Here is a 144,179-nt window from a genome sequence, read left to right as displayed (position 1 = left end):
ATGCAGCTGGCACGGGCAGCCAGACCCAACAGCTCACAGGCATTGGCTCTGCCTGTGTAGCTGTTGAGGGGCTTGAAGCCAATGCCTCAGAGAGATGTGCTAAATCTGTTCAGCAGCAAATAAACTGACAGTAAAAGGTTTTCCATTATTCCCTTTGGTTATAGACAAGACTTTGAGGGAATTAATGATATAAAAACAGGAGACAGAACGCTACTCTGGAGGATCTGCTCTTGAGCCTCATTGCATTTCAGAGTCCAAGCCCATGTTCCTCACACAGAAGCCAGAAAAGAATAATTCTAAACAAATTGCTAAAACCAAGAATCACCCTCAATACTGATATTGGAAGAGCCCAGAGAGGAGAGTGTTAACATCCTCATAATGCTATGCCCATGACGGCCTGCTTTCTTTTTGTCTTACTGCTAAGCAAAATACAGGATGCATAAATAGAAACACTGAATATAGACTGAAGGAGATTATTTTAGCACAATATGAAGACATAATGCCAGTAAACCTGTAATTTGAATATATATTTTTGTTGCAAAATCTAGTGTTCTGTTTTACACAGACACACATACGTAACAAGAGCAATGAGGTTGCCAGTTCTAGCCATCTCAATAATATTGCAGAATTCTGAAGAAGATGACAAAACACTGCCTTCAGTTGAGAAATCAATTTAAGCAAAATGCTTAGAGAAAATAGATTGTTATCTATAGAAAAGGGGAAATTAAGGGCAAGTGGAACTTCACTGAAGTATTCCTGAGAAAACAGAGAAGTTCTAAGCCACAAATGAAGTTGAGCTTAAACAGTTGAGCAATTAAACTTGTTGAGCTAGTTTAATTGCAAGAAGAATAATTAATAATATCTAAATATTGTGTTTCCTAAAACTAAACTGGACACTAGCAGAATATAAGGTACTTCTATACCAACTGTCAAAGAAATATGCACAATGATTCATGTATGGAATGAAATAGCAGGTCAACAAGGACATAAGCAAATCTTTGGGCATCCGAACTTACTAGTGCCCCCGTTGCTAAAGAAAAGCACCTAGATGTACCTTCTGGGCATTTTCCATTTCAAAGTTTCTTCATCCCTATTGCCCAAGGACCTCTTTTCATTAGAATGTATCAATGGGCAATGTTTGGATCAATAAATAAAACTGGTATATATCTAATCCTAGTGCCATTCTCTAGATCCAGGCTGACAATTTGAAAATAGCTGTACGGAAAGAAGACTCTTTCCTTCCCTTCTTTCATATGCACAGATAGGCTTGGAGGAGAGTGTTGGTGGCATTTACTTGCCTTTGGGCAATATGGGGAGCTATTCTACCTGTCTTTGCCAGTTTTCCACTGCCATGCACCCCCAGTTCTCTGCAGTTTGGTCAGTTCCCCAACTCTTACGTCCCTTCCAAATTAATGAGATTATTTTTCATTGGTGTTTTGCAATGGAGTTTGTCCTTTCCCTTCTTATTTTTCAAATGAATAATCATGCTTCCTAACATCTTATCCATAAGGCCAAGACTTCAGTACAGCTTTGGAAATACTGCATGCTGTGGGCTTTCATTTGCCTGTTGTTTGTGCCTGTCTTTAGATTATTAATAGAAAAACTCAGAAGAAACATATCTTAACCCGTATAATACTCTACTAAATACCCTTCCTAGCACAGCTAAAGATAGTGCCTCAGTGTCAGTGCACACAGCAAGAGTGAGACCGGTTCTTTTCAATCTGTCTACAAATTTCCAATTGCAATCTATGCAGAGCTGCCTGGTGGTCCCCACAGACTCGTCCGATCACATGTTGCTGGCTCCTCATCTTTTCCAGCTGCTAGCTTCTAATAAAAGCAGGGGAAAAATGGTATTCCACAGAAATAATGAATACAGCTGCCCCAGGGGTATTATGTGAATGTGTACTGGAGAAAAGATGATCTCCACGACACTGAAAGCAGGGGAGAGAGTTTGCAAGACAGTCTCTTTGTTGACCTGTGATCTACCATATGGAAAAGTTGGACATTTGAGTGGCCTTTTAAGTCCTAGTTCCATTAACCTCTTCGGGGCCATTTTTTACCCTCCCCTTTCTCCCTATTGTTGCAATACACTGTTATAAAGCACTTTTCCTCTAATTCTAGATCCCTGGAAGCTACATGTAGGATGAGATCCTTAGTTCCTGAGGCAGGACCATTTCTCTGCTAGTGCAGGATTCTTTAATAGTCCTACCCTTAATATAATTACTTCTCCAGTCTAGTTTAAAATTTTCTCAGAAAATGCAGAATTCAAACAAAACTGCAGGCTGTATGAATAAGCCCAGCCAAATGGGAATTTTCTCTGACTAAAGGTCAGGTTTGGCCTCTAAAGAACAGCCTGTGTAGTAATGAGTGTTTGGCTGTCTTGAAAATTACAGTTGTATGGAAATGTCACAAGAATACATGTATTTTTAAATAAAGAACTGTATTTTTTGTCTGGGTTGCTTAAAACCACATGACTGAGGTATTTTACAATGCAGCTGTTACTGATGACTCCAACATAACCTCCTTTACAATCAAATGGAGGCATGGAGAGTAACAGATCTTCAATCTTTAGATAGGAGAAAAATCAGTTGTAGCTGTGCTTAGGTTTGTCACCTACTTTTTTTCAGAAGACCTGGGTAAAATCCTGCCCTCACACCCGTGCAACTGCACTGCAGGCTGGAGAATCAAGGGGGGGCTCAGCCTGGCTCCACCTGCAGCCCACCGAGGGGCTGCCTGGGGCTCAGCCTCCTGATACACCACTTACCTCCCAGCACTGAAGTCAGGGAGAGCCCCTTTCATGTTACGGCCCCTTTCACACTACTCAGTCAGTGCCCCATACCAAATTCAAGGTCAATTCAATGAAATTCTCTCTGTATCTGTCTTGCTCCTCTGTTTTGTGCCTTCCCCTCTAGAACAAATCCTGACCCTGGCATGTCCTTAGGACTACAATAGATTTATTTTAGCTAAAATAAAACAGAGAAGACAGACTCAGGTACCTACTAGTGATGAGCAAATGTCTTTTAATCCAAAAGAAAACATGATGTGAAAAAGTATCCTTCAGACAGAGGATTGCGGAGACGTATCAGTGGATATTCACACTCAACATGGCACTTACTGCTACCCTTTCGACAATTATCACCTCCCGGTGTAACCCAGGGCTGCTGAGCAGATACAAAGCGGGCTCTCCCACCGCAGAGGGTGCCAGTGAGGTTAAACGTACCACTGAAGGGACAATGTCTTTCTGATGCACTGCTGGAGCAGAGCCATGGCCAGCCTCAGCCTTGTCTCAGGCAGCTCCACAGCACCTCTCTTCCCTCAAACCCCAGTGCCATTCTCTCCCCAGAGCACAAGCCCCACTTCTTGCTAGTTCTGAGCAGTGGATGATGCCAGCCCAAATGCTTGCTAACAGCGTGAGCAGGTCTTATGAAACAGTGCTGGCTGCAGTCAAGGACATGTTGGGCACCCTACGGCAGTTACAGCCTCTCCTTGTAAATGACTGCATAGAAAGAGGGAACTTTTTGGAAAGGAAATGTAAGCAGCAAGGTGGATGGCCAGGCAGAGATGCTGGGGTCAGATAGGGAGAGGCAGCATATTATGTCCTGGTCAGGCTGCAATCAAAACTGATGGGACAGAGCACACTTCTGGAGTATTGCTCTGTTCCCGCAAAACATGGTTGTGTGGTTGTAGCAGGAGTCAGTGAACAGCTCTGCTTAGTGTGTGGCTATTTGTTATTTCAGCCCACTGCAGACTCAGGATAGAATTGCCTAAACACTCAATATTTTGAAATATTCTTTTAATTCCATAACTGTAAAGACTAGAGATTTTACAGTTTTGAAAATGAAAGAGAACCGTACAATGACTTGCAGACACACATACTAGCTTTTTACAGGTTATAGACAATCTTCTGTCTACAGTTAAGCTGTAATGAATGTAAAAAACTCACACCAGCACACAAAAAAGGGAGGAGGAAAACAAAATAAAACCTATTTACTTTTAAAGGCCTGTTGGCAGCTAAGGTAAGATCAAAATGTAGGTTTTGAAAAACTACGTTTTACCAGGCAAAATCTAATGAGGCTGATTTTTAAACAACTTAGCACAATTTCATTGATTGCAAGAGCAATTTGGGTAATTACATGTGGAAATGACCATAATTAGCCAGAAGTGAGCAAGAACCTTGCAAATGTTCCCATATCAAGATTTTCTTCATCTTTCTATGAGATGCTCAGTGCTCAGTACAAGCTCCTTTCATTAAGCCAATAAAAAGGTGTGCTTACATCAAAGAAAGAGTCTGTTGTACATTCATAAATGAGGTGTCATAATCCAGATACCCAATAGCCCCAGTCTTTGAGGATGGCTCTGAATGTTTATACATGACTGTTGCAATTTTTGGGGGAAGGCTGGTTGTCCCTTGTTACAGTAGCAGTGCCCAGTGACACATGGGACAGCATTTTGGTATGCAAATAGAGAGGGGGAGAAATCGTGAAATTTGTATTGAAGTTCTGCCTGGCATCATGTCAAAAAGTTAATTTCGGTGTGGTAAGAAGAACAGTTTTAGAAAGGGTTTGATATTTTATTCATATTTAGATTAGGTCCAGAGAGATGATGAGAATGTTAATTGGTCTCTCTGAAGAGACAGCGGTTTTCACCAAGAAGAAAAATAATCTCAAGCAATTGGGTCTTTTTTCTTCGTTATTCTTTTTTCTCTTTTAATCTCCTCTATGTGACTCAAAAGAGAAGCTGAAGAATGCCAGGCCAAATGGTGAGAAAATGAGCACAGGAGCAGAAGAGACTTCAACTGATGGAGGGAATAGGAGACAGCAGTGACAACAGTCAAAGCAGGTCCTATCTTTCTGGATAGAAATGAGTTGGCTAGGACCTTTCATAATTGCTTATGATCTATTATTGTTGTTGTTATCATTATAGATCTCTAAAGAGAGAGGAAAGTAGCTGATGGAAATTTTGGCAACTTAAGAGATAAAATGTCTGTAGAAACTTTCCCTGTTAAAAAGCCACATTGTGTGGTTGTAAGAATCTTCTCTGTTTAAACAAGTGGTCCTGGTGATAAAGGCTTCCAAACAGAACCCTCAAAATAACAGCCCAAAGTGACTATCACTATAAAACTCAACAGATTGCCAGCAGAGTTGTGTTTTTGGCAAAACTCCCCCGTTGTTGATCAACACTGAACTTTCTCTGTAAAACTCATCCATGGCCCAGCTGGACAAGGTTTGTAAAATAAATACAACAAAGTAGACTTAGCTATAAAGCTTGAACCAAGAGGTGGCAAAACCTGGGGGGACTGTGCTGAAGTCCTGTTTTTCAGCTCTGACAGGCTATCTCCTAGATTAATAGCAATTTTCCAATGTTCACTGTTATTTCAGTTGGCTACAGTACTCTTGTTTCCTGGTGTTGTTCCATCTCTGTTAACATTTTGTATCTGTTGTTGAATTATTTTTTCCACTGAGCTCTCCTGCTTCCTTAGCGTTGCTACTAAACATGACGCAGGAGCCTGGTAGATGTTTTTGGGGGCTGTAGACTTTGCTAGGACCTGATGCCCAGCTCTGTCCCACCATGTCTGGCTTGACCTAGCCCTGATAGCCTGAGGAAGAAGAGTAGCCATGTCATAACCTAATGTGAAATACATCCTTTTGTTATGATAGCAGGGGAAAAAACAATGCCGCATGAGTAGGGTGAGTAGTAACACTACCTGCTTTTGCCATATTGAGGCAAAGAAATTATGGACAAGGAGTGAAAGTGAGGAACTATTTAGCAAGCCTTCCTCCCAGGCAGGGGACTCATTGCTCTCCTGTCACACAGCCAAATTGTTGCAGAACAGTGGCGGTCAAAACAGAGCAATTTGCAGGGGGCTGAAGAGAAGGACATCTCTGCTTAGCCCGCCCTATGCAGTGAGGTGTAGTGGTCATCTGGAATAACAGGCCTCCACCAAGAGGGAAGCTCTTATTCATCTGGGACTCTGGGATGTCTGCTTGTCTTTGGGAAGCTTTATCTGCTCTTCAGCTCTCCTGCCCAATAAATTCCTGTTTGGTCAAGTATATCTGTTTGATTTTCCTTTGGAGATGCAACATGCTGGGCATTTGGGTAGGAAGAGGATGATTTCCCTCAGAGGCTGGCTGGGGGCTTGAGCTGCTGATTCCTTGATCACCCCTGAGAGTGAGCCTGGCAGATGGGTAATGTGATGATGACGGCCTCCGAGCTGGAAAGATTTACAGAAAGAATTACATGTGTTGGGAGAATGGGCTTGATGGCTTCACAAGCTCAAGCCAGTCATGTATCCTGGTCCTGTCTTGTTCTCTCCTTTCCTATCCTACCCTGCTTCTTATGTTGTAGCTAACACTAGTTCCTGAAGGGGCAGAAAATGCATCATTGTTGCTAGTGAGGAAGCAGAAAATTCCCTTGTGAATGTCTTGGGCTGTGATGATCCACAGACCGGCACAAATTTGGGCTAAATTTGGTTCTGGCTTCTGCTGTCAGAAGAATAAGTTCAACTAAGTTTTGACACATGGATAGGATATGATACCTGATGAGAGTTGTCTGTCTATGGATGCTACTTAAATGTATAGTAGGCTGGGTTTAAGTAAAAGACGTTAATTTAAAAGGCAATGCTTAGTTTGCCATTTCAGGGTGTGAGTGGATCAGAGAGCTTCATCTGGCCCATGACTGTGTGACTCCGTCAAAGAGCTATTATGTACATACCAACAAAGGGCCTGGCTTCAGGGCTATGATTACTTTTGGCCCATATTATCTATTCTTACTTTGCAAATGAAGTAAGTCTGCTCATAAAGTAAATATCAATCATGCTCCATGAAAGACTTGGGACACAACAATGCCTGTCTGAAATGCGCTCCCATGTAGCTCAGTTTCATATGTAGGTGTCGATAGCTCTTTTATGGGCTGCTTGGGATATATCAGATGTATATTATATCCTCTTTTCTTTAAAGTGCCACTGAGTCTGACCCAGATGTTTAAAACTCAGCCCCTGCGTAGTTTATAGTGATCATTTTCATCACTCACTTTGTCAAACTTTCATAACCTGGAGAGGTTCAACTGCAGCTCGTTTCAGTAGTGTAATATTAATTACTTTTGTATATTCCTGTGCTGTAAGCATTGGGTGCAGCTACAGTGCTGTAATATTAGATTAAACTGAGTACATTATTAGCTTTATCAATGATTCATTACAATCTTAATGCCAACCAAAAGGACACAGAGTACCCATTTACCAGTGTGCCTCTAGCAAACACTGCAACACACACAGGTGCTTTTTTTGGAAGTGCCTTTATCAAGGAATATAAAGTAGTAGAAATTTCCTGAGTTGAGTACATGTGTTTCAAGTACATTATATCAGAAACAGGAAAAATCCCCCTGCGTTTAACTTTAGACTTAAGGCAAGGTGCTCATGATGGAACTCTGAGCCATATGTTCCAGGCAGCCAGGATTAATACAAAATCTGTGTGACAGCAGACAACTGCAGACTGAGAGCTAGACCGTTTGTAACACTGATTGACAATTGTGCTTATGTAACTCTGTGTGAAGGCTGGAGCAACTGAATGCAGCTGTGAAATAAGGTTGAATGAAAAAAAGAGACTTGCAAAGACTCTCAGAAGCATGTGGCATGTGAGCGATTGCCTCCTCTCAGCCATCTCCTCCTTGTCTTCCCCCCACATTTTGGAAGGAGCCATCTCCTTGATTCATCAGTTCATCACTTTCCTCCACTGAAAAGTCATTCCTCTTTCATAGCAGGCCCTGGAGGAAGCGTGGGCACTTTGAGCGCTATTAATATGTAGAGAAATTATAACAACAGAATAAAGAGAAGAGGGAAATTTTTATCTCCCTTTCTTTTTTGGGTCAGCATGAGAAGGGCTATTTCAAAGAGCAGACTTTAGCTGGTACAGATGCAATACACAGTTTCAAGGCTTCCTAGTCTTTTTGAAATCTGAGGCATTGGCCTGTGATATGCACACTTGTCAACAACTGTATATTCACCCCTGTGGGCTTGAATCAGATCCTATTACACCCCAATTTGTCACTGGTGTAACCACTGATTTCAGTTAAATTAGTCTTTATTTACACTGGTGAGTATGAAGAAAGGCAGGTTTGCTAAGTACAGCAGATCCCATGAAACCAGTCTTTTTCTTCAAGGGAGGCATTAGTCACCATTGCAGGCACTTTGATTTGTTAGTCTGTACACAGCACAAGTAGGTTTTCAAGAAAGCAAAAGTGTTTGATGGGTTTCCTGGGATGTTCAGTGCTCTTGTAAACCCTTGTGTTTTGATAAGGTTGGTTAAAATAGGTAATTGTCCACTTCAGAAATGAATCAATGAAACTCCAGAAACAAACCACATTGGAGGTTAGAAGAAAGGGTTGCTGTGTGTGAGACTGACAAGGAAATCATGTGTCCCAAGAATAGCCCACAGATGTTTACAGGGCTTCTCTATTAGGACCTGCAGGATGGGAGTAGTGCCATGTGTCTCAGTGTGCACGTATGATAAATATTACTCACTGGTAGCCATTTGAATGTGCCTTATAGATCTCAAAGTCCTTTTAAGAAAATAAATAGATATTAAAGGTAACAATTACATTACTGGGGTCTTTGGAGCCCTGCTGGGGTCCTCTGACCCAAGGCCAGGAGATTCAGTAAACCATGAGTAAGAAAACTAAGCTTCCTGTGATTATGTTTCATTTCACTGTAGATGAATCTGTATTTCCACTGGAAAACATTTAGTGTTTAATGATTTGAAAATAACTGAACACTGAGTACCACTTTTGCCATTTGCAGATGAAAGTAAATTACATTATATAAATAAGAAATCTAAATAATCAGAGATAGATATTTAGCCCCAACAAACAGAATCACAGAATCACAGCGTGGTCGAGGTGGGAAGGGACCTCTGGAGGTCATCTGGTCCAACCGCTCTGCTCAAGCAGAGTCACTTAGAGCTAGTTGCTTAGGACTGTGTCCAGATGGCTTTTGAGTGTCTCCAAGGATGGAGACTCTACAACCTCCCTGGGCAACCTGTGCCAATACTCGGTCACCCTCACAGTGAAAAAGTGGGTTTTATGTTAAAACGCATACATTAAGTCTCAATTTTCATGCAATGCGCACATAAATAATTTTGGAAAGTAAAAAAAAAAATGAGGTTTTGATCTTCCTCCTTCAAAAATCAGTAAGCAAAAGGGACAATATCCACCAAAAACAAGTAAATAGAAGAAATTTAAAAATCATTTCTCATTTAAATGCTTCTTCAAAACATTTTCAGCCAAACCTCATTAGAAAGGTAATTTCCTATAAGCTTTCAGGAAATTTGCCCATTTCTTTCACATACATTTTTGTAATATCACTGCACTTCACCTGATGCATGGAGCATCTCCCTAAAGAAATCTGGAAGGCCTTGTCTTTGATATGCCTCTTGCAGCTTGCTGATGCTATGACGCCAAGAGAAAAAGCAGCCACTGTACATTAGCTAGGCTACAAGGCAGCTGGGGAAAGGCAATGCTTCATTAAAGAATATATAGACAGACATATATTCTGAAGATACTCATACATATATGTATATATGAATACATTTTTTGTGTTTGTGTGTGTGCATATATAGATACACACACAACCATATGTATTTAAGCTTTTCTTATTTCTCTTTCATCCTCTTCCTTCTATACTAGCCTCCTTAGATTGTAAGCTTGCTGGACCAGATGCTGTGCCTGAATTGGTGTATCTTGTCTTAAGTGGGAAATAAGGGTATTCCTGTAATATAAATACTAATTTATAGTCCAAAATCTGTGTTCAAAGAACACTAAGGATGCAAAGTCAAGCAGTCAAAGATAGGAAAGACCAGACTTAGGAAGTCCTGTGTCACTTTAATTGAGTCTCCTTTGCATACTGCTAATTGCCTGACCATATATTCTGCTTTTTTCCTTTTTCATTGCCTCATTCAGTGTATGAAACATGCAGTACTAACTTACTGACCAACAAGGCAAGATTGGTTTTCCCCCGACTGTTCCACATGTGAATTTACATCCTAGTTACTGCATGCTGTTCAAACCCTACTACCGAGAGGAAACTGTTGTTTCCTCTTTTCTTTATTATCATTGGTGCTCATCTCTACCACCTTGGAGTGCCTCATGAGTTTCTGCTCATAACATCTTTTTGGTGGAAGAGATGTCCACTGCTGATGACAAACTTATCTAGATTAAGGTAATGTAGATTTGATTTGGTAAAACTGAAATAGATTAAGGTGAAAAATTTAAAAACTTGGGGACACAGTTTGAGATATACCTATTTTTTCACAGTATTCATCACCAAATAATACTTATAATTTCAAAGCTCAGCTCCAGAAGACTTCAGTTTGCTTCTCAGCCCTTCTGAAAAATGAGCCCAGAGAGCACCAGAAGAGACCTTTAACCCCAGATCACAAGCCCAAGCCACTGAGCCACAGGAACATGTGCCTATGTAGCTATATTCAAGACACCCAAGAAGTAGAAGAGGTCTCTCCAGTCGCTCTCCATCCTGTGGTGTGGGTCCTCATATGTCCTATGGTGAGAAACCCTGATTCTATGATGCTCTGGGTCAGCATACGTCATGGGATCCACAAATGGAGTTTTAGAATGAATTAAATATGAAAATGAATAATGCACCTTGTACAGCATGCCTGGGGAGACCTAGTTTGAGACCGCATTTAATTTCATGATCCTCTTAAATATTACAATGTTGTTGCACTGTAGAATGCTAAAGCAAAAATGCCAGGTCACATCCTGGGAGCAGTGACAGAGGTTTTGGCAGCCAGGCAGGAAGAATTGGAGCTGACAGCCCTTGGGATGGTAGCAGGGGCACTGTGAGCTGTGGAACGGGTGAGCTGTCTGGATATTTCATCAAAGTCATCCTCTCTTGACACCATTCCTGGTGTTCAGCTCAGACTTATCGTCATTAAGTTTCAAAGTCAGTCTTGGGTGTATTTCTGTGGGGCTGCCATTTCCCACAAAGATTCTCCAGCTTTTCACAGCCTCTGACATACTCACATCTGTTTGCACTCACTTTGGGCTCAGAAACACTTCTCAAGAGAAGGAGCAAATTGGGTGAATTTTTCTAAAAGAAGAGGTGGATTTCTTGAGCACAGTTTGTTAGCATTGCATAAGAAGTGTGGTTTGTAAGAAATTTGTCTCCTTTCAAGCCTTCGGGCTGATTTTTTTTTTTTCACGGGCTCTTTAGCTCTGCTGTCTGCTCTCTGTGAGCTGTTCCCGGCTCAGCTGGCACAGCCAGCCTTTGTGCGTGACTGCGAGAGCCTCTGCATTTCTTGTGACCTTTGAATTCATGCCCACGCACAGAGCAGTCCCCAAGCTGCTGCATGCTGCCTCAGCCCCAGCCTTTAAGGACTGACTACCTGAGGTGCAGTGCCAGCTGAAGAAAATCACCAAGGCTGTTTTTGGAAACTACCCACAACCATCCCATAAGTTTTTCCTCCTTGTAGTTCATAGAAGAGACATGAGCTGTATCTGGATGGTGCCCCATGCCTGCACCTTTCTGGTACCCTTCAGTCCTATACGACAGTACAAGCAAAGAGAAGGAGACGTAGGCTTTGGTGTCACAAGGCTTGCTTTCTTCTCACCCCTGTGGGCCATGGAGCTGGCGCTGCAGCCAGATGCTCACCAGGTGATTGGGAAGTCTGAAAGCACAGAAGACTGCCAGGGAAGGAGCATGCAGGGTGACAGCATGAGTGGCTGGAGATGCAAGGGATGGAGAGTCTCAGGTGTGTGGCAGAGGAGGAGATGAGGGAAGACAGAGTCCTTGGTGTGGGGCAGGCTGTGAAAGATGTGAAGGGGGGGGGTCCACTTAGGAAACTGGCAATTGAGGATTTCAGGAGGGATCAGAGGGGAGGCCAGTACGACAGGCCTGGCTGCAGGAGCAACGAAATAACAGTCTTTTTCCCTTATGCAGTTTAATGCTTAAGGCTAAGGAACAAGTCTTCCAAGACATTCAAAGACTTTTCAGGGACACATGAAAACCTTGGAGGTTCTGACAAGTGACAAGAAAGCCCAGCTCCCACACACACAGAGGGGCTGAGCACCCTGGCCACCATGTGATGAGTGGTGCCACAGGGCTGGGGTGCAAGGGGAAGGTGAGTATATCCCCTCTTGTCCTGTCTGGGAATTAAGATGCAGTGCCTGTGGCAGTCAGAGGCTCAGCTTGATGACCCCAGGAGCCCCTTCTAGACCTTTTTCTCTAGCTTGAGCATATATATCACTGTCTAACACCTCATCTGGGTGCATTAGGTTCATACAGCAAGCATAGCATCCCTGCCAAATCCAGAAGCAGGACTGACCTCTACATATGCCCTTTCTGTGTCTTTTGCTAAGGCAGAGGGAGGTACACAGTTTCCCCATATACATTTATTTACCTTTCTGATGCCTGTACACTGGATCTCATTATCAGGGTCTGCACGGGAGCTAGTTCTCCTACTGACTATCAGCAAAACTCCTGTTGGCTTTAAGAAAAGTGGGAGTGGACCGAGGAATCTATGAAATCCTGATTTCAGGTAAGAGGGACTTCTGTAACGTACCACCAATTGGAAATAATTCAACTAAACATGAAAATTAAAATACATTCAAGAAAACAACAGGAGAGAAGCAGCTGACTTGGAACTGGACTTTTTTCTGTACTTACATAGAGACAGGGCACTTCATTACATTTGTCTGTGGATAAGAGAAAATAACCCCTTGTATTTGAGTTATCTGACTCCACAGCCACTGCGGTAAATCATTGCACACTTTTTTCCTACACGTCTGGTAAGGAAATGGAAATCTGTTACCTGGGCTTCAGGAACAAACTAGGTATGACATTTAGGCACCTGCTTCTCCAGTTTGTGTGCATTAAATCAGTGGTGTGGATTGCTGTGAATTAATTGCTGTTCCCTTTTATGTACTTAAGCTGGTTGCAGCTGCTTGAGACACTTAAATATCCCAACAACTCCAGTATTGTTTGCTGATCCTTTCTAAATTCTCTGCTAGGCATTTGGTTGTCTTGATAGCATCAAACACCCTGTTTCAGTCAGAGGCAGCCAGAGGCTTTGGTTAAGGGCCTGTACAGGTGTTGCGGAAATAATCCAGGGCAATTCGAGTAGCATCTAAAAGCCGTACTGTTTATTTTTCTGTTCACAAGGGCTGCTTATCACAACCACCTGGAAAATTCCACACATGCAGTTGCCCCAGAATAGGACTTTGTGACAGTGCAAGAAAAATGTGTTTTTTCATCTGATTCACTGGCAGTAAGTCTCGAGTAGGTAAAAGCATGTTGGGTTTAGAGTAAGAAGGCAGAAAGATGAGAGCGCACTTTAAATTAAAATGCAAGCTTTGTTGGCATAAAAGGTTAACCCAAATTTCTGCTCTTGGTGGCCAGAAACCGGCTCCCTTGCCATGACCTCAGCTCCCATCATCAATTTATGCTTGTCTGGAGTTTTGTTGTATGTAGGTTACAGCTGCGTGCATTTGTGCCAGGGTTGTGTGTGTCAGTACAACTCCGTATACTGACAGTTTATGTAGAAACACCCTTTCACGAATGCAAAGCACTTGCTTTCTCTGCTGCTTATTCCTCAGCTCAGCCAAGGTGGTGGCACTGGCTCAGTGGAGACCCACAGGTCTTGGGGCACTGGTGTGCTGGGGAAAAGGAGAGTGTCGGTGCAGCTGGGAAAGGAAAGGCAGAGCACACCAAGCAAGTGCCCGGTGCAGGGCGTACAGCCACAGTGCCCAGAGGGTCCAAGGGTGTGCCAGGCTGAGCTGCCAGGGTCTGTCCTCTCCAGCTCTTTCACAATAATGAACTGGAACCCAAGGCCATAAACGAGGCTGAAACTGGGTGAAGTGGCCTGTTCTGTGCCTGAAGTATCATGTGGGGTCACTGTCTCAGAAGTAGCTTAAGTAAGAAATCATGAGGTAGTAAAGCAAGAGCTCTTCCATATGCCTTGCTTTCTTCTGAGGTACAGGCAATGTGCTCTTCACCACTACTTACATCACCTCAGTTCTGCTGAGAGGTGCTTTGGGATGGCTGAAAGGGCACCGTAAAAACCTGTCCTGCCCTTCACCTTCTCCCTTTGATAGAGCAGTGCAGTACTCTGTGCCCAGCCTTTCCCTTCCTCCTTCACCTCAGCCTTCAGCCTGTTCTTGTGCAAACATGTGTAGGGTTGGAAACAACTTTAATCTGAGTGACAAGAGCAGTATGGTCATTCCTGGGTGACCTGGAGTATGTATACCACAGCAGCTGATGCTAATAAGGAATGGGGAAGCTATGGCCCTTGTCCTTATAATCCTGCAAATGGTTATGTGTGGGGATTTCTTCTCCCTGCTATATCCCTGGTCTGCTGCACAACCACAGTGTTAAAGGAGTAAACTCTTTAAGGACACATCCCACCACCACTCAGAGATAGTTCAGCTAAATAGATGTCCAGGCGGAAAATCAGCATACCAGGGAATACAATGCAACACACCAGTGCAATGAAATCACAGGTGTCTCTGAAGTGATCCTGAAACCATTTGGATGTTGTAAGAGGGTGACTTTCCTGCAGACATTCCAAGCCCTCTCATGGTGACCACAGTTCACAGTTTCCTGCACCAGCACTCAGATTTGACTTTTGCTCTGCACTGTAAACCTCTTCAATCTGGCTTGGCTCTGCTGCCTCCTTTAACATATTCTCCATTTTTACAACTGGTTTAGCAGTCTCCTCCCCATGACCTATCACATTATCTTCCTTATTAATCATATCTGACATTCAATTGGCATGTTTTGACAACCCTGTCAGTGAGATTTGTGTTCTCATTCGACCTCAGCCTGCTGGGGATGGGAGGACAGGGAGTCCTTGAACAAGCCTCAGCCCTAATGATAAATACTAAACAGAAGAGACATCTTTCTTTGTGACCTCTTGCCATGTTCAGTGAGAAACGATGGGGGAGCCTATTATTAGGCTGAGTACCTACGCCGAATGCTACAGGACCCCTTGCCTTCGCGGGGTTCAGCAGACACTGCCAGAACACAGAGTACAATACCACATAGTACTTAATCGTTCGTTTTAATGCAAGGAATCACTTGCCTATTCTTTCCCAGCTGTCTTTCCATCCTGCTGATAGGGTTGAGAAATGTACCCCCAGTCAGTGCCTGCCATCACTTTATGAACTCCAGAGCATGAACTCCTCTGAAGCTGCTCTGCCATTGCTCCTGTCAAGTCTCACCAGTAAACATGCAAGACTGGTCTGCTATCTTAGGTTTCTAAAGGGATTCACAACAGCACTGGAATATTTTTGTTTCAAAAGATGGCAAAATCTGAAAGACCTAAAGATTAATGGAGACAAATCCACTACAAGACTAAGAGATTCCCCATCCTCTTATTGACACTTCCTAGACCCTGAATTCCTCAGGGCAAAGAATCCCTCTCTCTTCTGTACTTTGTAAAACAAGCTTTTGTGGTGCTAGATACCTGCTGAGGGAAAGCAGGACACCTGGTCTCAAAGCATTTAGACAGGTAAGGCTTCTGCATAGTGTGCTTTTCAATCCCAGAAAAAGTGCTGAGCAAAGCCTTCAGGATTTAGCCCATGAATTGTGATTCTTGTAGCACATATGGATTCTGATATGATTTGAACTAAAATTATGTCAGGGAAGTCTCTCCCTCTGCTTGTGTTCCTGGTGGGGCAACAGTCTTAATGTCTGTAGCTCTCATATGATTGCAACTTACTGCACAGGAAGCAATTACGGATGAGGCCTGAGCTGCCCAGGCTCATGGATACCTTCCTGGGTCTCGTTAAGCATCTGTGGACAGTTGGATGGATGTAATCTGCTAATGAACATATTCCCCTGCACCAGGCTTGTCCTGCCACTTACAGCAGTCACATGCTGGGGCCAGGTCAAATCAAGTGAGTCAAGTAAAGGTCTCAAGTGTGGGATTGTCTCCATGCAGCAAACACTGAGGTGCATCTGTACCTCACCTCTGCACAGAAGAACCTGGGGAGAGAGGGCTGGAATATGAGTTTTCCTATAGCTGTCCTATGCAAGGCTAACTTGCAAGGGAAGCTTCTGGAAAGCTGCGGCGTTGTCTCCTTACATTTTCTTAAATCATCATAAGACACTAGAGAAGATGCAAGACCAGGCAAAACTGTCAAGGGCCCTGGAAGGGGGAAGCCAGCTGAACTAGCTGTGATGTGGTGTAGCCTACAAACTTTGCCCATGTACCCAAGCTTGGTTTTGGTCTGGGGCATGCTGTACCCTCTTTTCTCAAGCCCACTGGCAATTTGCCAGGCTGTCAGTGAGGGTTATACAAATCTCATATGGGGCATCTGTCCCAAGCAGGTTATCTCTTACTTACTACTAGGCTGTCCTGGAAGAGGTTCCCATTAATTTTTTTTCCCTCCCTCTGATGACACATTTTCAAAACCACAAAGCTGCTTTGATCTGGACAACATCAAGAGTCACGCTATGCTGTGGGTTTTCCCTTTAAAACCCTGGGCAATTATGCACACTGGCAGCTATGCCTCCCCTGGGGGCCACTGCTCAGAGGTCCTCCAAATGGGCTGGGTGCTTTTTTACCCTTTTTTTTTGACCTTTGGACCTTTTTTACCTTTTTTTTTTGACCTTTGGACCTTTTTTTTTTTTTCCTGTGACCTTCACCCACAGAGGTTTTGCTTGTCCTTGACTCTTGGCTGCCTTGGGTGGCTGCAGCTGGAGGCATACTTGAGTCTAAACCTTCTATGTATACAGGAACTTGACCTGACATGAGCCTCACACTGATGACTCCTTCCTCCTGTTCCTTCTCTGCAGCCAGGCCAGCACACAGAGCTTTTGCAATGTGGCGCTCCTGTTTCATGACCCACATGGATCAGACGCAACTGAACAGACAGATCCATGATTCATTGAAAGGTTGCCTCTGACTTCGGGTTCAGGGCAGGAGAAAGGCTAGTTTCATCTTGTGACCAATGATCCAGCGTGGTACTATCACATGTGTCAGAGAAATAATACTTGGAAATCTGCTTGTTTACACAGAAAATTTGGCTTCAGATGACCTGGGTTTAGTCACATTGCTGACTGAAGGGCTGCTGCTTTGGAGTTTGATTCCAGTCTTTGGAGCAGATGGTGTATGGGAGGCTGTGTGCTAGCTTCCTGCCTGTTTCTGCCTGCAGCTGGATGTGGTCCTGGGATACCCTTTAGGTGATAACCATGAGGCACCATCAGAGCCAAACCTTTCTTTCTGGGAAGGTTGTCCCTGCTATCCAGCAAGGGCTTTGGAGCAGCTGTTTAAAGACAGCAGAAATAATCTGTTCCAGGCTGCCCACAGGACAGCATTGCAGGAGCCAAAATGGGTTTCAGGCACAGAAAATTCAGATTTTCATGGTTTTGTTCTTGACCTCACTGGAAAGGAGGGGAAGTTTGCAGCTGTAACCAGCTGCTGACGGCTCTGTAGAAGTGTAATTGGTGGTGTCCATCCATTTCCCCATGGGCAGGCATTCATGCAAAAGTCCCCACCAGCCACCTTCACAACCAGGCTATGTGACAGCAGTCCCAGGATTCCTGATGGCAGGAGGCTACCTGAACAGCACAGGATAGAGTAGAGTAGAGTAGAGTAGAGTAGAGTAGAGTAGAGTAGAGTAGAGTAGAGTAGAGTAGGGTAGAGTAGGGTAGGGTAGGGTAGGGTGGGCTGTGCCTCACCACCTCTTTTAGGGGCATGCCAGGGCCCTCTGTGCCTATTAGAGGCCTCCGAGCCAGGGAGCAGCTCCCTGTCTGGGCCAGTGGCCAAGAAACCTGCCTGACCCCTTACCTCTATCATAAGCCATCGAGTGTCAATCAAAGGACACTACTAACAAGGGCTTCAGATCCCTCTCTGAGAGCATGCAGTTGCTTCAAGCATTGCTAATCCTGCAGGACTTTCCACCTGTTCGTCTCCTCTCGTCACCTGCTCTTTCCTGCAGCGCTGCATAGAGGCATTACAAGTAAGCAAGTTTTCTTTCTTCCATCCATTGAATGCCTGCTCACAGTCCAAAATATGCCTCCTTTGCCCATTTTTCTGATTTTGAAAGTGTTCGAGTTTCTCCAAGCTCAGTTGATCTCCCGCCTTGTCCTCCCCTGCCTTTCTGGGCCATGCTCAGCAACAAGTGTGAGCTATGCAAGATGCTTGTCTCCCATCAGGTGTAACAGATACTACTGTCATTTCTGCTCAAATCCACTGCCAGTAATAAGGATGTAAATAATGCATGAGCTGATGCTAGATGAGGATCAAATATGCACAGCTGTGAGTTATTATGTGGTACTGTGCTTTAAGGTTGGTGAAAAGAGCCACTTTACAGCTACTTAGGATTTTTGTATTCTCTTCCCAGGAACTTTCCTCTGAATGTCCTCACAAGATAACATCTTAATTAGTCACAGTCCTTCATTTCAGTTTCTGCTTTGCTCGACTTTGTTGGTTAAACAGCTGAGGTCTCCCTGGACCAGGGTCATAGCAAAGCCAATGGGAGGTGGGTAACAACGGCTGTGGAGATTTTTCACCGCAGGAGGACAAGCAGAAAGGTTTCAGGTGAAAGGGGAGGATTGTTCCCATCTCTTTGTCTCTCCCCTCCCTCAGAAGTGCCCTGAATAATACAGCCTAAACCACCCCACCTTGAGGCCTATGGATACCTCCCTCCTTTGACTGCAGAATGGAGGCAGGATGCTAGCACTGGGGAAACAAAGCAGCCATTTACCTCTACAGAACATTTTGACTGTGCCTTATTTTCAAGATTTCATGTTATGTGAAATGATGGGCAAATCAGGCACAACACAAAGCAAATTGTCTTTGAAGCTATCAAAATTGTCACTTTTGGACGCTTTTGTGTTCAGCTATTACAAGTACGCTTTTCTAAATCTTTTCCTGTCTTTGTTGATGCTGCTGCTCACTCGCTGAGACACATCAAAAGGCTTGCAATGCTCCTTTTTATTTCTGTGCAAAAGGGACCTGTGCCTCTCGCTGCCGCATGCTGATCTGTTTCTAGCATGCCTGACATACAAGTCAAATGCTTTTTCTGCCGCTTCTTAGCTTGTGCATCATGAACCAGTTTATGCATGTGAGTGTTCTTTTCACAGCCCAGGGGGGCCAGGCAGTGTGGCAAGGCAGCACTGCCAAAATACAATGAGCTCAGGTCAGGAAGCCTTGGCTTTGAAAATCATCTCACCAGGGACGATTCAACCCCAAGGCAGGTATGTGCTTAAATGGAGGGGCACTATCATGAAATTTCCATCCTTTCCAGGTTGGAAACTGCAGGCAGCCAGAGCGAATGTCAGAGGATCAAAGACAGTGGTGATGCCAAGTTCCCAGGCTGTTTTAAGACTATAAATAAGGTATTTTGGGAACAGAAGAGGCTGAAAGGCCCTTCCTTCTGGCTGGTTCCTATTCTCCCCAGAACTGGGATGGTGTACAGAGGATGAAGCAAGGGCCCTGGCTTCTTGTGTGGCAGCAGTGGGTGAAGGTGGGGCTGCCCTTGAGGCAGGGAATCAGGCCTTGAACTGTGGGGTGAAGCTTGGGCACAGCACTTGTCTCATTCATGGCCCATCACGGTGTGGTGGGGTCTTGGTCAAGGCATCATGCACAATGATGTGAGGAAAGATAATTGAAGTGCATAAAATTAAGTTAAGGTGGTTCAGCATTTACTTTAGTTTTTTGGGTTATATCACTTTGTAGTTTCTAACAATTTTTCATCTCATCTTCTGTACATGGCATATGATTTCTGTCCCCCACGAAGCCGTTGCTTTGTTCCTAGTGGTAGCTCTAGGATGTTATTCTCTCAAGAACAGTAACTAAATGCAGTGCCTCCTTTTAAGTTAACTTTCCTTTAGTTGGACTGAGTCACTGGTAGTCAGGACCAGGAAGGACAGCCTCCATAATGGAGAGCAGAGGGGAAGCAGCCCAGCAGCACTTTTCTCCCCAAACACAGCCACTCCCTTTGGCCAGTGTGAGGGCAGGTTGGGCAGAAGGCATCTGTGTGTGTCTCATGATGACGCTGCAAAGGAATGTGCATTTTCTTTAGCTTTGGAAGAGGGAAAAGCTTCTGGCCTGGCAATCAACATCCAGGCTGCCTCTCATCACTTTGGAGGGCACTGCCTGGGAAAAAAAAAAAAGCAAAATCAAGACCAATAAAAGAAAAACAGTTGGAAAGATTATGACTTGTTAGTGCCCAAAGCCCAGGCAGAAGCAGAGCACACCAGCAAGCAGAGCTCTGACAGTCACTCAGGGAGGTAAAATGAGAAGTCCTGCAGCTTGGGGAGCCTGGAGATCCTCCTGTGGCTTGGAGCCAAGCGCACGAGAGCAGGCGAGAGATTTCAGAAAGACATGAGAACTACAGGGAGTGCTGCTGGCCATCTGTTTGGCCGATTTTCCTCTGTGTCCCTTAGGGGATACCCTGTTATGCCATCTCAGCAGCAAAAGGCATTACCTGGATCCTATTTATCTGTGGTCATTAAAAATCCCTTTTTAACTTTGCCGAGAAAAATAATGGCCCATCCAGCATCCTGCAGTTATGTTTCATCTAGTGGCATACTTCTTTTGTCTGAAGCATTTTCAAAGATGTTTAAAATTGTTAATACATCCAGCACTTTCACAGCTTTCCTGGGTGATGTGCACCAGATTATTGCATTGTGAATATTTGGAAATCCCAGCTGGAATTCTTTCTAGATTTCCTCTGCTCCATGGTACTGCAGTAAGTGTTCCCAGCCACGCCCATGGATGCAGTCACATCCCTCTCCCATTCGCTGATATATGGAATGAATAGCTAACAGATTTATTGACATTTTTATCCAGGTTCAAGTGTCATAACAAAAAGATACCCAGGCATCCAATTTAGCTGCAAACTTGCCCCTGTCATACAGACTTTAGACATGCAATTCTGAAATGTACTGCCATAACAAATACCAGATTTTCCCAGTATGGATACTAAGAAATTAAAGTATTTCCACACACTTCTCTGTCATCCTTTTTGGATCTTTCTTTTCTATTATAGTGTGCTCTGAGTCTGAAGCAATACAGCCAATCAGTAGTAAAGCACTTGGATGTCTTCTACATCAATGCTCAAGAACACAGTGTCAAAATCGGGGAATAAGGGAGTGGAGCTGAAAAAGAGGAGGCTTTTAATTTCATTTAACAATGTCTACTAATACTTGCAATGTTAGAAGATGAAGCAACATCATCTACATCTGGAGGAGAAGAGGAAATAGTTGTAGTTCCATTTTCAAATCCTAAAGCTTATGAACTGACAAATGGTGTTTATCCTATCTGGAAAAAATGTTATTCTTAATTGTAATACTGTCACTGCTGTCAGCTCTCACAGCTTCAGTGTGTGGCTCATGACAAATGGTGTCTTTTCAAGCCCTGCTCTGATTATATAGGAATCTCAACAATGCTTTTTTTTTTTAAGCTTGAAAGTATATCCCAGAGCAGAACCTGAAGGCTGAAGAAGTGGAAGACAGAGAATTCACTATATATTGACTTTTTAAAATCTCATGATTTTTAAGGAAGTGTGATATTTTCTTCTTATTTTTTAGTTTCCCAAGTTAGTAATACTACAGTCCAGAACAAGAAGGCACAATATACACATGTACACATACATTCATGTGACTTCATGTGTTCCTGCGTTGTCTCTCTGCAGAGAATACCCTTTGGGTTTGCATTTATCATATTTATGCATGAAAGCCTTGTATTTTTACATATCTATTGGACCCTTACATGTATAGAAGGTATGGGAATATGTAATTATACTTCTGTTTGTTTACCTGGTTACATTTTCTGGACTAGTCTGGGAAGATGCATGCCATAATACCCCAAAGATCACAAGGAGAAACTTTCTGGGACACATCTAATAATGTTGTTTAAAAAGACAAAAAGAACCTGAAAACAACAGCTCTCATATCTCATCAGACACTAGATTTTCAAATCAAGATACAGAGAAACTGGAAATGAAGAAAGCTTCCAGAAGGTATTTTTCTTCTGTTGAAGATTGGTGGGAACATGCAGGTAAATCCAATGCTTAGATGGAGGCAGTTGGTGCATATATTTTACCATATATATATTTTTATTGGACATCAGAGAGCATTAAAAAGGGGAACTGCCCATCTCACAGTTTCCTGGAAGTGCTGGGCACTCGTTCATATGCAGAGCAGCAGTGCTTCTTAGGTACTAAGCCACCACTGACTGTCACTATGCATCACATTTCATAAACAAGGAGACGATGCATGAGCAGGAGAGGACCTTTCTGTCCCCTAGACAGCTATAGCCAGCTTTGCCCTGACACAGTCGGCTTGAGGGAACGCTGTTGTAGGATGCAGGAATGTCTGACTGTGGGGTTTTGACCTGAAATAGACCTTGGACCAGTCTGAATAAATATTTTAATACTTAGCCACAGAAAGAAGTTGTCAAGACGATGGTTTCATATGCTGGAATTAGAATATTTCTTGTAAATATTAGCCTTTGTTCCTTTGAACACAGAGGAACCTTGCTACAGAGGAATGCAGAGTTTATGGTCACGCTGGCACTCTTCCTGTGACAAAGAGCAGCTAAAGCAACATACCTGGGAAGATAAAGCCAGGCAGAGAGGAGGTGAGCGTGGGAGTAGCTGGGAGAGTGGGACGGAAGACATTTGTCACCTGATCTCCTGCTAGCTGCTCCTTCAGAGAAGGGACAGGTATCCACAGGTGCTGAGGTTTACCCATGGGCACCTTTGTGGGAGTATAACCTGTGGGATGCTTTTGACATGTTGGCTGGTTTTTGGCCTTTGTTTTCTCCCTGCTAGGCTGGGAGCCCATTCTGCCAGTGTGCTGAGTGACCTCAGCCCTTTGTGCCCCTGGCTGTAGCTGAGGGTGTCCTTTCATTGACAGAAGGTACAGTGGTGCATCTTTGGACCAAGCTAAACATCTCCATTACTATAGCTCCAAGTTGAGACTTTTGATGCTTCCTCCTCTTGGAGGGGCAATGCTGAGATGGTGCTCATTTCCATCTATAAAGAGCTTTGAGATCCTTGCTTGGACCACACTGTAGATAAGAGTGCCCTGAATGGATAAATCAGCAGGAGCCTGGCCAGAGGAAGCTTTTGGAGTCACCATGAAGGAGTCCCTCAAACATGCTGCCCAGTGCTCAGCAGCAGGGAGCGTGTGAGTGAGCATTCAGCTGCTCAGCCCCCATGTGCTGGCAGACTCATCGGGCAGGTATTCATCTGGGCTATCCCTCACCTTCTGGGGTCAAAAGGAGCCAAATTATCAAGATGACAGATGATTTAAACTGCCTGGTCTCACCCAGCTCATTCTGACAAAAGGACATTTGGGAGCAGTCTCACCAGCAGCTCAGCACGTTGAAGGGACAGCAGTCTCCACCAGAGATGATCAGCAGGAACTATTATTTGGTTTGAGGACGGCAGGGTACCAAACGCTCTCCCAGAAACAACCATAGGATATGCAGAGGATGGGGCAGCTAGTTTCCTTCTGGCGTTTTAAGCAAAGGTTTAGTGGTGGTTGTATTTACCAGGAAGCTGTTTGCTATGAACTAGACGACACCAGTTTTACAAAGACCATAGAGCTACTGTCAAAACACAAAGGTGGTGGGACACTGCTGATGTGTGGGATTCAGACCAACACCCTTCATGGCATTGCCAGTCCCTTAATCCACACTGAAAATACCAAAACCATCCATGCATCCCCTTGTGAAAGTCAAGCAGCTCTTGTTATTCCTCTTTCCCTCCTGTGCTGGCAAGCATGGAAGGTGTAGAAAGGTGAACAGCATGACTGGTCAGATGGGGTGTGAAAGGAAGGCTCTGCAAAGCAGCAAAGTGAGGGCAAGGCATGGCCCTACTGCCAGAGGCACTGTGTTCTCAGCCTCTGCCCACGGAGAGTAGCTCCTTTTCTCCACACATTCAGGATATCACAGTGGAAGAAGCTGAGGCCATGGTCCCATAATGTCTCTGGATACAGTTTTGTCCCTGCTCAGCCCTGGGCCTTTGTTCTGGAGTGATGCCTTCCCATGTATATGGATCTGCAGCAGGTGAAAAACAGACAGGTCTAAGGACAGAATAGGTGTAAGAGCTTGGGCTGTATCTCATGTTCCCAGCAGAACCCATCCGTATCTAGAGCGGTTCATAGAAATCAGTGGATTCCCTTCAGATTTACATCAGAATAAGAAAGCAGAAGCTCCTGAGAAGTTCATGTTCCCAGAAGAGCTATGTACTTCAGTACAAAGCACACCCACCCTTTTCTCTGGCCTCTTTCTTTAGAATGACTCATGCAGATTTCTGCTTGCTGTTGCCTTCTATCACTCCAGTGAGTCTGCTGTGATTCAGCCGTTCTCATTTTGAACTCCCTGAGAGCATTCAGTCAATCCCAGCTTACCAAGGTTGGAAACTAATGAAAACAACATAATACAATTTCCAGAGATGCTTGATGCGCTTGATGCTCAGCCACCTTTCTCTGCTGAATCGTCATGCAGCTTCTCTGCAGGAACATGATTAACACTCGGTGAGACAGCAGGCATGGGGATGTTTGCCACCGTCTCCAGTGAATAGTTCACATTCCAACCAAGTGGTTTTTATCACACATTATAATGAAAATATGACATGCTATACACACATAGCAATAGTTAAGAATATTATTTTACTGGGACAGATGTTATAGGGCTGTCACTGTTGGCCCAAAAAGTCATGGTTTTCCACTAAAAAGAGGATGTCCTGTCTGAAATGGGAAGATGCAAAATTAGGAGAGGTAAAAGGTTCAGCATCTCCAAAGATGCTCAGTATGTGGAGCAGATGTGGCAGAAACTCCTCTGCTTAAACTTGGAAAGCTGAGAGAAGGTCAAATCTAGGAGCTCAAGTACAAGCTTGAGAGAAGAAACAGATATGAAGGGGATCCTGAAAAGAACAGCTGATAGGGACAACCAGGGAAATGTGTCTACAAATCAGCCTGGCTTTTTGCAGTAAACAGCATAAATAGATACTTGAACAGGGCAACAAGCTGCATCAAACAGGAAGAGATGAAGGAAAATAAAAAACCAGATTTTGTTGATTAGAAAGTTCCACTGTATTTAGCAAAGGGCTGAAGAAAGTATGGGATGAGGAAAGACTTATTTTGGGGAAGGTTGCCAACTGAGCTGTGATGTTATTGTGAAAAACCTATCTTGGGGCTTGCGCAAGTATTGGGAGGCAGTTTTTAAAAATTCCAGGGAAAAGGGAAACCAAAGCAGCAAGCTCTAGTGAAATCTCTTTTCTGTCTGCTTATGTGAGCAGTAACAACTCGAGTTACAAATGAAGATTATTTGCGTTCAAGATTCAGCATTCTACCTTTTAATTTCCAGTGAGATAATTTCCAGGGCACATCTGTGAACCATCTAAGAAGTCCTACAGCAAAAACAGGAAAGATGAATGATGACATTAACCAGTAAAACAAAACAAGGCAAAAAAATCCAAAGACAACCAAAAAAATCCTGTTTGGAAGGCAACTCAAAACAAAAGGGTTTTTTTCCCCTTTTTTAATGTACTATAAAGAGCCTAAAGGGCATGCATATAATTTCTTTTCCTTTGGGACACAACTGCAAACCACATAATGGCAAAAGACACTCAAAACAAGTTAGCCAGAAGACTGGAGCAAATGCCTGGCTCTAATGGAAATGCCTCAGCCCTGTTGCTGATCCCAGGACCTCTGCGTCTTCTCAAATAAAGCACTACTGCACACCCAGCACTACTGCACACCCACGGACTGGATCAGTCCTTGGCTCAAGAGTGACAGAGCAAAAACTTGACTTCCTGCAGAACACAGGACATTGCTTAGCCATCTGCAGAGCCTCCTGGGCACAGGGTGGGATGAGATCAGAGGAACAATCCTGGTCCCTGTGACAAGAAGTTCCTTTGGGGGAATACCAACACCATCAACAAAACCTTTGGCTTCTTGGAAACAATTGCTTTTTTTTTGTAGCGAGTTACTCCCTCCCTTCCAGGTGACCAGATTTTGCATCCACCTCTATTCTTTGAAAGGCAAGTTCACAAAAAAAGTCTTGATCACACCCCAGCCACCTCCTCTCTAATGTGAACAGTCCTGGCTTCCCAGTCTTCCCTCTTAAGGAAGCTGATCCCCTTGGCCCTTCTGGCTGCCCTTCTCTATCTAACCCACTGTATCCTTCTTCAGAAGCAGAGACCAGAAACACACACCTGACCCCAGATGTGGGTGCACCAAGCTGGAGTAGCAAAATGGTGCTCTCTGCCTTTTCTTTGGCAGCCTCCCTGAGGACAGTCACCATGTTCCTGGCTTTCTGGCTGCCACAGCACACTGAGCTGAGGTTTTCAGGGAACTGTCTGTCAGTGGTGACTCCAACAGCTTTTTCTTGAGTGGTGCCTACCAGCTGTGAGTACAGCACCATGTGAGCATGATTTAGATTATTCTACACAAGACATCATCTTACCTTTGAGTACACTGAAGCTCATGTACCACCCTTCTGCCCCCTCCCTTGGTTTTGTTAAGCTCTCCTGGAGTTGTTCACCAACAGCTCAGCATTTCACCAGACAAATGAGCTTGCTATCAGCTGCAAACCTGGGCATCCCACGACACACACCCTTACTCCAGGCTGCTGGTAAAGATATTGAATAATACCAGACACAGAACCAATTCCTAGGGACGTTGCTATTTCTTCTCCATCCTGAAAAGTCACTGTTGAGCCCTAACCTTCCACTTTCAAATCACAGAAGGATCTTCTCTCCAGTCCATGGTGACTTAGAATCTTCATAGGCTTTGTTGAGAAAATGTCAAAAGCTATCTGAAAATCCAAATACATTGTGTCCAATTTATTTATGTACTTGTTACCACCCCCATGGACTTCCAGCAGACTGGTGAGGCAGGATTGTCCCTTAAAGAAATCATGTTGACTGCTTCCCTTGACATCACCCTTCCCCATGTGTACAGTGGTCTTATGGCTCTGCTGTTGTAGGAGGGATGGAAGTCAGACTCACTGGCCCGTTGTTCCCCAAGACCCCTCTCGCTGGCAGCTACACTAGCAACTCTGCCCTCCAGCACAGAGGCCATTTGTAATGGCAGTTTACACACCTTGGCCAGCAGTTCTGCAGTTTCACATGTGAACTCTCATGTAAATGGTGCCTGGTCCTGCTGGTTTACTGATGTCCAGCTTATGTCTTTGGTCTGATATATCCTCTGAATTTAATTCAGATTGGTCTAACTCTTCTGATGAATTGCTATTAAGAATATATTGGGTTTGGGGCTCTCTCTTATGTCTTCAGCAGGAAAAACTGGTATATAAAACTCACTGAGCATTTCTGCTGTTTCTTTGTCTTTCCTGAGTGCCCTTTTACGTATTTGTCATCAAATTAGTTGGCTTCCTGCCTTTGCTATATAAAGAACTGTTTACTATCAGTCTTTGCAAGGCTCAACTCACATTCTTTTTTAGACCTTTTAATTTCAGATATATGGTTGACTTGCCATATTTTATGGGCTTTCCTGTTCTCCTAATTTGGGTAAGCTTCCCATTTTTTAAACATTAACTCATTGCCTGTGATAGCACCCTTAATGTTCCTACTGAGATGTGAAATGGCCTGCCCTTTCTTCCTTTCTTCCTTTCCTTTCCTTCCTTTCTTTCTATCTCATTTTGATATATGTCTCTTGAAAATGAATATGCTTGGGTTGTTCTCTCCCACTGCAACACTGACCTAACTGTACGGTAATTATTATCACAGAACTGCTTTCCTATTAACATATGAAGTAGGTTTTGCGCGCCACCTCACACCAAATCTAGAATAGTATCTTTTTTGTGGGTTCTATGGCTAGATTTTTTTAAGAAACAATAATTTATTGTCTCTGCTTTTCATGTTGATGAGGCATTGATCCAAATGTGGGTAACCAACATACCCTCCTCCTATAACCTGCCCTAAATGTACAGCTTCTTTAATCTCACTTAGCAGCTCACAGAATAGTTGAGGTTGGAAGGCACCTCTGGAGACCCACTCCTCAACTCACCCCTGCTCAAAGGAGGTTGCTCAGGGCCATGTTCAGTTGGGTTTTGAGTATCTCCAAGGACGGATGCTTCACAACCTCTCTGGCAAACTGTTCCAGTGTTAGACCACCTGCACAGTATGACATTTTCTTCTTACGTTTAAATGTAATTTACTATATTTCAGTTTGTGCCCATTGCTTCTTGTCCCTTCACTAAATATCATTGAGAAGAGTCTGGCTCTGTCTTCTTTTCCTTAGCTTGCTCAAAACGTATTCAGGTAAGACAAAGGGTTAGCAACACGCTAATTGAATCATAGAGTCATAGAATGGTTTAGGTTGGAAGGGACCTTTAAAGTTCATCTAGTCCAACTGCTCCTGCAATGAGCAGGGACATCTTCAATAGATCAAGTTGCTCAGAGCCCCATCCAACCTGACCTTGAATGTTTCCAGGGATGGGGTATCTACCACCTCTCTGGGCAACCTGTTCCAGTGTTTCATAGACCTTATAGTAAAAAATGTCTTCCTTATATCTAGTCTTAATCCACCCTCTTTTAGTTTAAAACCATTACCGCTTGTCCCATCACAACAGGCCTTACTAAAAAGTCTGTCACCATCTTTCTTATAAGCCCTCTTTAAGTAATGGAATTCTCAGAGGGCTCAGCACACCCTGGTCAGATTTTTAATTCATGACAGTCCTTTTCCTTGTAGGGAACCCCTCTGTTTAGTACTCACAAGACTGCATTTGGAGTACTGTGTCCAGTTTGGGGCTCATAGTAAAAGAAAAACATTGACAAATTGGAGAGTCCAGTAGAGTCACCAAGATGGTCACAGTGCTGCAGCACACACTGTGGAGGAAGGACTGGAAAAATGGATTTCTTTAACCCTAGAGAAGGCTGAGGGAGGGTTTTCATGCTGCCTATATGGGAGTTACAGCGAAGACTGAGTTACATGCTTCTTTGACATCCATAGCAAAAGGAGAGTAGATGTGGTTACAAGTTGCAGGAGAAATTCCAGCTGGACATACAGAAAAAATTTTCACCGGAGTACTTAACCAGTGGAACAGGTTGCCCAGAAAGGTGGTGGGAGCTCCATACTTGGAGATACTCAACACCTGACTGAACTAGGCCCTGAGAAACATGAAGTAACTTTGAAATTAGTTATGCTTTGAGCAGTAATTCTTCCTCCACCCTTAGCTTTTGGCATACCTTTCCCTGAAAGCTCACCTATAACTTATGGCAAGCTAATTGCTTTCTCTGGGCATGAGCATTTGTGAATGCCAGGCTTCATTACCAGTCACTGCAGAGAGCACATTTAATAATGCTGCTCTCTGGTAATAGAACAAGTTTGGCATCTCATAGTGCCTCACAGTGCCTGGAAACACAAAGCTGAGTGCCCTCCAGGGCAGTGAGAGCAAGCCCAAGATGAATAACTCTTCCACTGCAAGGCAAGATGGAAAAGACTCCAGAACAAACATGAAGACATTGCTCCTTTGCAGGCAAACTAATCCCTGCTTTTCCATCCTTTCATGTAATCCGCCCACCACAGAAAGTTGCTAACTAGGACTTGGAAAGTAAAATGTGCATTAAATGAATGGGCTTGGCAGAAGGAACATCTGTTTGTGAGTAACTTCTTGTTCTCTACATATGATAATGGTTATGGATTAGTGTGCAGAATACTGAACTTGTTTACAGCTCCTAGGAACTCTATGTTTTGAATCATTAATAAGGAGTGTTTTTAAATGCAGAATTTCTCATCAATATGAGTGCTGCTGGTTTTCCTCTCCCTAAATAGGTGCAATTCAGTTTGCAAATTAAATACCAGTGAGATTCACTTAATGTCGCTCTTTCAGCAACCACAGAGATCAACATTTTTATTATCACCGTCTGTTCTACTTGGTATGTTGATATTCATGACAGTAACGCAGTGAAAATAGAACCATTTTCACATTATCTCTAAAAGATATTCCAGGTTTAATCTGACATGGCACCAAAGGAAATAGGAAATATTTACTGGGAGAGGGTGGGTCTGCTTGTTTAAAACAAACCAAAGAAACAAAGAACCTAAAATGAAATTATCCCTAGCTACAGCAGGATAGTCCCTTCTAAGGGATGATTAATGAAGAGGACTCTCCATCTAATGCTCTGCCTTAAAGAGTTTTCCATTACATAATTCTCACCTTACTCAGCTCAGATGTTTCCTTCTCTCCTTGTTTTTCACCCTACTCTTTAGGCAACCCATTCTATTGTGGGGATATCACCTTTAAAAGCAATAGAAATAACTTTTTATTAGCGGTATGTATGTGTAAATCCTAGACAATCATTACACTGACTTAAGCTCTGGCTAGTGTTAAATGCAGATTTGTAGAACTGTGGATTTGCTGAGCTCCCTACGCACAGCACATGGCATTTGCTTATTTCTCCCTGTCATTTTCACACGATATTGCCCTTGCCTTGATGCTTATTTTCTCTAGATTGCAACATGAGCCCCCTAAATGCCACCACTCCTGTGTGTGACTGGGAGGTCTGCATTCCAGCTCTCCATCTGAAGCCCATCAGAGCTGGGAGAGAGAATAGTCCATGACATATTCCAGTAGGAATGCCTTTTTAAAAGAGTTTTTTTGGCGATGCTCCAAACACAGCAAGTGCAGGGAGGGGGATCTGATTTCACCTCTAATGCAAGAAATATTCATGTGAAAACTTCTCTTCCACAGAAGAGATGGCAACGACAGTTAAAAGTTATAATTAGTTTTCTGGTGTTATCTGATTTTGATAAGCACACCCGTGCACCACACCCACACATAACCACACTCACACCCTCTCAAAGCTAAACTAACCTGAAGGGAATCGGTAGTGTGTTTTTTCGTGTGTCAGAAAAGATACTCAAAATAACTTGGGGATGGCTGGACAAGCTCATCAGACAAGACAAGACAACAAGAAAATTCACGTGACTGTATTTTAGATTTCTTATTGCTACTTTTCCCAGCAAAGAATTTTAGGGGGGAAGACTCCAGCTGTGACGTGGTGCAGTCTCTGAGGAAGCAAGCCCAGGACCACTGCCCGACGAGATGATCTCTCCAAGACAATTTTTAAGCCAGCTTCCTGTGAGAGAACATTTTTCATAAAACAACTAGCACATCTCTACTTGCCAGTGCTTGAGAAAGACCTATAAAAAATGAGGCTAGGAAATAATATTCACCTCTACTAGCTACTAAAAATCATATCAGCACAGACATTTGCTTCACATCATCCTACAATGTTTCACATATCCTTCAACTGCTAATCCCTCTCAGTCCTCAAGTGCTCCCTACCTGTCACTGTATCCCCCAATCATATCACCTCTCTCCTTGCCAACACCCTCTCTGTGGTCCATGGGTGTCATCACCTTAGTCTATTAAAATTATTTTATTAGAAGTAAACTGATCTCAAAGTGATCGTTCCCAACCAGTACCATGAAAACTGCAGTTTCTGTCTCAGACCTATCAAAAAAACTTGGTTGCCCAAAGATTTCTGTATAGTTTTTGAGTGCATAGGGTGGTCTCATGAAAAATTAGACCTACAATCCTTTCCTTGTCTGTGCCCTTAGACCTTCAGAGCTATTACAATGATAACTAACGCTAGGGGCTGGACATAGTCACTTCCCATCATTACAGAAAGGCTTGGGCTCCCTTCTGGAACTGAAGCACTCAAACAACAAAGACTTCACCTCATAACAAAGGCAGAGAGTGGCTCCTTTGCTATCTTTGGTGGTTTGTGCAAATGTAAAAGACATGCAGACACAGCAGAGAAAAAAAGATAGCAACTAAGTGCAGACAAACACAGAAGTCTTCACAGCAGGAAAAATCCCCCCACTCTGGTACAGACTTCTGGCTGAAAGATAATGTCTTTGTTCCCAGTTCCAAGATGCTGTCACTCCTATTTGATTTCTTCTGCTCTAAAAGAAACAGACTTCTGCACATGCTTTGTAAATGAAAGGGACTGCATTAAACAAAACTGTTTGTCGTTATATTTTCTTAACAAAAACTGCCTGCAGGGTCCCTCCTTTCAGCTAACAGCTTGCCAGAAAACAGCAATAGTACGCTGAAGGAGTTTTATGTGTTGCCTTCATCCTTATTAGCCATCACTGATTGAAAGGAAGAAGCAAGTTTTACTGGATGGATGCTGGAGCATCTGAGCAGAGGCTGTCTATATTGGAAATAATCAGATATTTGAGCTTTGATAACTTTGTTGATAAATGTTCCAAAACACTGTTAAATGGTCCCCATATAGGATACAGCCTGTGGGGGCTATAAACCTGAGAGGTCCTCTTAAAAAAACTAAATCTACTTCCTCCTCTGGGGAGATTTGCACTGTAAGAAAAATTACTAACTTAAAGATAAAAACATTCTAACCCATCTTCCAAAAACAAGACCATGTATCAAAACGTTATAATCTGGTCATGTATATTTTACACGCATTACTATTATATATAGGTATATCTACTTACAGGTACAAAATGTAAAAGAACGTGATAGGGTTGTTTTGCAAATGAGAAATTCTGAAACTTCAAAAGTTAAACTCTTTTAATAAGACCATCTCCTTCAATGCTGAACACTGGATAATCTAGAAACATAAATAAGAAACTCATATCTAAATATCTGCCTTGCTCCTCACTGTATCTTGTTGATTTATTTCTCTGGTGAAGACCTCAGGCTTATAGACATGAAACGAGGCCACAGGAGAGAGTAACTGTGTGTGTATAACATCAGCCCCTGATGACAACTACCACAGCAGCCTAGCTGACTGTTTAAATGTAAGGTGCCATGGCAGTTAGGTGCCTGACCCTGTCCCCTGGCTCCAAGCTGTAAAATCCTTATGTTATTTAACTGTGGTTATGGGACTTCTTAGGTCCATTGCCACAGGCTTATCAAAAATACTGATCTTACCACCATGAGATAAAACTATTTATTAAGGCTAACAGTTTAACAGCTAACAGCCCCTGCCAAATTGTGCATAACCTCTCACACACAATGTATTTCTAAAGCTAAAGATGTATTAAAAGGGAAAGAAGAAATTAAAAAATCAGGGTGATGGAAAGAAATTAAACCCTTTTAACTTAGTCACCCCTCTGAACGCATCAGGCAGCACATTTTCTGTTGCCAGCCATAGCAGGCAGATCTGGGGCAGGCTTTTTTTTGCCACTGCACACTGTACACTGAGAGCATAAACACGAGATAAGAACCGCTCCAAAACCAGACGGCTGTGTCACTGCGTGGTGCCGGCACCTTTCGCTTTCAGCAAGCAGCGGAGAGCAGAGGGGCAAAGAATGGGAACCCGACGGCAAGCAGGACTGTGCAGCTGGGACAGGGGCCTGTGTTGAACTCTCGAAGACAAAAGGCTTTCCTGTACATGAAGAGCATTTTAAAAGCTCTCTCTCATGGCCTGAGAGTTCACAGGCTTGGTAAACAGGCTTTGCTAAAGCTATTTAAAAACTTTTCTTCCCTGATTTGAACATAGTGGCCCTGTTCAGGAAAACAATGTTTTTCTCTGGAGTTACATCCTGGCTTTGGATGTGATGAAGCTTTTTCTGAAAAAAACTTTGTTAGCAGTCTAGCAGGGTCGTCCTCCCCCTCCACACCAAAGGAGGGTGCAGGGTGGGGTGCAGGGCCAGCGCAAATGGCTGGGGCAGGAAACAAAGACCCAGGGAGGGGAGTGGGATACGGGGTCAAAGCAAGGATCCAGGATCTATGTTTGAGCAGAATCAGAATCAAGACAACAAATATGTTGTAACAAAAGATTTCCTGGGATTCCCAGGAATGGCTATGGGAAGCCAAGTGCTCTTACATTCCTTGGGAGTTCCCAAATGTGCCTGTGAAGACAAAGGACAGCTTTAAGACTCCTTGGGCCTCACCCAAGTGCCAGTGAGCTACCAGTCAGGATGGTCAATTTTTGACCATCAAATCCATTCAGCATAACCTTTCCTGTATTCACCAAGCAATTTGGGAACTGGATATAAAGTCTTTGTAACATTCAACACAGTATAACACTGGTAGATAACACAGCATAGCAGCATGACTTTTGCTGTTCCACATGCTCTCCCCAAATACCCTGTAATTACCAGCAGCATAAAAATAACTTCCTCTTGGTTCTCATTTTGCTATCACCACTATCCACAGTACAACTGTGCCGACATCTGGATGGCTGGGGATATGTATTACTCTATTGCAGTAGTGCCCAGGGGCCAAGGCACCTGCTGTCGTAAGGACTGGTCACCCAGGCAGAGGCAGTGCCTGCCCTGAAAAGCTCATGACTGCAATGGAAGATTAAAATGGAAAGATCTAATATCAAATTTTCAGCTGAATGCAGTCAGGATTCAGCTGAAGGAGAGGCAATAAGAACCACAAGGACGAGTTTTTCTGCTATGTCACCTTTTCGGACTTGGCTGACAGGATGATGTCCAGGACACTATCGTGCAAATAAGAGCATCTCCCAGCTGTAACTAGCCAATTCTGGCAAAAAAAGGTGGTGAAGAAGCAGCCAACAAAGATATGATGTGATATTTATGACAGATTTACGTCTCTCTGCACTGTTTGAATGATGCAAGAAAGATAACACCAGAGATTTTATCACTGAAAGCATTTTAATCTTGCTCACAGTCTGCTTCAAAACTGCAGTTACCACTGCCCCTCTTGCCACACACGAAAGCACCACAGTCACAAGATGCCTGATGACCATGCGAGCTGAAGGCCTGACGTCTCATTCTTGCTTTTTTTTTTCTGTGGGAAGTCCCTGCTCAGATCAAATACATCATTACTGGGTGAGACACAAAAGCAAAGCTCTATCATTTATGATTAAAATCTGTCTTGGGACATACTTTACATTTCAGAGGTGTTAATTCCAAAATACTGGCCAACTTCTTAGTCTTCACAATTTCCTTCTATTTCAGAAATACACTGGTTTCAAGGTGAGTGAGTTTTTTCTTTACTTTTTGTTCTAAAGTTGCTGTGTGGTCCTGCACTGCAGGGACCATATAGACCTGGTCAGAAATTTCCAACTAAATTATTTTTCATGCAAAATGCCTCACCTTTCTCAGAGCTACTTTTCCTGATATAGTATATCCTGTGCCAGGGAAAGTGGAGGGAGGCTGACACTTTCTGGCCTGAAGATCAGGGCAGTCGTCTTGGATGAAAAAGGTCCAGGTTCAGGTTCAATTACTATGTGATTACCTGGCAAATAGCTAATCTTTTCTCATGGCCTTTGAGAGAAACAAAAACCAAACCAGACAAAACTGAAAAAGGCCTTGGCGTTGACCTACTAAAAGAATTCAAAAATTCTAAAATCTTAACTGTTTGCGTTGATGGCATGAAAAGCATTTCACATCCCGCTCAACCAGTAGGTTTTATATCAGAAGCAACAGCTTTTAGTGGGGCTGAACTTCCCCTCAGCAGCCCTTCCCCTTAGAACTGGGGTTATTTAGGTTGGAAGAGACCTTGGGAAGTCATCTTGTATCTCCTCCCATGCAAAGTTAGTCCAGCCAAGATCAGATGTCTCAGGACCCTGTCCAGTTGAGTTTTCAATGTCTGCTGGGGTGGAAATGACACAACTTCTCTGGGCAGCCTGTTCTAATGCCGAACTACCCTTATGGTGAAAATGATCCTTCTAACACGTGAACGAATTTCCCTTGCTGAAGTTTGTGCCCTTTGCCTTTCATACTATCAGCATGCACCACACAGAGGAGTCTGACTCCCATTACTGAGTTGTACAGAGCAAAAACATCGCCCTGTGGCCTTCTCATCATGGGACTGGACAAACCCAGTTCTGACTGCCTCCCTTCAAACATCATGTGCTCCTGTCTCCTAACCATACTGGTGAACCCTCTGCTGGTCTTGCTCCAGTTTCTCAATTAATTTCTTGAACTGGGGAACCCCAGAGTGGACACAGTACTCCAGCTGTGGTTTCACAAGTGTGGAATAAAAGAGAAGAACGACCTCTCTTGACTATACCCTTACAAATATAGCCCAGCACATGGCTGGTCCTTGCCACAGTGGCATATTGCTGCCACACATTCAGCTTGAGGTCCACCAGAACAGTCAGGTCCCTTTCTGAAAAGCTGCTTTCTAAACAGATGACCATACTGTTGCACAAGGTTATTCCAACACACATGAAGGACTTGGCATTTGCCTTTGCTGATCATCGTGAGGATCCTCTTAGTCCATTCCCCCCACTGCCAGGGTCCCTCTAAATAGCAGCCTTTCCCTCAAGCATATCAACCACATCCCTGCAATTTGGTATCATCCACAGGTTCCAGTTGTTAATAAATGCATTAAACAGTGTTGGCCTCAGTACCAGTCCCAGAGGAACACCACCACTGTGGTGTCACCTGCCACCAGATGGATTTTGTACTGCTGATCCCAACCTTTCAGTCAGGCAGTCCAACCAATTTTCCCTCCACTATTACTGCCACTTATCCAGTCCATAGTTCATTTTCTTACAGAGGCATAGTGAAGATTTTTGGGTGTTAGTAAGAGGCTTTGAGAGCCGCACTCCTGTGTAAAAAACAACACAATAATTTTGGAGAGAAATATATTTGTAACATTTTCCAGCAAATTAACTGAGTCATTATTTATACCAAGTGGGAAGTGTTGATATGGGGCTCAAAACCTTTTAAATGTTGGGGGTTTCTTACTGGGTTTTGGTTTTGTTTGTTTGTTTTCCTTGTAGATGTTTTGAAATCTCATAGTTCAAAGATGCTGCAGGAATAACTATGAGTGGTAGTTCCTAATGAACCGCACTAACTGCAATTATAGTAACCAATACACTTAATGTACTAATTTTCCACAAGAGTCCTGCCTGCGGTATTGGATTATGTGGTTATTCAGGTTTCTCTCCATTTGCCTGTGTAGTTCCATGACTGTTGTTCCTCTCTGTGCTACCTGTGGTTCATGAAGACAACCCACCCAGCTGCAGCAGTCACTACCCTTCCCTCTTCCCATTGCATTGGCATTGGCAGAAGCAGCACGTCTGACTTCAGGACCACCCCAAAATTTCCCTGTATTCCTTCCCTTCTCACATTAGGCCAGGTCATCCTTGCAACAGCAAAACATTAGTTTCATTTACAGTGCTGAGAAACTTTGAACTCCATCTGAAGAGATGATGAATTTACTTCACAACCATGATTCATGCCTAACACTGAATGGGACAGCAGGGGGGATGGAAAAAATTGCACTTGAAGAGGGAAAGCTTTTTGCAAAGAAACTGAAGAAAACTTATTGAGAAAGCTTAGGGGATCTTTACTGTGCCAAAAAGCTAGGCAGGGCTTTTGGTGACAGTTAGCTGCTGTCTTCCAAGGATAAAACATCCACTTCTGAAGAAGAGGCCTTGGTGCTACAGACTAGCTGTAGGCATCTGAGGCAGGTTTGAATGGTGGAAAGCCCTACATGTCACAACAGACACACACAAAAAAGCTCCCTTGCCGCATGGGTCAAACACAGTGGAGTCAATGCGGCTCGACTGCTATCATTGCCCATCAGGACTGAGTCTCATCAGCAGAAGAGCTATCCTAGAATTATAGGCTCATAGCAGGCACTGTTTTTGAGATGGTCATGCATACTGAAATTTCTGTTTTGTTTCTGCTTAGGCGATGAGAAGAGTTTAGTGACAGCTTTCCAACAATCAAAATTAAGAAAGGTCTTAGGAGACAGAAAAAGGAAATAGCACACAAGTTCAAAGAAGAGCTATTTTGAGGAAAAAAGTCTGTATCTTCTCACAAGCAACTGCAACTGCTGAAGCTACTCCATTGCCTGCTAAGTTGCTTTGGGTATCTGGATGAAAATGGGTGTTATCTGAGGAAGGAAAGTTTGAGCACGAATAGCAGGAAGCAGAGTCTAGAGAAACTGATGCTTTTTCATTGAAAAGCTTAATTAAAAAGCACGGACACATGGCAAGAGTGAGAGATCAAACCCCACTGGACAGATATTAGGCACAATGCGTAAGGCATTACTGGAATGCACTCGAAGATGATGGGGACGTGGCTAGTCATAAAAGCCCCTACAAAATGAAAGCTTTGTAAAATTTGGCTTTGCTGTAAGTTCAGATGGGTGTATCTTAGAGTGGAAAATACATTCTTGCTTTTGTCATTGAATTTAAAACATACATTGGAACAGAGACCCAGAGAGCCATGGTTTACTGTGTTCCTCACCTGTGAGGACCATCCTCATAGCAAGCCATGTACCTGATGGCTGGACAGCATGAGTGATGATCATTATTTAATAGTAATGCAAATATTTTTGTTATAATCAAAAACTATAAATTGAAAACAAATGGCATGCTTTAGAAGAAATCCCAAAGTTGATTGCAATTACTGCCATAGACAGGAAACAGATTGAAGTAACTTTTGGGGTGGAAGATGACAATTGTCCATACAGCATAATGTTGTATGTGCATGCTTGTCAGAGAATGAGGAATGTGAAGGTCAGCTCAAATGGTCTGTGTTTTTCATTCTGTTTAGCGTGAAAAGGGACAAGTCTGGTCAGGAACACTACTGTCTATAGAAAATGTCTTGCTGACTCCTTCAGACTATGGCTAAAACTCCTGTAATGTCAGTTGGTATCTCTCCAGAAACAATTTACTTCCTGATGTACTTCCTGAAGATATAAAACACCCATTATTATTACTAAACCTTGCCATCAGCAGTCTCGGCTCTAGGGTACCATGGTGATTAATGCTTGAGGAACATCTGAATAGGGTTTGCATGCAGTGGAGGAACAGGATGTTTGTGCCATGCTCAGCACAAACTGGTCCTGCTTTCAGTTGGGGAACTAGGCTACACATGATAAATAACATGGATACTTTTTGTAAAATGATTAATCATTTCATACTGATAGAAAGAATTGTTTCAGGACATGAACTAGAAGACTATTGAGAAGCATGAAGTCAGTGCTTAAGGCCAGATACAGCTTTTAGGGAAACAGGTATTTAAATCCAGAGTAACTCCATCAACACTGAATCTGTTTACTTCATATTTGTCTAATTCTAGTTTGATAGAACTGGCCCCTGATTTTCCATGCTGTAGTTTGTCTTTTTTCATTGGGTGGTTTTTGGAATTTTTTTTTTTTTTGCATTCTTTCTCAGCATCCACCAGCCAGGCTTGCACTGGTTTAGCGCATTCCATTCACATCCATGTTTACATTCTTTCTGTACTTGCCCTGTATTTTTCTATAACACAATACAGTTATGCACATAAATACTGTCTACTCAAAAAAAATGTCTTTTTCACACATCCCAGTCTGTCTCACAGTGTTATAAAGCTCTGTGCATACCTGTTATATCTTTGTTCCTAAAGTAACTATAATGGTCCAAACAAAGTGGGGTGCCACTTCAAACAAGTGGCATGAAGAACTAGGGTGCCTTGGTGTAGCTTCTGACACTACTCATAGCTACTGGGATGGGTCTATTGCCCCTCAAAGCAACAACAGTCTTTCTGACAAATTACAGTATCAGGTCAATTATACAGTGATAGTCATTGACTGGCATCCTTGCACTCGGACCAACCAAGAGTTTTCAGATGAGTCCAGCTATCCAAGCAGCTTAGGGACCAAGTGGCAGATCAGGCTGCTGGGGCTAACAGCGTGCTACCTGCCACCAGCAGAACCCAGTTCTGCTGGTCAGGAGTTCAGGAGGTGGATTTCAGTGGGGCTACAGGAATTTTTACTGTATTTCACAATCCAAAGCTCAAAGAGAATGGCTTTGACCCATAACATTTATGCTGCACAGTTCTAGAAGCACATTGCCTGCATCCACTGACAGAGGAATCTGTGGTATGTCCATAAAGACTGCATTGCCATTAGCTGGAACAGGAGCCAGTTTCTCTCAAGAATCAGGTATCTCAAGGTCTCTGGAAGTCTTTTGTGGTAATAATCTCATGCACATCAGCCGTTTTGGAACTATACTACCTGTGACTTACAAAATCTGTGCTGAACTCTGTCCTTCATTGTCAGCATAGGGTAAAAAGATACCTGGTGTGTAAATTAAGAAAACAGCACGGAATTTATTATTTCCCTTTTTAATATCCATGAAGTGATGATGGCAGGACAATACTGCTTTCTCACAAAAAGGCCTTCACTCTAATATAAATGATCAATAAACATGGAAAGTAATGACAAAGCCACTGAAAAGTCATGGAGCAGGGTGTCATTAAAATGGAATGAGGGAACTACAGAACTGAATTCTAATTTTAATTTAAGAAGAATTGGACTTCATTACTCCCAGCAAGACATTATTTTTCCTTGCCTTAATCTCATGGCTTTTTACTTGGTCTAAGTCACTCTTTACATAGAAAGACACATCTAGTCTAGTTCATTTAGGCTTTCTGGTTTCTACTCAGCTAAGATGGCTTACCAACTCCCCCTTTCCGATGGAGAGCTGGCTGTTCTTTCACCCGCTTTCCAATATGCTATTCAGAATCATTTTCCCGCTTTCAGGACCTGTTTCAGAACTTAGTCTTCAAACCACCTCATTATTAAAACTCCAAGTTACCTTTTTTTTTTTTTCTTTTTCCCAATACAAAGAAAATGCATTCAGAGTTTAAAGCTAGAGGTGTTGCTAGCAGAGCCTAAGCATTTAAATAAATACGTAATCACAGAATCACAGAATCATCTAGGTTGGAAGAGACCTTGAAGATCATCCAGTCCAACCATTAACCTAACACTGACAGTTCCCAACTACACCATATCCCTCAGCGCTATGTCAGTCCGCCTCTTAAACACCTCCAGGGATGGGGACTCCACCACCTCCCTGGGCAGCGCATTCCAACGTCTAACAACCCATTCTGGAAATAAATGCTTCCTAATATCCAGTCTAAACCTTCCCTGGTGCAACTTGAGGCCATTCCCTCTTGCCCTATCACTTGTTACTTGGTTAAAGAGACTCATCCCCAGCTCTCTGCAACCTCCTTTCAGGTAGCTGTAGAGGGCGATGAGGTCTCCCCTCAGCCTCCTCTTCTCCAGACTAAACACCCCCAGTTCCCTCAGCCGCTCCCCGTACGACCTGTGCTCCAGACCCTGCACCAGCTCCGTTGCCCTTCTCTGGACACGCTCGAGTCATTCAATGTCCTTTTTGTAGTGAGGGGCCCAAAACTGAACACAGGAATTGAGGTGCGGCCTCACCAGTGCCAAGTACAGGGGTCAGATCCCTTCCCTGTCCCTGCTGGCCACGCTATTGCTGACACAAGCCAGGATGCCATTGGCCTTCTTGGCCACCTGGCCACACTGCTGGCTCCTGTTTGTCGGGCTGTCAGTCAACCCCCCATGTCCCTCTCTGACTGGCAGCTCTCCAGCCACTCCTCCCCAAGCCTGTAGCGCTGCTGGGGGTTGTTGTGGCCCAAGGGCAGCCCCCGGCATTTGGCCTCAGTGAAACTCCTCCAGTTGGCCTCAGCCCATGGCTCCAGCCTGTCCAGGTCTCTCTGCAGAGCCTCCCTACCCTCGAGCAGATCAACACTCCCACCCAACTTGGTGTCATCTGCAAACTGACTGAGGGTGCACTCGATCCCCTCATCCAGGTCATCAATAAAGATGTTAAACAGGAGTGGCCCCAAAACCGAGCCCTAGGGGACAGCACTTGTGACTGGCCGTCAACTGGATTTAACTCCGTTCACCACAATTCTTTGGGCCTGGCCATCCAGACAGTTTTTTACCCAACAAAGCGTGCTCCTGTCCAAGCCACGAGCAGACAGTTTCACCAGGAGAATGATGTGGGAAACAGTGTCAAAGGCCTTACTGAAGTCAAGGTAAACAACACCCACAGCCTTTCCCTCATCCAATAAGCAGATGAGGGAAAAAGTAATTTAGCTAGATTCACCACAACACTGAGTAGCCAAGTTCCATGCATTGAGAATTACCTTGCAGCTCTTAGTTTTACAAGCATTTTTTACCAATACAAGCACTGTTGCTGAATTCCAGCACATTAGTACCTGTATCTGCAAGGACTAAGAGAACATCCTAGAGTCTGGCACTTTGCCCTTGTTACAGATATTTTTCTTAAAATACCTTAGGAAAGGATTAGGATCATTTGGCTCTCCCAAAATTAAGCTTATTTTCGTGTCACAGAGAGCTGGATGGACCTAAACTGAAGGAGCTTCAGCAAGCCTCAGTCTGCTCATCAGTACAGTTCAACCAAAGGATCAGCTCTGTCATCTAGACTTGCAAAAGCAGGCAAGCATCTCATGTTAGAGCCTATTCATTTAAAAAACCTGACAAAACAACAACCCAGCTTTAGCAGAATGAAAGAGGTGTGTCTTCAATATGGACACAGTGCAGCAGGGTGACAAGGGGACACACTTGCCTAAAATCTGCCTGAGCTGGTGATTTGTAATGGCAAAGAAATTTGTTTACAAATTGTAACAGCTCCATGAAGAGTATTTGGCAATAGAAAACAGTTAATCTTGTCTTTCAAAGAGGAATCTACACTTTTCATGGGGTTTTGAAGATGCTTATAGTCCACCAGTGACAGATTTAAGCAATGTAATTCAGCTTACGCCCCTCTTCCCCCATTCCTAGAGTAACTGTCAATTGGTATTCCAAACCTTTTGTGTTTCTACTGTAAATTATAACCAGATATTTACATTCACAGAACTGCTAAGACAAAACCCACTGGGTAACTTACTTGTCTTAATTTACCTGCCCTGCTAAGGCACAGCAGTGTCTCTGATTAACTGATGAGCTGCCCATATCCAAAAATACTTTTCCGGACTGTGAACAGTTGGAGAGTTGCCTGCAATTCCCACAGCTGGAAAACACGGCTTCTTTTATTATCTTGACCGGATATCTCTATGTACAATATGCTTCAAGACAATGAAGATGGGCAATTCCATAGTCGAAAGCTGGAGTAATAGCATTGCTTCAGTGGAGTTACTCTGCATTTACAGTGAGGAAAGTGAGATTGGAATCTGGACAACTAATAAAGGGTTAGTAAGTCCTTTTCTCACTACTTTTTCCCCCCCAAGAAAGACGATGAAGCCAATAAAAATTATACTGCACTGAAAGTGAAGTGGCTGTTGCACACAGTTAATGTTGCACACAGTGTTCTCATGAGGAACAGGGAGTTTCCACCTGGGAAATTCCCCCAAACTCAATGTTTACCCTCATGAAAGATGAGCAAGCAGCCAAGTAAGGGAATGCAAAGGATACAACTGCTCTAAAGGAAGATGAACTTTTGATTGCAGAGGAAGAAAGATTTTTCTAGAACCACTATTATTATTATTATTTTTTTTAAATTTAACAATCAATACAAGTGTCAATCTCTTAGTGGTCAGTGTGGCCAATGTAGGCTAAGACATTAACACCCAATGAGAGATGTTCAGATTGTTCACACCTGACCTTGCCCCAGCCCAGTGCAATAAAATCTGTGGTAAAGGACATTTTACAAAGCACAACACAAAAGAAAATAGAAACCATGAAAACAGAAAGAACGAAGCTTACACAGGAGCTCTGAGACTGCCTAACTTACACTTAGTCCTCAGAACACTCTTTAGCCTGGCTGTTTCAATACTAGATGTGTGTCTCTGATGTTAGCCATGTTGCACCAAGAGCCCCACCAAAATCAAGGCAACATCTCTCAGCAGCTTTTCACAGTGCAGCAGCTAGAACACCAGCATTTCGTTCCCACAGTCTATCATTGTGCATAGTAGCGATGCAAGCAATGAGGAGTTTTTCAGCCAAAATAAAGCCTCATAAAGTACTACCTGTCACCAGGACCTTGAGTTCCCCTTACTCTTCCTCCCTCCTGTCTCTCAGTTCACTCTTGATTGCTTTTACTTCTTTATCCTTGAAGCTTCCTGAGACTTCTTTCTGGATACCAGGAGACATGTTGGGCCACCAGCCCCTGTCTGCTCTCAGAAAAACTTGCCTCCTCCAAGGCCATGAAGGGTTGTGGGACTAACATCTGCTGCACAGGACCAGGTGCTGGCAAGGGCTGTACGAGAGCTCCATAAGATCTTTAAGATATGATCCTGCGTGAGTGTGTGGACTGGCAATCCAGAGAGCAGAACGGGTAAGACTTGGAAACACTAGGACAAAGAAAGAAGCCCCTTTTTAAAAACTCATCTTCACCCTGTGGAAGTTCGAATAATTGTGGGATTGGAGCAGTCTGAGCAAAGTAGTTCCACAGCTAGTCCAAGACACAGCTGGAGAGCACTCCCCTAGCTTCCTGCACACAAACATGCAATGTCTGGCCTGACTTCTGAGACTGGGTGTTGGATTTAGGACCTGGCCATCAAGTGCTGTCATTAAATGATGTGCCAAGAATGGAGAATTGTCACTGAAGACCTTCCAAAGCTCTGATTCCATAGCTCATACATTCTCTTGCTGCCAAACTTGTTTCCAGAATGAAAACTGATCCCTTGCTCAACAGGGAAATGTGAGAGCCCCTACATCCACCAGAAAGAAAAAAGGGAAGTGGCTTGGTCACAATCCTTCCTACTCTGCCTACACTGAACCTCAGCCAAAGGCACTGACCCTGGGAATGGGTTTCTTAAAAACTTAAAGAAATGGCAGACACCTGGATCAGCTTCTGTACTTTAGCTTTCTTCAATTTCCATTATGCCTAGCTGAAAATAGGACAGTCTTCCATATTTGGCCGTGATTCTGGATCTAAATCATCTCTGGACACTAGCTGCTCTTGCCCACAGCCACTGAAATCAATGGGACTTGACACACTTGTGCAGGAGTCTCAGCCAGAGAGTGACATAAGATCAGAGCTTTTGTCTGTAATTCATGCATGCCTAAGAGTGCTATGGAAATAATAGGAAACAACTATGAGATTAACAATTGACATATCAAGGAATATGTATCCCTTTGTCATTAGATTATGCTTGGAACATACTGGGTAAAATTAATACAGTTACTTTGAGCAAAAAAGCCCACATGCTATCAGTACCAGTATTTATTTTCAGAGTCTTTTTATGCATATTAATGATGACATCGCTCAAAAATTGAAGTTATATTGATTTTACTGGTGGGGAAGCAGAGGTTAAGTAAGTTTAAGGCCACACAGCAAGTAAGTGCTTGGATTTATAACTCCCAAATCTGCCTTCTGCTCAGTCCAGCAGGCCATGCTGACTCACTGTGGAATGCATATTTCCAGTGAACTCTTAAGGGACAAGAATAATCAAAAAGAAAAACAGGTATAGATAAAGTAAGCATTAATTCTAAAAAATAAATGTTTTCTGCCCTTCAGGAAATCTGAGGCAATTTCTGTTTTTGTCACACCTCACTAGCACATTAGCCTGAAAACAGGAGCACTAGAATAACCGGAGGGAGATATTGTTCTGACAGTGTTTTTAACAAAACTGAAAGTCAGACACAGCAGCCTTATGTCATGAGATTTTCAGTATAAAGAAAACCTAGTATGTGTATGAGATTTCAAATGACATTTATGGAGGTTTATCCCAAGGTAGCTTTAAAATTCAGAGAAGCCAGAACTGTTCCCCTTCCATGCAGATCCTGGCAACCACAAGACCATAAGAAACCAGCAGTGATACTGTTATTCCAGCTTCTAGAAGACTATTTCAATGCTACTGTCTATATTATAGAATTCTGCTCCTCAGTGTTCGACCTATCTGTATGTACCAGAACATGTTAAAAAAAACAACCTTAAGAACTTAAATATTACTTTACTCCTCTTAAAGATTAAATATTTTAGGAAAATGAAGAAAATTAAATGGAACTGACCCTGCAATTTCAAAGACCTTTTAAGTCAGACATTAACCAAGATGAAAGGAAGTGCTGATTACTTAACAATACTATAACCAGACCGTCTGGAATTTGGCTCTGGAGTGGGAATAAAGAATGCATTTCCATTCCATTAAGTCTCCATCCATAAAACGTTTATTTCCTTTTATAGGTAAATAGAAGGGAGATGCCCAACCTGACATAGCTCCCTGAATAATCAGACAGGACTTGTAAAGGCCTTAATGCACAGTGCCGTTCAAGTTGCAAACTGCTGGCTCCACATACCCTCTTCTAACTGCATCTCATTTATGCTTATGCAATTTATGTCGTGGGATAAATCCCAACCTATTGCTGTCAGATCCAAATTTAAATACCTGTAACAATCTCTTTTGTGCACTGAAAGACCGAGAGACTGGAGAGATTGAGAATCAAGTGACAAAGAAAGTACCAACAAAAAAAACCCAGAGAGAAGAGAATAAAGAACTGAATAGCCCTATTTGAACTTGGCTTTGGCTAAAGTCAAGCAGCTGGAAGAGCTCCTGATCCAATACCCACATGTAAAAAATAGACGGGGAAATCACATACTCTGATACTTAATTTAGAACCTGACATTCTAAACTTACTCTGCGGGTAGTTAAGTCAGAACCAGACACTACTCCTGCTATGCATTATCACTTCAGAAACACATCCTGAGTCCCAGAATACAAAAAACGTCTTAAATGATGTTACAAATAAAATTCACAATAAAAATCTTACCAATTTTAGTCAAGAGAAAAAACTCTAGTTCTGCTTGGTTTTTGTTACAAAACTGGGAACGTTTTGCTCATTTTGATAACTCCAGTCCAGTAAAATGACACTTAGATATCTATAACTAGAAGAATGAAAAGATTTTTCCCAAACCTGTTCTTTTTGAAAGGAGCATGTCTGCATCTGCCCAGTTTTTCTCAGAAACATCTGCAATTTCTAAGGAAGTTGCTAATCTCTCTCTCTGAATCTCTCCTTACTCTTTTTGGTTTGATCCATTACTTTCAGCATTCTTCCTTCATGTGCCAAAAAGCTGCACTGAACCTCAGATACTAATGCTTGCTTGCCTACAAAAAAGCCCCAAACCAGGGGTAGTTACATAAAATATTTTTTACAAAGAAAATATGCTCTAACCTGCGCACCAGCAGCTCTCACATATGGTTTGTGGCCTCCAACCTGCTTGCTAATTGGCCATGCAGAGAGGCCAACAAGACTACATGGCACTCACTCTGCTTCCTCTCCTTCCTGCTGCTGCACCAGGTGCACATCCTTGTCTCATCTGTGAAGTGAGAGCACAGCTGAAAAAGCTGAGGGTATATTCCTAACCCATTGTAGATGCACAGCTGGTTCTACCAGCTCAGTGACACTTGCTGGTAACTAGGAACCACACTGGTCTCTTCTCCTAACATCTGTTTTGGCCTTGACAGACTAACTCTGTTGTATGTCAAAAGTCTTGCAACAGAAGGGGAATATCTCTAGCGGTGTATGTCCAGTCTGGAAGTTATTTCAGCATCCTCTATACACCCTGCATAAGACTATTATGGAGCCATAACTAAATGAAGGATGATAAACATGGGGCATCCCTGTATGCTGTTCTTGTGATCTGTGCTGCTGCTGTAGCCAGCAAGAGTCCAGAGGCTACAACACCCTGGTTCCATAGAGCAGAGACTGGTCTCCATCCAGTCCCACTATACAGAGACTCTCACAAGTGGTGCACAGATTCCTCATATCCACTGACCTAAACCAAGCTCAGCTTGTTTACAGGTCAGATTTTGGACATTTTCTATTGAAAGGTGAAGCAATCCACATGATTTAGTCTGATTTAATGAAAGTACCATATCAACGACAGCATTAGAGAAAGGAAGTAAAACTGAAAACAAGGCTCATACAACAAGGTTAGCTTCTTGTATGTATAAATTAAAAATATTACTATTACTGGTAGCAGTGAACAGGTGAACTGATGCCAAGTGATAAACCATCTCTTCAAAATACGCTATCTTTCATCCCATAAAGAGCTTTCAGCATAGACTAGGCTAGGCAAATAAAGATACCTGGTAAAGAACAAGAGCTCAAATAAAATGTGGCATAGTGTGTTGTAAGCAGTGATGAAAACAAAATGGAAAGAAGTTACAGGGAAGAAATTTGTTTTATGTCAGAATCCTTGGTGCATAAGAAATGGGGTAAATCTCAAGCCTAGGTGAGGCATGACAGAGGCACGGAGTGGAGGGCAGGAGATGAAACAACAGGGAAGGGCAGAGTTAGGAAGAATGCAGTGGGAGTGAGAGTAAATTTCTGGTAGGGCTAACTGGCACAGCTTCCCAATTCAGGTCCTTGGGGTCAGATGTGTGCTAACACTAATGCCAGGGCAGGGACAGGGAAGCACACTGGGAATAAAGTAGGAGGTGCCTGGGTGCCAGCAGGAGGTGAAGTCAGTGGACTTGTACCCTTATGCTAGTTAAAATGTAAAAATTGACTTTCAGTTAAGATTGCTTTTTTGACTTAAAAATACACATAAAGTATTCCTAATTGCTCTACTGGAGCATAGTTTATTGCCTGGAGGAAGACAAGAGCTTTCAGAACTGTACACCTTTGAATTTCAGAACATACATAAAGGCCAAAAGTTTCTACAAAGCTATCGTCCTTCTGGCAGAGGGACTCCAAATGCCCAGTATGAAATTCCCAGGGTCCTGGAAAGCCTGAAAATGTAGGGAAGAGATACCTCCAGCTTTACTGCCAGACTGCCTTTTAATCCTCAAAGTGTTTGCTCCATCTGCACAGGCTCTCTGGAGGACCAGGTTAAGCCAAGACCAACAGTTCCCCTAACCATTGTTGCATTTCACATGAAAAGTGGACAAAACAACCAAGTCCTTAGTGAAACAAGCTGTACTGTACTAGCAAATAAGTTGCTCACTTTGCAAAGCAGACAGTGTAAGAACTAAGAGAATTGACTAACATTTTGAAACTGAAGAATTCACTATCAAAATAATGGTGCTTGGTGGATGAAGCACACCTCTGCAAGGTAGGTAATGTGATCTACACTTCCCAAACTCTATCACTATGACCAAGAAAATATGTCAGTAAGTCAGTGCAATGCATAAAAACAGAGCTGGTGGTATATTAAATACCAATCTGATGACAAATGACAAAAACCAGAATTCCTTAGATCAAACTTACTTCAAACAGATCTCACTGGAGGCCTTGCTTGCTATTCCTAAACCTCCTTTGGCATAAGAGTGCACAGAGTAAGCATATACACATGCTCATTACCTGTGCATATTTGCAGGCTGTAATTCTAGTAAACATAAGATTAAAAAAAAAAAATAATCATTGAACTTTGAAATAAAGAATAAAGCTTTGACTTCTATTATAATTAAAATTTTTGAAAACAGCCTTCAGTTTAAGCCCTATGTTAACCACTGGTGTTCACTGACTGACACAAGGGTTCAAACCAGAACCATAAATGGGAGAAACACCAGTTCTGTAAGGAACATGTCTGGCAGGATTGAGCAGTCCACATACAAGATGTCATGACTTTCAGTGGGGTGCTCCACTATTCTTTATGTCCGCTACAGAAACTGTGCTTGCCAGCTTAAACCTATGCATGTCTATATACTTCATTTTTTGTCTGAAAATATCTGTACCAAAACAAACCAAGCCAGATGTTCAGCCTGCAATGAGACAACAACAATATGAGGATGACCATATGGCATTTCAATTATTACATTCTAGCAGAAATCCACTATCTTTATTAACTAGTTTGTTTCAATATGCACACTTCATTAAGCCAGCACAACCTTTAAATGTTACTATCTTCACACCACTGCAAGGCTATGTCAGCCTTTCTACTAAAAAACTTACCTGTCAGAGATTATATTTGAAAAATTCCTTATACTAAGGAATTTGACGCAATAACGAATTCATATTCCACAGTTCAAAACAAATTTACTATGATTTTCTTCTTGCTTTGCATTAAGAGAATGTTATCGATTTTTTTTCTTCAGCAAAGGAAAATGAGATATTATTGCATATACTTGATCCTTCATCTGGATTCCTGCCTTCTGATATTTAGATAAACATAATCGAATACACCAGAAATATTTAATGTTTTACAAAGAGCTTCTGTTCACATTTGGTAAAACTTCTTTTGCTAACCTATGAGCAGAAAGATTCTTGTATAAGAGGAACCAGTTTGGCTTCCACATGAGCAGCTGTTACTGTAGGCACACATTCAAACATGCAGTTGTCTGAAATAGCAGTGCTCTAGACATTGAAAGTCAAGAAGGGCCAGCTCAGGTTGCAGAGCTGCATGGCCACCCCTGTGAGATGGTGTAATCACAAGCCAGTGAAATCCTTCTCCTGCTAGGAGGCTATTACTGGTCACTCCTTGCACTTCTTACAAGCATTGGGACTGGCCTTTAAGCAGTGATTCATGAAGGGATCACGCTGCTCTGCCTCCCTTGTTGTTGTCTTGGCTCACTGCATTCATTTCCCTCCTATTTTCTGCAAACCATATATATCACACAACAAATTCTGTTCCAAATGTCTTCTCATTTTTCCTTACCCAGAACGTAGTTTAAAAATCACACAGACAGAACATGCCACTTGAAGCCACGGTTGTGACTTGTTCACACTTTGACTTCAGAAGAAATTCTGATTTGTTGCTTTTTAGTTATGGCAACTTCCAGTAGATTTCCCATTCCCTTGGCAGTAATGAAGAACAATAGTTTTGTCTCATCATAGTCATTAGGAAATATTGGTTGCTTAATGCTTAGTTGCAACAATGATTTAAAAACTATAAATGCCTACAACAGAGACACATTTTCCAGGGTTCTGCACACAGACTGCTTCAGCTGCAACATCAGATCGTTAGTTCTGCTTTGTGTAACAGCACAGACTATACCAGATCACTGTCAGTTGGAGACTTCTACTTTTCATCTCAGATTTCTCTAGCAGTGTGAACCTGGGAACACTTCACTTTCTGGCAATAAATAGAAAAGAACTACCAATTAGTTGCATTTGTTTCCTCATACTGTATATTTTTAAAGTGTTCTTCCTTTGAAGCATTTGTAAGGGCAGTACAAAAGATGGTAGGCAATACTAAATTCAGCTGAAGTACTTAAATATGTTTCAGGTAACAGGTGCACCATACCGCCCTGCAAGTGCAGGTACAGAATTATCTCTACTGTCACCAGAAATTAATTTAATAATATTAAGAGAGATTCGAGATTCATGATTCAACAGTACTTCAGTACTTACAAAGTTTACAGCTCTGCAACGATGTTTGAATTCTAGAAAGCCCCAAAACCAGAGATGAAAAAATGTAGTAACCATTGGCAACAATTTCTGTAACATTTTGGATCCCTTAGGGAATTTTACAAAGTGTATCCCAAGCAGCCAATCCACAAGGATTAATGTTGAAATGTAAAAAAAAGAACACTGAATGAAGGAAAAGCATTCTGACCTAATTCTCACATCATTTAAAGACTTATTTTAATCACCAATTCAAATATTAATTAAACAAAGAGCTGGATTTAGATACAGGAACAATTTCAGAAAAAACTGGCTTCAGAAACAAGCTAATCTGTGTGTCAGCTGAGGAAGAAATCAGTCCTGTTAAAAGTCAACTTCAAGTAATGTTTAAATATATGCTAGACTTGAAAATTCTGAATATGACAACAGACAATATTATACTTTTTTTTTTCAAGTTTGCAGGAGAGTTTTCACTTGCAATTTGTACTTTCAAGTACTACTTTAAAAAGATGCTATTGGATTTCTGGATAGATGACTTAATTTGCATTTCTCTAATGTATTATGACCAAGCATATTTTAATTAGGAAAAGAGTTACCTAGCTAACTAGCCCATCTACAATACACTGGCAAGTTGATCATTTTTACTTAAGATACTAAAAACAACCAGAGAGTTTAGTTGACTCATGCTAAAATCAAACTCCAGATCAGCTGCAGATCCAGAAACTGCCTCAATCTTCTGTTTCAATACTTCAAAGTGAAACCATGCTCTTTCTCTCATAGGAGCTTTTCATGATGATTACCTGTTGTACTGTGGCAACCAGAAACAATACCTACCCATGACAGTCACACAACAGCAAACCTTCTACAAAGCAAAGTACCAATATGAGTGAAAACAGAAAGATATGGCACATGAACAAGTTACTATGAGGTAAGACAGATGTGATCTTGCCATGGAATAAATGTGTGCACAGGGACAGCCCACTGCGGAGCAGCCTACACACATCCATTTTACACTCCAGTTTACCTTGTACTATCTTGTCCATCAAGTTGTTTTATGACACTGGAAGAAATCGCTTCATTCCTCCATGATTGTTTTCTCTCTCAATTCCTTATTCTGTTCTAGTTCATTAGTCTGAGAACAGCTCAAGACAACAATCTGTCTTGGATTTGAAGAGCACCTAGCAAAGTGGAGTCCCTGGATCAAGGTATCTAAACACCACTGCAATAGTAAATAAAAGAAATCTTAACGACTTACAGCCAATCTAAACTGATCTCTGTCATTATGCTGAAATGGTAAAACTCCCTGCGACAACGGCTTCAAGAGGAAATAGGCTAAAGTCCTCTTTCTGTTCCTGTAAGAAAGACAGATTGTATTCCTTGAAATCTAGTGTACAGGAGGTAAATACATTCTTTAGAATCAACCTTTGAAAAGGAAGTTGTTAATGTTTATAGATATATTGAAAGGCACAGCTGTCCCTTTTCAATAACAGAGGTATATACAGAACAAACTCCTCTTTTAGTCAGACATTTATTACGTCCTTATTTCAAAGAGTAGCAGTCATTACACAGTGAAATTCAAACAGTGCTTTGGATTTCTTTTGGTTTAAAAAGTTACATACGTTAATTTGGAACACACACACGATTTTTCAAAGCTTTTCAATGTGCAGTTTTAAACTGCTTATGCATAGAACATAAACAAGGTACAGCAAAGTAGGAAAGGCTACTTAAGGCTCAGGCTTGGCTTTCTTGGTTATATTATTTTGAACCTCTTCACAGTTAATCTCAAGGGGCCTCTAGAACACATGGTCAATACCTGAAATCTTAGATAAGAGGAGAGACAGACAGCAACCTTGATTCAGTGATAATACTGGAGATAAAAGAGGCAAATCTAAAGAAACCATGCTCTAAAACCTCATTTATACCAACAGCGTGGTTGCTATTTCTCAGGGAGGGAACCTCCCCACTTGTGAAATGCTGATTATCAATGCACAACAAACAAATAAACTCAGTAAAATGGAGTAGCATCATTACCGCTGCACTAATGTAATAATAAAACAAAACGTATTTACTACATATATTTATTTGTGGCATTCACCCATACTGAGAATACAATTACAAAATATGCAGATAATACATACCGAAAGACAACATGATTATTCAAGATACAGAGTACTATTAACAGAAATGTACTTGATTAGAGAAGTAAATAGAAGTTTAGGTATACTATGAGTTCATATTTCTCTGTTCCTGAATAGATGCACAGTAATTGAAATATTCAGAAAAGGAGTATGCTCCGCTTTTTGTTTTGTTTTGTTTTGTTTTAAAGAGGCTTTCCTTTCTGTGGCATTTTGGCTGCTACAAAAGTATGATTTCATGAACCTCTAATTTAAGGAATGAGATCAAGAATCATTCAGATGCAATTTAGAACAGGGCCCAGTTCAGTGAAGGGGCTTCATGTCACACATCAAAGCAAACACAAATACCCTCTTCGCTCAAACCCATAAACATGAAGAACATACATGATAGCAGAGCAGAGAGATGTATGCTACCTCTATCAATACTTATAGTAATTTATAAGTTGTTTAGCAACAATTTAGGAGTGACTAAGCAAAAAAAAAAAATCAATTCATTAGGTTTGCAGCATTCATTTTGTTTGGGATTTTCAAGGCAATGGCAACAAAGAGAGTTAAATGTCTAATAAGCATGGGAGGAGAGATTCTGCTTTCTTTGAAAGCCTCCAACTTAGTATGTAGTACCTTTTTAGCCTTCATAAAAGAGTATCTAACTGATTCATAACCCTAGGCTATTAAAAAACAAAGGATTTCACAGCTAAGCACAGAATGGGTCAAGATTTCTTTTCATACAATGTTCCTAAATATTAACATTTTAAATAATTTTATTCTGCATACTCAAAAAATAATTCATAAGCCTGTAAATGCTGACATGGAAAACAATTCTAAAAAGGAATTCTATTCAATCAAGTCCTCTCCACAAACATGAAAACAATACAATCATATGGTTCAGTCTGGTCCTTGTGGGAGGAAAAAAAAGTCACCCTTCATTACATATTTCACAAAGAAATGACCTTACAGAATTATTATACACAGAGCAAAACACCTAGATCACTTTTTAACCATCCTTACAAAGAAAGGTTTACTTAGTAACATTTCAACAAAAAGGCAAAATCTTCAGCCTAAGGCTGACACAGCTTTACTACCAAAGCACAACAAACAGCTTTGTTCTACAAAACTTACTTCGGGCAGGTATTAACAACATTAAATTCATACAGGGAAGAAACACTGCATTAGCCTAATAAATAGTGATCTATACATTAAAGTCATAGTAAAACTTCAACTAATTCTTCTTATAAACTAGCAGATACGAAACTATGGGGAGGCATTAAAAGAACTATGAAATTGCAGCTTATTACTGTCTATATATCAGAATGCTTTATTATATTATTCGTATTTCTTGAGGAGGACTTTTAAAACAATATTTTTCTTTCAACTTAAGTGCACACAAAAAAATCCAACAATAGATCTACCTCTCTTCATAGGGAAAATAAATCAAATTTGGTTCTGTACTAGGATGTATTTTGCATGCCAAGGAATTTAATATTCATTACGAAAGGCCTTTTCTAATAATAATATTTTATCAACAGAGAGGATTATCTTCACATCTTGCTTGTAAGTCAAGGTAAGCCAGAGGTAGCTTAGGAATGCTTTAGAATTTAGTGTTTTAGTTGAAATTAATTAATCCCTCTTTCAAAAGGGTTAATAATAAGTACAAAAGGCAAACAGTATATACAGCTGCCACTGCCTGCACCAAGAGAGTAATTCCAAGAAGCTCAAAATAAGATTAGAACAGGGAAAAGCACAGTGCACTTCTTTGCATTTGCTTCAGTGCACCAGTTCAGGCTGGTTTTCTACAAAAGGAAGGACCCCACTAACATAGTATGCTATTCCAAGTGACAGAAGAGCAATGACAAAGATCAGGAGCAGCACCCTCCAGAAGCCCAGGTCTTCCACAAACTCTTGCCATGTCGTGCGGAAACTGGAAAGAACTCCTTCACCTTGCTGTAGGTTTGGATTAAGGAGGGAATGGCTTTCCATTGCACTACGAAGGATTAAAGTTAAAAATACATCAGAGCAAAAGAATGTACCTTTAAGTACAACAGTAATCCTCCTAAGACCAACTGAAACATTCTAAATTAAAAACTAAACTCACTGGCAGATTTATAGCATTGACTCTGCTAAATCAAGACAAAGAAGATCAGGAAAAGACTCCTAACTCTAAACTTAATTTAGGTGAAAGGATGTTTTATTAACCTGTGTAAAGAGAATGATATTTACATCTGTACAACTGCACTGAGTTTGCAGGCTTGCCACCTAGAGGCCTTCAAAAGTCAATCCTCATAATTTCTACTAAATACGGCTTAGTAAAATCTAATGAAGCATAAGATAAAACCTCAGGGGGCACAGATCTTAATAAAACAAATCATGATTTAAAAATAAACTCTGATGAATAAAATGGAAACTTTAACCAATATAATTTAGATTCTGAACTCTGTAGTGATCTTTACTCTCTTGCATGTCTTTCTTACAGCGACCTCTTCTCTAGCAAAAAAAAAATCACATAAAACAATAAATTTGGATAACAAGAAATTCAGAAACTTTCTGATCTTCAAGACAAGTTGGCATTGCTGTGTTTTCTGCCATATGGCGTTCAGAAACTGCTTTGATGTTTAAACATTCCACTACCAATCCATCAGCCCCCCTTAAATTGTCAGACTATAAATTAGGGACTGGAACTCTTATGTTTAAATGAGAAACAAATACAAAATCAGAACGAGGCAGTCATCTTGACAATGGATCACCTTTAGAAAAAACATAAGCTGTTTCAAATACTGCATGGCTCCTTGTATCATTCTCCCAGTTTTGTTGGTTTCACAATTGGCTTAAAACAGGAAACCTTCTCTGCTGCTGTAAGAAAAACCTCACGAAGACTAGGAAAAGTTTCTCATTACTTGATTTCACTTACGTAAAATTTTAGCCATCTGCAAGGTCCTACTACTTCTCACTTAAGTGAAATTACAAACACAGGTGTTTACAGGATCAGTTTCTGACAAGCACTGAAAGGAAATGGTGAAGCCAATTACGTACACAATGATGTCAACAGCAGAAGGTAAGATGAGAGAAACCTATTTTTTTCCTCCCTTCTAACTGCTTTCAGTTACTGTATTCCTATATATCTCTTATAGCAATAATGAAAAAGAACATTTCAGGGAAAAGTAATTTCCAAGTCAAAACTAACTGTAGAAATGCTATTGTTCTTGGTGACAATAATAAATTGACAAATGATTGTTATCAGAAAAAGGTCTCATTTATGAACCTCTCTTCTAAGATTACACCATGAAAAAACTTCACACTATTCATATGGTATTTTTCCTTAAGAAGTACAGCTGTTAAAGAATAATTTGTCTGAACTCGCATAGCTTGCTGAAGTATTGCAGCATCACATGCAGAGGATTTCAGAAAATGCCTATTAAACAGCTTGTCTTTTTGTTTTTTTAAATATTTACCTTGCTGTAAAGCTATTTTTGCTTGCCCATGGTTGCAGGATTTAGTCATCTTCCTTGCTTATTGTAATTTCCCAAGCAAAACAAAGAGTTTCATAAAAGACAGCCACTGGTGTAGAAAATAACTACTCACTCATTAAGTACTAACTAGTTAATACATAACCAGAGAGGTTAAATAAAGGTGCAATGCAATTTAAGTGAAAACATCACATGCTTGCTCATTAAATAGAAAAGAGTACATAGAAAAGACTTTTGCTATCTTATATTGCAACCCAATTAAAATCAATGTTATTCAAAATATTTTTTCTTATTACAAATTATAGCTGCTTAAGAAATGGTAATGCAGCTATGCATCCTACAGAAGAGTGTGTGCCACACAGGCCAGACAGATGTTCTCTTCTGTTTCCAGCACAACGTGGAAGCTCACATTTGGATGCACTTGCGAGAGCAGTCATGGGTCATGCTGGGCTGTGTAGATGGACAGATCGTCTGTGCTGAAAGATGGACAGAGCGAGCTCTGCCTCCTGACAGCACAGTGCCACTCCTCACTGACAGGAGTGGAAAGGAAGAGAAAATAAATTCGACTCAAGAACCTAGCTCTGGCCTCTGCTTCCAGAGCAGCAGCAACTGTATGCAATAAGGAACAGAAAACTTATGTCAGAGACTGTTTTCTGAAAGAGCAACCATTATTTCTCCATAGGTTCATACATAATGTAAGAGAGTTGGGGAGAGGACAGAAGACATTGATCTAAGTGTTTCTAAAATGTGAAAATAATACTGAGAGGGAGGAGTGAAACTGTGGAGGTCTGAAAAGCCAGCCGTTACAAAGCCATTATTTATTTACAAAGCAAACAGCACACAAGCTCACTTGCTTTTGCTGCTGTAGGCATCTGTTATTTGTTATTTTAAAAATAATGTATTTCAGACATTTTAAACACGTTCACAAATAAGCTGTGTAGTACACTGTTTATGTCTCTGTGCCTCTCCCCAAGGAGAGTTGCTGACTTCCTTGCCAAAGCAAACAATGTAACGTTTATGAAGGTCAAATAACAGAAAGGAAGGGATGTTCATTAAAGGGACACTATAAAATCAAAAATTGTAATTTAAATGGGGCCAAGCTGTTGGTCCATATGTTTAAACAAAAAAGCATAAATGCATTTCTGCGTGGCAAGCACCTTTCAATAAAAGTGAGTTAAATCACAAAGGTAATATGCACAAATTCTTATAATTTATACCCATGCAATTTTGAGAATAATATTAAATCTTCTATTTCAGGCCTTAAAATGCTCTCTGACAAGTGGGGTGACCTGATGTATGAGAAAACTTTCAACCTGCTCACTGGGAGTATTAGGTATGATTTTTGTAATTTTGTTGGGTTTCACCTTTTTACTCAACTTAGAGAACAACTCCATTTACACAGTTTAATTTTCATTTGCAATATGGTTTGTGTACATTTTGACACAAACTGAACAACAATTATGTGACAAAACTCCCTGTCTTTTGTGATAATTATTAGACAATATTAAAAAATTACAAATTTTAATAAATTCAGTAGAACAGCAAGGATTCCAAACAATGCTGATATCCTGTTTCCAACATAAATTAAAACCAAAACAAAACTACTGGAAAGATCTCTTGCATTATTAATCTCAGTTCCACGTTCTGTCAGGTTTACTGGCAATTCAATGGTTTCTGCAAGAGAACTACCCTCCTTTGAAACTCGCAAGGCTTCTTGCCTCATCTAAATCCTACAAGAAGACTGTCTTGGAAGCTCATCGTAAAAAAACACTCCCAATTTTCAATCAAAAAAGTATATGTGGTTTATCTGTATTCTCTGGCTCTTGTGCTATCATCAGCTTTTGTTTTAAACAGTTATTTCATGTTGTTCAAAATCAGTATTTCTTGTCAGCAACCACACACCTCTCAGCCTTCACTCCGCTGGGCTAAAACAAGCTCTAGTTGCCTCCTTTCTCAAGCAGACACTCTGCTCCCTTGAGCGCTGAAGTAATGCTTCTCCACGCTTCTTAAAGGATAAATTAAACTTTCTTGAATGGGGCTCAACAGCATTATAAAACATACTACACAGCAGAAGTTACCATTGCTTTTTAAAGTGGCACTGACAGTTTTCTTTATGTAGTGGAAATACCTCGTTTTGTGAATTCTAGGACTTCATTGCCTTTTTCAGGGCACCATGAACTCCTGGAACTGACTAATAAATCAAGTCTTTTCTCCTATACCCTGCTTTTCCACTGAGGAACTTCCATTTTAAAGCAAAAAGCTTCAGGTAAATGAAGCTGCATTTTGTGCTACTGAATCACAATTTATTCGTATTAATTTCCTCTCCCTTGTCATCCCAGATTTTATGTCATCCCAATTTTCCTCTGGGTTGCCTATCTCTCACTTCTTAGTATCACTAACATGCTACTATTTCCTATGCCAGTATCATTTACGAAAAATATAGGTAAGCACAGTCCCAGAACCAGACCTTTAAGAATTCATTAATAACCTCCCTCTAATCCAATACCTTCCCTAAAATTGTCAGCAATTTTTCTGAAATCCTCAGTTCTCCTTTAATGATCTCTTTAGCCTACATGAATTTCTTCTTTTATTCTCCTTCCTTTCCAGGACTACTACCGATAGAAATTTTATATATGGCACTGGATCAAATCCTTTACTGAAGTTCAGATGAATGAAAAGTCTGCTTGTCCCTTCATTGCATAGACAATCCATCTTATCGAGAGAATGTTAGGCTAGCCTGTGATACTGGCATTTTGCATTCACCCCATTTTCCCTTTGGCTTTGTGATAAGTGGTAGAGTATTTTTGGGAGCCTGTAATGGAAAAGGAGTAATTATGTTTAAAAATTTTCACCATAAAATGAAAATATCAAAAGAAAAACTTTTTTTACCTTAATTATATTTTTTCAAAATTTAAAATTTGATTTTGATTTGGTCTAATACCAGGCCAAATGTGATACTATCTGTTCTGAGGTACAATCACATCAATTACAAAAATCTAAAAGCCATAAACATTATTTCTTCTAGTAATTATTTTTGTTTTGCAAATACCTTTCACTTTCAGCAGTTTGCATCGTTTCCAGCTTTGAGTGAGCTCCTCTGTTAAATCCTTTCACCTCTTGCTCCTCTAAAGATTCCAGCAGTCTAATCACATCTTTATTCACACCCCTTCGTTTTGCAAGAACAAGCGGTGTTGCACCTTGGTGATTGCTAAAATAACCCCACAAGAGGACATGAGAAGAAAAGAAACTTTTAATACAGAAATTTTGTAACAATACAACTTAGCACAACACATTACAATTTAGTAAGTCCTCAGAACTATTTTCTGTTGTATGAGACATTAAGAAATTCCTATTTATACAAATTATAGCGTAATTGGCTATAGAGGAAAATCAGTATATTTAGATTTGAAATTGCACAACTCTTTCTTCGAAATAAAATCAAAATTCCTAGTATTCTAATCTAACTGGAATCTCTGGGTGTTATCACAAAAAAATAAACAGTAGATTTATGGCAATGTTCAAGATTAAGCTTAATTTCAAGAAGGAATTGTGCAATCTGGTTCCTTGTAGTTCCTTTTCCATGTGGGTATAAGGACATCAGGCAAAAATGAAACAAAATACAGATGGTCCTTCCACTACTATTAAAATAATACTGAATAGGACCAGAGCTGCCTTCAGACTAGGGGATTTTCAACAGTTGTCTGAAATGAGGAGAAAAGAAAAAAAAACAGCCCACAACCCATAAAGATTTGGTCTGCCAATAACTAGTTTTGCTGAGTTGAAAACATTAACAAGGGACAGGTGAAAAAGGGACATTAAAAAACAAAGGTTTTGAAGTTATTACTGGTTTTGCACATGTTGTGAATATACAGAAAGTTCCACAAACAAAATAATTCAGTTACTGCAATGAAACAGCTAGTTATTTTGCAGCTTGAGAGCTTACATCTGAGCACTGGCATCTGACAGCTGCTGGAAGCCAGAAGGAAAGAATATACAATATTTAAAAGAAGGACTGAGTCACAGACTTTGAGGGTGGGGGAAAACACTGAAAGGAAGCATTGTTACCAAAGGAGTATGGGAATGAACTGACACACGCATATACTGTATTTTCTTTGTCTGATACAGTACAACAATTAAAACAATAGAACTGTGGTGAAGAAAATTCTTTTAGAGCAGTCAATGTGATTTTTTCTTTGGTGCCAACCACCCACACCTGGCTGTCTGGCCAAACCAGGATAGCAATGTCATCAGTGAGGCAGAATTAGATACAGCAGCCCACACCAGCAGCTGCTATTTTTATTTGTTTTGCTTGTTGCATAGACTAGCAAAAGTGGCCTCTTATTGTTTCCCTGACTTCTTATTTCATGTTTTAATTAAGTGATATATTTAAAAAAGTTGAATTATATAGCATTTCAGCAACAGCAGATTTATATGCAAGGCTCTGGTGACAGAAGACTAGTATATTACAAAGTATGTGCTGTTAAAAAAAAAAAGTGACTTACCAAATATCAATTTTAAGTCCATTAGAAACTAGGAACTGGATGGTGTCCACATGCCCACACAGGTGAAGGGCTGTATTACCTTGATAATCAGTGGCTAGTAGGTCAGCACCAAACTTATGCAAGAGTTGACAGATGTCTACATTTCCTCTGGCTGCAGCAAGGTGAAGGCCAGTTCGGCCTCGGCTGTCACGAATATTTGGGTCAAAACCGCTCTCTAACAGTCTTTTGGAATAGTTAAAATCTCCATCAATGCAAGCCTGCAGCAGCGGCACATTTGTCTGGGAAGAGTCGTTTACGAAAACGTAGGACATTGTTCTGATTCTCTCTGGAGTAGGTGACAAACCTGCAAGTAAAAGTGGGAAGAAATGATGGTGAAACCAGGCAAATAAACTCAGTGCAAATATTCGGTAGACAACAAGAATATGAACTAGCTTATAAACCAACTCCAAAATCTTCCTGTCACACATACTAACTTTGTCCGCTGTATTCCCTTCTGGTATATGTGGAAAGAGCTCCTTTTCATCTTATTCACACTTCTGGAAACAGCAGCAAATCTTCCTTATTACAGAAAACTGGTAAGATCAATGCCACAAATGCAAGACGAGTGGTTAGCTTTCACTTAGTAACAAATCACGTGTAGTAGTATTGATATTAAAGAGCAAAACACTGTAGATCAGAACTGAAAGAGAATCACCTTTCATAAATCAGGAAACTAGTTAACAGATATAGTGACACTATAGAACTGCGATTCTTACTAGCTACAAGGAAAGCTACTCCAGTGGGATTTCTACCATCTGAATTTGAACTCTGATGCAGTCAGTTGCTGAAAATGCTTGATTACTATACAAATGCTTGATCACTAAATGCTTGAAAACTGGAAGTGGGTACAAGGAGGACAATGGTAAAATCAAGTATGGAGCTACTGTGGGTTCAACTAGAACCCCAATATAGAGAAGCACAAATGTAGTTTCTCTAGCTTAATATTAAATAAAGGATTAAAGTCCTTTTCTGTATCAGGACCTAAAAGAGGAAGACAAATGTTGTTTCACCATGGCCTTCTTGATATAGAATATTTCATAAACTATGATTTAAGTTTTGCAGAAGAATATTTTAAGTATAAGTCAAATAATGACACTGCGTGCTCACAGGACACACAAAATATGGCTTGAAAACCATAAGGAAAAAAGAGAATGGTAAAATGTGCATGAGGCAATGGTAAGAAGAAATGAAAACATCTAGGAGACTGGACAACAAAGCCTCAGAGAGGAGATAAAAAAGAAAAAAAAATCATTAGAAGAAATCTCAATACAAACGTGACACAGTTCAAGTGACAAGAAGGAAAAGAGATTTTACTAGATGAGGTTTGAACAGAAATTGAACTGAAACTTCACTTGAAACAGTGTATCTCATTTGCCTGGGTTTGTATTTTGGGCTCATGATGTAGCAGCGTTCTGATTAACTATACGAACCTCTTATTAAGACTGCTATACACAGATTTAAATTTACTAATCTATATAAGGTACCCTTCCACACCAGTGCACTCATTCAGCCGGGAGAATGGAAACATGGCCAGTAGCCAAAGAATTCGATTTAAAACCTCTCCTTTTTTTTTGAGGGTTTATAATGTCTGTATTTTATAGCTCTTCCCCCATGTTTTAGATCAAATTCAAGATCAAAGTACCTACAGAAGTAATTTCCAAATGTTTACACACTGGTCTGATTAACAGCTGTAGCATCTGGGGCTGTTGAGGTTAATAAATCATATTTAAACTTCACTAGGTTGTATTTCCTATCTGGACAAATTCTGCTACATGTATCAACACTGTCTAGTTTCCCAGTGCAGGAATGCACAACATTTTTTCTTTCTTGGACACAGAAGAGAAATAAATAGGAATAACTTCCACGTCCTGGTATCTGTATAAGGTATGATTTTAAGCAGAGTACATTCCCCTAGGCTGCAAGTATGTTTTTAAGCACATGATGGTATATCACCGGCTCAAGCACCCTTTTCCACAATCATCTCCAATAGCAAAAGGCCATCTCACTGATGTACTGTAAAACATTTTATGTGAGACTGGTGTCATTTAGGCCACTAACAGCTTTCTTATAACCCAACACAAAAAGAAAGGACAATGTACTCCTATTTCTAAGGAATGTTACAAAACCCTTGGATGTTACAAAGCTAGGATTCCCAACTGACAGCAATTTCAAGTTCTTGACTATTATCCACTCAAATCATCAATGATAAAAGAATTCTTCAACTCTGCTAGTCCAATCTTTGCTGAGAAAAATATTGGGCCCAGTTTCTGTATGATGTCATTGTGACCTTTACATTCTGCAGTAAATCTTTCCTAAAGCAAGACCATAAATCATTTAAAAACCTCCAATTACCAGCCATAGTAACAGCATATCAACGGCACAAAACCCCTACTCCTACTTGATAAAAAGATCATGGTTTGGTTGTAAAATAAGTTTGAGTGTTTAAACCTGTTTAATAAAACAAGGCCTAACATAAATCAACAACAGAATATTATACTGGAAGAGACTTATGCTATTTGCAAAACAGTATGGCATGCTCTGTTAAATTTAAGCTAATGTTTAGATTTTCATTCCAGACTTGTATGTCTGGTAAAGCCTTAAAGAATTCTCCCTCACTTCACTTACAACTCTGATGAAACTTTAGCTATTAAAAAACCCCATCACCGCCTTATCTTCTCAGGAAAGGAAGCCCAAAGATTAGCAGCTACCAGGAAGTGTAACTGGAAGTAATTCTGATTCAGAATTTATTATCATTAGAATCTTTTGGAACTGATCACTGAAGTGTAAAAGACTAAAGTGAAATCTTAGTATTTCACAGTAATAAAGACAAGAAACCCAACATATCCTTCTTCCCAACACTTGAAGACTGTGGACTAAGCAAATGCACTCACAGAACAAAAAAACAAAAAAATCTGGACCATCTGGTTTGATTTATCTTTGTGATTAAAGAGATTTTTTTCTACAAACACAATTCTACTTCACATATGGCTACCTAACCTATGCCAGACATGAACTGCATACAAAGCTTAACTATATACATCATCTTCAAAATGCCAGTGCCCAAATGGTATGTTCTTACCTCAGATTTAATCCAGTTTAGCAACATTTCCTGTCTAACAAAACTCAGAAAAAAGTTACAATAGTCAACTTAATTATATATTTTTGAATAAACATACCGCAGTTACATTTCTGTCCACAGTGTGTATCAAAAAGCTTATTGCTGTAATGAGTATCTAATGCAGTAGATTTAGAAACAAAATTCCAAAGCATTAGCCATTCTCTTTAAACTGCTTCTGAAAGGTGAATCAGATAACAGCTCTGAATCTGCTGAAAAGCTGGTACATCTACCATTAAGCACTAATGTCACAGGCACAAATTAGGACAAACGGATTTGCATGAGTAACAAGACACAAAAGTACTGCAAAGTGAGCATTCTGAATAACCCTATAAATTACTATTATTAGAGTTAAATAAAACTAATTTGGTTCAGTAAGTGACTGCTTCTAAAAATGCGTCATTATCTACTGAAAATGTATCTTTCAAATCACACTTTTGCTTAAAAAAAGGTTTTGCTGTTAATAACTTGGTACTTTAATAGAAAATTAGTTTTGTGAAAAAAAGTAAACTCAAAGACGTCTTCCCAAGCAAGAAGGATACCCATTAAAAAGGCATAATGTAAGAATACATTTTTTCTGACTTTATACAACATGGATATAGCCTGAGCACAGTGTACTTTTATTAGTAATTTTATAAATTATGTTGTAAGCCACTTCTTCAATGACACATGAAGGCTAGTACAGGATAGGAAAATCTAATTGAACTGTTCTGTTTTCAAAAGGAATGCTTATATTAAGTGATTCTGTAACAATAATTTCCTTTTATTTATTAGAAGTCAGTAGTCTCTCACTGTACTGTGTACAATGGTAACTCTGTCACATGCTGATCTGTTGTATAACATGTTCAAACCTGCAGAAGCCAGGAGAGATCTCGAATAATTCAAACCATAGAGCTAGGTGCAAGTTCTGTCACTTCTTAAACTCGTTCTAAATTTACACTAACCGTGGACATGTTTATTTTACATTAAATATATGCTGCTGTCTCCACCTTCTCAGTAAGTTCAACAGCTACCAAACAGCTCCAGAAAAAGGAGAGAACACCTAGACTGTGAGGCAGAATCACCAAAGGGACCAGTCTCTCCACTACAAAAATATTAATGAACATGACAAGTTGTAATTAATCACCCAGTCACTGCTACATAGGATATTCTGCAAAACTACATTATTTCTAAGAACATTCAGAAAACCTGAAGTAATTGTCCTTATTTTAAAACAAGATGTCTGGATAACGGAACAGTATCAGATCGTTCAATACCTGAGATTTCTCAATATTAATACAAACTTTGACATTTAGAACCTAAGCATCAGTAAGACTACCACCAGAAAAACTGCCACCACCAAGACAGAGAAACTAAAACAAAACCAAGACAAACTAACATCCCCGACCCTGTGCCAGCAAAACACATAACATGCATCACTTGCAAAATCTACATTTGCCAACTCCTTCATGGCAAACAGCTTCCTCTTTCAGTAATACACTCTTGAGAGTGGCAATGGTTGGCAGAGCTCCTCCTCTTCAGTCTTTAAATGAATGAAAAACATTCCAGTACTTTGCTTAAACTGTAAGCCCACGATCTCTGAAGGCAAAGTTTCCTGGTCAAATGTGATCGTTCCCCTAAAAACACTATGTGAACATAAACTCTCTTTGGATATACAAGATAAATTTTTTTAAAAGGTGTAATTTAATAAATAAAAAACCAAAACAAACCCATGTTACCTTCCTTGTCTATCCTCTGAACACTGATCAGATGTTGAAATGTAAACACAGCAATGTTATAATTTTTCCTTTCCTATGTAGGCTGAGGGAGAAATTCTTTGCTAAGTTTCAACGCACACTTGTATTTACGTGTAAGTTACTAAGAAGTTATTCAACTGAATGTTATAGTTAGTAAAAAATCGTATGATCAATTGTTATTTCTGAAAGAACCCCATTATCTACATCAAGTTCCACTGAGAGGTCTGTATTTTCTATTAAAAACTTTTACCTATTCAGTCTAACTGGAACATTTTATTGCTCTGCTAACATGGATCTGCTGCTAAAAGCAGCACCTCAGATCCAGTACAGCACGATGTCTGTTTTACACAGAGCTGCATTTCGCAGCATTTTTCCTTCCTAACTCTCGTTGGCTTTCTAGCAGTTCCTGGATTCAAGACATCGCAGCAGATTCATAAGACCTGTCTCTCCTTTCAGATCTCTAGCCAGACACATCGGTAAGCAAGTGGTAATACAAGGACATCATTTATGCCATTTGTCTTCTGTCACTGCCATTCCCTTCTGCAGACTAGACATACAAGTATATTCTTCTGATGTCAGAACCATTCTGTAAGTAGAATCTTCGGTGCACTGCATATACATAGTGCTTTGCACATACAAGTTACAAAGTGCTTTATGAAAAAAATTAGAATAATCATTGCTGCTCATATATGGATCGGCAGACAATGGCACTGAGAAACAGGGCTCAGCATTGTATAGTACGTCAACATTACAAGATAAAAAAAGCAAACAAGATCTCACATGCCAAGCCAGGGTTGCAGAATGCTTCCTCAGATAACATAATGCACATGCATTGTGTATTTACGTACACAAAATAAGGGAGTGATAGGAAAGAGGTAATTCTTTTAAAACATCTTTATTGACAAAGAAGAATCACAAACTTTTTATCCTTACTACATTTAACTGGCAATTCAGTTGCATTACACGTTTTGGTGCACTTCTACCAAATACACATTTAAGTATTTTTGAACTTTGCTCACTTTTCATCTTCTGCAAAAGAACTATTAGGAAGAAAGGCAATTTACAGCTTTCTTCAAACCACCTGTAACTGTCATTCCCCGCGGCCAGCCCAGGTAAATCAGTAAATAACGGCACTACTTCCCTGATCATTGAGGCCAGCTTGAACACATCTGCTTTTGCAGAAAGTTACTGCCCCACTTCCACCGGCCGTAACTGCCGGCCTCTCCCCAGCCCTGACAGGGCTCCCGCTCCGCCCCGCTCCTGCGGCGGGGCCGCCGTGCGCTGACCCGGCGGGGGGGACGGGGAACAGACAGACCCCGGCGGGGGGAGCGGACGGACGGACGGACGGACAGACCCCGGCGGGGGGGGGGCGACGGACACCGTCGGGGCCGCGCGCGGCTCCGGGGCGGGGCGGGAGGGAACTGGCCACGCGCTGCGCGCCGCGAGCCGCCCTCGCGCCTGGAGGCGCAGCGCCCCCCCGCGGGCGCACAGGCGCCGCTCCGGCTGACATAGCGGCCGCGCCCGGCAGGCGCCGGCCCACACAGGCCGCTGCTTCGATACGGTGCCGGGCCCGCCGCCCTCCTGAGAAGGGAATGACGGAATGCCTGAAAATAAGGCTTTATAAAACTAGTTTAAAAAGAATCCTGAAATCCAAGCTGCTCTTCCCTTGTGGTATAAACAGCGTTCTCGTTTAAGCTCCGATCTGGCATTAGGGAAGTGAGGCCTTTGGTATGAGGCTTGAGCTCTGAAGACAAAGGTATTTGCTTTCAAAAAGTAAGCATTTATGCCCGTTTCTTAAAAAAACCTCGAAAACTGAAACCAAAACACGCCCCGCCAAAAAAAGCCCAGTCCTTACCCAGACAAACATGAAGCCTGAGATAACAAGTTTACTAAAATGGGATTTCTGCATCCAACAGGAATCATCAGAAGCCAGAGCTTAGTCAGCTTTATTACAGTAACAAAGCAAACTAAGAACCTGTCACTAAACGGCTTATTACTGTACAGTCCATATTTTCTTACTTCATTTCTTATAATGTGTATAATAGCTTACATGCTCTTAGTCATACATAACCTTAATGACAAAGCTTTAGAAACGTATGCAACATCAAATCCAGTTTAATGGCCAGAGAAGCGGGTCACTTTAAAAAAGCAGACGTCTCCTAAATTTGTAAGTCGTTTATATATAACTGCATATATACATAACTGTATGTGTGACTTTACCTTTAAAATAAAATATTGCTCTGCTTGTTTATTAATTTATTATTTTACATCAACAAAAAATACCAGGACAACTAACACTGTCAGTCAGATACACAACTCTTATGATGACTGCTGGATAGATATTTATGCTCAGAACTTTCATGTTCCCCCAGTAAATCATTAAACCAGTTTCTCAAAGTCAAATAGTTAACAGATATACTTATTCCTTCAAAATATTCTAAATCTGTAACAACACAATATGACTTTAAATACTTAATTGTATCATGTTTGATCACATTATATAACATGGTAAGATGAAACAGTAGAAGTACTAAGGTTGTATTTCTAATTTATATATACATATTGATGCTATTTTTCATAAACAGTTAATTCACCACGTTTAGGCTCAAAAAATTTCTCCATGTAAGCAGACGTGTAGTACTAGTGTCCGCCCAACTGTATTGGTGTCCTGTAGTACTAGTGTCTTAAAGGACAGAAGGGGGTAAACCAGCAGTCTACAGGTTCCAAGGACAACCAGCAAGTCTGAGGAGAATCAGGGAGGCCACCCTTAAGCTCCTGATCTGCACAGAGTCTGGAATTGAACAAAAAATGTAATGGAAGATGACTGAAAAGACATTGATGGATCTGAAACTGTAATTACAGAACCTGAGAGTGACGTAGCTCAACTGATGTTTACCAATTGCATCAATGGATCCTGCTGAGCCTAGAAACAAAAGACACTTTTACAGGAAGTCCCTTTTGAAGTCACTTGTACGGGGAAAACTTCCATCTTTAGAAAAGTTAGTAAATGCTAGTAACTTATCTGTAAAAGACTCGATATTCAACATGAAAGCTGGTGTCCAGACAACGAACAGTAAAACCCATGTTTCTTTAAAAAACACTTTAAAAAGATTTGACAGGTGATATCAGATCTATTTGAGAACGGGTGAAGAGACACTGTACAGAAGGAAGTCCATGTCAATTATTGCTCTTGTGAATAAGAAGCTAACATAAAAGTAGCCATAGCCAATCACAGCAAAGGTCCATTTCAGCCTAGTATAGTTTTTCAAATGGCAGCCAAAAGCAAAGGCCAGGGAAAAAAGTAGAATAGGGCAAGCATATGTAATACTGCTTTTCTATTCAAAACCTTTCACAGCTGGATGGGGTTCCTATGTATCCAGCATCCCTCTGTGCCCCCCCGTGAATCTGCCCATTTTCCCTTTCAACGCATATACTTTTAATATCCACAACATACTCTCGTAAGTTCTCCAACTCAGTTACCTGTGAAGAACCACATCTTTTGAACTTGCTCAATCAGGGCCTTATAAGCTTCACTTGTGGACCCACAGTTCTCCTGCCAGAAGAATGGACAGTCAACCCCTGCCCATTCTTTTCATGACACTCATGATTCTACAGGACTTCATCATATCCTACTCAGAGATCCCTTTCCAGGATGCATTTTGGAGTCCCAGCTTTCTTGGTCATTCCTCATATTGAAGGTGGTCTGTGTCTTTGACCATTCTTGGTTTGCTTCTCCAATTCTCACTCATTTTTACTATATGCTTTCTGAGCTGGGAGACAGAGTGGGGGAACCACAGAGAGTGTCTGAGGTGAACCATGGATTAACACAGTAATTCTTCGATTTGTTCTTTACTTGTTTTCCAATAATATTTACTATCTGGTTTACCTTTCTGACTGCTGCTGAGCTTTGTGGTTCCATTTTCATGGAACTATTTATTGTACATCACTGAGAGCCCAGTATTTCATATGGGAAGTCAGGATTCTTTTTATGCTATCTGAATTGAGTGTGGGTAGAGTGATTCATGTGCCATTACATTATATTATCCAGTTACTCAGTCTTACAAGGTCCTTCTCCAGCTTTTCATAGCTGACCTTATCTTTACTACCTGTGTCATCGGCAAACACTATCACCTTGTTGCTCCCTGCCTTTTACAAGCTCTTCATGGAAATGCTAACAGTTCAGAACCCAGAACTGAGCCCCGCAGAACTAAAATTCCTCCACTAAAAAGACTGATCATAGTTCACAGAAACTGCTGTCCTGGATCAGACTGATCCAGCTCGTCCAACCCTCTGCTTTCAACAGTGGCAGTCAGAGATCCTTCTTTGGGACAGCAGATAAGCCTGGCTGCTTCCTTTAGCCCATTCCCCACACACCCCCCAGCAGCCACTACTGTCATATCGGGGACCTCCCTGACTAGTCCTTTTAGCAGCCCCTCAGCAAACTTCTTGCCCATGAGTTTTTCTAATCCCTTCCTGAGCCTGCCCACAGTCTCTGCCCCCACAGCTCGCCCTGTCACCCCTGCTGAAGTCCTTCCCTATATCCACCTAAAACCACCCTCCCACCAGTCCCGGCAAGCCCCATGCCAGCACCACAAGACCGGATTTAATAACTGACCTTAACAATTGCTTTCATAAGTCTTGATCACACCCCAGCCACCTCCTCTCTAATGTGAACAGTCCTGGCTTCCCAGTCTTCCCTCTTAAGGAAGCTGATCCCCTTGGCCCTTCTGGCTGCCCTTCTCCATCTAACCCACTGTATCCTTCTTCAGAAGCAGAGACCAGAAACACACACCCGACCCCAGATGTGGGTGCACCAAGCTGGAATAGCAAAATGGTGCTCTCTGCCTTTTCTTTGGCAGCCTCCCTGAGGACAGTCACCATGTTCCTGGCTTTCTGGCTGCCACAGCACACTGAGCTGAGGTTTTCAGGGAACTGTCTGTCAGTGGTGACTCCAACAGCTTTTTCTTGAGTGGTGCCTACCAGCTGTGAGTACAGCACCATGTGAGCATGATTTAGATCAGGGGTTCTCAACCTTTCCTTCACCATGGACCCCCTTTAAATATATTTCGTGGCCACAGATCATCAAAACTTAGTTCAAGATTTAAAGCATCAAGATTTGACTGCATCAAAAATTCATTTCAATTTTCTCATAAAGGGTCTTCAAATTTGGAGAGAAGGGGAAATAAGTTCATCTGTTAATGCACACACTGCTATAATAATGTAATACTATAATATTGCAATGATTCCATATGAATCTAAAATAATAGTATCAACACTCTTCTTGCTCAAATGGCCCATTTTATGGTATTTTAACAAGCTAATTTCAAATTTGATGCTAATTTTTACATTAAAATTTGATTAAAAGTTTTTACAATTTTTCTCACCTCCCCCCTTGTTTGTCTATTTTCAGTCACCATACATTTTTGTTTACAGGTCCAGGGCCACCACGTGGAAGAACAGACTTCAGCCTCATTAGAAGGCTAATGAGGGCTGTTGGGTTAGGAAAATGTCTTTAAGATAAAAACCTCCTCGTTAAAGTGTGTCCCACCAACCATACTAGCATCAAATATACTAGCGCGTCAGGGTGGGGGGGCTTGACTATGAGAGGAGCATTGTGGGGGGGGAGCGGGGCTGTGGGAAAAGAAGATGCAGTGGTTGCCGTGGGCCAGACCAAATGTTTCTGGGCTGGACATTCCCCACCCCTGCTTTAAGCCTTTGCAGACCCCCTCTGGTGACATCATGGCCCCCCAGAGGTCCACAGACCACTGGTTGAGAATCACTGCTTTAGATTATTCTATCCAAGACATCATCTTACCTTTGTGTACACTGAAGCTCATGTACCACCCTTCTGCTCCCTTCCTTTTTTTGGTATTTTTGCCCTCTTTCAACTCAACTATTTCTGCATGTAAGAAAATTCTTTTATGCTACAAGCAGCCAGTCTCCTCAAAAGCCTCTGGCAGGGTACTTTTTCCTTAATGCTTCCTAAAAATCCAAGTAGACTGTATAAATCACATCACCTGCATCTACAACCCTACTCAGTAAACTTTCATAAAAGCTGACAAGCCTTAGATGTAGCAAACCTCTAAAAATGTATACAAACTCAGGCAGAACCAGTCACTAACATACTAACACACAGCAAGGACATACATACACTTCTCTGCACAAAAAATGTCGAGGTGAAGAAGAAAGACAAGCATTCTGCACCATCCATGGGAAACCCATACACCAGGAACCTTCCCTGAAATGTGCTGCTGCCCTTTGTCACCATTTATTATTGCTGGTCTAACACTTATAACAGGTCTTGAGCATGCTGGAGAATATAATCCCATCAAGAAACATTAAAAGATTTATGCCTTTAACTTTATGTTATAAAATTCAGCTGATGTCACTGAGCAAGTTTCTCACATCCGAGTAATGCAGCTACAAAAATGGTGTTTAAGCAGCTCTGTTCCACTTAGTCAACTGAAATTTTATTTATCAAGAAATGCTACTTGTAAAACTGGTGTTGATACACGAACTAAAGCCAGAATCTGAGTTCTGTAAGTATAGATATGGCTTCAGTGAGGTACTGCATGAGATCAAACTTTCTTCCTCATATTTAGTAAGTATCATCTTGAAATAGCAAAACAAACCACAACAAATCCGAAAGTGTCAGTATTTGTGCTCTTGACTTAAGTGACAGCACAATTTCAGTAAACACTAACAATCGAAATTCTCTGGAACAGGCCTGTCAGCCTGTCATCTACATTAACAGCATGCCATGAAAGCTGACTGCATCAGGGATCGTGTATTTCACATACTGTGTGCAAATCAATGCCCTCTGAAATAGTTTATGTGCTTATTAACAGACCCATCTGGAAGCGGAGCATCCACAACTGAGATCATGTGGGAGGCAACCATCTGACAGACTGATCAAAAGAAAAGAGAAAAAGCCCTCAAAATTCAAGCATGCCCAAATCCCTATGAGAACCACTAGTTCACTCCTGGGATGATCAGGTCTGTCGGGTCCTGGGCTGCAGATGAGGACTTCAAGGCCACATGTATTCAGAAACTGACTGCACAAGAATATGAGGTGGGATAATACAGTCAACTTAAGGCATCACTTAGAATCCCTCACTCTTGCTGATGCGGCAGCTCTAAATGAAGGGTAACAAAATCTGCTGGGAGGAAAACTAGCATTGAGTACAGATCAGAACTGATTTTTGTAGTCCCCTCTTGCAGAGACAAACTAACATTCCTCTGGTAAGAAGACAGCTGATGCACATACTACACTTCAGCCTTTGACTCATCTCAGCTTACTCTCCACTACCTTCTCTTCAACTCAAAAAGAGAGCAATTAGCCAATGTCATTTTCTGATTGTCACCATTCAGACTGCAAACGTTATTATATTTTTCTTCTAAAAAACACATTTAACACCTATTTTACAAACAAAGAAAATCAGATCTAAAGTCTACAGATAACACTAAGCTTAGTCCCCTGCTGCAGCAAACAAAAGCATTACTTTTACAAACCAGCCCCATTCCATCTAAGAAGTGTTGGGCTTTTGGTCCTCCTTGACCTTTTGGAAGGCTGCTCCTGAACATCAAGTGCTCTCTGATGGTTAGAAATTTTCATATACTATTACTCCTTAAATCTATGTTAATTTATTCATGTATTGACATCATTCTTTGGCTCAATTTGTTTCTTCACAGTGTTTACCTTGACGGTTCAATAGAGAGCAAAAAAGACCCTCAGTCAGCAGAACTAAAATAGCCAAATGCTTCTTTCAACACTCTTAACTTCACTACCTGTCCTAGGCACATCTTCCTGCATCTGTTCCACTCTACCATTTTACCTGAGAATTATTAACATTACACAAAGTATTCTAGAGTTTTGTTTGTGATTAATAGTAACCTGTTTTTTTTGGATCATCACAGGTCAGCATTCACTTTTTCTACAATTGTGTATCTTGTAACTACCTAACACATATTCTGGTTTTGTATTGCTTTCAACCAATAAGAATTTCTTCTGTGTGCTTACAAGTTTGCAACTGCAAACCCTTGTTTCTTAAATCGTTATTGTACTTATTTCATACTCTAGTTCTCAGGATCACCCAGTTCTTTCTGGGTACTTATAAGTACTGTAACTCTCTTCCATATTGCCAATGTCTCCTGACTCTTCATCACTACCAAATTAAAACAGTAAAGTTTTAATTGCTACATCAAGATCTTTATTAAATACTTATTAAGATTGGTCTCAAGACAGATCTTCAAAGAACTACTTTTATAATCTTTTATACTCAGATTTGATGAATTTTTTTTCACTATTACTCACCATAGTTTGTCTCTAAGTTACTTCCCCATCCTCTTTACAATTCGGGGGCTATCCCTGTCTTTTCAGTGCAATAACAATTTCCTTTGCAGCAGCTGGTCAAAAGCTTTAGTGTTGTCTAGAAAACAAAGATAACTACTCCCATTTCCCTTAAAAACAATAATTATCAAAGACAGTTTTGAGGACAGGTTAAAAAAAGGTCTTCTGGCAAAAATACGTATTGCCTCTTACTTTCCCTTCCCTTCCCTGTTTTCTCCCAAAAGGCATGTTCCCAAGCAGCACGCCACAGGGGCTGCCCACTTCTTAACGCCCTACGAGGAGGGCAGCCGCTTTCCCGTCTCCACTTCCCTCCCTTCCCGCCATAAATGCTGGCAGGCCACTCGCTGTCCTCCCACCGAACAGCACCGACTCGGCTCCACCTCGTCAGGCCTCGGGCCGGGCGCTGCCTGGGCCCCACGTCGCTTTTGTCGCCGCTTGCGGTGGCTGTCACCGCCGGGCCCTGCCCCGGGCCGCCCTGCCGCCGGCTTTCGAGCCCTACGGCGGCGCCCCCCGGCCCCGCTCCCAGCCGAGCCGCCGCACGGCCCCGCCGCCGCTCCGGCGAGGGCGTCACGGCCTCGGGGCGGGCTGTGCCGGTGCCTCCCCCGACGCTGCTCCTCACGCCCCGCTCCCGCAGCGCTCAGCAAGGCCCGGGCCGCCACACGCACCGGCCGGCGGGCGGGCGGCGCCCTCCCCTCTACTCACCGACCGACCGACCGACCCCGCGGCGCTCCCCCCACAGACCGACCGACCCCGCGCCGTACCTGCCCGGCGGCGGCGGCTGGGCACGCGGAGGGCGCGCGGGGTCGGTCGGGCGAGCTGGCGGCGGCGGCGGCTGCGCGCGCCCCCTGCTGGGCGGAGGCCGCCGCCGGGGCTGCCGCTACGGGCGAAGCGGGGAGGGGGCAGGGGGTGCCAGGCCGCCCTCGCAGCCCCCGCCCCGCGCTCCCCTGAGGGCGGCGGCCGCGGCCCGGCGGGTAGCGGTCCCGGCCGGGGCAGGAGGCCGGCGGCGGCGACGCCGCTCCGCGCAGGGCTGCCGCCTCCCCCCGGGCCGGCTCCGACAGCACGCGGTTGACAACCCTGCTTTTGCGTTTGGAATCCTTCCCCGGCAGGCCTGTGGGCGGCCTCCAGCCGCAGCGGGGAGATAAACTCCGCCACGGGAGGGAGGGAGGGCCGCGGCCATCCCCCCCCGCCCGCTGGGAACCGGCAGCGACAGAGACGGGGCAGGCGGAGGCAGCTGAGAGGCAGGAAAACAACAGCGAGAGGAGCAGCTGTAATGAAGCTAAGCAGGTCAATGATTTATTAAAAAAAGTTTGCAAATTTTAAACAGTTGATGGTTTTCGTTAAATAAAGGAAGTGCCACAAAACTCTCCAAAAAATGCCTTTCAGTGGAGCTTTATTTTCGATGCTGCTCTGTGTGCTACCCCCATACCACCACAACATCATCAAGCTAAAAATTCAGGCAAGAGTGCAGTACCTCTGCCCCGGAGTCCCTTCAGCAGCAAGGTTCTGTGAGCATAAGTAAATGAGGAAAATGTTAAAAGAAAAGTTGACTTCCCCAAAAACATTAGTGTAACTTTTCTTATTTTCACTTCCTTTCCCTGGTTCTCACACCTGATACTGCCTTTCAAATCAAGGCCAGTAAAGATCCTTCAAGCCTGGTATGGAATATTATGGCACTTCAGTCTTCCCGCAGTAGGAAGCGGCACAGGGATGTGGTGTGGGCACAACCCCCTTTACCCAGCTACAGCAGGTACTTGCTTACCCCAGTGTCATCAGTATAAACCAGCACAATTTCTGAAACACAGCTACACATACTGAACTGATAGCCCTCCCCGACACCCTGCTGGAGAGCGCACGAATACCTTCGTTCTCCAAAGCCCAGCAGCTTCTGCATCAGCGCTGATGGTCTCTCCACAGGTCAATAAGGGCACCACAACAGTCTGTTCTGCTGGGAAGGAATGACTGGTCCTGGTAAGGAGAATGATCACAGGAGATACCTGCCTTTTCCAGACCATGTCTAGATGGGCAAGAGCCTGCTCAGCCATCACAACAATTACACCAATACTCACAGAAACATAAACTGGTATGTAAATACTTGTTCCTCCTCTAACATTGTAGCACCATTTCTAGTTGACCCTCTCCTTTCTGCCTCAACAGTTTCAGTCTAGGGGAAAAAAGCCCAAAAAGCATTTATGCAAGACAATTCCGGATTCTCAGCACCCATTCAAACTGGCTTGCTAGAGTTGTAACTACTAGAACACTGCAAAGGCAAGGAATTACACTGAGGGGTTTTTTCCCCCCTTATAATTCAATGTTTCAACAATGCGTTTATTATTCACAGACAATTCGTTTTGAAAGACAGTATCTAAAATAAATTATCACAGGTCCTCTTCTCTTATTTTCTCAAATACACAGTCGTCTTCATTTGGCCTAACCAAAAATCTTTTCCTTGATATAAAACCTGAATGAACTACCTGCAATGAAACAAATAAAACAGTTAAATAGAGTATATGCATTTCAATAATTATAGGTAGATACAAATATAAGCTAGAAAATCTGACATGATACTGTTCCAGTGCAGTGTTTGATCCCTTCAAGAGCTTTCAGAGAGAACAGGTTGTTTTTTTCTGCTGGAATAGGACACAGGAACAGTTGTTTCTGCTCTTAAGGCTTATTGCAACATACTACATGTGCTGCAGATTGAATGGCTGTTCCAAATGTGCTGACATCAATGTTATTTGGCATTATAGTGGCCACAAAGACACACAGACAGGTACTTTAACTGCCTACTAGGCCTTCTGAATTAGATTGACTGCTGTAAACCACATATTCTTAACTTTAACCATAACACCTGCATAGTATCTTTCAAGTCTACTTTTCCTAAAAAGTACCATGTACTGTCTGAAACTTCCCAACACCACATCACCCGGCAGGTATAAGCAGGCCAACTATAAGCACCCAAGGTATAAGCAGGCAACCTATACCGCTCCATTGCATGTATCTGCAGTTGTCTGTTGTACTAGGAAAATTTATGGCACAGATTTGTCTTCTTGCAACATGGTATTTTGATATATATGTAAAGTAAATGTCCTGAAAAACCCTACTGAAAGTGTCTATCACAAAGCTATGGCAACCATACTGCAATAACTAACATTAAGGCGTTAGGAAACTAGAAACAAATTTTGCATAATTTTCTCTGTAGAAGCTTTTTCATACCTCTTTTTTCAAGGTTACTAAAAGACATAACAGCAAAATTGCCTAGATGCAGGCACATTCTACCGCACAGCCTCCCTATCTGCAAGTCCAACTATTGCACACTAGTTAAATCATTTTTACCTCAATTCAAAAAGATTGTTCTTGATTCTACTATGCTCCTAAAGGATCAAAGAAAACCAAAGTTGAGTTTTTCTTCTCATGAGTCAGCAGAAAATATTTGGCTTAAGGTTTCAGATTCTTTGGACAGCAGTCAGTTAAATTTTCTGCCAATTTGGAGCAAAGACTTGTAAGACTCTCAGGGATACTAATGGCAAAATTATAAAGACCCCACTCAAACAACACTTTCAAATGAGAATGTACAAAGATAAACTTTTAATACATTTTTCAAGTGTATTGCAAATAGAGGAATAGGAAAGGCAAGCATTAAGAACCTTAATATTGCAATTGCAGTATTTAGAAGTTAGCTAAGCATGTTTTCAGATTTTATATTAATTCTCCATCTAATAAGTTTGGTGCATGAAGAGCTAAGCCACTTTAAATATGCTGTATAAAATGAGGCATAGCACGCCATACAATGGCTCTTTAATGCAACAGCATACCCTGACTTGCTTTAACAACTCCATTCTAATTATCAGCTGTCATTTTCTTAGTTCACTGAGTTTCACATCAGCAGTCAGACATTGCACCAGTAGGACGCAGCTGATAAGCTCAGTGGTTTTATGTTGCCCTGTCCAAGGCTGCTCTCCTCACAAAAATGCAGAGGGAGAGTCACAGTTCATCTTGCTCACAGCTGAGGAGGTATGTTAAAGTATGTCCAAGTCAGAACAATTGCCTCAAGCCCAAAGTACTGCACAACTTAGTCCTTACTAAAGCTGCACCACAGTGAGGCCACTGAACCACATCCTTCAGCCTTCATCACAGACACAAGTCTATTCACAAAGTGTTGTCTCCCGTATTTCTAAGATATTTGTGGATACCAAAGGCCACACCTAACCTAGAATCTTGTCTCCAGCAGTGGCACATACAGAGCACTTGGAAGAAAGAGGCAAGAAAACCCACCACACAGGTTAATTGATTTGCTTATTGAAGAGCAGTTAGTGATTGGTTTTATGCTGTTTCTGAAGATATAGCAACATTACTTTTTTCTGATTTCAGATTAGATTTTGGTCTTTCTCTTTTAGAAATTTCCCCTTTGGCCAGTTACACACTGTAATAGAGGTATTTATTTTAATTCACTTTACATTATTCCCTTTCCATTTATTTATTATCTCAGATTCAACAAATGGCTCGGAAAAGCAACATCTTTTAGCCATTTAGCTATTCAGGAACTATTAACTATGAATACTGATTCCAGCAATGAACTTAGAACTACATCTTTTACATATCTGTACATATACATTCCTATCAGGTAACATGTCAAATTTTGCAAATGGGTACAACTCCCAACTACAGGGAAAAATGAATGCATGAACAATCCCAGTGCAGAATCCAAGTACAAGTCTGTAAACTACATCAGCAGTTTCATGAGTATATACACAACTTGATCTCGGTTATATCCTGGCTTTCTGTAAACTTCAAATGTCTCATTCAGAAACACTTGCAAAAAAAGCAAATAAAATGAAGCAAGTTGTCCTTAAACCCACCAAACTAAAATTACGTCTTTATTCAGACATGTTTCTTGCCCTCTTCTTCCTTCCAAAATTCAAGTTTAGCTCCTTTTCCTACCCAAAGAAATTCCTATGAAATTTATTAAGGAGTATTCCTAACCAGAACAACAGAGGTTGGCCTAACACCACTAGCAAACAAGATACTATATTTACATTTTGGAGACACTCTCTCACTCACTAACCTGCTTTTGTTGGATGCTGGATTTCTTACTGTTTGTCATGGATTCAGGCATCTTGATCTCCTAAATAGATTGAAAAATTTAAACTTACAATAAGCTTAAATGCTCCCCCAAGTACTCTAACAAAATACGCTGAGTAAATCAGCATTCAGTTAAACTCAGCAGAAACAATGTAGGAGATGAACTGCATATTTACCATTCTCTCATAGTTCTGTTTTAGTCCAAGCTACCTGAATACTATCAACAGCTGACTATTTAAGTAATGAATGTTCATCTTCCTAATTAGAAGTTTACTGTACTTCCATTACAAATAAACTTAGAATGAAAGAGATCAAATCTTTTCCAAAATTAAAATTGGTTCTTCTGAATTGCTTATAGTTTAAAGCTACAAAATAACATGCCGTTCACTGCCTCCTTGCTCACTGTAATCAGTATGGGTCTAGAAGATCACACACGTTCCTTTATTTTTTTCTCTTCAGAAGTTTTCAGTTAACAGACATTCAAAGTCTTTAGATGTCACAAGGTTAAACAAAGGCATTGTTAATGCTGGAAATTAAGGATGAAAATATGTTTAGCTACTTGTTATTTTTAAAAATAAAGGCCTGCACAAGACAGCAGAAGTATTTTAGCTACAAATCAGATTTTTATTTTATTAACACTTCTATTTAAAACCAGAAATTTTCTTGGTGTGAATGTCACAGATCTCAAATTGGTCTAACAGACGCAGCAGATGGAGCAAGCAAGTGAGGTGGTGAAAGAGTGAAAACCAGAAATGGATACAACAGGGTAGTACAGAACATACAAAAATTATGCCATAGATACCCGTTATCAGACGCAGCAAAAATTAAAGTCAAGGAGAGAGAATGCAAAACAGATTATTAAAACTGCAATGATAAACCATCTTTAACATTCAGAATATTATTTCAGTAAAACTGAGCAAAGTCATACTTTTTAGCCAATTAATTCTGTACTGAAATGTTGGAACATGCAAGATCCTTTTCCTCAGTGGGACTTCTCAGCCCATTTGAAAGAATGATCAAGTAGCAGGCTTATATTTTTAAATACAAATTCAGATACCAACATACACACATGCTCACCATTTCTTTGCCTTCTTTGGCTGCCTTCATCATCTGTTCCGATATCATTTTCTTCAAGCAGCTACTGAGCAAAAAGGCCTAAAGAGGATAAACCAGAGAACACTGATTTCTTCTATTAAAAGATGTACTCAACTCTTCCATTCCTCCTCCACCAGAAAGTTACAGTTCCTAACTAGTGAACTATTACTTCCCTAATTCAGTTAATTTTACTGTGCTTTAGCATCCTTACAGAGTACCAAACTAGCTGCAGCTGCTGAAAGCTGAGCTTCAGCATGACTAACCCTCACAGCACTGCTCAGAGTGGAGTATAAGAACTTTTATGACAGGTTTTGTGAGGCAAGTTAGTCTCTCTAGTTGCTCATGGCTCCTACCTTAATGGCTGCCAAATTACACCAAAGGCTAAGTAAGGTTAATCAAGTATGGCACTATCAGCATCAAAACCACTTCAACAAATGAAGCAAGCTGGAGTTCACAGGCATTCAGCACTGCTGAAAATCAAAGTCCTGGTGGTTACACAAGATGGCTGCAACTAGAGCCGCTCACAAGTCTTCATCTTTCACAGCTAATATAAACAGAGCCAGACGCATTCGTCCCACATATGAGGTATCCAGTAGAGGCACCTCAGAGGGGAGTGGAGTTGTTCTCAGTTCCTTATGCTGTCCAATGAGCACAGTCACCTCCATGGGAGGGTGCAGCCCAAGTTAAAGTCTGAACTGCACCCTGGAGATGCACTCTACTACTTACTCTCTAAAATGAAGCATCTCAGGTAGGGCATCAAGCCCTAACAAGCAAAATATCCTACAAGATCAGCAATGGAGGGGAGAGCCATCTCTGACTAAGCTCCAAATCATCCAGTCTTTCAATTTTCTACAGTGGGTTCTTGGATCAAACCCTTGTTTCTTACACACAGCAGCACCTTTCTGGCCTTTAGCTCTTCCTCACGCTTCTGAGGAAAGTGGGACACAGGTTTTTTAATCAACAAGTCACTACATCAAGCACCACGCAAACAGATTTCACAGAAGAATTAAGACTGAGGTAATTCTAGGGATTTTTGTTTTCCAACAGCACAGAAACTACAAAGTTTACTGCTTATGTCTCACGTTCTCATTAAAAAAAAAACACTTAAGCATGGCAGGAAACTAATATTTACTAAGTAGCTGTATGAACTGCATTGTCACCCCAGAATTCATAAGGCATATGTGAGAAATTAAGCACTTTTACGTGAAAAATCCTGTCTGCTGCTGGGTGGGTCTTGGAGGCAAGAGAAGCAGTTTACTTGAATAACAGGCTCTATATTTTTTTATAGAAGCTCTGTACCTAAACTGAGATTGGTGCTGTCTTGATACTGCAGAGCTTTGATTATTTGCTAAGCAGCATAACCACAGATGGATGACTTGAATTCCTGGATACCTTTCTCTTTAAAGAGCTGCCTGAAAATAGTGGGAGGAATAGCAACCTATAAAAACCTTATTTAAGAATTATTTGTTAAAAATATTCACACCCTCCATTAACCTGTGTTAATACAGCATATATTTATATTCAAACAATAGAATTTATTGTGGAAAACTTGAGCCCTTTACCATAGGCACATCTAACCAATTAATGATTTTAGATACTTACTGAGTCCATTAAACAAAGAACATCTCTCCACACTCCTTCCCAGTCTTGCTACTGAGTGCTAGACATTTCTCTTCAATGGGGAAAAAAAAAAAAAAAAAAAAAAAATCATCCTCTTCCGTGTATACTAGAAACTCAAATGCTTTTCCCCAGACAACTCTGTCCCTAGGCTAACCTGCTTGAAAGCATAGCCACTGTACTCTGGTACAGATGGACTAGCCACTTCTGAAGATGCCCTGTGGTTGTAAGATTACATTTTCCTCTGATCCTTTCCTAAAAGGACTGAGAACTAACCTGTTTTGTGTATAAAACTATCCACTGCCACGTGCCTGAATCATTGTACTCAAATCTGAGTTCCAGAGTGTCATCTTCATCATCCTTTGTAGCACCCTGGAAAAAAAAAAAAAAACCAAAAAACAAAAAACAAGCCCCAAAACAACCAACCAATGAACAGAAGAAACAGCTGAAAACAGCATTAAGGTGTTCAGCCTTAAATTAGAATTAGTCAATTAGGTTCATTTTATATATTACATAAATAAAACAGCTGAAAATCTGTACCAGAACACTTCTCCTGGGGGAGGGAGCAAGTGGGAGGTAGGAAGGGGGAGTCTTTACAAGCATAAAGCTGGCTAAAGCAGTTCTTTTGCTCCCACACAAAACTCTTGACAGCTCTACCTCCAACAGGAAAGGAAAGGTCCGGGTAAGGTATGACAAGGAATGCCAGGGAAGGGAGAAAACATAGCAGAGTAAGGCTAGAGTGTTTACTGCTGTAAAGGCTGCCAAGGGCATATGTTTCAGGATAGGTCTGGAGTGGAGTATGGGCAGGTGGGAGGGACATAAAACAGACCACCTCCTTCTCCCCAGACCTGATCTTCCCTGACAACCTCAGTTTTCATGAAGAGAGAGTGAATTCAGATACAAAGCCAATGAAGTACTTACAAGAAAAGCAACCTGCCAACTTCTTAACCTGTTGATTTTAAAGCTAACCTCTTTGATTTGGTTAGTAGGCAGTTTTACACAGCAGTTAATCTCGTTGTTGCCAACATAGATGTCAGCTGAGCAACCTTCTTCTGGATAGTCACAAATGCAAGGATCAAGCCGTATGTATCCATAGAACTGCATTTCTCGAATCAACTCTAGGAACTGCACCAAAAAAAACAGAACTAAAATGATTAGCTGTAAAGGCAAGTGAAATCTAGTGATTTGGGGCGGGGGGTGCACGGAAAGGCTACAAGAAATCTTTTAGATTCTGAATACTCTTGGGAGACACAGATTCACCACAACACATCAGTGCTTCATATAGAGAATACTGTTCACAGTCCAGACTTAGAACGTTGATTTTTTTTTTCCTACCCACTGGATATGATAAACCAGGTCTTTTGGATGCTTTTCAGATACAATGATGGGAAGAAATAAAACTAACCAGAAAGAAATACTGAGAACAGCAGTCTGAATTTCCATCTGATTTCTTAAACTGGATGACAAACCTTTGCACCTGAGTTTAGCAAATAGAGAAGACTGGGATTCAGTCAAAAACCTCTTGCTAGCCCTTGGGATCCAAGTCATTCTGTTGGGATAAATGCTATCAGAGACGGGAATCTCCTTTTCTATTTGGTGGCTCAGTATCTGACCAGGAGATGGGAGACCTGGGTCTCCAGCTCAAACCACTCCACAAAACCATGCCCTATTTTTAAAGTCACAGCCTCTAGTATCATTGCTTCAGAAACCACTCCTTTGATGTGTTTGTATTGTTTTTAAAATACTATTTTACCTTTGCTTTGTTTGCATTTTTTTGTAGAAATTCAAGTTCCTGCATCTGCCTTTCTGTTGGTTTAAGCCAATTCCTCTTAACTTCCTGGATTGCCTTAAAAGAATTTTTTAAAATAGCAAAAAAAGTCAGCAAAAACATGTTTCCTTTCACACACAAACATTCAGAAATACATACACAGAAAGCTTTTTTTTTAAACAAGGCCTTTGATTTTGGGTCAAGTCCACTCTGCACTGTTCTTTCCTCTTGAATTAATAGTTTCCAAGCTGCTAAAACTCAACTCACCTACAGTTTGGAAATCAAATGCTCTCATATCATGGCAGACTGCCTACATATTAGAGACACACATACACTTGAAAATAAGAGTGGACTAACACCTAAATATGTCCTTTTCATGCAGCAATACTTTTCCCATGCACAAAACAGAGATTCTAACTTATCTAGTACATGAGTTTGAAGGAAAAACAAACCATCAAAACATGATCAAGAGCAGCTATACTCAGCACTTAGAAAAGCACCACAAAGCAGTGCTAAACAGGAATCATTTACAAAAATTTCAAGAATTTGTATAAAAGATGCAATTAATGGAGGAAATTTAACTTCTAAAGTTACAAACACCTGTCAGTTTTACCTGCATATATAGCAGATTCAGTGAAGCTCTACAACCCATCAGCAGCGTATCAAGAGAAGGATCCATATACCTTTTCCAAGCCAAGGGAAAAAAGTCATAAAATATGAAGATATGCTTCTACATATGGCATTTTGATTTTTCAACTAAATATGATGGGAGCACAACCCTGAAAGATCCCATTACTTACCAAATTAAAAAAAAAACAAAAACAAAAACAACCCACAAACCACCAAAACACAAAAAACTCGAACAAAACCAAAACCCCACAAAAACACCCCAACAAAAAATCCTTCTGCCCTTGAAGTACTGTACTCATTCTTTATACACTGTAGCAGAATGGAAATAAACTAAAGTCAGGTTATCCAATCTCTCCACTTTGATTTTAGTGGTACCAAACATAGCAGTTACAATTTAGAACTAAAACTTTGCTCCTCCTTTCTCAAGCAGCTCAGCTGATAAGACTCCCAGAGCATCCATTGCCATGCTGCAGTGCTGACATACAAGACCTAGGCTTAAGCTAGCTAGCTGCAGTACCAATTACTGTAGAACTGCTGCAGGATCAGATCAGGACAGCAAAGCAAGTTAAATACTCAGTTATCCAAGTGCCATGCAGCAACAGCTAGCTTGAGCCATTTTATTTAAAGCAGCTTGTGTAAGTCTACAAGATGGTACAGAGCAGTGGGGGGGGGGTCCATGGCTAGCACAGCTGTAGTACTCACATTGCACAGGCAATACGCTCCCTGAAGCACACAAACAAGCCCAGGACTGCCATTTCCTACCTCTGGGCTTTGAAGCAGTGCTAGATGGAGAAGTATCTACTCAGACAGTCACTTTGTCATGGCTTAGAACCACACAGCTCTTTCATTAGGCTGATAGGTTCTGCAGTTTATAAGGGCACATACAGAGAAACAGAGAAAACTTTGTAGAGACCAAGGTCTAGCCCAGTAGATTTAAACCATACAAATTACAAGCCTGAAACAACAGTTTTCTGTGTACCCTCAAGCCAGGCAACCTTGCTTGCTGCCACCAAAAGGCATGGTCTTTTCTTCCTCTTCTGCTCCCAACCACAGTCCTCACCCTAATATTCATCTGATGTAGCCAATACAACTCACTAAGCATGCAAAAATCTATTCCCCTTTTTCTTTCTCATTGTATAGAGAAGTAGACCAGACCATAATCACAGCAGTGAGACAGTAGACTGGCTCAGCTATACTGCCTTACTGCACCCTCAGGGCACCGTTTGTCAAGCAGGACTTTGGCACCAGACTCCCTAGGCTTTATCCTCACCCACAAGTCAGCACAACTGTTTGCTGCACAGGAAACAAGACTAGGGGACTGATCCAGGCCAAAAATAGGCCAGCAAAACCAAATAAAACCCAAACAGCCAGCAACCTATTTTTAGGCCAGGTTAGCTCACCAGTCCAGTTCACCACACAGTTCTACCAGCATAACTGAGGAGGAGCCTGAGGTGCGAGCAATAAAAAGGGAAGAGTGCCCTGTTGCTTAAGCCAGGCCACTTACCAAAAGAAATACTCAGGCCATGGCCTCAGATATTATGTGCATTAGCAAGCACTCCATATAAAAAGTAATTCACCTCTGCCCAAACAGAGCTGCAGCCTGCAACTCAGAACTCAAAGTTCTCTTCCATATGTAACTTTATAGGTATATTCCCATTTGTGGTCGCTACATTATGCAGGTATAAAAGTCAGGAGGCAAGCAGCCACAAAGCACCTCTCTATAGATTCTGAAAGAGAGAGGGAATAAATAACTAGCTACAGCAAAGGACATTTTGGGAATACTACAGTGATAAAATTTAAAACATGCAGGGCCACAGAAACCAGTCAATTCCAATAACAAATTGGTCTCAGAGAAAAACAGTCAACTGCCAAGGCTTGAAGATTTTGTAACTAAGTTAAAGGAATTTCTCTCTCTGGTCATAGCAGTTGTTGTACATCTTGGTAGTTTCTCTTAAGTTTCTCGCTCACCACTTTCTGATCCCAAGCTTACAGCATAACTCTTTCATGCTCTGAAGACTCACATAAGGAAGTTCAAATTCTGCCACTTTTTTCACCACTAGGAAAAGAAAAACCAGAGACATTTGGTGAAATCTACTGAAATAGTCCAGCTACTTTCATATATCAGTTAGTGCTGGTTAGCAGTGTGCTTTTGGAGAAGAAAAAGAACTTAAATATAAATTCTGGGGTAAAATAAGGTGAAAAGTTAGTTGACTTCCTCACTTCTCAGTCTAAACTTACATAGCTCTGTCACTTACAGAATCTCTCTACTCCCCTAGACTATGCTCTCATAAGAACATCCTTCTCTCAAAACACAGCTAAGCAGGATAGAAGTTTCTGCATTTAAAGGACATGGATGCAAGCTTCCAGGACTGACACTCTTCTTGAATAGAACACCAGACAAGAGCAGTATAACTAATGTACAGAAAAAAAAAAATCATGTCCTGCTCACTTTAAAAAAAAAAAAGTCTAAAGCCCAAACCTGTAAACATTTATTTCTAAGGCCATACTATTCAGCAGAACTCTTAAATATGTGATTTTAAGCATGTAAGCATCTAAACTTTTTGGCAGTGGATGGTGGATTACATTTGTACTTGATGTATTTGAGAAAAAGATGCATAGAAATGTAATCAATTCAAGAAAACTTTTCTATTTCCTGTCTATCTGATTATATCACAATACAAGGCAAAAATAAATCCATCTGCAACTGCTGTGGAAGAGTATATAACATGTGTTACATCCAGATATATCTGGGATGTAACAACAGCCAGGGATTCTCTGTACTCAGACATACCTTTCACAGCCAGAGAGAAGGGGGCAGGGGAACAATAAATACAATAGACACAGACAGTAAGGTTCCTACCCCACTGAATAAACCTGAGTTTACTACTGGACCTTCATTTTGACAAGGTTCAGAACAGCATTAATATCTTTATGCCAATGAAAAGCCTGAAAAGACTGATTGTTAGGCGTTGGAATGGGCTGCCCAGGGAGGTGGTGGAGTCCCCATCCCTGGAGGCGTTTAAGAGTTGGGTTGACATAGCGCTGAGGGATCTGGTGTAGTTGGGAACTGTCAGTGTTAGGTTAATGGTTGGACTGGATGATCTTCGAGGTCTTTTCCAACCTAGATGGTTCTGTGATTCTGAGAAGAGCTAAATGACTTGTGAAGGCCACTCAGACAGGTTGCAATGCCTAACTTTACTGCAGTCAACAGCAAAGACTGTTCACTTCCCTGATGCGGCCCAAGCCTATCCCCATCCCAGGCCTGCATCCAGCCTCCCACATGAGAAGCAGGACATCAGCAGACTGATGAGGCATAAAAGCTCCTTCACATTTTATGACCATAAAGAGACTCACAACCCTGATTTACAGCTTGCTCAGTACCGTCGTGGTTAAACTTAAGTTTCTGTCAGTTAAGAAAGGAAACATGTCATGATATAAAGGAAAATGAGCCACAGACATTGTTTATAAACATAACAAAAGAGTTTCCTGTCCCATTGTTAAACTCCTCATGTGATCTGTAAATCAAGAACTGTTTTATGTAGGTATGGCCATCTGATTAAATGCCTACCCAAAAGATACACCCAACAGTTCCCATGTGGTAAAGTTGCTACATGACTTGTAAACTGAAAGGGACATGATATTTGTATGTGAATGTCTCACCCCTGCATCACACTATTGCCCTACTTTGTTCCCCACTACCACTCTTTTCCAGCCATCTGGGGAGAGGGCTTGAGGGGGTTTATCAGACAGAATGGGTCTTTCAGCCTGAGCAGGCTCCTGCAGGCTCTGTTCAGACTCGAGGTTCAGTCACTGCAGCCAAAAAAAAAAAATTTTCAAGGGAGGGCTAAGTTAAGCCCCTTGTAAAACTTACCAGAGAGCGCTCCATCATCATGATCTTGAAAGAAAAAAAAGCTAAAATATTTTATTAATTCTCTTGAGAGCCCCATCCTGCACAATGTAACCTTTAAAAACAAAGAAGGTCAGAAGCTTAGCTATCCATTAGCATAAGGAAGAAATGTTCAATACATATTAACGTAACTTAATTGCTTTTAAATTTTCCCTTATGTCCCATTTAACTGCTCATTTAAAAGCAAATATAACCATTCCCATGTTGCAGCATTTGAATTGGTGAGGAGTTTCATAAGTTTCAAAGGAACATAAAATGTAATAAAACAGAAAATGTTTACTACTGTGCCATGCACTTAAGTATCCTCTAACGCAAGGCATCTGCCATGTTATTCCAGATCTTTAGTACGCAAATCCTCAAATCCTGTTGTACTGTGAGCACTGTGTGCTCCGAGCTAACAGCATTTCTCATGAGCATCACAAATACGTATTTTTACAGAATTGGTGTATTTTCCAATCTGATAGTGTTCTTGTTTTTCTAGGAAATTTCTAAAAGTCCTACACCTTTACTGAAAGCACTGGTCTTATTTGTGGGGTTCTACAATTCTGTGTGAAGGCTTTTGACATGAGCAGACTTGAACTCTGTTGAGCTTTCGTTATTGACAATGTACAAGGCGGCAAAATCCTATCCATCTTGACATTTGGATTGTTTTAACTTGCTCTGGCCCCTATACATCTTCTGGCAGAAGTAGCACCAACAGAAAATGTAGAAATTACTTGCAGGACCAGCTGCACAATGGGATAGTGAAGACAGAAACATCAGGCAGAGGTAAGCACAGAAATCACTGAATGAGACTGGAGTAACAGTCTTGTTCTGTTCTAGGTCCTGAAAAATCAAAGCATAAATTAAAGCAGACGTAACCTAAAAAGAGAACAGTGCTATCAAAGCATTCCTAGATTCTGCAGTAACCATAATCTGAATTCACTCAGGAAAGTGGTGTGGCAACTGTAAGAAAACTCTCCACCCCTGAGCACACTCCCGTCATAGCTCATCTGGCAGATTGTGCAACCTGATAGAGGAGTCATGCTTTGGTCAGAGAAGTTGGACTTTGTCTGAGCATAAAGTGGAAGTACCAGTTTTCAGTCTTCTTGCAAAGGGTGCTAATCCCAGAACACTTCCAGCCCTGTGTCACAGTGACAGCATTGTAAATTCACTTATCACAACAGTTCAGAAGGGTTTTCTCCAGCTGTATCAGCTGGTTTAAAAAGCAGACAAGTTTTTAAGCATGGAAAAAAGTAGACATCAAGATAAATATAGCTTGGGAAGCATTGTTCTAAGTTAAAGTTAAAAAACACATTCATGAGGTTTTTCTTATACTTGTTAATATCAGAGCTGTTACCGGAGAGGGCAGCAGAGCATAAAAATCACTTGCTTCACACTCAGTTCAGACACCAGGCATAATGGGAAAAGTTTCAGAAGTCCAAACACAAAAGAAAAAAGTGAATATTGGCAGCACCACCTTTCATTCTGTCCACCTCTGTGCTAAGAAATCCCCACAAATTACTGGAAGACATTAGCCACAGAGCTTCAACATGTTATCCCTTGTGTACCATATGGCATTTCCCAGGAATGTCAAACATAGATCTCTGATTCAGTAGGATTTTGACTTATTTTATTTCTTGGATCAAAGCACAAGCTGGCATATGCTGCCTGAACACCGGGATGTTAGGGAGTGATGGTTGCAAAAATCTACCTCCACTGCAAAAAAACACTGAATGTGGTAGCACATTTACAATGACAAAAGCTAAATAATTCCTAAAAGTCCTATCACATCTTTAAGGCCACAAGAGAAGAAATGGTGTCTGTAGCATTTCAAATGTCATTGATTCTTCAGTGCCACAGAAACATTAAACATCTATAAATACAATATACAAGGCAACATACACTGTCTGGCTTGGAAATGGCCTTGACCCACTGCAAAACTAACAAGTTTATCAAGACCAAATTATTAGGGTTTTTTTAACAAAGTAAATTAGCAAATCCTTTCCTTACTCAAGGTCCTAGTACAAGTCTCCTACCTAAAAATGTGTCCTTACTTCTTCCACCTTATTAGCACTTACTTCCCTCTTCCCAGATCAAAATTCCTAACTCCCTGCCACCCCTCAACACTTTTTGCCTTCAGCATCTCCTACCCCACCCTCAGCCTCCACAAGTCTGCTGTTGCAGGGTCTAAGGCCAGCTCTGACACTTACCTTCCCAGAAGAACCAGCACTGCCTCAGATGGTGCAAACCCCATAGCAGAACAAAGCTGGCAAGGGGTTACCCTGTGTTACCCAACTCACGGTAATTGTGCACAGATACTGTGTGTTCTGCGGCCAGGCTAACACACATCAGCTTGACAGAGGAGAGCAAATACACATTGGGCTGGCTTGTACCTATGGCCAGCTGAGAGCTACCTCCACAGACTCAGATGGCAAAGGCACAACAGGAACACAGCACACAGTTTTCCGTATGATCAGAGGAAATTTCAGATTCCCACGACAAAGAAGAGTATCCATCTGGCATGTGTATGCTTTATTATTGTTGTTAATGGAAATGGAAGCAACTGAGGAAGAGATTTCAGTCTTGCTCATGCACACACACGTGCAAATACACAAAATATGCAGAGCGTCTGCTGCTCCTCCTCTCCTGGCATAAGAAGGGAACCCCATCTGAAAGTTTCAAACACAAGCCAGCCAGTTGTGTAAATAACATTTGGTTGCTACTGGTTTCAAAATGCAACTAGCAATTGTTTACTCTATGTATTACAACAGCTGTTACAGACATCCCAGAGCCACAGTGCTAGAACTGCAGCAATACTGTCCCACAGTTTCACAGCAAACGTCAAGGGACACAGAACAAGTAAAAGGAGAAGCACACACAAAAGCAAGACATATCAGCTGCAGACTGTTTCAGTAGCAGTGCACCAGCTAAGATGTAAGCCAAGACTAGACCTTTGTTTCTGACTACAGTGTTCAAGCACCTTCACCCACATTATGCTAAACCAAGGGGGGGTTTAATTAAGAATGTGTCCCCATAAGGAATAGTATGTATTTTCTGATTCTATCATATATGAAGGAAACCTGAACTTGACAGCCAAATGCTATAGAAGAGGGCACCTAACATTAAGAAGTGGTTAATTACGGACAAATGTGAGAACCAAAAAAGCTCATCTGCAAAATCAGCAACACCCCAGAACCCTTGCCCCTGGTACAATAAACCCCTCAAAACCCACAGAAGATATTCTCATATGTCTTCAAAAAGAAGTTTTATTCTTTCTTGACTGAAATTATCTTCACTTTTGCCCACTTCTCAGAAATGGAAAATGTCAACACAATTCTAGAAACCCATTACCTCTAATATTCTTTCTGCAGTGTCCGACGTCTGGATATCAAGTCTAATATCGCTGCCATCAGCGAGGTAAACATCCAGAAAGGCTCTCTGGGTTTGGATCTTAAATGTATCCTGTTAGGAAAAAGCATAACACTGTTTTAATGCTTTCCATATTGCTGGAGCCCTTCTAAAGATGCTGATGCTCCATTTCCCTATCTACAAGTAAAAGAAACAATTGAGGTTACTATTTACTAAACAGTAAGTTACTAAAATTACCATTAAAGCTTGTAGATGACAAAAAAAAAAAACATATGCAGAGCAACAAGTGGGAAAATACTGCAGAATTAGAGCAGGGACACTTCAATGTTGAGCAGTCATTGTCCTAGGAAGTAGAGACTCCAAAAAGAGGAGGTGAATAAACAGCTGCATGTGAATCTTCAAAGCCACAGTCTTGCCAAAAGGAAAAAAAAATGCATCCCTGTACCCATAAATAGGAAAATCTCCAGTCAGAATAATGAGGCCAGGGTATCTTAATATACCAGAGCCACTGCTACTGGAATACTGGGCAGTGCCAATGCCCAGGGTTCAAAACCACTACAAATGAAGACGGGATATAAAGAAGAAACCTGAAAGCATTTAGGTCGTGAGAAAACTTGTCTCGCCTAAGTGACCTCAGAGAACTGTCTTATGTCTAGACATAAAAGGGGTGATTTGCAATCTGGAAACCTAAAGTACAAAAGCCAGATCCATTGGCTGTCAGCTGATGATAGACGCAGTCAGACTAGAAGCAAAGCACACATTTCTAACAGCAAGGTAGTACACAAGAATGGGGGATTCTCCTCTGGGTTTATAACAAGACTATTCCCCTAAAAGATATTCCCAAGTTCAAAGTTAGAAAGCCCCACACCTTGCTATGCATGAGAAGTCAGTTACTTGTTTCAAGAGGATGGAGACTAGTTTAAGAACTCCCTTAGGGATGCATCTGGATGAGGTGGAGGAAACAAGCTCATCACTGCAGCTCCTCTTCCTGTTGACTGCCCTGTATCAGAGGACAGCAGTGGTCCTTCTGGCATTTTTGTTAATTAAGGAGAGGTACTTCCCTTGAGATTCATAGTAGAGGAAAATGCTGTACATGCTGCATGCAACATTAAATTTTAATTTCTTGTATCCACTTCTGCCAGCCTGGTAGAAGATATGGGAGACTCCCTGGGAGCCCTTAGATTTCAAGTACTCTCAGTATCTTGCTGCAGAGTCTTTGTGGTACCTGTATATAGGAGCATCTCCCAACTCCTGTGATGTCAGCAAAAGCAGGGTGGCAGGGCTGACATTTATGCTGTGTGCTCCATTACCCCTCTTTGGGTACCCTGGAGAACAGGATACCAGGATGTGACTCCAGTTAACTAACTCAGCTCAGATTAGCAACTGCTTTGGGTCAGAAAGACCACCTTTTCCAGTAAATCTGGCTTAATTAAGAGTTATTTCAAGATAAGATCAAGTGCAAACAAAGTGTTTTCTTCCACAGCATCTAAAAATTAAGAACATGTTGTCAAAAGTTTGTAGAATGATATGTGGGAGGAAAAGGGTCTTGAGAAAAACCAAAACAAAGCTCTCTTTCTTATTTAAGCAGACTTCCCATGGATTTTCCTGACACCTAGTATTTCACCTCGCTACATGTCTACACATCTGTTTGCCTATATTAAAAAGAACAAGAGAACCACTTCAAGACATTAACCAATGCCCTGTCTGAAGTCCTTCTGGTGATCCATACAGATTTAGTCTTTATCCCCAAACTAATTTCCTTCTTATCCAGGAGGCAAGTCTAGTCATTCCTCTTAATTAAAATAAGCATTACTTTGCATCTGTGAAGATACAAAAGCCCCTTGCTCTCTTACATCAGGGATCATCTCCTATGCTTGCCTGAGTACTTTACTACTTTGCTCAAATGGGAAGGAGCAGAGACTTCTTCACAAATGCCTTTGGCACAGATATTTTGGTATGAAACACTTCACATGTGATAAAAATACATGTGAAATGTGGAACAAACATGGAATGCAAACAGAAGAATGAGATAAAGACCCCTAATTCATTACTGACTCTCAAAGAGCAAGCAGGTCTCTATATGGCCAATTTACTACCAGCAGTGCTGGGGTGTGAAGGCAAGTGCAAAGGCTCACACATTGCAGTAAGCGCTTCTGGGTGTGAGCTGCTAATGCTGAAGCTCCCATAGGGAAAGGACATGGAGGGCTTTATGCCTCTACTTCTGCCAGATCCTCACGGCTGCTCCTGCAGCTTTCATAGCTGGGGTACAGCCACCTCTGGCAACCCAGAGTCAAAGGTCACTTTGCCCTTCTGCCTCTCCAAGGGCAAACAGCACCTCACAGCACCCGACCCAACTTGCCACCTCACTCACTACTCAGCAGTCAGGAGGGAAAGGAGAAAACTTCAAAAACTTTCAAGCTACTTCCAAGCACTTTGAATTCTCCAAAACCACCATGCAACATAGTAGTAGGCAGATTAATTTGAGGATCTACAAGAAAGGATATATTAGAGGAAATAAAATCTCAGTCCCATCTAGAATGATCGCATTATCACCATTTAATACTTAAACCAGTAGTTTCTACGGTCTTTTTAAAAAAGCTGCTTTAGATTTATCTTACTTGACTCTACTGAACTACAGGCACAGCTTCATTTCATGGTCTTGGGGACAAATTACCCACTTCCTTATCTCCAACTTTTGATTACTGTTCTCTTAATACAGCTATGACACAGCAAACCAAAAATAAGAATTATCCTAAATTGTTGAGTTTGGGGATTGTTTTTCCCCCTTTATTACCTGCTTTTACCCCAAAAGGCAGAACTGTCCATGCCAGAAACTCCATTGTTCAGTGTTCTAAATATTTGTTTAGCTTCTTATCAAAAGTATTGTTGAGACCAAAAAGATTTACTTACATTAAAAACAAAAGAAGGAAACAGTACAGTCTGTAAGGCAGAAGAAGGCAGTGTTAAGTGAAGAAACAGAAATACAGACATGTCCCTAAAACAACACAAGAGAATCCAGCATAAGCTTAAAACAAATACAAAGGGAAGAACACTTAGCAGTGTTAGTGGTAATCCATTTAGTAAGCGCACATTGCAATCCAACTGCTTCCAAACTGGACAGAAGAATACTTTTGAAATAAATTTACAGCAGTGAGTCAGTAAAGTTCAGATCTTCTCCCAGGCTGCTATTTTAAATTTGGAAAAAGCAGTAGAGACGTTGTCCCATCTACTCAAAACAGGCACCAACATCCAAAAACCCCGTATTTTGACAACAGTACATGTTCAGTAGTACCTTTCGCATTTCCTACACTTTTGCTCCTGAAATTCAGGAAACATGCCATGTAACTAGAATTGGATGCTCTCTTGTATCCCTGAATACTGCTTATTTTAATCTTCCCTTAATGCTGTCACTACTACTGGTGATAAAATCTCCTGAAATATCTAGAACTGCTGCCTAGTCCCCACTTGCTTGCCCCAGTAGCTTGAAGCACAGCTCAGTCATTAATATAAGAATACTGAATAATACAGAGGTGGTGAGGGATTTTCTTCATTTTTTTGGTTTTGATGAAAAGAACAGTTTTGTAGGAAAAAAAAAAAAAAAACCAAAACACAAACCAAAACCCCAAACACCCCCCACCCCCAATATATATGTATATATAGTTCCCTCCCAGTTTTCCATTAGAAAGCTTAAAATTAAGTGATTTTGTTTTAACAGAAATCAACATCAATCCGAACCCTCAAGAGGATCTCAATGGATTTGTTGCTCAGCTAAGAAGCATGGGCCATAAAAGGAGAAAGGGCAAGAATGGAGGCCCTTATTACAACACATTTTCAAAGAACAGCAGGTCAGGGGACTGAATTGCATCTTAGTATTGAAACAAAAATAAAACAGACATCCTTGAATTAAAATTCTTCAGAGCTTTCCATGCCAGAAACCTTCCCCCCTGGCCAGCACACAATAAAAATCTCAGAGTATGGGAACTTCCCACATGAAATTCAGGTTTCTGGCCAGCTGCACTTTTGAAATAGAAGTTCATAAATAACAAACCCAATGCAGTTTGATATGAAAGAAACAACATTTTTAGAGCAGAGCTGAAATCATAGATATTCAGCCTGACTTGTTTGTGTACATACACATCCAAACACGTTTGTACAAATGTACATTCCTCCACTACGTGCACAAATGGTAAGTGCATTGTGAGTGCAAAGAAGCAGAGGCTGCATGGTCAGAGACAGGGACTCTATCCAAGAAAATGCAGCCCATGATCAGGCCAGCTTTGATTCCTGGTAACACCTGCAGATTTCTGGGTTACATTTTACCTATACTCTCCATACCATACACTCCACAGACCTCTTACGGTATTCAATTCTTGGCCTCACACTTGCTCTTCCTAAGGAAAACCACCTTACATCAGAGTCCTTTGATGAAGGACCACATAAGAACACTGCTTTTTGCCTGTTATCTGGCACTGGTTGCCTCTATTTGCTCAAGTACTCAGAAACTTTTCATTGGTGCTTTCACCAACACCTGAATCCTTTTGCTCATGCTAAAGGTTGCTGTTTACCAGCAGCACAGACTGGAAAAAGGTCAACGTCCTAGTCACTAACTCCAAACCTCTGCTGCTGCAAGGAAATAGGTCTCAATTTTATTCATAAATGCATAATGACTGGCTGTCCTCACAGCTGCATCCTGAATACACCATGTTATTCAATGGTGCCCAATAGAGAGAGAGACCACGATCTCCTATTACATTCAAGGATATAGATGAGTTGCATTAAAATGAGACTGACAGGGATGTATGTACCGGTTCATGCTGTCTTTCTCCTGATGAAAAAGGAGAAGACACAACACAGCCAGAGCGGTCTCATCTTGTTAATGACTTCTTGCAAGAACTGTGCCATTTGTCCTTAGGGGCTGGAGATAGTGGGGCATATACTGAATCTGTCTCTCCAGCTTGGTCACTGGCCAAGTTTGCAGAGTTTGGAGGAGTGGAGGAGCAGGGAGGTTATGGGTTAGGGTGTTCAACTCTGCTACACGACAGTACTGGTAACTATTTCAGCAATGTTCACTTTGAGCAAGTGCCAAGCTGCTTCCCCATGTGTCAGGAGGCCTGCTGTCCCCTGACAACTTCTCCCATGAGATTAGGTTGCTGGGGAAACAGCCTAAGCACGCCTGCTATAAGAAAACCATAACAACCTATGCAACAGGTAAAGGTGGTGCTGGGCACAGACAGGGGCCTGGAAAGCAGGGTTAACCTGCATAGACTTGTCGCAACTTGGAAAGTTTGCCCTCTTAGATATGATCAGGGTGCTATGGCTGGGGGTTGGTGCAATGCCAAGTGCAGTCACAGAGGAGTCATGTTAAACACTGTCAGGCAGCTGTGGTAAAGCCATGGTCCTTGTACAGCACTCCCACTCCAGAGAGTGCTAGTCGTGGAACACCCTTCACAACCCCATTCAGAAGTAAAATACAGGACAAGGACCAAAAAGGTCTTAAATTCAGTTTGATTTTTCCTTTGCGTCTTCTATTTTAGTCAGTAACATATACAAATGTCTCCAGCTAGAAGCTTAAATACTCCTGCTTTTAAGACAAGCCAAGAAAATGAAGCAAGCACTGCCTGGGAGGATAGCTCTATTCTTTCTCAATGAAAGACAGAAGTAAAGGTAGAAAGATTAAGCAGGAGAGTTTTTAGGAAAAAAAACCTAGCCTAGCAATCTTATTCATCTCCAGCGTCCCATCTTATTCCATTAAAACTGAAGGTTTTTACTATAAAAGCTGCACCAGTTTTACCTGCAGACAGATCTGTGCTCAATAAAGAGCTATGGTGGCAGAAAAGTGCCTAACTGCTCCCTGTTCACTGCCACCTGCAGCGCAATCCCTCTGCCACTTCTCCCACACTAGCTGGCAGGTTGCTTGTACAGGTGTGCACTAACTCATTTCTGGTAACCAAGACTGACTACTCAAAGCCAGTCCATGTCACTGACAGAAAAGGAGCATGCTATTTCATAATTTTAATGATGTTTTATTCTTGAATCTTTCATTAATCATCCCTCTTGCAATGTAACATAAACAAGAGCAAGTTTGAGGTAATGCCTGCCTGGTTTTAACACTAAGTAGCAGTAACAGTGAAACCCTAACTATGTTTTCACTCCTAAGCAATGTGTAGGATGCCGAGCGCTGCCTACACATCTTCAACAATGGAGAAGGAAAGAACAGTACAGAGGTGCTTTAAAGATGAACTTCATTCCATGTCTTTCAATACTTTACAGAAATTTTGTCACTCTGCCATAAAACATCTCACAGATCACAGTATACTAATACTGGAACATGCACAAAGCCAGTTTGTTGAGCAAGACTCTTTAATAGCCGAAATGAATACTTATTCAGCCATCAGTTACACCAATTAAAGGCACTGTGCACAGCTAATGACAGTGGATGCACTCCTGTCTTTCACAGCTATTTGATCTCTCTTCGGAGTTTGTTCTTTACTGTAATGAAAGAGCACATAAAGCACTACTGCCATTTGTATTATGAAGCAGTGATTTATGTAAGTACAACCATTTAGTTTAAATTGGAAACAAAAAAAGCTGGAGAACTACTGCCTTTTCCAAGCAGGAAGCCTAAACATCATGGATGAAAATCCATCATATTGTGGAACAGAAATTTGGGTTAATTTTATGTCTTGAAAATGTACTGACCATACACTAACATTTAAGGTATAATTCAGTGCCTACCTTGAACTCTACAAAATAACTGCTTTTGGCAGCACAGTCATCACATGCCTTAATAAGCACACTCACATACATACATAACCCATAAATCAAGTAAGTATTACCCATGTACTTATCAAGTCACCCCTCTTCACCAAAAGGGCCTGCAGTAAAGTAAAACCTAAATATACAACAATTTCTGGTGATATGTTAAGAGTAATGCACAGTACTGGCATGCCAAGGCATCTTTAAGCACTGCAAACATGCATTTTGAATAGTTATTTCCTGCCAGAACTTTGTCAAAGAAAGTCAGTTGGCAGTTTTTGAGGGCAAATTGTATGCATTCCTGATGGATTTAACTTTCTTTAGCAGACCTGTTATCAGTCTCATCAAGACTAATTAAGACTCAGCAGTAATTGCTGGGAGTTATCTCTTGGGCTATAACAGGCATTGGATCAGAACTAAGAGAGACTCCTTCTCGCAAAAAAGCCTAATCAGAAAAGAGCTTTTCATTCACTGTCTTGAGCACTTCAGTAAGTCTGAGTTTAAGTGACTGTAAGTGAACTGTACCCTTTTATTTGCAAAGTACATAGGAAAAACCTTTCTAGAATTTGGTAGGAAAACTTCTTCACACCATTTTCTAAAGCCTTCTGAACTCCCCTTATACATACCTTCATCACACATAGCAAGTGAAGACCTCTCAAGTCACAAAACTTACTTGATCCTTTAAAACATACCCTCTCTCCAGAACAACTCACTGCAAGTAGAGTTACCGCAGCATGCCAAGCACTTTGCAGAAAACTAATGCAGCATTTTCTCCCTGAAAATGCTGTTGAAGTCATACTGCAGCCACCTGCTCCAAAACACTACTATCCTCATAAGAACCACCACAGCTGGAGAGGAGGTAAGGGAAGAAAAGGGACATACAGCACCCTGCAGTAGTCAGACACAAGCAAAAGCTGTCCAGGCTCCAAGCCTGCCAAGAAAGATCATACATGTCATGGACCACATTAAAATGGATTTCAAAAGCCATCTAGGTTGCAACAGCTCAAATACATGACAGATTCTGCCCATCACTACAGCTGCAAGTAAGAGAACATGACATTTTTACAACAGTCATCAATACACTTATCAGTCCAAAGCACTGACACTACCAAAAAGCATTTACAGTTGCAAAACCCAAGAATGTGTGTAATCCTTCTATTGAGCTCTCACAAAGACGCTTCTGGGAACTGTTTAGAGGCAAAAGATTCATCAGATATGCCACAGGATATAAAAACAAAGCAAATAGTTCTTTCCCTGAGAGAAACAAGTTTGTACATGGACAAAACAATAGCAATACTATTATTACTGCCACCCAGGCTTCATAGAGAGCACTCTGTCATCAGAACTCTCTTCTTTACAAGACAGACCAATACACTAAGAACACAAGGAAATGAAGATAGCAAAGGAAGCCTTGAACCCAAGAGGTAGGATAATATTTCAACTCTCTCATTAACAAAATATTTGGCTGAAAAATTCAAAACTTACCTGCTGTAGCTTTCGGAAAAAACTTATGAAAGCATCACTGTGGGTAATATTTGAATCTGAAGTAACTGAAAAGCAAGAGGAAAACAGGGAGGGAGGAAACCAAACTTAGTTTAAAGATTAAAAACATGTCTAGTGTCTAAAAACAAGACGTATTCAACATGAGCATTGGTTAAACTGTCAGTGCTACTTTACTCATCATTTGGTTTCTGCACAGATACCTTCAATAGCCTGTCAAATCACTGAAGCTATGAACAGTGCAAAATACATGTAGTGTTGCTGTTCTCCCAAAGCAAGACTACAGTAAGGTTCCCGGCCATATAACATCATGGTCACTCATGGCCAGTAACTCTAAAAGGAACTGTTGAATACTCAAGTGAAAATGATAAAATAATCACTAAGTAAGATTTTAAAGACTAATTCTGAGTCTGTTTTGTAAGTCTTGGCTCAAAGTATCTGAGACACCAGAGGCTACAAAACCTCTTTAAGCTCAGCCCTTCACACTCCCTTCTTTTTGGGTAGGTGAAATGGTTTTATTTTTTTATTTCTCAGCTTACATGAAACTCACAAGATGAATTCTAGGGATCCTGCAGACCTGGTTTAAAACACAACACATTGCACCTGAGATTTAGTTTTTCTACAAACCCCTGTTATATTTCTCACAAGTCTGTCCGGAAACCCTTGAAGGGAAGAGGTTTACGTAGAGCCCAGTTCCATATTACACTTCTACCAGTCTGAGTGCCTGCCTTTTTTGCCTCCCTCTTTTAACAGCCATGAGCTCTCACACTCTGGCCCTGTGTCAGCTCTGGCAGTTGCAAAGCAGCAGGGATGGGTGGCTCAGCTCACAGCCAGAAGAATAGAGAATGGCCAGACTACAGGCTGCCACCAGAAGGCCAAGTTGGCTTAAGTTTAGTGTGAAACTGCACCCTTACATTTTGGGAAAGCTGCAGAAAGGCAGACGCTTCAGAAATAAGAGAAATACGATATGCTGCTGTTCTAGAGCCAGTGAACCAACAGACAAGACAAGGCTTAGCCCCAGCCTTTTAGATACACCCCTACTCAGCTCAGTATAGAAGGTAAAGCACCCTGCAGTCACAGATGCAGACATCCTCAAAGGTTTAAACCCTACGTATGAAAGCTGGCCAGGTTGTTATAACCAAGCTCACCATTCTGAAGGTACTGCTCCAGCTGAGATCTCCTCTCATCTGCCATCGACTTGGTCATTGCCAGGTAAAACTTTGGAGGGAAAGCAGGCACGGCACTTCCAAAAAGCTGCCTCAGCTGCGAAACAGCGGAAGGAAAGTTCCGGATCAGTGAAGAAGAATTCATAGTTTCCAAGGAACTTTCAATGCTCTCTTGTTTTGACAGTGAGACATGATGGCAAAGGGCATGGGGCACTCACTGAAGCACCTCCCTGATGGTCCTCAGGGCCCAGCACAAGGGCAAAGACTTTGGCCAGGCAGTCGCCAGAAGACAGCCCAAGTGAGCAACCTCTTTTGATGGGTTTCTCATTTTTGCAGTCTTACCACTTGGAGCTCCCGCTCCAAGCCAGGAAAGTAGCATTGTATTAACCTTATCATCTAGGTCTTATACACCTTATGGACAAACAAGATATGGTTACAGATATCTTCTCTTCCCAATATGTCCATAGAGGATTTCTTTGTTCTATACCCACAGAACTACTTTTTAAGAGCTGGTGACTTCTACCCTTGACCTGTGCTACCTCAGAGGCTTTTACTATTTTGTCTGTGAGAGGTAGTAACTTTTAACAGATAACCTGATATTGTCAAAGGTAAAAAAAAAAAACAAAACCAACCCACCCAAAACACCAGAGAATCATTTAGGAACACAAGCTATCTGAAAGTTTGAATCTTCCTCCAGCTGCATCAGCTGGGTAGTAAGAGCATAATATCCCTGTACAAACCCTACCTCACATTTTTAACAGATCTGAAAGGACTAGAGAACCACAATTACATTATCTTATGTTAACATAAGACACTTCCAGTATAGGTTTTGGCATTAGCTGGTCACTTGAAAGCGTAAAAATGGCCTGCTATAGGCAAATGATCCCAAGAGAAGGATGAACTTCCCAATATGCATATTACTAAACACAGCAAGTTTGCCGGGAAAAATTCCTTCACCTAAATCAAAATAATATGGTATCTGATCAGAAAAATTATACTCCTATAGTATGATGAGACATTACTACTAAATTTTAAGCACCAGTATTCAATTCAGCAATTAGTGTCACTAAATCCTGTGAAAGATGAGATTTTCCCTCTGGCCCCAGCTGCCCAAGTCTTTCACATGACTCCAGCAGCTGAAGCTTGGAAAAAAAAAAAGTTACTATTGCAAGAATTAGCAATACCCTTTCCTGTCTGTTGGCTTAAAACAGGAGTGAGGCATATTCTCACAGCTCCACTTTCCCTACATTGACAACACACTGCTGTTTCTGAGTTCTTGATTGCTAGATACACGTGAATCTCTCTGAGATACACAGCATAAAAGTGTTAGATAACACTACATGCTTTGGTTTTATGTAAAGCTAACAGTAATAGCTAGTATAGAGTGCTTTATATCTTCAAAGTCCTTCACATATGTGATCTTCCCCCAGGGACTGAGAAGTATTATCTCTGCTCTACAGGCAGGCAAACGAAGGAGATACAGCAAAAAAAATTGCCAGACATCAGAAAGCCAGAGCTGCACTGACAAGGAGGTCTTCTCTCTTCCCTCTGTGTTCAGGCCATGCCTCACCCACACAAAGTGCTGCTGTCTGTTATCATCAGTTTGCACAAGCCAAGACTCTGGCCTACTTAAAAAAAAACAAACTAATTAATCTCAGTGCCAGCTGCTTGGTAAGTTTCTTGAAATGCAATTGTGCGTCCTCAGGATTTGGGCTACAGAGAAAAGAAAATTCTCAGAGAAATAAAGAAAAATTCCTATCGACTTTAAGTGTGTATTTGTGTACAGTGCTATAAGTCTACCAGACTAATCAGCCACGAGCATGAAATTTCATTCTAGCAGAATTAAACTGACAATATTTGCCTTCACAAACCCAATAGCCTAGGCTATATTTTAAATGCAAGTCAACAGCTACGCTGTAGCTAGTGGTGCCAACTGCCCGCTGCCCTGTCATGCCAACACCACCACAGGAGATGGGTCCCCTACCCAAAATCTTCTTCCAACCACTTTTTTGAGGCTCTGGGTTTGTTTCTGCAACCTAATGCCACTCCCCAGAAGACACATGGCTCAGCCCCAAGCCAGGGTGCCCTGTGCACTGCTGTTTTCCCTTGACTGGACCTACTTGACCCAAGAGATACTTCCAAGCCATCCTGCTCCACAAGCTGTCCAAGGGGAGGACTCCCATCCTTTGGCCTCAGCATGCCTAACCAAACAGCTTCTTTGCAGACACTATGCACAGCTCCCAACAACACTGCACAGTAGTCACCTGGGCCTGTCCAGCCTCACAGCCCGCAACCCAGCACCAAGGCTGGGCACAGCTCCACTCCCAGCTCCCCACCCCAGAGGCAGCTTCAAGAGCAAGTGGCAGGAAAGCCCACAGGAGGCTGGATCACAAAAACAAGCTTAAATCTGACTGTGCTAGAACCCCAGACAGGATGTTCCAATCTGGTGGAAGTGGTACTTACTCTTCCTCCAAGATTTCCACCGAAAATAGATAGGGCAGTTTTCCTAAATATGATAGCTCTAAGCACTAACCTGGCCAAAAAGGGGAGTAAAGACATGCCATAGTTGGTGCTGTTTCTTCATCTTTCTGCAATAAACATTCCCCTCCTCAGCAGGAGACATCATCAGTTTTGAAGTGTAGTTGACTATCTCCTACTTAGTTTAGTCCCATGGGTTTACTTTTTGGTGTCAGGTCCTGTCTCCTGCCTATGCTGTCTAGACAAACTATTTCACCCGGGGCCATGCTCCATCATAGGTGTGCAGTCAGACAGAGCATCAGGAACAAAAGTGCTATCCTGAAAAAAAATAGAGCAGCATTATAACTATAAAGCTACTGTGTATGGATTATATAAAGAATAAACAGGCCTCTGGACATTTCCTTCTCAGTTACCTTATTAACTATTAAAAAAAAAAGGAGACACCATTCTAAGATTAAAAATGCTTAAACATGTTTCATGTGAAAATTAAAATATACGTATGCAGAAACTTTCCAAGCAATTAAAAGATATAAGACTATGCTGGTACATGACTGACTAAATGAAGTTTAAAAAACATTTTCTATATTTAATTCCTTTTTACCAATTGTTTTCTTATGATTAACAGATTTTAAAAAAAAAAATATTTTCCCAACAGTTGTTCACAGATGCTGCTGACTCAGTAGAGGCTGGCATCATGACCAGAATCCATCAGTGTTGCATTTCATTCCTAATCTTACAGAGGACACGTCCTATTTACACACTGCCTTGAAGTAAACTAGTGAATACTCCCAACAATAATCTGTTCTCTAGGTTCATTATGATGATATGAAGGATGTGCTAAGCAGCTGCCAAACTAGAAAAGCCAAATGCAAACATCACAAAGGTGGAAACCAGGGACAGCAGTTGTTCAATTTGCCTCAATTTGAGGAAATCCAGTAACATTTTCAGTGCACAAACCACTGACCAGGTAATGTCTAGCCCCACTCTAGAAGTTTCTGCCACTTGTATATTCTTGCAAGAGATCCTTACCTCTCCATAAGCAGAATAGAGACCACAGCTCTATCAGGGTGCTCTGGTCAGTGTGCAGTATCCACAGAACTAAAGCCAGAGGACAACACAGCTACAGTACAGAGCACTGCCTAGCTGTCCTTGTATAAATCTAGGGCCAAAGCTTAGATCCGTAAAATGCACATCCATCTGCCATTGACATTCCTGCTGACGTTGTTCACTGTCATTTGCAGAGAATGGCTACACAAGTCTTAGTTCAGAAAGCGCAAATGATAAGGAATGCTGCCCAACGTCTGTGGTGTTCATCCTGAGCAAAGGGAGACTGGTCCTTCAGTTGTCCTTCCTACGGCTAATGCTTAATACCTAAATACCCAAGACAGAGAAGGGAATGAAAAGTGGATTTCCCACAATTGAATGCTCTAGCTCCTAAAAGAAGAGGCAAAAGGGGAGAAGGCAGAACCATCTCTGGCCCTCTTACAGCCAACACAAATCCCCATCTCCCAGAGAAAGGTCAAGGGAGTAAATCCTCAGACCAAGACAGGCACCTTCTGGCAATTCACAGCCAAGTGCCTGTCTCCACAAGAGAAAGGCTAATGCTGCATTGCTCTCCTCAGCATTTCTGCCAGCCCTGCCTAAGCAACCCCTTCTAAGCAAGATGTCTTTTAGGATATTTCTTGGTTGTTCACGCCTCCCTCTATACCATTTGGCTTGGGTGCTCAGCTTAAGGCTGAGAATCCTGTTTGGAGATAAGGAAATGTTGCTCGGAGTTAGTATACCTGCACCTCCCTATTCAACAGTGTATCCAAAAACTCATATGCTCCGTTACACTGCGCTGCCTCTGAACAGTTGCTTCCTTCAGACAGTCCTTTTGTAGAGAACAACTGCTCTGAGAGACAGCAAGAAACAGAGTTTAGGAGTGTCAAACACAAGCATTCTCAGAATATAAAGTGATGGGGAGCATGAAAATACACAGGAAGAGAAAAGGGGCAGGTAAGGCACAGCATCACAAAAGTTATGTGTCCTGATTTTGTATCACAAGTTAGGAGAGGAGCTCATAGAGGTGGAATAGTAGTGCTTTAGAAATTGCCCTCTGAAGGAGATCAGAGGCACAACTAGTCCAGCATCACATCCAGCACAGGTCAGAGACCTCCTCCAGAGTAGCATCCAGGAAATACCGTCAAGTATAATCATGCAGAAATCTGTCCATGGGGGAAGCTTATTTCTAATTCACATCCTGCAGCCATCACAGAATTGCTGTATCTGTGGGGCTTTGTGGACACCACACCTGATCTGAGCGGGAGGGTGAAATTACTGTATTCTGGAGTTTAAGACTTCTTGTATGTGTGCATTTTTCTACCTTACAGGGTATTTCAAGCAAAATAAGCAGAACAGGATATAATAATTATAGACCAGCAACCTCACATAAGTATAGGGAAGACAATTAAGGGACAGCAGTGTAGTTGTAAGCTTCAAGACCAAGTATGGCAGTTACCAACAGCAGGAATGAAGGAATTAAAAATAAAAATCAGCTAACAATTTATAAAGCCCAGCAAGAGGCAAACTGTCAGTTACAGAGGATGGGGAGGAGGGAAAGATTTTGCCAAGAGCATTAATGAAGTTAAAACATCTTGAGCAAGAAACAGTAAGCCTTAAAGAAAAAGCAAGGAAGTACATAAGCTGGTTTATTAGTTCAGATATGTTATCCAAAACGCACCATTAATCAAAGCAAAATATTACTATGAGAGCTCCCACAGGGAAAGGAATTGCAAAGCTGGGGCACAAGAGCACACTGCAGCAAACATTGCGAGCCATGGCAGCCCTACTGCTAACTCAACTGCTTTCAGCTGTGCTTCTCCAACTGTTTGTGCAGTCACACAGAGTTGGATAGACAGACAAATCCCCACCTGGGATTACCTGGTTGAAAAACTGCTCCAGAGTGGTCCTATCACTGCAGCTGAGAGCACAGGAAGGAGGCTGCCAAAAGAAGGAGCACCTACCTAACCTACTACCATGAGAACCATTCATCAAACAGGGCACTAAAATAGGGTTATCAAGGTAAAATAAGGCTGCTCAGCAGAGACGACAGTGTGCATCTAGACTGATGGAAGAACTAGGAGAGATTTCACCTGGACCCAAGGACTGGCAAGAGCCAGAGAGATCAGGCTAGCAAAGAGAAGGCTGGCAGCCACTGTGCTTCCATGGAAGAGATCAACATCACATGCTCCCTTGCAACAACAAAACAAAAGCAGAGATAAACAGGCAGATTCACTTTAAATAATCCAGTTCGGATTATTGATACCCACTATTCCTTGGAATACTCCAGGTTTGTGTTCCAGCTCTTTTGTAACTGCCTAGTATTTGCCTGTGTGGAAAGGGTCACTCCTGAGGTATCTGCTCAGGCAGCTTGGGCCAAGGGTTCCAACACTGGTTAACCCCTGGCTTGTCCAAAAAAACCCTACAACTGACTGCAATTTGCCTGGACTGACCTCTATACACTTTCTAGAGTTGTTCATAGGATTAAAGACCCCAGCAAAGCAGTTGCACCTCTCTCCTAGAGGCCAAGGAAAAGAGGCACTTTGAGTCCACAGCTGCTGCTGCTTGACCAAGGTTTCCCATTAAGCCAGTTTACCACACTCTTCTGCCACATCCCTTAGCTTTTTTTTTTTTTTTTGGGGGGGGGGGGATTTCCCTCTCAGTTGCTGCTGGATTGCACCCTGCAAACAGAGGTGCCCCGCAAGCTGTGGCTCAGCCCCTCTGACAGCACAGCATCGGGGTCATCAGGCAGGGCACGGGCCGGGACCGGGCACCTCTTCCCTGGGGTGTGAGCATGAAGAAAAGTTTTAATGCAGATTTGGGCAGAAACAACTCACAGCCGCCATCCCACACCAGGCCAGTGAGTGCCAGGAGAGTCCCTCCTGCTCCACAGCCCTCACAGGGGCCCGGCCAGGCTGCGGGGCCCCACGGCCGCCTGCATGCCGGCAGACTGCCCCCACCGAGGCTTTTCGGGGCGCCCCCCGGCCCCTCCACCCCCCGGGCGGCCCTCACCTGCGCGTCCCAGCGGCGGAGCTGGCTGTACCGCGCCTTGCCGAGCAGGAAGCCCTCCAGGCACACCGAGTACAGCTGCAAGCACACCGCCGTCAGACCCGCGCCCGGCGCGCTGGCCCCCGCCGCCCGCTCCCCACCCCGCGCCCACCACGTAGCGGCCCCCGCGCCTCTCCCGCAGCTCCTCGGCGGCGGTGATGCTGAAGTGCAGCTTCATGGCGACGCCGGGCCGGGCCCTCAGGGCAGCGGCGGGGCTGAGGGAGGCGCCGGGCGCCGCCGGTGGCAGCGGGCGCGACGCCAGGGGGCGCTGCCGCGGTGCGGGCCTCTGGTACGGAGGCGGGACGATCCCTCAGGCACAGCCTCGGCGGCGGCTTTTATTTGAAATCCCTCCAGAAAAGGGGCTTGAGGGGGTCGGCCCCGCCTCAGGGGCCTCCTTAGGGCCAGGTGGGAGTGAAATTAATGGTCATGAAGCGCCAAGTGGTGCCCGCAGGGGAAGGGGCCTGGCTGGGAAAGGCAGCGGGGGTGACCCGGGGCACTGAAGGGCCGGTGCCGAGCAGGGAAAGAGATGCGAATAGCACGGGGAGGGGGTCTACGAAGTGATGGTAATTCACTAGTTTTCAAGGAGCAACAACTAGGGACTATCTGGTGAAAGGGGCACGCAGCAGGTTTATAAGAAAAGTCCTTTTTTCACACAGTGCCTCACTGGAGGTCAGATACAGTTAAAACGCCAGCTCCCATCTCTGGCCTGGGACTTGTGTTTATCACTAATTACCAGACAATAAAGATGAGTTACACTTGCCATACTTCCTAGCTTTCTTTAGTGTATTTCTGGTACCCCCTGCGGGAGCTGGGCCTTTTCGAGTGAATCAGTGTGGAAGTCTTACACAAGCAGTGCTGCTGGAGACATGAAATGAGTTCGTCAGTGTTGAAATAATGCAGTTGAAATGCCTCCCCTGCAAACCAGGGCCTGACATAAGTACAGTACTCTGGCCTCACCAAAAGGCCCTTTGTCAGGGGAAGAAAATTATTTCAGGAAGGCAGTGATTCACTAACACCCAGGGAAAACCCCTTATCAGTAGAACAAGGTTTGTACGTTTTTTCAAGAAACAGGATTAACTGTGGGAATTTTGGAGAGAATGGAGTAGTGTAAGTAAAATAACATTGTGTAACATGTTTGATAACTTGGTTTGCTTTTCTTCTTCATCTGTGCAGCCAAATATAACCAGTCTGACGACTTCTGGAGCACCCACGCAACCACCCTTTTACAGAGCCAACTTTTTATCTCCTGGTGTCAGGGCTGCTCTGTTGTACCTGGGAGATGACGCATCTGCAAGCTGGGGAGCTCTGGAAGAGCTTTCCTTCCCCTCCTGAGCAAGGCTCCTGTGTGCATCCTGGTTTGCATCCCAAGTGACTTTGCAAATCCACATCTTCACTTGTAACCTGGGAGGCTAAGCAGCTGCAGAATGAGTTTGATAGAAAAATGTGAGGTATAGACCAACAGGGGAAAGATCTACACTCTGGGCCCTGGGCAGGAATTTTCCGCTTCTGATGTCGTTCCAGGTTGGGGGGGTCTCCTCATCTGCCTGAATCTGGTTGCCCTCTGGAAAACAACAGGAGGAGAAACCAAGATACCCTCGGTGGCAAATCTCTCTAACAGTGACAAGAGACAGCTTTAGGCAAGCTTACATTTACAGATGTGACAATGCAGTATGTTTGGGGCCCACTTTCTGAACTGTAATCTCTGTTTTATGTCATCTGCTGACTTGGAGTTTAACCTAGACCATGTGTAACCCAAGGTCACAGTTACTGCAATGTGACACAACCAGTTAGCCTGCCCAGGGCATCATTTTTGTTTTCTGAATGCTCAGATATCACATGGAATGTTTTAAAGTGTGCTCAGAGCTATAAAAAAGGACATACCTCCAGACAGCTATAGCCAGCTGGAACATGACTTTATTAGGGATGTTTCTTTCTCAGGTTATGTGGAAAGTAGGAAACTATTTGGCATCGATATACTGCTCTTAGTCCTTAGTGTGCAACAGGCCCATTATGTTGGCCCAGCTTGTCATTTCCTTTTTTTCTTAATGATCACATTCAATCCTAATACAATAAGTGATAAATATAAATTTCAAATTATTTTTTGAAAATACTCTTCCTTTGTTCTATTGCCTGAGTCCTTCAAAGAGAGCTCCAACTACATGTGCACCTTGTGGCCTTAGTGTAGCTGAAAACACTTGTTTCAAACTGGTATTCACTTCAAATGCCACATGCTAACAATTTGTAACCCTGACAGCTGCATTTTCATTTGCACAGCTACTATTCATCATTACTGAGCACATCCTCCAGAAGGTAAGTGGGACTAAAAGCTTTCCTCTGCAGAGATAGTCTTTCCACATGGACTCACAGCTGCCTAACGAACAGCATTTAGTCTGCTGGTGTGCTGAAATCTCTGCCTGCCTTGTTGGGAATCCTATCTTGGGTTTTTTTGTGTGCTCCTCCTGGCTTGTCAATTGAGGAAAAACCTGTGAGGAGAGGCAGTGAGTGAGATGCTGACTTGTGGCTCAGAAGAGACAGGATCCCAAATGCAATCACCAGCTGGCAGGGGTAGGGTGTACAAGGATTCCCCGGTTTCAGGTCTTCACATGAGAATGAGGAGGTCCTAGACTCACTTCCTTCACTAGCAGTTGAGCTGCTGATCCTCCTTAAGTCAGCACACTACCTTTGAAACTCCCTCAGAGAAGACCTGCAGCATCTCCCAGCCAGACCCCCATAGCCTTCCTATGTCTTTTCATTGCAAAGGTGGTGTGGGGCTCTTTGTATAACTTGCCATGCTGTTGATGAGGCAGCTAACTGATGTAATGGGACATAGGATGTGGTGTTTCTCTTTGTAAGGAAAGGACTAGTTGATCAAAGGGGAAATGGGAAGGAGGCAAGGGAAACAAGGCAGATAAATTCAGAGTGCCCACTTACATCATAAAAAGTAATCTGAGAGAACTGAGACTTTTTTGAGAGTAGCCTCTGATTCCAGTAAATCCAAGCCTGTGGTGGATTTACTCAGGAAGCATTTCTAACCTCAAATCACCTCTCAGGGACGACTCATGTACCTGGGAAGCTATGAAGAGTTCGCTACTAGTTTAAACTACCCCAATCAAGGGGTGAAAACATTGCTCATGTTCAGGTAGCAATGGAAAGATCAGTCCTAGAAATGGAGCTTCCTACTTAATCCAAAGTAGGATAGCCAGAATACATGTAACTGAAAGCCTAGGAATTGTGGTCCTAAGGACAAGACTGGGGCTCTCTAGAGCACGTCAGTTTGGACCACAGCTCCCGAATCTATTGAAAACAAATACAAATCCTGGTTGTTTTCGGGGAGATATGTTTTGGTTTGGTTTTTGTTTGGTGGGGTCCGTCCCCCCGCAGTTATTCCAAGCAGAAATATCTCTATTAGATGTGGAATTCAGAAAACCTTTTTGCCAAGAATCCTAATCCAAAAGGGTAAGTGGCTGTTTTACAACATCCAGTTGTGCATAGCATCCAATCATTAACAATGCTCCCGAGAAGGAAATACATCCAGGTGCAAGGACTGAAGATATCATTTATTCAAGGGTAGACACCTAATTAGTATAAAATGGCAACTGTAATGACATTGCCTGACCCAGGAATGTCTTGATTTCCACCAACTTGTCCCCTCCTCCCCCAGGATCCAGTGAAATCCAGATTTCCCAGACTTCTGCAGAGCAGCAAAGAGGATGCATGCAGTCCAGGTTACCTCTGCACCAAACCTTTGATTGAGTTGCCCATAAAGCCACATTCTGCTTGGGAAAGCAGATGGTAAATATCGTAGCATTTATTCATTCAAATAACCATTCCGTTCAGGAGCGAGCCTTTGGCTGCTGCTAAACAAGCATTTACACTGGTTAGAATGAAAGATAGGGAAGGACTGAAGGAATGAAATACCAAAGAATCCAGCAAAATCAGCTTAGCGCTGGGTGGCTGCAGGGCGGTAGAGGATCAGCATAAGCCTCTGCCACATGCTAGAGTGAACGTGTTGGAGAAGGAAGCGACTGCCAGTGAGGCTGCCTATTAACCCAAGGGAACAAGGCTCTACTGCTGGTGAATAAATTGACTTCTCTGTGTGGTGCATTGTTTTACAGTAGTACTCTAAAGATACATTGATAAAGGCACTAACACACACATTGTTCACTATCTCTAAGATTTAAGAAAAAAAATAGAAGACATTGATTAAATAGGCATCTGTGGTATACAATGGGGAATTACCATCTAATCAAGAGTGGGAAGAAATTAACCCAAACGCCACAGGATTTTGTTTTCTTAAGCTGTCACAATCAGCAGAATTGCCTGTGTCCTTCCATCACAAGTTACCTGGTATTTCAGGGTGGTACAGTTGCTAGTGCTTAACACACCCACAAGAGTCTTGTACAATGCTGGTAGAACCCCTCTTTTTCTCCGTTTTCAGTTTCCCCATACGCAGGAGGTTAAATAACCTGCACATTCTTACAAAACATAAAAGTTAGTTTGGTTAGCTACAGCAGACTCACAGAAGACACATTAACTCTAACCTGTGGAAATAAGCAGAAGGGAGGTGGGCTCTTACTTTCCTGCAAATAGTTACATCTTTATACCATCCTTTAGACCTTCCATCAAGCCTTTAATATCATCCAATTCAACATTTCTATTATGGTGCTAAATATTTTTAGGTCTTTAAAACTGTCTCCAAAGCTTTAATGTTTTTATATTTGACATTACATAAGATTAAGGTTGTACATTCAACCTTTTATCATGTACCTATCTTGTCTGAACCACTTCCTTTGTAGGATTTACCATCCAGTTTCAAAAGTTCTTAATTACAGTGATATACTTCAGCGAGATTGCAAATTAAAGGCTAACCCCCGTCTACCTCCATCAGGACAGGACTGAGTGTAAGAACTGTACAAGCTTAACCTAATGCTTTTATAGTGAAGTGAGGGATTTTAAATAGGATTCATTTGTGCCAGACCAATTTCACCTCTCTATGCTAGGCATATTTATCAAATTCACTTAACAGGAAAAAACTCAGTCTGAAGATCTTTGCACAAGGGGAAAAATAAGGGCACTCTTGAATTGTCTTTTGGGGGACTTCAGAAAACATACTGTAGGGCCTGCAGACTGCAATGGGTCCAGAGAACACAGGCATTCTCCCCATGCAACACAGATTTCAGAGGGCCTTCCAGAAAGAACTCACAAGCTCCTTCCTATGATTCTGTATCCTTTAAACACAGCAACTGGGCCCGATGGATTGCAATAGCTAAGGGTCATGCCTTCCACCATGGCTAACAGATCTTCCTTTTCCCCATCCCAGCCTGCCAGGTTTTTCTCTCTTCTTGTAAAAGGACATGCCATGTTCACTGCTTCCTTTCTCCCTTTCCGTTATCAATTTTCATTAAGCAGCTTACAGAGCCAATTATGGACTAAACTGGGTAGAAAATGCCCTCATTCTGCAAGTCTGCACAAAGTACTCCCTTGAAGGAAGACAGAAAAAAAGCAAGGCAGCAATCGTAGGATAACCCATCTGTAGGTGGCCAACTTCAATGTTATTTGCTGACTTTTTACACAGTGAAAGTTTGTTTTACAACAAAAGCTCATCACTCTCTCTTGATTATGCATTTACACAGTTTTAATCCTACAAAACTCTCAACCTCGGGAAGGTCATGTAGAGCAAATTAAACAACTCATGTGCAAGTGTTGGCTCTTCTCACTTTTGCTGCCATTGGCCATTTTCTTGGATGCTCTTTTTAGTGACTAACATACAAGCTGACCCGAAGGACCTTTCAGCCCTGAATGAAGACAGGATTATTTTTATTGTACACTAGATCAGATGTAGATCAAGCAGCAATTTATTTTAAAAAGGCATTCCCTCACATGCCCCCCCCCCCCCCCCCCCCCCTTCAATTCTATTTTTAAATGACAGTCAAATATAAGGACGAACCAGGAAGGTCAGCTTTTGCAGGACAGTGATTACTGGACCCAGTAAAACTGCTAGAATTTTTTCACCATTCACAAATTTGATAAAAAAAAAAACAAGTTTTGCAGTAGCTCACTGTATGCAGAGTTCTGTGACACACTGCAACAGGAAATTACTGACAAGATGTTTGCAGTGAGAATTAATAAGGACAACATTAGATTTCAGATCACTCTTTTCAAATCTGCTGATTTAAAGCACCCTAAATGTATTCTTTTTCAGTAATAATTCAATAATTTACTTACCAAAGAGCTAGCTGAGACTTTCAAAGTTGCCTCTGGACAAGAAGGATTTGTTCAGCACATTAAAAATGCCAAAATATAGCAAAGCTATCATTAAACCAACTGGTCTCTTACTAAGAGGAAAAAGCCATTTTTCAGTAGCCATTCACTTGTCCGGGAACACAGCATTACAAATACCAACCCAGGATTAAGTGGTCCTGACCACAGGATTTTTACTGTGTGAAAAGCATGATCTTTTCCATTACTGTGCAACCAATTTTTTATACAATACCACCCAAAGCCTCACCTTTTTTGTCTAGGAATGCCTTGCGTTCATACTTTCACAATAATGGAATTCTGCAACACTGCTTACTGTAGACAAACCTTACTCATTCACCTATGTCCATACAACACTGCCTCCATCTCAGGGTTGCATCAGCCATCTGAAGACACCACCAGAGACCTATGTAGATTGTTCCTTTCATCAAAACCTGTGAGAATGAGCACCATGTGCAGGTGGGATCATGTGTTGGTATGCTACACAATTCCAACACAAGTCTTTTATAATAACATTTCTTACTGATCATCTCAAGGTAGGGTCTATTTCTAATCAGACAATAACAAGAGTTCAGACACCATGCTATTAAGGATTTAGAACCCAGATATGGATCTAGCTGCTCTTTTGATTTGTTTTAATTCTTAAGTTTATATTATCAGTAACAGGTGGCTAAATGTAGGCTAATCTTCTCTAGAAACTGCTAAAACATAATGTAGAGTGGGCTTCTAACTTGGCATTCCGAATGACAACCTTATCAGAAGTACACTGTACAAAAGAAACCATCACAAGTAAATCAGTGTTTAAGGAATTTTTATTAAACCAAGAATTTTATAATCCAAATTACGTTTCTTTGCTCAGCTATCAATTCTCACTGTCAACTAAAACAGTGGTGATATTCTGAGCTTTTCCACAGTAAAGAATTACAAAATTAAAGAAAGGAATGCTTTAAATTTTTGTACTGTGCTGAAAATTCTTTTCCCCCGGGTTTATAAAACATTAATTTGTATTTTTTATTTTACTATTTTTTTTTAAATTTTAAATCAATAAGTAATCTAGGACTAGCATTTGTTTTGCTAGCCCCGGCGTTGCTCTGTACATAAGCTTCAAAGTTTCCTTTCCTTTTTTTATTTATTTTATATTTTGCAATGTTTTTCTCAATATTTAATAGTTTTTCCATGTTTAGATTTTTTTTTTCTTCGGTGAAGCGAAGTTCTAGATTGTAGTCCCGGATCTTTCTGCAAACAAAAACAATGGTGTTAGGTTTTAGAATTAAAGCCGCACCTTATGTTTTCTGACATGCTTTCTGCAACCATAAGCCTGACAGTACTTTGGGCTTTCACAGTATCAATCATACCAAAGTTTTCTACAGCACTGTATCGAGAGATATTTTACTTTAGAGACATGGAAGTAAAGTATCCAAAGTCTGTGATACTTGGAAGACAAAACTAAGTCTAGAACTAAATAGTACTCTGTGCAGCATGGCCTTGGACAATGGCTACACACAGTAAGTTGTTATTGTAACTAACATGACTGCAGTAACTACACTAGCAGTATTTTCAATTTCCAATTAACTAAAATGTCATGGAGCATATGGAGTAATGCTAGGTTTGGGCATCTCAGTTTAGGAGACAGAACTTATTCAGCACTTGCTTATCTCCAGTGTGAAAGTGTCACTAGCAAAAAAAATTATGGAAAAAGAAAGAAGCATGGAAAAAACATGACTCAAATTCTGCCTCCAGAAGGAAAGTTGCAGAAATGAAAAGATCAAGAAAAAGAACATCTGAAGTGATCCAATGTTAAAGCAGACATCTTCAACCGACATCTATATATGTGGAAAATAAGTTCACCAACAGGCAAAACCTAACTGGACTGAATAGAGAACAGACTTCTGTATCATCCTCAACTCCACATTTTCCCCTTTCAAAACAGTAAAGATACCACCTTTTGCCTCTTCCTGTCATGCAAAAATTAAGATACTAACCCCACAGAAGGCAATAAAGAAAGTCAAGATTTTAATTGACAAAGTTAAATTCACCAAAAAGTGAAGTCAAGACAACATGTAATTTAGTGTTTAATTACTGTCTAATTTTAGATTCTGGCAAGTATATACAAATTATAGTTTAAATAAGTATTTCACTTCTAAAGAAAAATAGGCTTGGAGTATCATTTTAAGCTTACTTCAATTCCCCAAGTTCCACTTGAACAACATTATGAATGGTAGCGTTTGACAGAACCACATGTTTCTACATGCATGCCTAGGGCTAATTTCAACTAAATATGCTGCTAAAACAATGCTTTAATTCCAACTAAATATGCAAGACAAAATGTCAGTAGCATTTGCTGACCAAGAGCTACAGAACTGACAACAGGATTGAGCACAAAATTTGTTTACAACTGTGACCGTAGCTGCTACTCTTGGTATCATCTGCAGCCACAGAACTTAGAGGCATGCTGCTTACAAGGCCATGAGTTACCCCAGTCAACCTATAAAACTACAGGTGCTCAGAAAACTTACTTATTAAACACTTGGAACTCCAGTGGGATTATTAACTGCCTTTTGAGCAGCCTCTTTAGCTTGGTGGGCTTGTAGTACGGCTACAGCTTCATCAACCTGTTAAGTAAAAAAGGAAAAATTAATAAGGAGAAGCTTAGTAATTTATGTGTATTTAAGTTACTGAAACAGTTTAAATTATACAAACAATGCCTGCATTGTTAAAAAGAAAAGGTTAACATTACAGTTCCAGTTCATGCTAATTTAAGACACTGCCACCCTTGGACAGAGCATATTTTAACTTCTTGCCCTGGGCTACTGTTGCACTGCTGCTACTTCACCATGCCAGCAAGAACACCTGTTTAATCAGTGTAAACTTAACTGCTGATAGAACTAGTGTAAGGCAAAAGTGCACCTACCTTCGAACGAAGAGACTCAGGAGACTCGAGCATGTGGAGGAGTTCAGAGTTGTCAATCTCCAACAACATACCAGTGATCTTACCCGCCAGAGTAGGGTGCATGCTTTGAATGAGAGGAAATAGACGTTCGCCTGGAGAGAAAAAAGTGCATCAGTGACAAATTGCATCTGACAAACACAGACTAGATTTAAGGGAAAAGGGAAACAAACACCTTGTTCTACTGCTAAAACCATTTACTCCATATTTTAAGATTGAGTAGTTCAACTGTCCTTTTGCCACAACTCAGAAAAAGGTATCACATACATACCTAACATCTGCTTTTGTTCTTGTGGAGGGGCAGAAGCCAACATGGAAGCAGTCAAGGGTTCCTGACCTTGCACATGGACAGCAGGCTGCAAATTAATTTAACACCATTTCAGAATTAAATTCTAGTTCATAATTAGGTGCAGCTTCAAATATCCAATGTTCCACAAATCAGCAAAAACAATGCCTACACTGTCAGGAACATGGAAGAAATTACTACTAAGTCAATTTAAATCAAATAGTGCTGGTTAGAGTGGAGCAATGCTGGAGATTAGTATCAACTGCTCCATTGCAGAGCCAACATAAGGTATCAAGCAACTGGAAAATATGAAGCAACACAGGATCCCATCCTGTCCCAGGTGAACTTGAAATGTACTTAAAACCTCAAGGCTATAACTCTGCTGCTACAATGCAGACCCCGAATTCTAGAATAACAAAGACAACTCATAACCATAAGCACCCCCCTCCTTCCTCTGAAAAAAACACCAGAAAAAGCATGAACTGGTTCCTAAAATTACATACCTGCTGCATAGCAACCTGTGGCTGTGTATTAAGATGCTGCTGAGGATTACGAACACCTGCAGCATATTTGTATTGTGGTACTGTGCGTACAGCAGGAGTAGCTGCAGTAGCTGCTGCTGCAGGACGTGGACCCATTGTTTGTGTTGATGTATTAGCTGAAAAACAACACAATTCCTTATGTGAATAATTCATTTTTTAAATTTAGCCTACACTGTACAAGTTACAAAAAAAATCCCAAACCACCCCTCAAAGGGAATACCTAATTTAGGTATTGTATTATAGATTCATCTCAGTAGTATTTTCAACTATCACATCACTGGTCATGTCTGAAGGTTCAAAGCTCAAAATTCACTGGATGTTACTTTCCAGTCACTTCACTAATGAATTGTTTTTCTGACATGCTACTGAAAAAAAGATCTGTAAGAAAACATTCACTTTGGTTGAGTTTTAATTTAATTCTAACCTCAAAGCACATTTGATTTCCTGAGCACCTTACATCAGTCATCCTAAAAAAAGATACTTTCATGAAGCAGAGCTAAAAAACCACTACTACCTAATACATTCTGGAGAATTAAGACTCCATTAACAATCAATTTTGGTTCATTCAGTGATGTGCAGATTCTGCAGACATGACAGTGGCTCACAGTATTCTATGACAAAATTAAAGCTTTGTATTGCTCCATGCAACCCATTATTACAATTCCCACAACAATGTTTGGAAATGGCAGAACCTGTCATACAGAATTCTTGAAATGCACACTCTAAGTAAAAATGCTTCATGATAAAGAAATGAGGCCACAGCACTAGTCTTTGCTGGGACAATATTTAAAAGCAACTACTAGAAGGTGATAGTAGCTTACTCACCTAGTAAGAGCCAGAAAAAGAGAGAAGTGTTACCACATGTGATATTGAACTTAACGAATGTTTTTGAGAGATCATTCTGAATCAGCAAAATTAAAGAATAAGTTTAATACTTAAAGTTTGCATAAATGAAACTCACCAACACGTTGCGTTGACATGACTCGTGGAACTTGTGAAGAAGCTGGTCTCATGGTACTAAATGGTGGTCTGGGTGCTGCTGGGCGGATAGCACCAGGCATGTTTTGGAATGCTACGTTTTAAAGAAAATAAATTAAGTTACATGCTGAAACACGGAATGATGAAAAGAGTTCAGAAGTAATACCAGTACTACGACAAAGAGAAGACTGATATTGTAATGCTGTGACAATGTATTTAAAAGTGCAAAGGTAAATGCTATGGAGGTTACTGGAGGTTACCACAATCACTGGAAAGGTAAAGTAGTGACTTACGATGAGGTCTGGCACCCTGAGCAGTCCAGCGAGGACTAGGTCTAGCAAGTTGAGCAAGTTGATTAGTAGGATAGTATGCAGCACGGTTCTGAGTCTGTCAAATATAAAAAACATTGTTTAACTTTGCTGTCTTTGAAGGGCATGCTGAACAGTTCATCTCCTTTCTGCTATGAAATCAGAATGATGCAATTATTGACAGATAATAGTTACATTTATTGTTAAATGTAAACAGACTTTATACATAGTACAAACCATTCAGTTAACTCATCTCTATACATACCTGTGGGATAGCTGCCATGAAGTAACCTGAAGGAGGTGCTGGTTGGTACGGGTTGATTACAGGATTAGGTACTGCTCTTACACTTGCCATTCTCTGCATATACTGGTTGGTGAGATGAGCTTGGCGCTCTTCTTTACGCTGGGCTAGAGCTACATATAATGGTTTAGTAGCCACAATTCTACCATTCATTTCTGTGACAGCTTTGGTGGCTTCTTCTGGTGATGAGAAGCATACAAATCCAAATCCTTTGCTGCGGCCACCTTCCATCATGACCTGTCAGTACAAAATTTAGTTTTAAAACATGAGAATGCTGTATCTACTCAACCTACATGAGTTTCTTTTTTCAGCTTACTCGAAGTGAGACCACAGGTTTGTTTTACTGATTTATAAAATGGAATAGAATTGCTTAATTAATAGCTGTTTACTGGATACAGATGAAAAATCTCATGAAGTAGTAATGAGCACATTATTGCACTCAAAAGATGTCATTTTTCTCACCTTAATATCAGTATTCAGTTTATTTCAAGAAAGGATGATCATATGTGTTTAACCTGAGACATAAAATAATCAAGAAAGCAGATGTCCACATATATAGCAGCAGTGGTAAGTGACTGGGTTCCATCTCTTAATGAATTAAATCACTCTTCCTTGGTGAAGGATCATTGTTCATGTTCAGAGAAAGAACAAGCAGAATCTCTGAAATTTACCTTTGCACTAGTGATTGTACCAAATGGGGAGAATTCTTTTCGAAGACGCTCATCATCAATCCCATCATCAAGATTTTTCACATAAAGGTTTACACCCTAAAAAAAAGGCAAGATATTTTTGAAAGCAAATGGGCTGTGTAAATCTAAAAATATCATAGTATAAAGTTAGTCCTCTTGAATTCAAACTGAACCTGGTATCTGGTGATCCTGTCCTGCTTCATTTGTTCAAACTTGCGCTTCAGCTCCGTCTGTCTTTCCACCTTTTTCTGAGCCCGGCCAACGTAGATTTGTTTCCCATTGAGCTCTTTTCCATTCATCTCATCTACAGCCTTCATTAATAAACAAGAGGTTAGCAGTACTTTGTATTCCAGTGGGTTTTGGGCATACAAAAAGTAATGTAATTAAAATACAAAAAGTCACATAAGGATTCCAGAAGGAGTCAATCCATCTAAAATATCACTAGCTGAAACAAAATATCCCAAGACTTCTCTGCTTTAAGTAAAATGGAAATTGCTTTCTGAGTGTGCGTCTGTCCAGTTAAAGTCACAAGGGATGCAAAAAACATTTCTTATATGAAGTTGAAAAAAAAAAAAAATCAAGTCACACAATGAAGAACTATTTCTCCAGCCTTATCTCCCTGAAGGCAGAGAAAAGAAAGCAAATTAAGCTAAAAAGTTTTAATTCATACACCTGACTTCAGTTTTTAAAAGTAACACCTGGAACTATAGTATCTTATGTTAAGCTAGAGCTGGCATATATAGCTTTTGTTTTTTTAATGTTTAATCTTTCATTAAGGAAATACTTAAAGAGTATGAAAAGATGAACTTTCTTCCTTTATGCTGTTTTGAATTACAAATATTAAGATGTGAAAACTCTGGCACCGATTTATTCAATTAATTTAAAACCAGAAGTCACTAGCTTATTGTATACCTTCATAATCAAAGCCATTAAACACCTATTTACTGAGATATTAGATTCTTATGTTATTTCAAACACCCAACATGTGATTCTGACTACTGAAAGAGAAACAATTCATCAATGAATGTATGCAAGACTGAACAATGTAGATGTAAGACAGACAGGATTTATTCTAATCTCTTGCCTGTACACTTGCAGTACTGACAAATCACCAAAATGCCTTTTGAAAAGCAAACTTCGTTTGTTGCCCTGATTTGTTCTGTGCTGAGTTTTTTCTCCTGACAGTATGTCCCTACTGCCACAGTCAACTGACACATCAAAGCAACCAGCTGACAAAGAATTAAGTTATACAGCATACCAGCATGTTATAGACATATACACGAATTAAAAGGACCCTTCTTCCAAAGTTACTCTTCAGAGTAAAAGCAACATCACAGCTCTATTTTCTTATAGCTGTGCCAAACATGCTCTATAAAACTAATAGCTTTCCTGCTGACTTAGCAGTGCTGAAGTATGAAAACACAATCCTTTCTGCCTTGCACAAATGTTTTGTGCAACCAAATTGGATTCAATGATTCATCTGGGTTTTGCAGAGATGTAATAATTTACTATGCTTGTATGCTGCCCAGCATGAGAGTCCAAATCTCAGAGACCTTCAAGCACAACTATAACAGGTTATTAAATTATTCAAGATTCCCCATTTCTACACTAGTTACAGCTGTCTCCAAGTATCTTGACTTAATAGGCTCCTCAGATCAACTGACATCTCGTCAGAAGAAAGCACTCTGACAGAAACCACACCAAGTCATTTAAGCAGCAAACACCTGTTTTTGCAGTGTTCTTGACCAATTAAAAACCTTAACGAGTTCACAAGATTTCAAATCACTCAGTCAAACACTATTTGGGTCTCAGTTATAATATTCCTAAAATGAAGTCCAAAAGCTTACTTTTTGGGCATCTTCATGTCGTTCAAAACTAACGAAGCCAAAGCCTTTGGATTTTCCACTCTCATCAGTCATAACTTTCACACTTAGGGCAGGACCTAAGAAGAGAATGAAATACTTAAGCTTTGCATACAGAGTGTATCCTCGTCACATTTTGAACATCCTGTTTAGAAGTTAATATTTAGTTTGTTTCACTTTATTACAAAGGACTCCCACATCAATAACTATCTAGTAAATATCACCCATCAATATACCATCACCCAATTGCTCATTTGCCCTGACACTGAACTTCAGTCACTATAGCTAAAGTCTGCCATACTGTATTTCTTTCCTACTGTATTTTCAACCAAAATGGGGTAGGAATTTCACCTCAGAGTGAATGAAATTGGTTTTATCATTAAAAATTATGGCATTTTTAAAAGCCTTAGGGCTTCCATCCCTGAAACAGCTACTGAAAGCCAGAGAGGAGGCCTTTCTATTAGGTACATGCTTCACCATTTATCCCATTGAAAGGCCACCCCAGCTCAGCAATTTCAAACCTTTGAAAAATTGCAGGTCACATGCTCAACTGAGACAGCTATTAGCAGCTAAATTCGCTACTGTTTCAACCACAGATACTTAGAGGAAAGGAATTTCCTGTAAATGCTGTGTAGGGCTGCTGTAGAATATCACATACACAAGGCTTTCTCTTGCTTTACATATGTCCATGGAAGAACAGCAAAAGCATGGAGGAAAGAAAATACAAACAAAAATTCTGAGTATGAAAATAAAACAGATGTGCCCTATAAACCAGTATAAGAATCTGTAACTGAATTAAGGAGTTTGACATTTCCTATTTTGATGGTGACACATTATACACATTACTAGGTCATGATCATAAGCCTGCAAAACTGAGGATCAAGACAGAACCAAACAGCTTGCCAGTGGAAAAGTTCCTTATAATTTTGTATTAGGTCAACCACCACAATGCAACTGAATAAAGAAAGCAGAGATACTCTGAGTAAAGATAAGTCTGCAGGCCAATGAAAGCAATAGCAAGCTCATTTGTCATGTATCCTGTAGTGAATTCATAACATCAATCTGTACTAAAACAGAAAACACTACTATTTGCAACTTTTTAGAAAAATTGCGAAACCCATTCAAAAGACTATTAAAACATATTATTTTCAGATTATCAGAAACAATTCTGATGGCAGGATTATATATATTCTATTTTGCCTATTTAAAGTTCTGCGGCGGATATTACTGCACATTGAATCTGAAATAAGAATTAAGTACCAACTTTTAGTACCTTTTTTATTTTTTTAAATCAGCATCAGACAGCCAGCTGATTCCTTGCACTATAAAGCACTGTACAGGAGAGAAGTAAGCAGTACCCTGAAGTTCACTCGTGCTTATATAAACTTAAAGTTTAAGACATTACCAAACTTGCCAAAGAGTTCCTTAAGTCTCTCATCATCCATGTCTTCTCCAAAATTCTTGATGTAAACATTGGTGAATTCCTTTGCTCTGGCTCCAAGCTCTGCCTCACGTTCCTTGCGAGATTTAAACCTTCCAACAAATCTAGTTGCAGAAGAACAGAATAGTGTAGATTAAAGCAAGTCTATCAAGGTTTAAAAATTTACTTTAATCCTCTGGTATCACATTTTATTCTTAATCAGTCTCATTGTTCATTATAGGCATGAAATTCTTTAGATAAAATAGTTACAGTAAAACTCCTTCAGAAAAACAATTTCACTATCCTTTGCTACAGCAGTATGCTTATCACAGTTACTAGCAAAAAAATGCTTTCAAGCCATTGGCAAGATTGTTCACTCTTATAAAACAGCCTTTGACAACAGGAGCTGGACAATGGGAAAGTACGAGGTAAAGTGGGCTAAAACAGAAATCAGCATAATCCTTCTGCCATACTAAAAAATTGCAAGCCTTAAAGCAGTTGACATTCTCCAATCCATTTTTAAAGAAAGAGTTATTTAACTAACCTCCACACACCTTTCCAACCTATATCAAAGCAAGACTTTTGTTTGGGTTTTGTTGGGTTTTTGTGTTGGTTTTCGTTTAAATAAGCATAGAGAAATAAATAGTTCAACTTGCTCTTTAGTTAAATACCATTCCACATGGTCTGGGAACACCAAAGGTGAGTTTGTACCACCACAGGAAGAACAGAAACTGAACACAACACCCTGCAACCCAAGGAACAGCTCTAGTACAGCCTTACGTGGTTAACACAGATTTCTGATCGTAGTAGACTTTTGCTCTCAAACTTTATTGTATTGCCCAACTTTATAGTTCCAAATCCGACAAATCCAATAAAGTAGCATGCAATAACACAACGTTTTCTTAGACAACTTCACCCAATTTATAGTAACCAAGGATGGCAAGATTGATAGTACCATGTGTTCAGCAGATTTTGGTAGTGAAGTACTTCAATTTACTTTTAAAAGCCTAGCCTGAATAGAAATTCAAAGTAAAATTAACTCTCATGATGTATTTTACCAAACAAAGTTTACATAAATCATGTGCTTTTATGAGTACATGCTGACCTTTTTTTACTAATTTTAAAAGGTTGTATAAAGATGGAAGCTGAATAAAAACATCCACAGTATGCCAGTCAACCACAGAACAAGTAGGAAAAAAGTTTCCAAGTACATGTTCTTCCTGTATGTGGCTTGATCCATCCATCTTTACGTGTAAAAATAATCCATGATGGTAAACTGATGCTGATTTCTGTCACCCTTTTTCCAAACCCTCTCAAGTATTTACAGAGCTATTCTTCTGCAACTATACCAAATACCACAGTGATCCCTTAGGCACAGCTAGCTGTCAGGCACACTTGCTCCCTCTCTGCCTAGATATCAGTAACCAAGTAGGCAAATAACGTTTTTTCCTACAGTATAGAACAGTGATCATGTTTAATACATTAAGTTGTATTTTCTACTCCTATTTCCTAGATATGTCTATTAACAGACACTCATATACTAGTGTAATCCGACCACTATTTAGGACCGAGTAATTCTAGAGCTTTAAGTTTCATCCAAAAAAATGGACCATGTACCTATCTCAACTCTTACAAGGGAAGTATTATTCAGAATACCTGAATGATTGCATTTTATGAGACTGGTACGATCAGAAAAACAGAGTAGCTCCTAAATCCTCATTACAGCATTGGCTTGCAAGACAATCAGTACAATAATTTTTTCCCTAGAGTCTGTTATTAGCCTTTTCTGAACTTTTGCTGCCTGTATAATAGGGAGGTGATACAATTCACAGTATTCGTAGCACTAAAATTCTAAATCCTCTTTAAAATTAGAAATTTTTAGAACAACCTGTCCTCCTATATTTGTCTGCTGTAAAATGAATTTCAGTCTGTTGATTCCCAACTATGTATTTATGTACTTACACTTTGCGATCATTAAGCAGCATACCATTCATTTTTTCAATAGCTCTTTCTGCAGCTTCTTGTGTCTCAAAATGTACAAATCCATAACCCTTGGATCCATTTTCATCACATACCACCTATTAAAGAAAAACCCCGTTGTAATACCCATGAAATGTTTCCAGCATAAATAGAAGGAGTTTTGTGTCAAACCATTAAACGCACTGATCATTTTCCACTAACCTTACAAGATAGGATGTTTCCAAAAGCAGAAAATGTGTCATACAAAGCTTTGTTATCAATTGATTTGTCCAAGTTTTTGATGAAGATGTTTCCTACACCGCTTTTGCGTAGAGATGGATCGCGCTGAGACCACATGATGCGTACTGGTTTGCCTTTAATGACATCAAAGTTCATGGTATCCAAAGCTCGTTCAGCTGGAAAAGCATTATGGAATTAGTAGGAAATGCTAAAGTTATCTTAATAAGCACACAAATAGCATTTGAAGTACAAGTCTTCATAAAATTTTTTACTATTTTAAGTCCAGCACCACCACCAAGATGCAACCCCAAATCTCCAATGTAAATAAATCCACTGTTTTATGCAAGTAAAAACCAGCAAAAACTCCTCAGCAAAACCTGCACTTCGGAGACAGGAAGGAGCACAAGTCAGCTGAACAACCTGTAGAAATCCCAGTAGCCTAAAGGATTGGACTCCACTACGAAAAGATGGTAAGTACGATGACAGGACAAAATTTATCAAGCAATGGCAATCACAACCAATCCCATAGGAAGAAAAGTTTTGACATTTGTCGAAATCAGCTGGCTGCTCCCACATCACATAGATGTATCAATAAAAATGCTTTTAGGGGTTACAGCTTGTGCCTATGAGGCCTTTTGCAAACATTAACAGAAGAACTCCTAGTTCACCAATACCCCTAAACTGACAAAATTTCTTTGCTAGGCGAGGTTGGTTCAGGCAGCTGTTCCACACAACTCCTTCCTTAGTGACAAGAGATCTGTGACAGACTTCTGGGCAAGGGACAGTTCAAAGAGACTTAAAACTAGCACTTATTTGTTTTTGAAAAGTTGAAATTATATAGATATGAAAAGCTCAATGAAGGAGTAAGCATTAAAACAGCAAAATGAAGTAACATAAACCAGGTTTTGTTACTCCAGTGGAGCAGTTTTTCCGGTAGAACTCCATAACTAACTTTTCAAAGCCTGAATTTAAGATCTTGGTGTATTTGAACAGGGAAGTATCAAGACTTCTTCAGTTTTCATATGTCCCTTCAAAGCATCAAGACATGTCTGTGATGTTTTAAGTCAACAGGTATTTAAGCAATAAAGAGCAGGAGTTCTCAAGTATGGCAGACATATTTGACGATCTCCTACATTAGCTCCTTTTCATCGTCCCTATACGTCTAGAAGAACACTGAAAAAAGTCTCAGAAAATATCTGAAGTCACACCCATTGGTAGAAGAACATGTAGCAGAACAATGTGATGTTAAAAAGACTGAAATTTGTTCAATCTTACCTTAAAAACAGTAACCATGTCAGCTAATTGCTTCTCTTAGAAGAAAGACCAAGAGGCAATCACATTGTGAAAACCATTATATTTTTGTTCTATAAGTGCTGCTTTTATCTTTAGCCATGTTGTTGGATACCATAGCCAAAGAAAATTTACAATCAGCTCTGATTAAGCTGCTACACCACACTAAGTCTTTTCTTGCCATGTTTTCAGATTACAAGTGAATTCGAAGATCATATTCTCTGAAAGACATCTGTAGAAGTTAAGAAGACAGACATCTAACATTCTTATTAAAAAAATCTATTGATACTATTACCATATTCACATGACAGTAGCAAGTCAATGGCTGATTTAAGCTGAAGCCACAAGAAACATAAGCATTGCCAGTCTTTTAAATAAGTTAACAACACTTTCACAAACTTTAATACAAACTAAACTGGAGAGAAAAGACAACCTAGATACTGAGAAGCAAAAACCATTGGAAGGCTTTACATTACGAAACAAAACAAAAAAAGAAAAAAAAAGATGGCCAAGAACTGTGGATATCAGAGTGGCCACAGCAGAAACATCTAACTCTTTGGTACTGCCCTGGAAGTCATTACAATTATCACTGCCAGCAGCAGCAAAAGTGCCAGCAACAAACAGTTCATTATTTCCAGAAGTAGTAACAGGGCTTCCTTTACTAGCAAAGAGGCTTTTCTAATTCATGCTAATTGCTTCTAGAATAATCCTGACACACCTCAAAAATGTGTGTTCCTGGACACGTTTCCCAAATATCTGTCTCCAGGTGGGTCCATACTAGCCTTCTCAAACATTACCGCTCTCAACTAATCGTGAGCACATATCTTAGACCAATGCAATTCCTCCACAAAGGACAGCATGGAAACTCAACAGCTCTCCTCATCTATTCTATGGAGCAGCAGCACAAGACATTTAAGGATTTCTGCTTAATGAACACCACATCCATCATTCCACACAGATTTTAAAACATTACTAGAATACATAGGTACAAGGTACTCTCATTAAAATTCACAACTAGTAAAACTGGCTTACTTTCCTTCTATTTTAGACATAAAAGTCTGCATAGTAGTTTGCAGGAGGCAATTCCATTCAGCAGTTAACTCGTTACCAAGTGGACACACCTACCCATGCTGTACTTTTGCTGATTCTGCTGGAGCTTTTATTGAATGAGTCACCAGTTCCCATTTTAGTCATGAGCAACTGGACAGTCCACTTCATGAAAAATTTCAAAATCTCACCGAATATACACTTAATGCTAAACGTACATAGCAATAGTTAGAAAATAATAAGCCTCTGGAAACAACCATTCAGAAAATCTGAAGGGAGAAATGCAGTTTCAGATTACTCAAGAATATTTCTAATTTAGTGATTAAACAAATTGCCTGGGTTTTACTTTGGACTATGACTCAAATTCAGAAAAGTCACAACTATGAAATGTGTGCATACCTCACAAATGTGTCATCAGACCTCATTAGGTTTTGGAAGACCTCTGAGATACGTAGTTTACAGACAGCTGGTAATGTCAAACGCACCTTCAAAGACGTTTTTCAAAACCCGAGCTAGTTGTTAGTAGCTGTTTAATAAGCACAGCCTGAGATGCAGCTAAGAACTAGGCTAAACCAAGAAAAGGCAGCTGGTTTGGAATCAAAAGGAAACCAGTATTACTGTAATAACAACCATTCATCCTCAGAGCTCCTATTTCAAGGTTTCATTAACTGGATAGAATGATCTATTAAAAAAAGCTCAGCAAATGCTTTCTAGGTATTTGACAAGAACATCAAATTAAGTATAGAAGTATAATCAGACAACATTATTTAGGAATATTTTAAACAAGTGCTTCCAGATACGTGCCAGATGCAAGTTTGATAGAGATGATAAATCCTTTCAGCTGAACTGGACTAGGTGTAGAATAAAATATGTGTGCTTTCCAAAGCCTGAAAAGATACTTACAACATCTGGAGTAACAACATTTTTCTAAGAGGCACATTCTCAAACTCTGAATGCAAGCACTGCTCAAGTCAAGAAGTTCTATTTGTTCCCACATTTGACAAATTATAAACTAAGTCATAAAATGTAGGGTTGAACAGGTTGCTCAACTACTGACAACGATAAAATTCACCCTTACAGAATTCTGTTATTACTAAAGAGAAGCATTTAAGTCACCTTCAACTTCTGCCTTGACATTATCACATCACAGTACTGAACTGTACTAAGCCCTTATTTTTGAGTAAACTGTACCATAGGTTTCTGTCAAATGAAAGCGAAGTATGTTAAACATTCTAATCATCTCATCCTAAACAATGGTTGAATAAATTAAAAGCTCTCTTAAGTAAGAAAGCTGATAACAGGTGAAATATCTGCCTATTAAAAAGATGAGACAGTAACTTTCACTACTTACGTACAGATATCATCGGTACACCAAAGTCTGATCTGATAATGGCTATATACTAAAGCCAATTTTGAAAGCCAGTTAATCTAATTGCTAGAAAAGTTTGTAATTCAAATTTCTTGCAATCATACACTTGAAAATAAAACCATTATAATAGAAAGCTCTTTACTTAACTGTAGTCAAAATCAAATATGTTCTAACTGGCCGAATTGTTTTTACTTTTAACTGTACTCCACAAAATTTGGAACTGGTCACATTTGGTTCTTTTATCGGAACGCCCTCCAAACGAACAAGACAGTTTGCCAAACTTAGCACGAACACGACCAGAACTACGTGGAGTTTCTTTCCGGATTTAACTTTAGAGAACCAGCAGCGCCGTGTAAAGAGACGTCCTGGAGAACGTCGTATAAAGCAAGTTTACTGAAAACACAACTTGGGAAACAGTGTCACGGAGAGTTTGCTGCAAGGAGAAGTGGCTCAGAATACAGCTTGCTACATGAAGAGCAAGCAAAGGAGTCCCGAGTAATTTCAAGCCCTCCCAACACGTGACAGACCTGCCGTGGTGTTTTAACGCATTATGCTTTGGCTGGACGTCTGTGAAACCACCAAGCCACCCTGGTGCGTCCTACTTCCTTCTTTTGGCCTCTTAATCACGCATACACACCCAGTTCCTGCGTAGTTATTAAAAGGTGCTAATGACTATGGTGTTTTCCTCAAGCCGGCCTTCATCTCGGGTTCCTGATGGAGCCGCGCACGGACGCGCCAGCCTGTGGAGAAGCTGCCCCCACACGCACACCCCCACTCCCTGCCCGCGGCCCCCGGCCGGGGCAGCTCCGCCAGGCCCCGGGCTTTCGGCGGGGGCGCCCGGGCCCTTCCCCGCCCGTCGCCGGGGGCCCCAGGTCGGCTTTCGGTTCCCGGCGGCGGGGCGCGGAAGCGCCTCCCCGCCCCCCCTCCCCGCCACGAGGCGCGGGCGGCCCCCGGCCGCGTGTCAGCCAGCGGCGGCCCCGCCGCCAACTTCCCCCCGCGCCGCGCCAAGTTCGCCCGCGTCCCGGCGGCACCGGCGCCGGCCCCGGCAGCGCCCGGGCGGGGGAAAATGGATGCGGGGCGGCGGCGGCCGCGCCGAGCCCTGGTGGGGGCGGGGGAGAAACATGGCTCCTCCGCCGGCGGCCGCCCCGACTCTCCCCTCGGGCCGCCTCGCCCGCCGCCCCCCGCCCCCTGCCCCCGCGGCCCGGCCCCCGGCCCCTCACCGTCGGCGGGCTGCTGGAAGTTGACATAGGCGTAGCCGAGCGACCGGCGGGTGATCATGTCCCTGCAGACGCGGATGGAAAGGATGGGCCCGGCAGGGCTGAACTTCTCGTAGAGCATGGCCTCCGTCACGTCGGGGTGCAGGTCCCCCACGTAGAGGGAGGCCATGGGGTAGCTGGGGGCGCTGGGGTTCATCCTGCCGCCGTCTCCCGGCGCGGGAGGGCAAGGGGGGGGCGCTGACGAGGCGAGGAGGCCGCGGCGGCCCGGCGGTCCGTGAGGGCAGAGGCCGGCGGTGGCGGCGCGGGGGAGGGGGCACTCCGGAGGCGGATTCGAAACTTAACGGCTGCGGGAGGCGGATGCGCGGCGGCGGCGGCGGCGGGTGGAAGGGGCGGGGGAAGGGTTCTGGCTCACTCCGTGCCGGGCCTGGCGAAGGTGGCGGCGGCGGCTGCTGCTGGCCTCGGCGGGGGTCGGGCTCGCTCTGTGTCTCCTCTCGGCTGCGCCGGGTCCGGGGGCTTCGCTTCACCGGGTTATTTTATATCAAACCGGCCGGTTGCAGAAGGTTGACGGGAGGTGGAAGAGGGAGGGATTTTTTTTAAAGGTTTTTGAGGATTTTTGGATTTTTTTTGGCTTTTTTAATATTTTTAGTAATAAATGGTGCGGCGGGGCCGGGCCGGCGTGTCCGGGTGTCCGGAGCACACGCACTGCGCACACAGCTCCGACGGCGGCCGGGGGACAAGGGGGAGGCCGCCGCCCCGGCCGCGCACTATATATACCCGCCCCGCCCCCACCCGCCCCCACCGCGCCGCACGCCACGCACCGACAGCGCGCACCGCGCAGGCGCCGCCGCGGGGGAAGGCGGGGAGACGCGACGCGCCGGCGCCCGGCCGCGGGGATGGTGGCTCCGGCGCATGCGCCGAGGCCGCCGGGGGGGGGTGGGCGGCCCGGGGGGGAGCGCGCCTGCGCCTCTCGACGTCACCGGGGACGGGGGGGCCCGGCGCCAGGGCGCAGGCGCTGACGTGAGAGCACATGTGCGCGGCGGAGAGGGCGGGGGGCGGCGGGAGCCGGCCGGGCCGGGGGGCGCGTGCGCGCTGCGCGGGCCGGCGGGGGGGGGGGAGGGACAGGAGCGGCGAGCGGCCGCGCGCGTGCGCCCCGCCTCGCGCCCGCCTTGGGCCGCCTGCGCGGAGGGGTGGCGCTGCCGTCAGTGGCGCGCGCGGGCAAGGACGGTCGCGTGCCGGCCGGAAGGGGCGGGACCCGGGCTGTCCCGCGGCGCACGCGCGGCAGGGCCGCTTCCGCCGGCGGGGCGGGGCGCGGGGGAGGCGATGCTCCCGCCCCGGGGCGGGCGCGGCGGAACGGCGGCCGGCGGTGGCGATGGTGATGGTGCCGCAGCGCGATTGGGCCTGCCCGGGCCGGAGAGTCGTCCCCGTTCCGTTCCGTGCCGGGGTTCGAGGCTGCCGCACGGGAAACAGGCACCCTCCCTCCTTCCCGCCCTGTGGCGGCTCGGGGGTGCATCCCGGGGCCCCGCCGTGCTTCCCAGCGCCTTGCCTCTGGGGTGGGCTGGTCCTCAGGGCCGCAGCCGTGCTGTTAAAAGTTAGTGAGAGCTTTCTCCTGCCGGTGCACAGGCCCGAGCCCCCTTCGGAACTTTCCTTCCCTCTCTTCCTTTCCTTCCTTCCTTTCCTTCCTTCCTTCCTTCCTTCCTTCCTTCCTTCCTTCCTTCCTTCCTTCCTTCCTTCCTTCCTTCCTTCCTTCCTTCCTTCCTTCCTTCCTCCCTCCCTCCCTCCCTCCCTCCCTCCCTCCCTCCCTCCCTCCCTCCCTCCCTCCCTTCCTTCCTCTCTTCCTTCCTCTCTTCCTTCCTCTCTTCCTTCCTCTCTTCCTTCCTTCCTCTCTTCCTTCCTTCCTCTCTTCCTTCCTCTCTTCCTTCCTTCCTCTCTTCCTTCCTCTCTTCCTTCCTTCCTCTCTTCCTTCCTTCCTCCCTTCCTTCCTTCCTCCCTTCCTTCCTTCCTCCCTTCCTTCCTTCCTCCCTTCCTTCCTTCCTCCCTTCCTTCCTTCCTTCCTTCCTTCCTCTCTTCCTTCCTCTCTTCCTTCCTCTCTTCCTTCCTTCCTCTCTTCCTTCCTCTCTTCCTTCCTTCCTCTCTTCCTTCCTTCCTCCCTCTCTTCCTTCCTCCCTCTCTTCCTCCCTCTCTTCCTTCCTTCCTCCCTCTCTTCCTCCCTCTCTTCCTTCCTTCCTCCCTCTCTTCCTCCCTCCCTTCCTCCCTCCCTTCCTCCCTCCCTTCCTCCCTTCTCTTCCTCCCTCCCTTCCTCCCTCCCTTCCTCCCTCCCTTCCTCCCTCCCTTCCTCCCTCCCTTCCTCCCTCCCTCCCTTCCTTCCTCCCTCCCTCCCTTCCTTCCTCCCTTCCTCCCTTCCTTCCTTCCTCCCTCTCTTCCTCCCTCTCTTCCTCTCTTCCTCCCTCTCTTCCTCCCTCCCTTCCTCCCTCCCTTCCTCCCTCCCTTCCTCCCTTCTCTTCCTCCCTCCCTTCCTCCCTTCTCTTCCTCCCTCCCTTCCTCCCTCCCTTCCTCCCTTCTCTTCCTCCCCTCTCTTCCTCCCTCTCTTCCTCCCTCCCTTCCTCCTTTCCTTTTCCCTCTTTCCTTTCCTTTTCCCTCTCTTCTTTCCCTCCCTCTCTCTCTTTCTTCTCTCAAGGCTGACTTGGCATTAGGTAACATCGCCTCACGGGCTTGGTATGCTTGCACTAGGATTCAGAAGCTTTGCTGGCAAAGCTCGGCTGGCTCATGAGAAGCCCGGTGATGCCTTTAATTTAAACCCCCCGAGCTGTGCAAACCAGAGCTGCACCTTTTAGGTATTGTGGATTTTGCTCAAAAAGCGGTGAAAGACTGGGGGAAAATTTGAAGCTGCATCTCCAGGAGGAGGATTGTCAGTAGACTGGCAAAGCTGATTTTAGTAGAAACAGCATCTATGTTCTGCTGTCATTGTTGCTTAAGTTCAATGTATTTTGTTGCTGTATTTGGTATTAAAACATTAAAGTTTTGGTCGTGGACTGAATACTATCAGGTGTTAGCTGACCATCTTTCTGTAGTTTTAATGTGTGTGTAGGGCAGCTACAATTACTCTGAGCAGTTTGAGGGGGTAATACACGGCAATAATGTCCTGTTAGAAGCTGGTCAGATTGTGACTTGTGCCTATAAAGATTTTTTCAGAGGAGAAGCAATCCTGTGAATTTTAGAAAACCCTGTGACAAATGTACTGCTGGTTTATTTTTAGCTAGCTTCTCCAGTCCTAAAAAAATGAAGCCTTTCAGAAAAAAGGAAAGTATTTTCCTATCTTTTAGAATTCTATGGGATTTTTATTACCAACTAATTAAATGTCTTTCAGATTCTCACAGAAGAATAGAATCAAATGTGTATAATTCCTGCTAAATAAATTAGAACAAATGTAGCCATATATTAGATTTGCAGAAGTCTTGGAGATAACAGCTCTTTTATGTTTAACATAGTTTTTCTTCTGGTTTGGTTTTTTTTTTGACTGGTTGGGGGTTTTTTGGGTTTTGTTTGTTTGGTTTTTCAACAGAAAGAGGAAGAATTGTCTGCATTTTCTTATGTTATTTTATTTTCTCATATTTTGTATCTTGTTTTATTTTTCTTTCACCAGCATTTGCCATCTCGGGTTTAAATAGAGCTGTAGGAGGGAGTACTTGCGGAATTCTGCTGTCACATGTGAAGGATTCCACTTGCATTCAGCAGCTGATGCAGTTTTACTGCCTCTTGTTGTAGGTCACCAAACCCACGGCAGAACTGGCATCTCCCCATCTGTTGCATGGCAAAGTATGACATCTTCGTTCAGTCCGCACCCACACCCCCCAGCCCCGCACGGGTGTTTTAAACTGAGATTCCGACTTTGGATTTGAAGCAGCTGACAAATGAACGTGTCCTCTTCTGCTGGCTCTGCTGTAGAAATGGTTACTTCTGCCGGATGAGTAAAGCACACGGCTAGAGTCAACATATAGTGACATTTGATGTGTTTATTAAAATTGAAACTGTGTTTTTTATAGAGGAAAAAAGATCTCTAGTTTAAATACTGGTTTATAATGCCCTCCCTAGGATGTATTATATAATGTTTCTGCTCTCTCCCTTCCTTACCTGGTTCTCTTCTTCAGCACATCTCCTTTGTCCAGACTGTCTTTTTTTCATACTAATGTTTCTTTCGCACTTCTCTGTCATTGGCACCTGGGCATATTCTTACATGTTTCTTCTTGCCTAGTCATGTTTTTCCTCTTTCATGTGAGTTAAGTCACTCCATTTCTGTACTCCTGGATCATGACAAGAAAGAACCCAGAGCATGGTAGGGTCTTTCTTCTCTCTTGCCCAGTTTTTTTTAAAAATTTGCAAGTTTTGCTCAGCAGAGAGCAACTTTTCAGTGATCTTGCTATTAGCCTCATAACATATGACTTAAGAATTTTCTAACGCTAAATGCTACTAGGGCACTAAAAATGTACTCAACCTTAGGTGGATATCCAGAAGAGTTCAAATTAGTGTTCAAAAGCACTGGACTTTTCTAACTAAACATGTCTAGTATTTCTTCTTTCAGCAAAATAATATGCTGCTCGAGTCTTGTCCTCATAGATGGCACTCATTTTGCTTTGACTTGAAGCAAGGATGTAGAGTTAGTAGAAGTTTTGCTGTCTATTCCCCCCACAACCCTATACCATCAAAAAGTGTTAAACGGGGCATTTAGATATCCTTTATAAGAGGAAAACCCCTTCACAGTAGGAGGTAGGTATAGTTAGCTGATGGTGCCCAAAATCTTGTCCTCTTCCTATTAACAAACATATTAAACTTACTTTTCAAGATGTGACCTAAGTGTTTTCAGGCAAAAAGAAAGGATGGTTTTGTGGCTGAGGCACAAGATTTGTATTAAGCTTTAGATTTTGGTGCTGTCAAATTCTGCTAGTCATTTAGGATTAAATCTCATACAGGACTTAGATGCTTGCATGCTTGGTTCTGCTGATTGCCAACCCAGAACCACAGTCCAGAGCCCCGAGTGAGGTTTGGGGTCTGGGAGGGATCCTGGCAGGAGACCCCTTGTTGAGTGTTACTTGATATTCTTATCTGAGTCTTTCCAAGATCCGTTTAGCTCTGCTCAAGTTCTGTATGGTGGCTGATAAAAGTTGCTGTAGCACGCTTGTCTCATCAGCTGGGCTTATTGCCCAGACCCAGTGTATGCCCTGTCATTGCAGCTTTTACATGTGTGGCTGGGCCTGGAAGGTGGCCTTCTTAACAGAAACTGATGCTTTGGGAAACCCCAGGCTTGAGATTTAGCTGGAAGATGTAACTCAGTGTTTCCATTATCAGCTTCAGGGACTCTAAGCTGATCAGGAATTGAATGAAGGGTAATAATTCTTTAATTATAAATCTTTGAAGTATTTCACAATCTAGATAAGACAATTTACCTGATGGACATGTTGCTTCCTTTCAGCTAAATGTTAATAGAACTACCAAACAGTAAAAGGAGCAAAGTTTACCCGGTATTTTTCACTAACAGCAATTGATTAATGTTTTAGACTACGCAGATACGTGTTTTCTAAACTCAAGTTCTACCAGTGTTAAAGATCCTTTGTAACTTAAAGCTCTAAGCAGAAAGAAGATTTTTCTTTTGTGCCTCTAGTTTAATGATTTATGAATGCAATTGGTTTTTTATTTTAGGCTATCACGGAAATAGGGAAGTTATTGAAATGTGTTCACACTTCAATAAATTTCCTCTTTGTTGCCTAAGAATTACGATGTTTTGATATACGATGGATTCCACTAAGCTGTGGAAATTATGCAAACCCAGTTCTTTGTAGTTAGCCACAGGAAGCATTTTGAAATTGTATCTGAAAAGTGCTAATATTGAAGATTTTTTTTTTAAATTAACACGGATGATAGTTGATTTTAAAAATAAAGTTTTATTCAGAATACACATGCTGTGTTTCTGAGTTCAGGAGCTGCATGATCTTTTTCACATCTTGGCGTTTTGTGTTTAGCTATGGAGCAATGTCATATGCTAAAATTGCATTGTGAAAGCTAAAACGTTGATGGTCTGTGTTAAAGAGATAAGGAAGAACATGTACCTTTTGAAGGGGAGTGCCACTTTCTTTAAACTGAGCGCCTAGCTGATAACACTGTTTGCTTTTGGTAGTCTACCTAGTCCACATAGGCTTTCCAGTGCTAGATAATCTTTTGAGCAGAGCCAATCCCAAATTCTGAGTAATTTATTTAATTAAAAATTAAAAAAGGAAAAAAAAAAACCTAGATCAAGGTCTCAAAGCTTTATATTTTGAGTCCTCTGGAATGTGGGCACAAGCAGTTTTGATTTCTTATTTTTGGGGCTATTTGATAAGTATTTTTCACTTGTACAAAGAACTGTATGTCTGTTTCCTTTACTGAACTTGTGGAGAAGTCATTTTGGCAGTGACAGGGAAAGAAGCATCATCCTCAGGCAGTCGTGACACGGGGAAGGTAATAATTACTTCAAAATGTGTCTGAAGCAAACAAAGCAACAGTTTTCTCCAGTGCCAAGTGCAGCTGAAGGAATGGGAAGGTGCTGAGCTTTTTCCCCTCGTATCTCCTCAAGAGTATGTTCTGTCTCCCGCTCCTCACTCTAAGAACTATTTAAGTATGAAGCCTCGGGAGATGCTATCTGGGTGGAAAGATGGGTGGGCAGAGGGAGAGGTCCCAGAGCAGGGGCTGGGGCTGGGCTGTTCTTGGAGGAGAGGGACAGTGTAATGCAGGAGCTGGGGGAGACAGCACCTAGCTCTCACTGGGTGCCCTGCTGGACATGCTCAGCTGCTCCGGGTCTCCCGCCAGTTTTCCTCTCACCCCTTCTTCCTTCCTGGAGGGTATGCTTTGTGGTGCCCTGTCCCAGTACAGCCACCTCCTCTCAGCCACATCCTCTGCTCTCTTGCCCTGTCCTCCTCTGCCAGATGCAGTCCACCCCCCTCACTTTGAAACCATCAAATTAAGGTATTGTGAAAAACAGATTAGTGTGTTTTCTCTCTCCCTCTGCCCTTTACTTGATAGAATCAGAATTGCTGAACTCTGAGGCTTGCTCCCTTTATCAGTAGCTACAGTATTTCTTCCTTAAGAGCCAAACTACTTGAAGCAAAAATATTTTTGAGTATCATGCTGCTGTTCCTCAGTGTCCTCAAAGTGCCATGCAGTGACTGGTAAGCGTTGTATACTTGGGGAAACAGTTATTGCCATATTTCTTTGCAAACACCTTGATTATGGCAGATTGTAGACTATTACAGATGCAGAATTGGGGGAGGGGGGAAGCATGGTAAGTGTCCTAGTCCATTCTGTCCCCCAGTGAGAACACTGTATCATCCCAACTGATATTTTTCAAGCATTTTCATAGAAATCCTCCAAGGATGGCAATACAGTAATCTCTAAGGCAGTCTGTTCCAGGGCCTTACTCTCCTTAATATGGAAATTATTTTCCCAATATCTGACCCAAGTTCCCATTTTTGCAGTTCCATCTTGTTCTATCCCCAGTGGAAGTGCAGAACATTTATTTTTTTAAAATTTTATCCCCCCGCCCAACTACTTTTCTCCTAACAAGGCCATGTCTCTCTTGCAGGGTATGCACTGGAAAATGTTCATACTGCTCTTGTGGTGCTGGCTCAGTGAGCGGGTCAGACTGGAGTGAGCTCTGGCTTGAACAGGTTCCGGATGGGCACTGCTGAATTGGCACATATTCGTGATAGGGATTTTGGTGCCAGCATGTGCCAATCTGCTGCTCCCTGTTCCAGAGCAAGCCTGTATTGCTCTGCCACATGCACACTGTGCGCATGATGGGGTGCCAGCCCTTTTGTGTTGTGAGAATTTTGTGTGTATATTCCTTTTCAAAAGGCTGATGGTAGTAGCGTTAAGAGTGTGTTGCCCGAGAGGAAACACGGACCATAACTGGACCAGCTGCAGGTCATCCATTTGCCATGAGAACTGGAAGGACCAAATTGCAAAGGATGCTTTGTCCAATTTCTCTTCATAAAATCCTTTAGCTGTTCACTGTGACTTCAGATTGCTCGTATGCTGAACGTATTTCTGTGTTTCTTACTCCATGCTTTCCCCTAAACTTTTCTCACAGGTCTCAGTCCAGACCCTTTAACCATTTTATTGTAGTCCTGCCACCTTTGAAGCAGTAGCCTGGCATCTTCTAACGCAGGGCAGAAACCCTGCTGGCTCTGAAATGTCAGCCTGCAGCTCCTCTAGTGCAGCCCTGCAGGCCCTGGCAGCCTGTAACTAATTATCTCAGTTCACATGGTGAGCCAAAGAAAAGTGCAAGGACTGTTTGAAAATGAAGTGCAAAGAGGAAAAACAAAAGGCAAAACAAAACTGGAGTAGAATATGATTCACAGACCTGCATGAAACTGAGCCAGAGAGAGGCAAGGGTGGCTACCAGGGTGGCGGGGCGGTACAGTGCCTCCTGCAGCCTGGTGCTGCCACACTGGGGGTGGTCTGCAGTGGCAGCGGGGCTTGGGGATCAGGATGCCTGCTGAGGAAGGTGTATCCAGGGCATGGAGACGCAGCTCTTGCACAGCATGAGGCGTTGGCTGCTGACGATAAGCCCCTATGGAACCCTCAAAATGAGACTTGAATGAGCTCCCATTGAGTCTGCTGGCTTGATTGAACTCCTCCACAATGTTGCGCCCACCTAAGGACCTTGCAGATCTGTTTGCTGGGCTCCCCTCTCCCACTGTCAGCACAATCTCTGTGGTGTGCTCACCTTTCCAGGGTGACTTGAAATAGTTGCATCAGTTGCAAGACGGTCTGGGCAAACATCTTCTGGAGGAGTCAGACACAAAACCTGAGATCTGAGGCAGGAAGAGACCTGCATGTAGCAGAGAGAAGGAGCAAACAAGATTGAAAAGATCTGCATTTGAAGGAAGCTGGTGATGCCCAGGGTTAAGGGGCAGGTGGAGAGCAAGAAAGAACAGATGACAAAACCTCCAAGGTAGCTGTACGAGGTGTGATGAAACCTTGGCCTGGACACATGGTGACAGAACCTGCATAAAGCCCCGCCAATATGATGTAAAACCATAATTGTTTGGACAAATGTGATCCACCATGAGGAGTTTATGTCAGTGAGTGCTTCATGTCACACACTGCTTTAACCCAATTTTAGTACATTACAGCTCAATTTATTGTATCATCAGACTCCTTGTGAAAGGAGCCAGACAGCTTGCCCATAGCATGACACAGACTTTCTGGCCAAAGCTGACCTTGTTTCCTTCTCCATCACTGACACCACAGCAGAGTTCTTCTCTCGGTTCAAAGAGATTGTACTGGCAATTAATAACTGCCTTATAATACTGCTCTTATCTGTAAGAGGTGGGGAGTATTGCCATTGTATATAGCACAGTAAGTGTTCAGTTCAGGTGCATTTTGTGGTTGTCTGTGGCTCCCAATGCATTTTGGGTTACAGTTGGGACCCAACATGGCCAAACCTCGTGTTTTTGGAGAAGATTGGGAGCATGGCCCTGCCCAGCCATCCTTTAGAGGGCACTGACTGACCATCTGTCATTTCACCGGCGGCTGAACATACTGGGTGACTTGTCACTAAGAGAAGGACAATTCCCCTTTCCTGCTGCCTTATTCCCTTGTCCTCATGGCTTTCTCTCCTTCTCCAGCCCATGCAGTCTGACTACTTTGCTCTTAAGGGTTGGTTGGTTGATTGTAAGGTTGGTTGTTATTTTTTGCAATGAGTTAGTTTGGGATATTTGAGTGGCTTAAATCTGCTCCCAGAGTCAGAGCTGACACAAGATAAGCAGCAGGGTGTGGCCCAGGGACAAAGAGAGACTGTTCCAGTGCTGATAAAATGTTAATTTGCCTTATGGCCTCCTGTAAAACTATGACCTTTGCAGCACAGTTCTGGAGGAATAGTTAACACTAATTGTTTGGTCACCCTGTTTCACCCAAAAAAGGAGGAGAGTGGAAGGGAAGGGGAGAGATGAAAGAGTGTTGGTGAAAGGACTGAAGAGAGACATGATATGTCAAGAGGGAATTCAGGCCCTGGGGCTGGGAAGTGATCTGATGGGAAGAGGATTTCAGTGCGTTCCCAGAAGAGGTGGAGCAGACCCTCCTCCAGATCACCAAGAGCGTAAGAGGTCCCTGTGGCATCTAACATGTTTGTCTCCTGTCCCCTTCATAGAAGGGCAGGGCCCAACTGGTGTGGAAAATAGGTGGTGGATCTCTGGCTAAGCACCTCGGTCTCACTGAAGGCCCATTTTCACCTCCCACTGCTGGCATGCTACCAGCATTAGATAAAACACAATTTTGTTGTCTTGTAAGGGCATTGATTTAGACTCCCAGAGCTGCCTCCATCCCTCTTGCCAGGTTAGCTTCTTTCCCCTTGGGCTTTGTACGAGTCTGCAAAGAAACAAAGTCATTGAGTGGACAAAGAGGAGAGCTGGGCTGGAAATGGAGCAGGAGCTCTCCTACCCATCAAGATAACCAGAGGGCCAAGGGGCCCTGCTGAGGGTGGTCCTTGGCCCATCAACTCCTGGGAGTCAAACCAGTCCAGTCACCTGCATCTCCAAGGGGCAGGTAACAAAATGCCAGTGAAGCACAAATTAGCAAATGATGAAACACTGTACAAATTCCCCACCCTTCCTAGGAAAGATGCTGACTCATTGCCTTACATTGACACTGGGGAGCTGAAGCAAGTAGACTTATTTCAAGCATGTGTTGAACTGGGACCACTTGAGTCCCAGTCACCCCTGCAGCAGAGCAGAGCAAAAGTAATGGCTGCTGGAGCTCATGGCAGATGCTGCTTGTGGGTGGCTTGGAGGCATCTGAACAGTTCAGTGCTTTTCTGCTTTCTAGAAATGTTCACTGCTCTGAGCATCCGTACCTCAGTGTACATCCATACCTTCCCACCTGCCCAGCCTCTGGCTGTTTTAGTGATAAATGCCAAACCCTTAGTTGTGATGGTGTTTTGTTCCCGCTCAAGCTCACTCGAGAGCCTCCTGGTGAATGTTTGGTGAGGGCTTCCCCCTCCAGGCTTACGTGTTTGGTGAATGTAGTGAGAGAGCCAGACACAGGTGACTTGACCCAGAAGCAAGTTACCAGCAGGCTATTGCAATGCCAGCTTTGCTTAGCCTTGGCCAGGACTGGGCACCTGTGGGCGTGATGTGGTGCAGCACGAGTTCTGCTCCACACTGAGCTGAGGGCTGGGAGGAGAAGGGGAGGGCAAAGCACAACACCAGGCCTGTCTATAGTGCACCCAAAAGGGGACTGGAAGAAAAGGAGCATAGAGGGGATTACATCTAGCCCAGCACTGCAGGCTCAGCTCAAAGCAAGGACTTTAAAACCAGCTATGATACTCTCTTTTTTTTTGGCCTGCAGTCTGGGGACTATCCTGAGCTGGTCTGAGGCAAACTCTTCCATCCTGGCTCCTGCTACACTCACATCCAGCCTTCCCCCAGATCTGTACTTGCTCTATCTGTACAAGCAACAGAGCCCCCTGAACAAACACAGGACGTTAACTCTCAGTCATCGAGGATGTGGCAAAGTCCTATGGACAAGCGATACTCTAAACATGATTGCTTGAAATGAAAGCTGAACCATTAAATGGCCAGAGATTCTTAAATGCAGTAACATGAGTGCAATTAAACCCAAAGACAGAGGAAAATTAAATAGAAACAGCTTCAAAAAATGTCATTGCAAAAATAATACAAAGAAATATCATATGAACATGGGAAAAGGAACTGTCTTTTCATGCACTGCAAGCTGCCACTTTTTAGAAGCATCAGGAAATAAGCTGTTGAGCCGTGGAATGGATAAAACCAGGCTCCTAACCTTCCCTGAGCTGCCTGACCCACTAAATCTCGCTGCCAGTGCTGCTGCTGCTGGGTCAGAGGCAGGCAGCGGCATGGCCACCCCAGCTGTGCCCACGTGCTGAGGAGTGACTGGTGCATGCGCTGAGTGGCATGTCGTCTGCCATCATACCAAGCTCCTACCAGGTGAGCTTGGCCTCCCTTTCCATGGACAGGGTCACTGCTATGGGTATCACTCTCTCTCTATTTTCCAGTATACTGCAGTATGTGGCTAATTTTGCTCGAAGCTACCTGAGGATACTGGGAAAAATCAGGCAGACAGACCCCCAGATTATACAAGTCCCTTGCCTTTATGAAATGCAGACTGAAAATGAATCCAGGACTCAGGAAAGTGGTGAATGGCTCTGGCTGTTGTAGGGTTCCAGAGACTGAGCCACGTAGATGTACTCTGTGGCACAGAGGCACCTAGCACCTTTGCCAAGGGTGACACAGAGCTGGACATGCAGCACCAGAGAGGATGTCCAGCTGGTGCAGGGATGGCCACCCCGGTGCAGATTTTTACCTGGTGGGAACCTGCTGCTGCTATTTCCCCCTACTCTCAATCTGGGCTGTGTCTCTTGCAAGGTGTGAATGTCTTCCACAGGTCAGATGCGCCAGTGCTGCCTGCAGTGATGCTCCAGTTCTTCTGAGGACTTGAGCGTGAAAGTCTTCGGGAACATGCACTTTGATTTGGACTGGCAGAAATGCAAAAGCAAAAACAGGGCTTTGATAGTCACAAGGATCTGGCTTACATGTGGATATAGACTGGTTTGTACTAGGTGATTTTTGTGCCAGGTATTTTTCTCTATAAGAACAAGCCCATTTTATCCAGCTGCACTGATGTTTTCATGCTCTTTGCCTGTGATGCATGCCGCATGGCCATGAGTAAGCAGGTATCAGTACCGTGCACTGGCACACTCCCAAGGGATCCGCAGTAAACAGGGAGCACAGTGATCCAAAATCATCTTCCATATCATGTTAGCAAAGTACAAAGCCCGAGAGTGCTGATGCTAGTGTAGCTGAACAGGGAGGATTGGGTGACCTCTAACTCCTCTGTGTCTTTTTCTGACAGCAGTGCCCCGTGGGGCTCACACCGGTGTTTGTTCATCTGTCCCTGTGCTCCCTAGTGCTGCAGCTGGCTTTGCGTGGTAGCAGCACAGCCTCCCTGGGGTGAAAAGGCAGATAACAGTCACCTCCACCTCTGCAACAGTGCTGCTGCAGCCAGGTTACTGATCTTCAAAACCAAGTTATTGCTGGCTTAGCTGTTTTGCACAGAAGTAGTCCCCCTCCTCATCTTCATAAAACCTGTCTGGGCAGCTCAAATTTAACAGCTCAATTTCTCCACAGGGGCATAGCCAGAATGTTGCCAGATTATAATCCAAAAACTTCCCAAATCCAGGTGGAAGTCATCACAAAAATCACACAGACGCTGAGAACAGCTCTTTAAGAGAAGTATCCACAGCTACGCTTGGGCTGCAGGAATGTGGAGCTGAAAAACAGGGCTGGCTTCCCAGGGCTCTTCATTCTCACTTTCTGAGTAATCCTGTCCATTTTGAGAGTGAAAACAATTCTGTATTCTGCTCTAGAAGGACCAACCCCTGTAAGGCACAAGTGTCCCAACAGAGACTACTCCACAGGAAGCAATGCTGCTAATTAGCTTTGACTTTCCTGATTTTCTGTATATTTCTATATGTTTGCTCCACCTTCACATCTTCATGATAGATCTTCTGCTACTGTAGCCAAACAGTGGCTATGTGGAGCTGGAGCACCCTGATGAAAGACTTTCTCTTCTAGATTTTGTTATCTTGGAAAGGGATTTACCTCCACAATGTACCTGATGTCCTGTACCTCTCAGCACTTTGATTTTCCTGCCTGTCCCCTTTCCACCTTTGTTCTTATCACAGAGC

At 42.1% G+C, this 144,179-nt stretch overlaps 3 protein-coding genes and 1 long non-coding RNA gene across 8 annotated transcripts; 1 reads left to right on the top strand and 3 right to left on the bottom strand.

Moving 5' to 3' along the window:
- Positions 1–52,456: 52,456 nt before the first annotated feature.
- ANKRD46 (ankyrin repeat domain 46) lies at positions 52,457–75,382 on the bottom strand. 4 transcript variants are annotated; one of them, XM_074898634.1, is made up of 4 exons: positions 75,042–75,382; positions 61,041–61,383; positions 59,588–59,746; positions 52,457–55,058 (listed from the first exon to the last, which is right to left on the bottom strand). In XM_074898634.1, exons 2-4 carry the CDS (start codon positions 61,349–61,351, stop codon positions 54,842–54,844), a joined length of 687 nt encoding a protein of 228 aa, XP_074754735.1. In that variant the 5' UTR covers positions 61,352–61,383; positions 75,042–75,382; the 3' UTR covers positions 52,457–54,841. The 4 variants fall into 4 exon arrangements, with proteins under 4 accessions (XP_074754735.1, XP_074754736.1, XP_074754737.1 ...); XM_074898635.1 differs by having other exon boundaries at positions 74,983–75,107; XM_074898636.1 differs by lacking the exon at positions 75,042–75,382 and adding an exon at positions 74,245–74,459.
- A 1,255-nt stretch (positions 75,383–76,637) lies between these two features.
- On the bottom strand, positions 76,638–107,915 carry SNX31 (sorting nexin 31). Its single transcript, XM_074897624.1, has 15 exons — positions 107,829–107,915; positions 107,681–107,755; positions 101,132–101,246; positions 99,969–100,033; positions 91,710–91,820; positions 90,773–91,027; positions 88,341–88,431; positions 86,438–86,525; positions 84,453–84,522; positions 83,825–83,917; positions 82,993–83,196; positions 82,348–82,443; positions 80,437–80,514; positions 79,343–79,402; positions 76,638–76,751 (listed from the first exon to the last, which is right to left on the bottom strand). The coding sequence occupies exons 1-15, from the start codon at positions 107,892–107,894 to the stop codon at positions 76,656–76,658; spliced, it is 1,563 nt and encodes a 520-aa protein (XP_074753725.1). The 5' UTR covers positions 107,895–107,915; the 3' UTR covers positions 76,638–76,655.
- Positions 107,916–114,768: 6,853 nt separating this feature from the next.
- On the bottom strand, positions 114,769–131,191 carry PABPC1 (poly(A) binding protein cytoplasmic 1). 2 transcript variants are annotated; one of them, XM_074898633.1, is made up of 15 exons: positions 130,433–131,191; positions 125,489–125,682; positions 125,270–125,385; positions 123,302–123,432; positions 121,873–121,967; positions 120,199–120,336; positions 120,008–120,103; positions 119,301–119,573; positions 119,021–119,114; positions 118,711–118,821; positions 117,711–117,865; positions 117,193–117,277; positions 116,886–117,016; positions 116,491–116,586; positions 114,769–115,210 (listed from the first exon to the last, which is right to left on the bottom strand). In XM_074898633.1, exons 1-14 carry the CDS (start codon positions 130,623–130,625, stop codon positions 116,494–116,496), a joined length of 1,905 nt encoding a protein of 634 aa, XP_074754734.1. In that variant the 5' UTR covers positions 130,626–131,191; the 3' UTR covers positions 114,769–115,210; positions 116,491–116,493. The 2 variants fall into 2 exon arrangements, with proteins under 2 accessions (XP_074754734.1, XP_074754733.1); XM_074898632.1 differs by having other exon boundaries at positions 123,293–123,432; positions 130,433–131,190.
- A 555-nt stretch (positions 131,192–131,746) lies between these two features.
- On the top strand, positions 131,747–136,376 carry LOC141956802 (uncharacterized). Its single transcript, XR_012633018.1, has 2 exons — positions 131,747–132,017; positions 134,192–136,376. It is a non-coding gene; the product is annotated as an uncharacterized LOC141956802 (long non-coding RNA).
- Positions 136,377–144,179: the final 7,803 nt, after the last annotated feature.

This window comes from Athene noctua, chromosome 2 (assembly GCF_965140245.1).
Source record: "Athene noctua chromosome 2, bAthNoc1.hap1.1, whole genome shotgun sequence".
NCBI lineage: Eukaryota > Metazoa > Chordata > Aves > Strigiformes > Strigidae > Athene > Athene noctua.
The sequence above is the reverse complement of the archived record's forward strand: the minus strand, read 5'-3'. Positions and strand labels throughout refer to the sequence as shown.

Excerpts from the sequence above, each read along its gene's own strand:
- ANKRD46 (XM_074898634.1), bottom strand. The coding sequence starts at position 61,351 with ATGTCCTACGTTTTCGTAAACGACTCTTCCCAGACAAATGTGCCGCTG. Across the intron at positions 59,747-61,040 it reads GGACTTAAAATTGATATTTG|CAATCACCAAGGTGCAACAC; the intron begins GTAAGTCACTTT and ends GGGTTATTTTAG. Across the intron at positions 55,059-59,587 it reads CAAACTGCTGAAAGTGAAAG|TGCAATGGAAAGCCATTCCC; the intron begins GTATTTGCAAAA and ends AATCCTTCGTAG.
- SNX31 (XM_074897624.1), bottom strand. The coding sequence starts at position 107,894 with ATGAAGCTGCACTTCAGCATCACCGCCGCCGAGGAGCTGCGGGAGAGG. Across the intron at positions 100,034-101,131 it reads GGAGCAGTACCTTCAGAATG|TTACTTCAGATTCAAATATT; the intron begins GTGAGCTTGGTT and ends CTTGCTTTTCAG. Across the intron at positions 91,821-99,968 it reads TTTTCCGAAAGCTACAGCAG|GATACATTTAAGATCCAAAC; the intron begins GTAAGTTTTGAA and ends TTTTCCTAACAG.
- PABPC1 (XM_074898632.1), bottom strand. The coding sequence starts at position 130,625 with ATGAACCCCAGCGCCCCCAGCTACCCCATGGCCTCCCTCTACGTGGGG. Across the intron at positions 125,683-130,432 it reads CTTCCAGCAGCCCGCCGACG|CTGAACGAGCTTTGGATACC; the intron begins GTGAGGGGCCGG and ends ATGCTTTTCCAG. Across the intron at positions 116,587-116,885 it reads CTGAGTCTCTTCGTTCGAAG|GTTGATGAAGCTGTAGCCGT; the intron begins GTAGGTGCACTT and ends TTTACTTAACAG.